Raw genomic sequence first — 144,179 nt, forward strand, 5'->3', positions numbered from 1 at the left:
TGGGACACAACAACATCGACAACAACACCGTGTACCGCCAAAAATAGCCGCCTCGCAACACGGGGCATATACGCGGTCTATAAGCAGCGCCAACAGCAGCAACACGAGCAGTAACAACAGCAAATCCAGCAACAACAGGATGATGATTGGGCTGACCAGGCATCAGACCACTCAATGGTATCATCCTTGTCAATCGCCTCAGTCGCCTCAGCAGCAGCAGTCCTACGCCAGCAACCTTCGTTCTTGGCTCATCTCGAAGAAATGGAGACCTGCATCACCACGAACGAAAGAAGAATGCACAACGCCGAGGAGCAATTAAAGCAAATGGATGCTTTAATTGCTGAGAGTCAACAGCTCCGCTCGCAACTCGAAGAGGCTAACGCCCATATCGCCAAACTTGAGGATGCTATGCAACGTGCAACAACAGCAGGAGCACCCACTGTAACACCTGTGGATCATCCTGTCGAAGGCATGGAAGTTGACCAAACTGGGGCACGCGAATCACGTTGGGCACTAACGGATGCAGAATACGAACGACGCAAACAAGAGCGAGTAGTAGTAACGAAGCGTCTTGAAGAACAACGAGCCCGTCGTCTTGAGCAACAGTTCAAGAAAATCGAACGCCAGCAGCAGCAGCAACAGCAACAGCAACGGCAACAGCAACAGCAACAGCAGAAGTCGATTGCAAAAACGGCCAAGTCGTCGTACGCCAAAGTTGCTGCAAAACACGTTGCCCAAAAGCAAAAGAAGGTGGTTCCCCCCTCCCCCAAACAAATCGAGCGCGCACAACGACTGTTTCAACCAGCATGTGACAAAACTGGCTACGTCGTCGTGTACCTACCCACACCACGACGGGTCACGCACCGCGAAGTCCGTCATTCGTTGAAACTATTGCAGATCGACCAAGAACGCGTGATAGACGTACACTTCCCAGCACATGAAGTGGTGGGTCTGTTGATCCATGTGTTGTACGAATCCGAGCTCCGAGAAAAGTTGAAGCAGCAGAAAACGATACCCAAAGACGATTTCAATCCAACAGCAGCATCAACGATCGGCAACCCAGCAGTAATTGCTGAAAAGACGGAAACAGAACGTGCAGCACTCGCCAAGGAGCTATACCAGAAGCGTATGCTAGCACTGTGCGTCCGTATGCCGAAAAAGCACCTCGCTGTCGCAATCATGCGCCACTTTACGTCACTACCCGAAGATGACCACCACTACATTGATGTTGCATATTGGACACAATTCCAGCAGCAATGTCCCAAACCAGCATCTCGTCGTCGTCATCAATCGATTTCGTCAGTTGATGAAGCTCGCAATCTGTTGTCACCCAAGAGTGTCAACAATAACGATGAGGCGGACACTATGGATTAAGATTAATGATAAACCAGCTGCGTATTGGTTTATTGAACGCGTCTAGTATCAACCGATCGCCTGAAGAAATTGTTAATTTTTGCATCTAAAAAGACCTTAACAGGAATTAATCCTTATAATATATATAAAATAGGTTTCATTGATAAAACAAATATAATAGTTTAAGAATGATTTATATATCTATATACATTTATTTTAAATCTGTTAAAGTTTTTATCTTTTTATATTTTTTTTAAAAAGTTTTTAACTCATATATGATTTTTTAATCCTTAAAAACATGTTTAATCCTTAAAATAATAACCTTTTCTTATGATTAATCCAAAACGTATAGTAGTAGAATGGTAATGAGCATATCCCTCCTTTAGGTAAGGAATACTTGGATGCAGCCTAACTTGACATTATCATCCTTGACTAAAATTAAATTACTGTTTATAGTATATTTAATTGTTAGGGATTGATACTCAATGTGGTCTTTCTTACTGAAACTTTCTTGATCCGTGGGTGGTTCACTACTGACTAGCTTCAGTACCACACCTATGCAACAATATATGAACGAAGCAACACAGGATTTGGTGGCGTATCACTATTAGTAAGGCTGGACCTCAACATGCATTTCCATCAGCTCCCCTATGAGTATTAAATCATAATAATAAACTAGCGGTCCCTGCCTCGCTTCGCTCGGCTGAATGAGCCCCTCCGCTTCGCTCCGTGTCATTCAACGGGAACGCGTCGCAAGGGGGTTCCCCCCTTGACCCCCAGGTTGGGGGGCAAGCCCCCCAAACCCCCCTCTCGTTGCTTATTCGTGGCTGAATCAGTGATCTTGAAGTATTCAAGCCTAAACAACTTCGCTTTGCATATTACTAAACCCTAACTGCTAAAGCACCCGAAACCCTACATTACTCTAATGTGTTATGTGTTATCAGTTGTAAGTATAAGTACATAATATATGTTCGGTATGAGTGTAAAAGAAGAGAAATCTAAGTATTGAAATGGGATTAAAAAAAATAAAGTAGAGTAGAGTGAAGTCAATGGAAAAATGGAAAAGAGAACTATATGAAGCAACGGAAAGAGGGACAGTATATAAATGGTAATGGAGAGAGAAAAGCATAAATGCTCGTATATGAGTTATAGAAGAACTTCATTATATACGACATTTCTTGTGTTGAGCCCAGGTTGATCAGGTGAAGTAGAGTTTTCTGGATCGACCATAATGTGGATGGCAGATGGTCTACGGACCCGAGACATTGCTACGTATAGGAGGCCATGTGTAAATGGCGGCTCTGGTAGGTAGAGACCAACGCTGTCAAAAGTTTGACCTTGGGCTTTGTTGATTGTCATTGAGAATGCCAATCGAACAGGGAACTGCGTTCTTTTGAATTGTATTGGGCAACGGGCTTGCGACGGTGTGAGGGTGATGCGTGGAATTAGAACAATTGTGCCAGTTTGTGGTCCAGTGGCAATCTCGGCTTCAAGGACATATCGGCGGACAGAGCGAACAATCAATCGAGTACCATTGCAGAGACCATTTCCAGTATGCAAGTTTCGTAGCAACATCACTGGGCAGCCAACTTTAAGCTTGAGGCAATGTGGTGGAAGGTCGGATGGATCAAGGGAATTAAGGAGTTCAGGAGGGTAAGCAATTTGGTCCTCTGGATCGTCGACCGAGTCAGCACTTTTTAACTCCTCAAGGTATTCGCCTGGAAACTGATCGAGAACCCGCTCGTTCAGAACAGCAACATCCTTGTTTTTAGGTGTCAAAATTGCACGACTGGTTAGAAAATCACGGTCCACATTTGGTGAGTTCAGATCACCGAACACAACGTCAATGAGCTCGTTAGTGTTGTAACGCGGCATCAGCATTTGGCGAGGAATTAAGACTCTATCTTCTGTATTTGGAACTAATGGCTCAGCACCATCACCAATTCGAAGTAGGTATTCGGCAAATTCGCGTAGCTCTGTAGCATCAGCTGTATGAGCAGCTTGCTGAACACGCATATTATTGCGTAAGTGGTGGACTGTAACATGGCGCCAAATCGCAGTAGCTCTGTTCAAGCATTGCTCGACAATTTGCGGGCGCTCAGCATTCGGAATTACAGGAAGGACCTATTCATAACATAAGACAATATTAAACCGTATGCCGATGTGCTCCCATTGTTAACTCTGACTACCCCAAACCTTAGTGCTAAATTAAGGTCATACCTGACGAAAATCACCGCCAAACACAACAACTTTACCGCCAAAAGGGACATCAGCAAGGGCAGGATCCTCAGTGCGCATGGTATCTTGTATGCTCCGGTTCACAGTTTCGATGAGGTCGCGGCTTATCATGGACGCTTCATCCCAAATAATGATACGCGCCATTTTAATTAATCTTGCTGTGTCAGATCGAGGTGTAAAACTGCACATAGACGTTCGATTCACCTCCAATGGAATCTTGAAGGTTGAGTGAGCCGTACGTCCTCCATCCAACAAAAGAGCTGCCGTACCACTTGTGGCCACTGCAAGGGCGATACCATCAGCGCGCCGGACATTTTCAAGTATAGCATTGAAAAGATATGTCTTTCCAGTTCCTCCAGGGCCGTCAACAAAGTGCAGTTTGGGCTCGTTTTGGGGAGCATCGAGAGAGCGAATCACAGCATCAAAAACTGTTTGCTGATCCTCATTGAATTGCAGCTGACGCTGAGGCTGTAAAGCCAGACGTGCTGTCAATCGACGGTGCTCGCGGATGAGCAAAGGCTCTCCAGCACCGACGTCATCATCCTCATCATCAGGCTCTGGAACAACGAATCCATCAAAATCTCGCAGTGATCTCGATAACTGAACCATGACGGATTCGATTTGCAGTAAAGCGCGGTTATATATGACATCTGTGAATTGCAAACTTTGATCGTTCATGTCCTGACGTGCAGTGTGAAGATAGTCTTCCGCCATACTATCACGATGATCTAACCACAAAGCATAAGGATCTTCAGGATGGCAAAACACCAAAAGGATAGCAAAAAGCCGCCGTAATGCATGTGGTTGCTGGTAAGTGACTGCTTGGCCCATACAATCACTCCATTCTTGCTGGCCGGTTAGAAGACCAAGGCGTCGAGCAGTGGCCTGGAAAGTAGGCAGGATCTCCTGTTCTGGAGTACCTTTGTTGATTGTGCGCATGTCAACAAACGATGTCGCACCAGGGACATGATAAAGTAAAAGTCGAAGATGGTACTTTTCTACTTCGCGAGGAGAGACAGCGTAGATACGACCAATGGTGCCATTGAAACCACGTTCACGAATTTTCCATCGACGTTGAGCAGAAACAAAGACATGTCGTTCTGGAAAATCAGGGTATAAAATCGTGCGGGCATGCTCATACTCTTGGTTGTATTGAAACCATGCTGTAAGCGTGGTTTCGTGTGCCCGTCCAACGACTTCGGCAGGAGTTTCATCGTCTCCGAAATTCACTGTCTGCTCGTTTTCCAAATGAACCGCCAATCGCTGGTGTGCAGGATATTCATGGTGTAAGGAAAACGAAAACAGTCGCCAACATCCTTCTGAAGCAGAAACGTAGCGTGCGTCAAGAAAGGTTCGGATTTCATCGACCGGTTGTTCGTCATTCCCATTTGCATTTGCAGGATCGTTGTTGACTTGTTGTTGTACAACTGCGGCAGATGCACGATCATGACCTTTATAGACATACTTGTAGACGTATTTGATCGAATGAATAGACGTGCAAATTTCCACATTGATATGCGCATCATATTTGGCGCACAGGTAGATGTTGTGAGGGACCACCCAGCGATTGTCGAGTCTGATATTTCCTGGTTTCGTAACATAGTCTCCATTGTTACGTCGGCGGTACACAGGATAGCCATCGTCATTCATTGCCGTGTCCTCGTGAAACTCTTTAGGATATCGCTTTGTACATCTACCGTCTTCCATGCACGGGGATCGAGCATTTAACATGCCACATGGACCGTGCATCATATGCCGCTCAACAGTCGCACGTGCAGTTGGATAGCGCTCAGCATCGGGGAGTTCAGCCGAAACGATATCGTCACAGTGAGCAGTTGTGCGTGGCGTGTCTTCGTCCGAAAGGATAAGCAATATGTGCGCATGTGGGAGGCCACGTTTCTGAAACTCGACAGTGTGAACGTGTGCAACGACATCGCCCAAGACCATGTTCTTCGTGAGATCTTCCATCAGCTGCTTCAATTTCAGTCTAAAAACACGTGCAGTGATATCAGGGCGATCAGGGGCACGCTGTCCCGGTAAAAGGGAATCTTGAATTTCTGGCCAGTTCGGATTGCAGGTGAAAGTAACGAAAAGGTCAGGTTTGCCAAAGCGACGCACAATGCTCATGGCATCTTGGTACAGCTGCTGCATATGGCGTGGAGAGCCGATAAATGATGACGGCAAGATAACACGTCTTCCAACGCTGGTCAAGTCATTATCACCCACGTTCATTGCGTCTACAACATTGCGGTAAAGATCGGAGCGCAATCGATCTTGGTTCAGACGTATGAATCCCAAGCGGTTGGATTCCATTTTCGCATACATATCAACGATGAATTGTTGGAATAACTTTCCGAATCGATGTAAATCGTTGGCATCAGCATCACCATCAGCACCGTCACGAACCATGAGGCGGTATTTGTACCACTCCATTATGGTAATGTCATGATTATTTGAGTTTGCGTTAATCGCCCACCCTTCATCACCTAAAGTAATCTCAATACAACAAAATACTAATAGACAGTGCTAATAATTGCAGGGACGAACCTTGAGGGAAAAGCAAAACATATTGAAGTGCATCATAGAAGCGATGCATTTCGCTAATTCTTTGCAACTCATTGGATCTTGTTCTCAACACAATATCGCATGGGCCAGCATCCTCGTTATTGTTTTCCACGATAAGGATACCAATTTCATTGGCAGTTGGTGCGTTGTAACGTCGACGGTCTGGAGTATTCTCTGATCTGATGAGCATTCTAACATTGTCAACCCCTTGGTCGCGGGCAATTTCGTTCATATCTCGGAAGGATTCGACAAAAGGATTGATACGATGCATTACGGCCTGTAATTGGCGTAGAGTGGAATCATTGAGGCGTACAGGGGAAACGGCGTGTCGATTGGCAATTTCAGTGGATGGATCGTGCACGTAAATTTGAGCAAAGGCGGGTCTATTATTTTCAGCCGGTAGCAATGAACCTATGTGATGGTAGACACTTCCATGAATTCGGAAATTGTACGCTCCACCACGCGAATTAGCAACAGTTTGATCAACGTTGACACCAAGAGACGTGAAGCTTAGAACACTGTTGTATACTCGGATGTTGGTACGAAAATCCTCAGCAGCAGCATCAGTACCACGTAGCAATTGTGAAATCTCTGGAGGTGTTGGATTGAGGGGTGGGAGCTCAACCGACCCTTGTTGGCAGCAAAGATTGAAACGTGGCGTGCGGAGAGAGCTATGAGATACACGCTCTTGGATCCAAAGGCGAGCATGGCAGTTACTACATTCAGTATCCATGGAACCAATGAAATGGCGCAGTGGATGGGAGTTTGTGGAAACGCGGGCAATACTATGAAGCTAAATTATAACGGCGTCATCAGTAATCATCAGTGTCATTGTGAAGATCCAAATAGTAACTAACGTTTTCTTGCTCGATCTGGTTTGCAGGATTATTAGGACAGCTTCTGTGCGTGCGTCTCAAATGACCCTCTTGTCCACAGCTTGAGCATACATGAACTGGAGCAGCAGTAGGTGTCGTGAGATTCTCGTTGTTTGACGGATTATTAGGGCAATCACGATGTGACCTTCGTGAGTGACCCTCTTGCCCACAACTGGAACAGACAGGCACAGCTTCTGGCGCTTCGCGAACAATGTCGAAATCGCGCTCATCATTCTCATTGTTTTGGCGCATTGCCAATCTAGAAGGATTGTTCAGGCAATCACGATGAGTTACGCGTTGGTGGCCCGGCAAACCGCAAGAGTTACAAATGGGTGTTGACATGTCAGAGAGTTAAAAGTAAAAGAACGTTTGACTATTACTGCGTTGGGATCAAAAAAAAAAAAAAAACTTTTGCGGGACGTTCTCCCCCGCGAGCCCTCCTGTTGGGGTGTACCCCCCAACCACACTTCCTTCTAAACCCGAACTCACTCGCTTCGCTCGTTTACTTAAGGCATAAATATGACAAACTAAAGTTTATTATAACAAAAAAAAAACTATTTCTTGGTTTTCTCCATAGCGTGCTGTTTATTCTGGTGAAATTCTGCAATTGCTTCGTCGATTTCACCCATGCACGCGTTTGGTTCCATATACAGAGTCTTGTAGCTGAATGCGAGGTACTTGATTCCAGTGGGGTAGGCCTCACGTATAGACTCGTAGTGAGTACTTTTGCCCAGATCTCTTCATCTGTAGGGCGTGGCGGATACTTGTTTGTTGTTGTTGCTGCCATGTTCAATTTAGATCGCTAAATTACTGAAAGAAAAAAAAGAAAAGAAAAAACGTGTTGTGTAGCAAGCAATTTATACACACCTCCGCAGAAGAGAGGATAAAATATCTGGCAGAGGAACACATATTTCCTTTTTTGTGTAATACGTAACTTTTATTATTTTAATAAGATAGATTAGTGTTAAGCCACTAATTTATCTATTACTCTTAATACTGTCAAGCGTTCAGATAAAAATCTAACTCCGTTGATTTTTAATCGAACTGGGCGTCGTCATACCTCCTAGCCTGTTTTTTCTAAAACACAATAGTTAAGACTAACACTAATGGTTGCGAATCTTATAGTGTTTGAGAAATTTTTTTTTTAAACAAAAAATTAATTTCATGATTTATTATAATTACTTAAAAATTATATTACTTATAATTTTTTACGTATTTATAATCTCACTAAAAACATAACACTAAAGGTTACCCCCCCAGCAAATGTTGGATAGGGTCAGAGATTCAGCTTACAATGAAACAATGGGTCTACCAACAGATATCTTCTTATGCATTGACGCAAGATACATGATGACATGCAATCTTGACACCAGCGATGGTTTGGTGAATGGTGCCACTGGGTATTTGTGCTGTTTCGACTTTGCTACCCACAGGGACTGATGGGACCGAAGACCACTTCGAATTTGGATTGAATTTGATGACCAGCAAATAGGGAGAAAACAGTGAGAAAAGCATCGATACTTAATAGAGCAGTGCGACATCTTAGGTTGGACACCTTTGGAGATGGAGTTAAAACTCATCAAGCCTAGGACCAATTCAACTATGGGTGTCTTGTGTCGTCAATTTCTAGTAGTGCTAGTGCGGGTATATCTGTAGCAATATAAATTTTATAACCTATAATTTTTTTTTCAAATTATAAAGTTTCAAGTATTCTGCCATAGAAAAAAATTAATGTAAAATAAAAAATACGTTTCCAAAATATTGATCATATGATCAATTATTTTACGTATTTTGATCTAATGCCAAGAATTATTTTCCTATCTGGGAAATATTTCAACTCCCGAAGATAAATACAATTAAAAATCTATTTTGTTAATTTCCATACTAAGACTTTAATTTCCAAAAAAGAAATGGAATAAAATAATTCCGTTTTATCTATTTTAGAAAGATTTTTATTTCTTTTTTTTTAAGTTATAGAAAAAATAATCGGAAATAATTAAATACTTAATTAACATGTTTATTTTTGAAACAATAAAAATGTAAAATAAATCATACTTTTTAATTTTGATTATATAATTATGATAAATAGAATAAAACAATTAAACACACATACATATATCTTCCGATATTTTGCGGAATTTGTTCCACTTCTAGACTTTTTTTTTTTTTAAAAGAAATTGTTTGAAAGATTGAAAATCTTGAGTTTAATTAAAAATATAATAATGCAGATTTTCTAATCCGCAATATAATTATAATGTGGAAATTTATCCATGTCTTATTTATTTTATAAATAAGATTTAAATAATAATGCGGATTTAAAATCTATATCTTAAAAAAGAAAAAAGGATGATGATGCGGAATTAATTCCACAATATAAAATAGTTGGAAAGATTGAAAAGTTATGTTTTAAAGGATTATAAAAATTTCTCATAATTTTATTAAATAAAATTAAAAAAAGTAGAAGTTATTTATTTAATAATAATAATAAATATAAATAATTTGTTTTTAACATAAATATATTTTTCAAGATTAATTTTAAAATATTATTACAAACTATAAAATTCTTACTACCAATAAAGTTGGTACTACCTATAATAATTTAAAAAAACTAAAATTATCAGTATATCGCCAGTATAGGCAATAACTATCCACAAATCACAAGGTCAGATGTACGATACCGTAGTAATTATACTACCCAGATGTACACTCAATTGCTATTTGCTTTATGTAGCATGCTCGAGAGCAAGAAGAGCTGCTAGATAATTTCTTATTGGGACATTTTGGGATCTACCATCAAGACCTAGGGAAGGATTGGTAGCAGAACTACAGAGACAAGAAACAATGAAATTGATACCGCATTTCAAGTTTCTTCACAATGATCGCAGAAACTGTCATTAGTTCACATTTCACAACGTACAAAACTTACGAAAACATTTAGATCTTGTCAAAAATGATAAAGTGTATTTGGTGTCTGATTTCTTGCTCTTTGCAGAAACATGGACTTCACCTAGCGGTACTGACGAAGAGCTGGCTATCGACGGCTTTACTTTGGTAACTCGACAAGACAGTAGTACCGTAGAGTCTCTAAGCCAACGAGCCTTTGGTACCGCAATATATATTCGCAGTAGCATGGTTCTGTAAGTTCAACGTGCATATAGCTACTCGCCAAATGCACGTATCAGTATGTCAATCATCGTATATAGTGGGCCCTTGATGGTATCGAGCATCTATGCCTCGCCTCAAGCTCCTATTGACACCTTGATTGCTGCGTTGGACGAAATACTTGTAAACCATCAAAACACTGCACATATACTCGCTGGAGATTTTAACATAAATCTCAACTCCCCAGAGGATGCTCGCACTTCACGACTCCTACAGTTCTTGGCTACTCATCGACTACTACCCGCCCTTGCCCCAGAAATATCTACAACACGGTCCGGCATATCCATTGACACATATTTTACTAATTTCCCTGCTACGACATTTACTGCAAACACATACACCACTGTATTAACATCCACACATCTACTGCTGTATTTACGCCTTGGCGAAAGAGTAATAAACATATTTCTTGCATTGTATTTTTTAGACGTTCTATACGGATTATGAAATCACCTTTAGTGTTTCCTTGACCGTCTGTCTGTCATGCTTCTGAAAATGGAAATAAAAGTATGGCCCTTGAAATTGACCATGCTACCACTGCTGATAATATTAATATCACAGCTTCAGCATCGCACCATTCCTCTTTGTATTTGTAATAACATTTACAATTAAGAATATATAAATAATTCTATTGATACAGCTCTAATATTGAGTATCAGGTGTGGATACTTCATATTAATCTTGTGCTGGATAAGACAACAAAACTCTGATTCATCTTTGTATATGAAAATACTGATCCAGCCTCCCACACTTGAAATCTATAGGGGCTTGCCCCACCTCACGGGTCTACGGGAGCCCAATCTTTGAATGACGCGGAGCACAGTGTGGGTGCTCATTCAGCCGAGCGAAGCGAGGCACGTGACGTTGATGATTAAGAGAGTGATACTGAGTTTAATTACACACAACGGAGTATCAAGTATAGAACGCCTTGCCAAGGGTCGCCGCAGGCGACTTTATACCTTGATATTTTTATGTGCATGTAGTCCCCCAAGCTCATAATTTGATTACATCATCTATGTAGATGTCTATAACGGTCTTACTATACATTGCATATAGACTGGGTGCCTTCTGTAGTAGGTTCGTAAAAAGAAGGATTATGCATTGCATAATTTCATTCTTTTATTACACATGGAGTAAACAGACAAAGCATGCTATTGGTTTTCATATTCATGGTCATGTGTAATATATATATTGTTATAGGTGTCTACAACCGTTTTTATTATATTTTGTATAAAAAGCAATACAAGATTATGCTTATAGAACATTAAACGAACGTCGTCAAATGTAAGTCTATGTTATTTGATGATTTTAAAAGGAAGGCTGTAGTCGAAAAGAGATAGTGCAAAGGATGGCAGTCCTGCTACAGAAAAATGTGTGTTGAGTCAAGTTATAAGTGAAAGAAAAAACAGCGCAGAAGGAGATGTTCATAGATGATTTCGGAGATAACATATCTAAAAGACACAATGAAGATTATTAGTGAAGAATCCAGAATGCATAATTCATAGGATGAAGGAGTTAAAGACTGGCTGCGAAAGGAGCAGTTTGATATATACCAATGGTGCAGAGACAATCAAAGATCGTCATATGTCATAGGAAAAGAGTACTAACAAAGATACATATACCTATAAGGCCTTGATCCTTATCATCTATATGAGTCAGCTGTAATAGTAGCACTCCATTTCATCACGTTAGGAAGCCTAAGCAAGGCATAAATAAGTTCGTAGTGTATATGTGGCACGATGAGATGGGTGGTAGATTGTAGCTAGTCAGGGTTATAGATAAATGGTATATAGTAGATAAAATGAAAAAAGGGAAACTTACGCTCTTCTAGCTATATATAACATCTGGCAGCGACAGCAGCTTCAAAAAGTATAAAGTACGAACTAAGGGTCCTCACAGGCTAGGCCGGGACAGTTCTCTGCTAGAACCGTCCCAAGTACACTATACATCAAAACCGACACGACCCGACCTGAGAACCGACCCAAGAACCGAGATTAGAACCGAGTTCTTCAACAGCAATTTCAAAAGGGATGGAATTACACAAGATTATAATGATGATTGTGTGAATTGAAGTGAAGACGTAATTATTGTATTGCATAGCAAAATTTGTGAAAGAAAAATGTGTTTTATTTCTTGTGGATATACAGTATGATCGTGCATGGTTGATTGTTGACTTTAAGTATTAAAATGTGTTCTAACCACTGATCTGGTGGGGGGATTTCAGGGATTGCCGGAAAAAAGATTGCTGGATCAATTACATAATGACGTGCGTATAAAATGCTGAGAAGAGAATTTTGATGTGCCTTTGGTTTGGTTCGCAGCATTAAATGCTGCGTGCTCAGCAGTGCTAATTGTACTTATACTACTAATAACGAATGGACACGACGAACGATTAAAAGGAAGAACACTGAAAGCAAAAATCGCGCACTCAGCAGTGGTACAGCTCAGCATGCTGCTGACTTCTAAAAACTTCCTTTTACGAAATGACAGGCGAGGTATTACTTATCACTATTTGAAGAGAAGCTGCCTTTTGGTATCAAGATCCTAAACGCGTCATGAAAAGTATAAAAGCAATATATTTATTTTTGAGCAAAATAACTCATTTATTTACTTATATATAGCTTGAACCATTCTACTCTATATCTGTACCTTTTTATATCACATCTAACGCAATGACCTAGCCAAACTACTCAGTTGGCTCGAGCTCTGACGACACCTGTGGTGCTCTTTCTGATCGCGTAAGATTAATCTAGGATACTCCATTGTATGCAATATCACCTCCAACCAGCTGATGATAGTACCATTTTATAGAGAGAGTCTGGCCGTAATTCGTCCTTATCCAACGTAAGTCGTTCGTTATAAAGTTTTGTTCCTCCTTCCCTAGCTCGTGATCAATCCAACGTGCAGTCAGTTCGCATGTAATAGACACTGATGAAGAGTGCTTCGATGATTCTGCTTCTATGATCGACCACCAAGAAATCACACAGCTTGCCAGCGACGACGCGAACATTGACACCAGCGGTAAAGAGAAGCCGACAGTAAGCAGCTAGATTCTCACTCATGAATACGGCAAGTGTGTCTCTATCAATGGTCAACCGAAAATCAAGTGTCGGCGGCCTAGTTGCAATAAGGTGTACGACGCAAAGCAAGGTAATACGTCTGGGCTTGTGAAGCGCCTGAAGAATGTCCATCAAATCACGCAAACAACTGGTCCATACGTTCAGGGGAACAAGCGCCAAGCCTGCCCAATGAGCCAGTATGTCGAATTTAAGCGTAAGCGTACGTTTGAAAAGGGCGCCTTCCAACGACAATTCGTCAAATTCGTGGTCAAGAACAAGCTCCCGTTTACTTTGGCCGAAAGCGAAGAATTGCAGGAGTTGTTCTACATGGCGCAATCAGCACCTACACAAGAATCTGTCAAGCTTTTGAATGCTGACAGTATGTCGAGAAAGGTAAACTTCGTTTCGTGTTTTGCTGAACAAAGATTCAGACATAAGACATGTACTTAACTTTCACTGAAATAGCTGGACGAAGAATACGTCAAAGCCAAAGAAGAAACTGCTGCCTTACTCAAGAGCATTCCAAAAATTTCTTGCACCGTTGACAGCTGGACCAGCCCATTCCGGCAAGAATTTCTGAGTGTGACCATACACTGGATGTGCAGATCGACGTGGACTCTGTAAGAAGTTCGCCTAGGGTTTCAGCCTTTGGAAGGTCCACATACTGGAGAGAACCTTGCTGACGCCTTCCTAAAAGTCTTGGATGAGTTCGATCTTTGTTCAAGACTTTTCACAATCACAAGTGACAACGCATCGAATATAACCAAGATGATGACCGTCATCGAACGGCGCGCGAAAGAGAAAGATTGGTACGTTACTGAGGTTATGCTGCTTTGCTAAGATACTTATCAAAAACTATGTGCTCACCAACAACTTACAAAACCAAAGGCCATTGCGAAAAGACATCCATCATATCCCTTGCGTTGGACATGTCCTTAACTTAGTAGTTCAGGATATTCTGCGAGTAGGTCTTTCAGCACAGGCACCAGAAGAAGAAATCGTTGACGACGACGAAGAACAAGTGCCAACCAACTCTAATGTGCTGGTCAAATTACGAAGCGGTGTTACTAAGATAAGGTAGTGATCAGTTGAATATGCATTGAACTATTTTTCAAGTGATTAATAGGTTTTGAACTATTATCTTAGATCGTCACCGCAACGCTTACAGAAGTTCGTGCATACCTTGAACAATGAAGGCTGTCCCAAACTCAGGCTCATTCTTGATGTCTGTACTCGTTGGAATTCGACGTTTGAAATGATCATGCCAGCTATCGCGGTTGAGGCTGGCTACAACGCAATGTGCACTGAGGCGCTGGCACACTATAGGTTGACTGCACAAGAATGGGAGTGCCGGAAGCAAATCTGTGCTCTACTTGAACCGTTCGAAAAAGTGACCAAGAGGTTGTCTGCCAGCAAGTCTCATGCCACCATCAACCTCACGATCCTTTGCTACAACCATCTGATGGACAGGCTTGAGGACTATAAGACCAGCCCATCCACACCTATCGACCTATGCGAAGCAGCGGAAGTCGGTCTTGTTAAGCTACGAAAGTACTACGGCAAGACTGACACGTCTAACGTTTATGCGTGCGCGACTGCGATAGATCCTAGCCCAAAGTTTGTTTGGTGGGCTAAAAGCGGCTGGGAAAGGGAATAGCAGGAGTATAGCCAGCAAATTGTCTGGGATACCTGGTCGACGTTCAAGGATCGCGCGGATGTCGATATCGAGGTGAGCGAGCAGCTATAGTAGATGTATGCGTTGTACTGGATCGACCGAAGCCAAGACGAATTAGAGGAATACATTAGCGAACAACCGATGATGCCAATGGTGGAAGCAGGCAAGTACACAGAGCTTATCTTCTAGGAGTCCCAGTCACAGAAATGGCCGAACTTAAGCAACATGGCTGTGCAGTACTTGGCGGTGCCAGCAACATCGACTCCTTCTGAGCATTCTTTCTCGGCAGCTCGACATGTGCTACCGTACACCCACAATCGTTTGTCGGAGGAAACCATAAAAAAGTTGATGCTTTTGAACTCAATACGCATAAAATTTTTGGGCTTTCTCTCTTTTCTCCTTTGTTCCTGCCGACTCCGTCCCTTTTCTCTTGTCTTTACACTTCCTTTTCCACCCATTTCGAACCTTTCTTTTTTTATAGATAGATATGAGTTATAAAATATATCGATTTCTTTAGAAGAAATAAATAAACCAACAGTCAAAAAAACAACTTTACTCGTTTCTCCATTCACAATTACTCTTGCACAGTCAATGCATTCAATTGCAATGACACTACGAATCTATACTCGGTTCCTCAGTTCTAAGCAAAGAGAACCGAGTTGGTTCCAGTTTGGTTCTTCCATGGAACCAGCCTGACCAGAACCGACCCGACCCGACTTTTGGATCAGTTCTTCGGTTCCCATAAGGATACTTAGTATGAACTGTGTTGTATGAAACGGTATAATGAAGGCGTGTATTAGTATAAGTAAGATAGACCATAGAAAAATGTAAAAAGGAAAGAATAAGAGCCAAGAGGATTACCTTCAAACAAGACCATAAATAAAAATCGATATATATAAAAACTGGCTGTTGTATCTGTTACGTAGTGAGAGGAAGAAGAAGAAGGAGGAGGAAGAGGAAAGAGAAAGGGAATCCAGTGAGCTAAAAAAAAAGTACTCATCACATGCACACTCACAAAATCCGATCCAAACATTTGCCATAGATTATACAAGTAGCGCGTCGATTCCACCAACCAATACTTTATCCATCTTTCTGTATTCCAATCTTACCTACCACCTTACACCTTGAGCATGACAAAGTTGTATCCACTTGGCGTTCCCTTAGCACTGGATATTAAACCGTTGAAGAAAGTGGTGGCCTGTGCAATAGCCATGATGATAGTGAAAAGTGACAGGCCGTGCATAAGAAAAGGAAGTGTAAGAAACAATGCACAGAAGAAGTCTAAGTATGCAAGGAAGAGCATCAAGTGAGATCGTTGATTACTCCCCTAACACAATCCATATTGTGCTACTTTATTATCGTACCATTACTTTTACGAACCTTTATCGTAAACCACGCCATTCATATACATTTACTGCTGGCAATTTGTCGCTTGAATTTGCTACATTCTTAAGAGCATGTATAGTAGCACCCATAGTCGATGAGCAGTAATCCACTTGAAAATACGCCCTTAAAAAAGGTAAGAATGAATACACAGTGCACTACATCGTGACCAAACCCAATCCGATCCACATTGGTCCGACTGCAAACAATAATAATAGTATTCATCTGCAGCAAATATAAACTAATTGAGTGGCAAAACATAAAGTCATTATAAAAGACGCTCTCAAAAATATACTCTCCTGAATCAGATCCTTTTCTTGATATCGACTGCTTGTTGCTAACAGCCAAAGTAAGCATAGAGAGAGTTGCTGGCAGTACATTGTCATTGCATGTACTGAGTTATCCTATAGATGCCTACTATACGCGAAATCAACGTGCAAAGAGAGCGCGAAGCCGAATCTCGTCGTGTAGCGATCCAGCAGGAGAATGCTACTGCTTACGAGCGTGCATTGACAGAAGAACAGCTGCAAAGGGTGGAGACGGAAAACAGGTTGCTGCGCGAACGGTTCACGTCGATAGGTGATACAGTTTCGCACCTGTCCGAAGCGCGTCCTGAGCATGGGCAGCAAGAACCTGGTGTGGTCCAAACAGCGAGCATGCCAGGCCATTTGCCAACTATTTCTGTAAGAAAACAATTATACAACGGCGAGCAATGGATTAGCAGTACATTGATGACTATGATGTGTTTGATAGGAGGCCATCCGCGACTACAATCGTACCCTAGGTGATTGTGGTTTCTGTTTCTCGACTGTGTTCACAGATCCACATAATCGCGCTGCTCGTGATCTGATTGTCAGGTACGTAAACAGCTTGAGCGATATCAACGTCAACAAGCGTCGTTTGTTGGACATGGTGTATACGTTCTTTGATAACGAGCGTACGAAGTCGCGACGACCACCTTCCGCTGCAGAAGAACTGAAAGTGGTTCGGCGACGTTATCAGCGACGCAATACGGTAAGGTCATATAGATTAATTGGTGAGAATTTGGCTATTTGTTGGTAATAAAGGTAATGTTTAATATATATAAGAAATTGCAACGGTGATTATGAGCTCATGAGAACCATTCTGCTCAATTCGGTGAGCTCTACCCAGATGGTTCTCGGTTGCTCCAGCACAAGTGCCAGTCTGATGAAGAGACAGACACGGAAGGCAGCATCAATGGGAAGCAGTTGTTGGTGCTGGTGCCTGAATGGCGTACCGATAGGGTAAGACGCTTGCATGAGTGTTTAAAGGTTATGTCATGGAGCTGATGACATCTGTAGGCAAACGAGTTTTTTGCAAAATTGGACGAGATTGTGGCTACTGGTGCTGGTCTCCGGAATCAACGAGTAGCACTTGTTGGTAGAACAAGGGTTAGCAGAGCAGTGGATTTAGCACCTGAAGTGGTGTCTACGCTGCCAGCTTGGGCTCACCATTAGAAAAATAAATCGGTTGCACGGTTTCTGTGTGGGTATGGGGAGGGCAAAAGTAGTTATGTGTGTACTGTTTCGTAAGAGGAGTGTTTAGGGGAGGGGGACTCAGAATGTTCTTCTGCATGCAATTGATATTAGGGGTCAGAAGAAACAGTCTTCGCCATATTTTGGGGTGACATGCAAAACGAACATGAGTCCTTTCTTTGTTCCCTTTCTTCTCTTTCCTAGTTTTTCTCTGTTAGGGTGTTCTCAAAAAGGGCGAACGGCCGTTCGGATGGGGTCCTGATTTAGAAGTAAGGTATTACCAAAATTGTGATAGTCCATACGGACATTTTGAGAGCAATTTTGCGGGCGTTCGGACCATGCTATTACTATTTTCGTCCACATCTCCAAGTAGTAGTAAGAGATATTGAACAAAAAAAGACGATTGACCGTCCAAACAGCATAAAATGAATACTTTCCTTATTATAAATGCCTACCGCATGTCAGGCTATATAAATAGGCAGGATAAAGAAGTAATAAACGCTAATTACATCGAAATCTATCCCTTTCTTATTTTATCACATCAACTTCGTTTATCTTCTTTTATTATCATGAGCGACAATTTTATTATTTGGTCTCCTGCTACGCAAGGTTTTAACAGAAGAAACGGTAGTCAGCTTGTACGATCAACACCTCCTGTCACCCAACAGCAAGAACCAGAAACACAAGGTTTTAACACAAGAAACGGTAGTCAACCTGTACGACCAACGCCTCCCGTCACGCAACAGCAAGAACCAGAAACGGTTGAAGCCAGTGAAGGTTCTGACCTCGATACAGTAGGCTCTGGTGATGATAGGGAAGAAGAATCGACTGCTGACTGGATGGGAGAAGAAGAAGAAGAATTGATCCGCGCTGTCGAAGAATATTATACTCGCTGGAAGAACGGTAGAAGCAACTAAGAAAAAGGGGAATGGTGGGACAAGATCTACAATAAGTTCATTGAGGATACCAGTTCTGGACATCGACGTAGCAGAAGTGCTTGCAAGAAGAAATGGGATAAGCTCCTTCGACGCTTCTAAAGACTCACTGGGGAAACGAATCAGACTGGAAATGGGGGAGGACGTAATCAAGAGAGGTTCTCTCACTACGATGCGATGATGGCGTTTCTCCAAGACGATGCTAGTGTGATAGCGCCAGTAACGATCGATTCAAATCGTCAAGGCAACCTGGTTCGAACTCATGATGAAGCAAATGCCGGCAACTCTGTCACAGATGATGCGGAACAACCACCAGCGCAGCGACGACGAGTTAACAACGACTTGGGCGGCGAGCTTTGGAGGCGCATGAGCAGGGCCGTGAACAGCTGTTTGAAAAACTTGACAGCATCTTCGAACAGTTCACCGAACAAGAACGTACACTTGACGCAGAGCGCGAAGTGGCCGATGAGCGACGTTTTCAACAGCAGCTTCAAGCGATGGTCGATCTTGAAAACAGAAGAGCTGAAAGCCAACGACAGTTAGAAGATAGAAGGGTCAGAGCAGAGGAGCGGATTGCAGATGTAATTGCAGCACTTGTAGGACTCACCCGTAGTCAAAATAATAGAGAGCAAAATAACACTGAAGAATAAATGAATTATTTGTATCACTTAACATATCACAAGTTATTGACACTTGTGGAAACTATAACGACTTGTTACATTCATACTTTGTGGAACCAATGCGAGGTTATTGATTCTAGAAAATAAAACAATCGATCGCAATAAATTCGCGCATCGGAAATCGAGAATTAACTTCAACAAACCATTTCAGATAAGTGATATTTACCTAAAACAAATTGGGTTTTTAAAGACTCTTATCATTGTGGTTTTATTGATACAAATTATGCTTGACGCCGGCCGGAATGACGTGCTTGTAACTCATCCTTAAGTGTGTCGCGTTTGGCATTCCCTGCTTGACGTAGCTGCCGTACTTCAGCGTCGGTCAAGATGTCGTCTTGTTCGACAGAGATAGACAGCAGGCTGGAAGTATTTGGTTACATATCTACTACTGTTGCAGTTTCGGTATTTCCACTGTCTTCATCTTCTTCGGCTGTTCTACGATGCGCATCGACTTCGGCAATACTCACAAGATGATCAGCATTGAGCTCCTGGTCAAAATCATCAATGTTATCCGGGAGTTCGTTGCCAGGTCGGTCGATGCAGATATTGTGAAGGATACAGCAGACATAGATGGTGGTGGCGAGATCGACCGGATTCAGCTGGTACAAGTAATGCTTAAGGAATCGCCAACACGAAGTGAGCGCACCAAATGCATGTTCAATTGCCATACGCTGCGACGATAAAGCATAATTAAAGTCTTTCTTGGCGCAATCTCGTGTGTTTTTTGGATAAGGTGTCATAATGTACGGGCGTTGAGGATAAGCGGAATCTGTTAAATGCAAAAACTATAATTAGCATGAACTTGCTATATAGACATAATGAATCATCTTTACATACCTGCAATAATGTATGAGTCATTTGGACATTTGGCATCTGGATCATTTTTCAAATCTCTTGCTAGTTCCGAATTGGCAAACACCCGAGAATTGTGTGCACAACCTTGTATCATGACAATATATTAGCAAGGATACAATTACGAAAGGAAATTGTGATTTGTGAACGTTACCTGATTTACCAACATAAACAGTCAAAAACCGCTGCTGTGCATTGCATATAGCTAGGAGATTCATTGAATGGTGGTTTTTGCGATCCATCCAACTTATCCCACTATAACTTGGCTTGTGGATAATCACTAGCTTCCCATCCATAGCCCCAATAACATTTAGCAATTTGGGTCTTGCTACCGCTCTTGTTCGATCCGATTCGAAAACTACTTTTGCAAAGTCGTCTGCATTTCTCTGTACTTCTTCTGGGGTCTGCGGCCATCGGATCATCCTTCCGAGTATGTTCACTATTGCTTGCATAAAGTTCTGGCTGAAGTTCCTGTAAGAGCCTTGCGAAAAACCAAAACGAGTACTAAACAAACGGTATCCAAGATGCGTGTTTGCGTAGCGCCATAGAACACAAGCAATTTGGATGTACGATGGAGTAACACGCGGAGAGCTACGTTGGAAAGCTGGATCTTGAGATAGCATATCCACTAACCAAATGAAAGTAGCCTTGTTCATGCGATAATGAGCCTTGTAGCTGTTTCGCGGGTTGTCATCATCCGTCAAGTTCTTATGCTCGATTCTCCAGTAATCCATGGATTGCTTTGCTTGATAGGGACCACGAACTTGGCGAAAATGGAGAGGGGAACCAATGTAAGCATACATTTCTGGAAGGAAGCCTAATGTTCGGAGCGATGCTTCGGCCATAGTTGTCATAAGAAGCCAAAACAGTCGACGTCTTCGTTCACTGATACGGCGACGGCGTTGAGTAGCCTGCTCGCGATTAACTTGAATGAGTGATAAACGGGGGTTGTTGTCCATTGAAAAAAAAAGAAAATTGGAAAAGAGCGGTTTCTTTATTTTTTTTTTGTGTTTCTTCGTATCTTTTAAGCACGATCAGAATAAACTTGTATTTCTAAAAACATTCATATCAGTGATACCTAGCTGTACTATTGGTACTGCAATGATGATGTACTATTGACAGGTATAGGAAAAATGATATCTTTTCTGCTTTTCCAAATTTAAGTCGATTGCTGTTGCATGGATGTGAGACAGCTACTTTCCTTTTCGAGTTTGGACCGAGGCGTCGTCTCAACAAATTGTTGAGACGACGATTCGCTCAATTTGGAAGCTTCGACCCATCTTCATATAAAAAACCAATTTTTCGGCTTTTAAATTTATTTCTATTCATGGGTGGGGCGAACGGCCGTTCGCCCTTTTTGAGAACACCCTTAATCTTTACACTGAGCAGCATCTCCTTCATTCGACGCTTTATTCTCGATACACTCAAAGGAAGGGTATTCAGTACACATACAAGCTGCCACACATTCAGAGAAAAGCCTCATTGGTGGAACCAGCATTTGGTACGGTTGGCCTTGTATATACACGCGTTCCTAGATACTATACAGAACTATCTCTTTGTACAAATGATCACTTTCTTTATACATCATATTGTGCTGTTAATCGTTTCGCTGACGAGCTCAACAAGAATATAGGCACTTACGTAGCTGTTTCGACAGTTGAATAGACATGTAAAGGCAAGAACATATTTTCTAAGGCAGTAAACGGTTTTGTTTGTTGAGGAGGAGAGATGAAAGTATAAATGTAGAGATGGGATATTCATGCGGAAAGTAAAGGGTTTGCCCTTATGCTAACATTTTTTTAGGCAAGGGAATGACTACTGTTGTTCCGGCATTATCATTGTCTAGGCTATCATATTTAACGACTGCAACTTGTGTGTTCAAATGGTGAACAGGCACGATGCAATCGCTACTCTCGGCTCGAAATCGACTACTCCATGTTGTTTCCAAGTACTCATCCATGAAGGAGGGAGGAGGAACATCATCGTCGCGCGAAGCATACCATTGTACAAATGCAAATACATGCTCTGTTGGCACGCTATCTATGGTCAGCACATGCTGGAAGAAATACTGTACTTCACATGGCCATGCAACTGGTGGTGGCTGTGGACTAGTATTACGTTGCCCTGATTCGTACAGAACTTGTACATGCGCTCCTCGCCGAGATCGTGCTGCCATGCTCCGGTAAGTCTGACCCATGATGTCAACTGTCTTAATCTTCTGATAATAATTGCTAACGATTTCCAAGCCAATTACAGGGTACCAGAAATGGTCGAAAGCTTGGTCGTATACATGATCGTAGAACTCATACAGATTTTCATACAATGTGTCAGGCATGGTCGCGGTCAGTCCAGTTTTCAGAGGGTAAGAGCTTGGGGGCAATGGCTCAGATCCTGTCGCTTCTTCTGTGCCCGTTGACCATAAGTAGAGCCCATGAATGTCAAATCGAAGTGGGTCAACGTCAGGAGTTTGGTAGATGGGTTGAATATAATCAAGAAAACGAGTTAAATATTCAAAATGATGTGGACGGTCTTGGAATCGACCTTCAAACCAGCGAAGAAAATCACGACCACCAGTCTTTTGCAGAAACCGTTTCAAGAAAGTCACTTCGAAAGACTCCTTCTGGTTTGTATCGATCTCTTTCAGATACCCGTTGTATCTCTCAAAGCTGAAGAGCCAGAATCAGTACAAGCGGCCGAAATCAAGGATCGTCATATCCAGATGCATATGTAAGTGCATGTTTGGTGTTACTGCTTCTGCGCCATACAAGTCTTCAACACCAGTGTAAGAATTCAGCAAATTTGCGTGTGCCAAATTGACCTCGCTCTTAGTAATCGATGGCTTTACTAGTAAACGGCATGTGTTGACAAAAAGTAGCCAATTATGAAGCAAACGATCTTCGAGGTATCCCTGCAGCACAAAAGGTGAATACACTAGGCACCATGACTTCCAATCATCAGCAGTCATGAACGAAAAACCACTTTCGATCTTACGCTTCAAGGAAACATAGTTGGGTGGGAGGACAGTGCCATCAGCCAGTCTAGGTATACCGTCATTCACAGAACAAGATCATGACATCCATCTATTAACAACGATAGCAGCAAACACAATAAAGAACTGCTACTAAAACTTACGTTTCCATTTCCTTCAGATCTCGATTTGTCAGATGCGCATCTTCGATCCAAAGTTTTGTTATACGCTTAGCGGTATTAAGGAACAAATTATGCATTGGGTCGATAATAGTACAACGAACGGGATCAAAGTAGCGTAGGCGATGAAGCTCTGACCATCCCGTCCCAGTTTCACGTTCGATCTGTCGCCGAGCAGCCATAGTAGCAGCATATTTCCATCGAGTGGCATCACCCAAATTGCCTTCATTTGTGCGCAGCTCCCAATCATCGACTTCGAAACCAGAGTAGTTTATACTCGATGTACCCTCGAAGACGGCGAACTGGCGAAGGCATTTATGGCAAGCACAGAGGCATGCACTGTTGAGCAAAGCTACCCGGACAAGAGCGCTTTCTGTTGGATTGCTGTAGGTGCTGATCCTTTTTCCATCATACCACTCCAACAGTTCATCAACCAGTGGATGAAGGTAATGATTCATATCAGATGTACTTGGCTCATTTGGACCTGGCATGATACCAACAAGGATTACATTCTCTGTTTTAAAGCGCTCTGACCGCGGCAAGTTGTTGACAGTCAAGTATAGAGCACTGCACAAGTACGTAGAATCGATGAACGGACCAAACCAATCAACGTTAAGCGTCAACAACAACGAACGATATGAAGGAACGAATGGGGCACCACTTCTATCAAGCATACCACACCACATATCGCCATCATAGATGTCAAAAAATTTGTTTTCATATCGTGTGCGGGAACGCCATTGTTCAATTTTTGCCTTGAACCCTAGTCGCTTGAAGAGCCTCTGTATACTAGCAGCCAAGGGCTGGTACGCAAATTCCTTTACTAGAGATAGGCGACTCCTTAATGCTTTGAACAATCTGGTGCCGCACAATCCTTGGTATCGAATGTCGTCATTGGTGCATTCGGTGGGGCAATCGTCGGATCGTTTCAGGTAGAGACTGTGGCACCGGGAACACGACACATATAAGACGATGTTGTCTGTTAAGACAGAGAAGCCAGTTATACTACGCAGGGTAGCAAGTGAACGAGGGATATGGGCATCCGGGCCAAGGAGATCTGCAAGCAGGACTGAGAAAAACTCGATAACTATGCCTGAAATATGCTCAGAAAAAAAATGCAACTGGAACAAGACAAGGAAAACGAGGACGAGTGCAACTGGATGTCGATAATGCTGAAGTAGCATTCTTTCTGATGCTGAATTATCGAGGTAAGTGTTATCTTTTTTGAAGAAACACTTATTTAGTATTACTATGCAAGTGAATATAATAAAATTGTCCTTTGGAAACCGACCTCCTATTATATCGACTATATCGTCTTCCTCGTTGCTGTACCCCCACTCAATGTCGTCCGCATCCAATACACGAGCATGAGCACCAACCACAGTCTCACTATCGCTATCACCACCGTTTTCGAATATGTTATCCTCAATGTCGAGAGGTATTCTGCGGTTGGCATTGACAGCTACATTCAGAGATAATTCGTTATTAGTCGATCTATCAACAATTCTACTCAACAACTTATCATACCTTGAGGACGAGGGTAGGGAAGTGAAAGGGACTCCGGAGACGAAGGATGAATAGGAGAAGGGGGGTTGCCATCATCAATATCCATCGTATCATCACCATAATCGTCCATGTCCGCATTAGAATTGCCTGCTAGTAGTGGCAAAACACTGGATTCACCAGTACTATCCATGGTTACGCCATTGCCAACTGATGATCGGGACGTGTTATTGCTCAAGGATTCATAGAGAGCGATCATACTAGCCACTATATTCGAAGTCAAATATCATTATTACCATACTGATGCTTGGAAAAGTAGCTTATAAAATACCATCCTGCTGTGTCTCGCCTCTTAGTACAACGTGATCACGCTCATCGTGGTTTTGCCGTACTCGATTTGTCACCAACTCATAACCCCATGGGTTTGACCTACTGCACGTTCGACAGTAGTAAGCAACCATACGTTCATTGCTTGCCATTATGCATCAACAAAAGAGCGAATGTAGATAAAAGATTAACCTCAAAAGAATTCACTTTTATATAAGAAAAAACTTCCCTTGAACGGGGTCGTCTTAAATAATTCAGGGGTTGTTGCTCCTACACTGTCCCTAACTTTTCAAATCTCTACTTAATCGCATTGGTCATTTACAACAATGAAAAAAAATAAACGCATTCTATCAGCATCGTAAAACATGTGCTGCTTTGTAATACGCTGAGAATGTTTTTATATATAAAAATGCATTGTAGCATCCTTTTTTTTGGATCCAACTGGTTTCGGCATGACATCAAATTATATATACAAGAGCGGCATTTTTCAGCACTTTGCATATGTTTGTAAGAGAGCAGTATGAAAAGTACACATGATCTTTTGAAGCAAGGGCTGTAGGGGGACTATGAAGATGCAGAACAGTGGTAGTGCGAGACCCGTCACTTTTTTTTAGGTACATGGAATGGTGCATGTTGGTGTACGTGAAAAAAAACCCATAAAAGACTTCTCTTTGTAACGAAAGCATACACTCGGAGTGCTTCATCCGATGTAGTATTGAGTAACTAACATGAAGTTCTGTTCTTGCAGCTATTGCATATACTGGGAGCTTTTTAGACCAATATAGTAAGTTTACATATACAAACAGAAACTTCATGCATAACTACCGCATCCACTCTTTAAAAAACCCCCAACTTCTTTGGGGGCCCACCTTGCCTCTTTATATACAAGTATAAAATCTTGAGGTCCACCAAAGTCCACCTGGGTCCACCATCTTTGAAATCCCAATAGCAGGACCACAGTGATATCCAGCGATATCATTGGTTATACCGAATGATATCTGCGAATATCAATTGTTGGGGACCGTTCTTATAAGTAGAGCCGTGGACCTGCTTGTTATTAATAAAAGAAGAGCTTGGTATCTTTAGAATAATTACAGAAAACCTTCAAAATGCTTTAAATGAACTGGGCATTGATTCCATGTATTCAAGGAAAGGTTAATGTCATCCGAGATTGCAGAATAAGTTTTTTAAATCGTGCTGTTCTTAATGATTGAGCTGCTCTAGGTCGTGTAATTTGTATCATGCTAGCTACATACAGCAACTGTACCACTCAAAGAGCCTACATTTTAGTGTTTTCTCCAATACTTTCAATGTTAGATGACAGTGATATGGATGCCATGGTGTTAGCAAAACTATTACACTCTAACATACACGTTGATCCAACATCAGTGTCTACACTTCAGACTAACCCTATCTTTCTTCTGTCTCGTCAGGTACCTTGTTGATAGCTTTCAAAAAGCATTGGTATAGATGGCACATTTATTCAGTGGATTGGACGGTATACGCTATTCTATCTATGCTTGAGATATTAACAATGTTTTCTCTCCTTTCCTGTACTTTGAACATGTAACAGACACTAGGTAGAGATAGTTAGTGTTGTGTAGGAACATGTCATATCTTGTTCCTTTCTTTGCCTGACTGATGAATAACAGCAACTTATTGCTGCTATTGCAACGATTATAAAACCACTTTGTAACTACTATCGACCGATGAACTAACTATAAGCAGTTCTAATGACTATCCTTCCTTGATAACTGCTCAAGATTTATGTATTCACAATGCATTTTGACAGCGGAAGGTGCGAAAAACCAACGCAACATCTGCAGCAGTACGAACATTTTTGGAGAGAAAAACTAATCTACATCGCCTTCATTTAAACAACATATTTCTGTTCCCAGTAATACATTATCGCCATGCTGCTAACCATGTATCATTCGTGGTTTACACAGTCGTCTCGAGTGTCCATTATTAAATTACTAAAATTAGAGCCATATCCAGTACTGCGTGTATATATATAATCTAATTCCTACATCTTAAGCTCTGCATCAAGTGCAACTAATTTATCAAATGCATTTCATCATGCTTCAGAAAACGTACTATAATAAGCACTCCCTATTCCAAACCATTGACAATCATTTTTAGGACAGGCCTCGTGAGCCCACGAAACAAAAGTTATATATTCTTTGAAAAAAAAAGGGCCAAACAAGGCCACGAAACAAGCAAAAGTTAAAAAGAAAAAAAAAGCGAGGCAAAAAGCATCATGGCCAATAGACCACAACATGAGAGTAATACAATAAAAAAAATATGGCCAAGCAAGGCCAATGTTAGAAAGTTGAAAAAAAGCGTGTCAAAGGGAAAGCTAGCGAGTGAAAAAAAGAAAAAGATGGTGAAATGAATATACAAAAAGTTTAAAGTGTATCAAAAAAACATAAGTCTTTCGATAATGAATCTAATGAGGTAATGCAGACAGCGAGATAGTGTCTATGTATAGTGTCCAACACTTCTGGTACTCTTTCTTGCATTCCTTTTCTTTCGATATAATCTTGAACTTTTCGAATAATCGCTCGTCTTCTACGAAACCATTTGCCGTCTGAATCACTTTTTCGCCATGCAGTTTTGTACACTTCTTCCATTCTAATCACAGACATGCCGCCATTCCAACTGTCAAACCATTCAGTCCATAATTGTGGGATTGTTTGGATGTTTGTGCGGTTCATGGATGGATATATGGGCTGTTGTTGTTGGGGGTGATGATGATGGTGATGAGTTGGTGCTGCTGCTGCTGACGATGATGATGACGATGTTGGTGCTGGTGCTGCTGACGACGACGACGAAGATGATGATGGCACTGGTGCTGCTGATAGCAGTGCCACAGTTGCTGTCATGGTGGATGGGAGGGAGGAGGACGAGGACGGGAGCGAAACCAAGCCCCAACCTTCCTGCTGCTGTTGTTGTTGCTGCTGCTGACCTGCCAAGTTGAGCGTGACGCTCAAGGACGCTTGTCCGCTGGCGATACGGTCCCAATGCTGTACAATATCTCCTATACGACTCATGTTTGGTACAAGCTACGCAAGTGCTTCTAGAGTGGGTATGGCGTTAGAGAAAGATTGTACAATGCGATTGGTGTCTTGTTGCTGAGCAGCGATTTGTTGTTGCAAGATGGCAAGTCTATTTTCAATGATCGGCACGGCACGTTGAAGTAACAGATCAGTGGGCTCTTCGTTGTTTTCAAGTGCATGATTCAAGTTACTATTTTAAAAGGATAATTAGTATATAAACGAAAGACTGTAGTCCACCAGCACATACCGTTCAAATTCAAGATACAAAGGATCTTGCTACAAATGATGACCTGGACAGCGCTTTTTCATCAAAACCGAATCTTGCAAAAATACAACACGCAACTGCACAAGAAGAAGCAAAAACGAATCAGCCATGCACGAGTCCTCCACTTGTTTGGCATCCAGCAACGCCCGCCACCGATCGACTTCAGGAAAAACCTTCTTACAAAGCTCAAGGGGTGGTGTAACAGCAGCACGAGGTAAGTAGAATTGGCCAGCCTCTCTAGTGGATCCTGCCATGGTCCACATGATATCACGAGGCAAATTGGTTAGATAACTGGTCGATAAAGCAGAATTATTCCAACGACCTAATCGCCGGATAGACTCTTCACTCGTTCCAGATATCTCTGCCGTGCGTGCTGACGAACCCCTCATAGCATGAGTGACCGCTTCACTATGAATGCCGACTGACTTGAATGCTTCTAAAGTACACTCGCGATGACGATCATATGTAATGGACTGCGTGTTGCGATCTCTGCCTCTGATGAGCTTGATGTCGAACCAATCTCGATTGCTTTGGAAACAAGGAATGCCTCACCAGCAACGTGCCACCGATGAAAGAGATAAAAGGAAAGCATCATCAAAGGACAGATAACAACATTGGCGTTACGCATCGCAGCAGCAAACTCCACACGGCCCTCTTGGTTTGCTTTTCCTTGCTTAAGCACCATCACCAACGCATGACATTCAGTGACACCCTTGCGCTCAAGAAGTAATGTTTGTAGATCGGCAAGTTCCATCATACGAATGCTTTCGCCCCATAGAAGTCCATAGTGTTGCAGAAGAAAAGCAGTGCAATTTCGCAGTCCTTGTTGCTTGTTGGTGGCCAGAAAATGATCTACAATACGCTCCATCTCAGCTGATGTCGAATAACCATATGCTGTCGTACGCATGCCTCTGTCTTCGTAGTTTTGTCGACTAAGCTCGTTTTCCACACATTTCAAATGATCAACCAGTGCATGAACAAGCGGGCCACGCAGATGCGGACGATTGAAGCAAGGTTCTGTTTTGGCTTGTTCAAAATGGAGATCGACAATGGAAGTAATGTATTATTTAACGGTAGCAAGCTTGACTTTGGGGGCGGGGGCATCAGGCACAACAGGTTGCTCAACAGTATAACCCGGAGCATCGCGTACAGGTAGAGCAGCAGATGATGACGACGAGGATGATGGCATAACGGCGGTGGTGGGCGAGAGAACAGCAGCAGACGAGGATGATGGCATGGTGGTGGTGGTGGTACGTATGGCAGGAGCAGGTGACGAGGCGGGCGACAGCACAGAACTCTCTGGCTCTTTTCTCTTTCTTCCAGGTTTACGCTTCTCTCTGAAGACGACCTAAAAAGAACACAATTGTAAGACATGCGTATATATATAGATTGTGAACAGATATGTGGCTAACCTCTTCTACAAGAAAAAGATGAAGCTTTCTGTCGTCGATCAACTGGTTAGTGTGATCATTTAGACAGCATCTTCGGCACCACTCGTGAAATTCTTCCTGCCTAGGAGAATACGATCTAACTGTATTCTGCAGACGGCTTCCTCGTGCTTATTTGTATGTAGCTTGGGCAGCAGATTCAGCAGCAGCTTGATACTCCATTTGCGAGCTCATGAAAGAAGTATACTGTGGTAGAGGGGGAGGGATAGGGAGAGAAAGAGGATGTGGTGAGGCACCATTACTCGCCACCACACAGCCCAGGTAATTAGCCAAACGGGCGGTGCTTCTCCTAGCGGGAGTAACAGTGCTACCACAACCTCTGCTCATGTTGTTAAGATAGTGAACGATTTAATAAGGAATGGAAATGAGATGAAGGAAACGGAATCTGACAGATGTGCCTGATAAAAGAAAAGTGGCGAAGCTTTTAAAATTCTTTTTTTTTTCCTGGATATCAAGATTGGGTCCCCGCTATGCTGTGGACCTGAGTCCGGACTTGCACTAAACACAAAATGATATTGCCAAAATATCAAAGTTAAAATTTAAAAAAAAAAAAATTATTAACAATTTATATTATAAAGTATAAGTTTTTAATTCTTTTTAAATATGAATATTATATATTTTAATTATAACAAAAACTTTAACGTAAAAAAATTATTAACACAAAATTCAAAAATATTACATTAATATAAATATCTTTAAATTTCTAGAAATCCTTTTGATACCAACTTGTCCCCCTGGTTGAGTTTGAAAAAAAGTGGAGGTTGGTGGCTAAGTAGGAGAAAAGAGTGATTTGTGGGGGGCATTTATGCTGGCAGAAGGGAGACAATGAAAACCAAAGATCTTCTTTCTTTTTTCATTGCATCAGTACATCCCTCATGGTAAACCAACAGCAGAGGGTAACCTTTAGTGTTATGATTTTAGTGAAATTATAAATATGTAAAAAATTATAAGTAATATAATTTTTAAATGTTTATAATAAATCATGAAATTAGTTTTTGTAATTAAAAAAATAATTTCTTAAACACTATAAGATCTCAACCAATAGGGTTAATCTCAACCATTATGTTTAAAACACTCTAAGTGGCGCAACGGTAGTGAGCAAGTCCCTCCTTTAGGCAAGGAAAACTTGGACGCAGCCTAACTTGACTGTGAAAGGAATAACCAAAATTAATTTACTGTTTACAGTAAAATTAATTGTTATGGATTGAGCCTCTGGTAGTGGTAATATTGTGGGGTGTCAACATTACATCAACACCACCATAGGGGTGCTTCCTTTTTAAATATAAATTATAAGAGAAAATATATTTTCCTTATAATTATATTTATCCTAATATAAAATAATGAAACATTTACAGCGTTTTGCGTTTGAAACTATAAAATTTCTAGGGGGTGTAATATAGAGATGAACACCGGTGCGAAATACTGTATTTGATTGGTTGGAGAATAGAAATGATTCGTGATAAACAGACTCTCCCTGGTGAGAAATTAAGGGCGTCTAATGGCTCACTTCCTTTTTTTCCATGGGCGATGGATGCTGTCTAAGAACGCATCAGGCTTATTTTCATAGTATGAATCAATCTTATATTCATCACAACAAAATTTTATTAAACAGAGGTCTTGCCTCACAGCTAACTTCCTTTTCCCTGTGGGCGACGGAGGGCATTCAACAGCGCACCGCGCTTGCTTCCCCGACACCAATCGAGCTTTTTCATCCATAACAACAAGACATTCAATGAACAGCGTGACATGTTCCACTAGTACGCAGCCAATTTTTAGAGCTTCAAAATCTATTTTGTGACAAGGCTTTCTGAATCTACAGTGGATCAATTCCTTCCTTCATCTCATTCTTTTTTTTTTCGTCCAACAGGTAAACTCGCATTGCTGGCCATACCAGCTGTACTGCCATAGTTCAAGCGTGAAGACTGAAAATTCTAGCAAGTGCATTTTTGCCACAGGTATCTAGACTCTTCAAAGGGCATCATTTTTTACTTGAATATAATATTTATTGCACAGAGAAAAAAAAGTTTGGCATAAGTATAACTAGTGTAGAAGGACAGGTGCATAGTGAAAGAGTGGAATGGAAAAAAATAAGTTGACATAGGTACGACTAGCGTGCATGAAGAAAGAAGTGGAAAAGGAGGGCATAAAAAAGGAGTGTAATGGGTACAGAAAAAACATAATAGCATTCCTACTGGATTTGCTCTTTTGCTAAGCAGCGATCGATATACGACTTGGCTACGCTCACCCAACGAATACATTCTGCAGCTGTGATCGTCTCCGCGGCTTCCTTAATACGGCTTGCCAAGCTATCTTCATCCGTCAAAGGCGTTCGTCGTATGCGCGATTGGATGGCCTCCCAACATGGACGGCACGGGTCAAGGAACGTAGAATTGTTGGGCATGTAAAGTGGGAAATGGCCTGCATTCCGTACCGCGTTCACAAACGGCCTTTCCCGGAACAAGTGTCTGTTTGCCATGACAACACCGCATCGAAACTCGCCTTGACTGATGGTTTTGAAAACCTCACTGGCAAACTGGATTAAGTGGTCCGGAGCAGTGCCTTTTGCCTTGCCGACCTTCTCCATCTGTCGCTGCTTCCTTTGAGCTTCAGCCACCATTGCCTCTTGGGAAACGGCCAGAACACCCCCTGCAGTGAGGCACAAGAAGATGTTCAAATCGTAGGATTTGGCCTCAGCCCTTGTTGTGCGTGCTTCAACGACCAAGGTCTCCGACATGACAACCGCTCCTTCGCTGATGAACATGCAGCCTTCGATGTAGTCTAGACTACGGGACATCAGCTCACCGGCAAACTTGCTACGACTTTCCAGAATATCGCCGGTGGCGGTGTAGGGAGGGACTGGTGGTAGTACAAGCGTGAATGCAACTGTTTGCTGGATTCGCTCCTTGACAGTTTTTTGACTAATTTTTAAACCTTTTAAATTTGTAGTATTAGTATGATAAAACGAGTATTCAAGTCATGTTGCATGTTGTTATAAATAGCTCACCTTCTAGTTGCTGGCACAGATCATCCTGCGCATCCTTGACTTTTACGACGTTCGCATTTTGGTCAGCTACGCTTTTGACGTAGAAATCCACGATTTGCCTTTGTTCGTCGGTGAGGTCGATCTTGCGCGGTCTCTTTATCTGGTTCTTGGCCTTATAACCTGGAGTCACACTGCTGTCTTCTTTGTGTTGCTTGTACAACTGATGGGCGCGCGAATTACTGATGTTGGTCAATTCGGCTGCTTTTCGCACGGACAGCTTCTTATACTCCACCAAACCGATCATCTTTGCCACCTGATGAGGAGTATACTTGATCAACGTCCACACGTGGTCAGCCGGTGCAATAGGTTCGAACGTTAAATCGTAGTCGTCGCTATTATCGCTGCGTGAGATGTCGTCAACAGCCATGGTGTTTTGGCCATTGCCATTGGTGCGGTCAATATCAATAGCGATATTTTGTGCATCGTCACCAGAGGTCGAGGTGGTAGCACTGGTTTCGCGCAGATAGGTGTTTTTGCTGACTTCGTAGTAGTAGTAGAAAGTGGTAGAGATCATGTTTAATGGAATGGGATGCTGTTGATAGATTGTCTTAGTATATCAATAAAATCTACTGCGTTTATATATGTTCTGGAAACGTGTTTGCGTATACATCATGAATATTGTGCTCATAGAGCGCATCTATCATTGAGATCTACATATTGATAGAGTGTCCGTGCTCTACTGTACAGCTTGATACCACGGTTCTACGTCACAAAGTCTACGATTATAGTAAGCACATTATTCCATGCAAAAAAAGAATTAAACAAGTTTTGGCATCACAGATATTAAGTGCAGATTTTATTAAAAACTAAAATTACGCGGATTGGATAAATGTAAATTTTGAAATCGAACAGAAATAGCTGCATCGCTGTCATGCTCTGGGAAATTTTGTTGTTGTTGGTGCCGATATTGCTGCTCAAGCTCCAAAAGGAACCTGTGCCGTCTGTGCCATGTCCAATGCACCGTGGCTGTGGACACTTTAATGTATTCGGCTATGCTTTTCATTGTGTGCCCAGCCTGATACAAATGTATCATCGTTCCCCTTTCTTCCAAAGAGATTACCCTGCGACGGCGGTGTGGAGTACCCAGGGGCGCTTGTTGCGTTTCTGGTAGGCGGCCTGTGTAGTCGAACCTTCGGCGGGCATCCCAATCATCGAGAACACCCGGGTTGTCCCGCATATACTCCTCACGGAGCTCTAGGTATCCTTATTAATAAATGCAGTTAATATCACCTGGCTAATTAGAGTAATAACAAAAGTATATGTAGCGCTACAATCATACTCTGCATAGTTGGGTCGTTCAATATGCGTTCCATGATACGTTTACTGGTTACTTGACGGTAGGTAATGACGAAGATTATGTTGATGATATATAGCGACAAAGAAATAAGCGTATGGATAATGTAAAACATTTAACGGGCTTGAATGATCAAATTTGCCGGATTTTTATATCGAAATTGCATAAAACACGGCAAGATTCCTTAATGCGAGGTTCCTTAATATATTGCGAGCTGACGATGCGACATCAGAAACAGCGCTAACGGACACTCTGTACTACTAATGAGAAGCTTACAAGGGCATTGTCTGTACGACGATACGTGTGGTTGCGCCTCATACTGTGCATAGGAGAGATCGATGATTTCGTCAAAAGGAAATTGGATAGCAGATAGTATAACAAAAAAAAATAATAGGTATGTAGTTATGTAAAAATGTTATCTGAAATCATATTAAACTGTATGCAGTAAATACTCGTCGCATGGTCGATCCATCTGTTATGATCGATAAAGAAGTTTTCTGGTTATGTACGTTCTCCTTGAATGGTGGCTACTGTATTGGCATCAGTCGAATATGAAGTTGGTTTTGTTATCCATGATACAGCAGCGAATGTATTGGAGCACTATCTAATTTAATATTATTGAGCTTAAAATAGCTATTAGGTCGGAAAGATACATGCAACCATGGTCTTCTGTTATTATAACATGCTGTCAAAACGAATTACAGCAGCAAAGCTCCATGTGGTACTCTGTTGTGTGCTACGAAACAAATCAGGGAACTAGATCGTATAGAAAACTCCATGCAGCCCAAAAAACATTGAGCTAATCTAAAAGGGGCTAAATGGAGTAAGAATAGCTATAGAATGAGCGAGCATAACGTTGAATGAATGCAAAAAACACGACGATGTAATAGATATAACGAATAACCATAATAATAGAAGCATACATGATCGATGGAACAAGCATCATAATAGTAGTAAAGCGAACGTAGTAAGCAAATAAAACAAACAAAACGAACGTGGCAAGCAAATCTAACAAATGAAACGAACATGGCAAGCAAATCTAACGAATGGAACGAACGTGGCGAGCAAATCTAACGAATGAAACGAACGTGGCGAGCAAATCTAACAAATGAAACGAACGTGGCAAGCAAATCTAACGAATGAAACGAACGTGGCGAGCAAATCTAACAAATGAAACGAACGTGACAAGCAAATCTAACAAATGAAACGAACGTGGCGAGCAAATCCAACAAATGAAACGAATATGGCAAGCAAATCTAACGAATGATATGAATGTGGCGAGCAAATCTAACGAATGAAACGAACGTGGCGAGCAAATCTAACAAATGAAACGAATATGGCTAGTAAATCTAACGAATGAAAAGAACGTGGCGAGCAAATCTAACGAATGAAACGAACGTGGCGAGCAAATCTAACAAATGAAACGAACGTGGCAAGCAAATCTAACGAATGAAACGAATGTGGCGAGCAAATCTAACAAATGAAACGAACGTGGCAAGCAAATCTAACAAATGAAACGAACGTGGCAAGCAAATCTAACAAATGAAACGAACATGGCAAGCAAATTTAACGAATGAAACGAACGTGGCGAGCAAATCTAACAAATGAAACGAACGTGGCAAGCAAATCTAACGAATGAAACGAACGTGGCAAGCAAATCTAACAAATGAAACGAACGTGGCAAGCAAATCTAACGAATGAAACGAACGTGGCAAGCAAATCTAACAAATGAAACGAACGTGGCAAACAAATCTAACGAATGAAACGAACGTGGCGAGCAAATCTAACAAATGAAACGAACGTGGCAAGCAAATCTAACGAATGATATGAATGTGGCGAGCGAATCTAACGAATTTAATGATCATGGCAAGCAAGCATTACAAAATGTAACATACACAGGGGGCAAAAATAGCTAATGAAACGCAATAGTAAAAGGAGAGAATGAAGCTAACAAATGCAATAAAGTGTTTAGCAAATAATTAAAAAGTGAAATGAATAGAACTAATGCGTGATCCAATATATTAAACGAGTGAGCACATATATCAAAACGAATGCAACAGATAGTCTGTACAGATAGTCTATTTTAGGAAAAGAATGAACTTAACTAACAGATGTATGAACCATTCGTACAGAGCGAATAAATTAATAAAACGAAATCATTGATCCGACAAAAATAATGCATAAATGGTGCGCCATGCAAAGATTATAACACGCGATTATATGTATACTAGCAGAAAATCTATTATGCAAACAATTCAAATCTCCTTTACAGGAGCAGGACTATCGTTTTGCACGGAGAAATTAACCTAAAAGGGAAACAAAAAAAATGAACAGAACAGAGAGACAAGAATAAGCTTTTTTAATAGATACACATATCGAAATAAATCGCCATATTGGACGTACTGGCATATAAAATTATAGTTCAAATGCATTCTAAGTAAGCTACATAATAGCCATACAGTTGCATAGAGCGAACTGGCACAGAAAGAACACATACAAAAAAGGAGAAGTGAACAGTCCACTAGTGACTGACATTTGCCAAAAGAAAGGTATACTGATGACAAGAGAGTAATAAATAGAATCTGCTCAACGAGCATATCAATCGTATGTAAATGGTTTTTGAGATGCAATAGCACGCGTGTATCAAATCATGAAAATCTTAAGGTAACAAAAACAGTATGGCATAGACAGTGTATGTAGCAAATCTATCACCCCCTTTTTCATACCATCTGAGCACCCCCTTTGATTGATGATCTGTTTATATTTTATGGCTTCCATCTTAATCTTATTTTTTATGTTGTACATATCTCTATTATCCATAGTTGTAAAAGTCTTCCAGAAATTTTTAGACTCATATTTAACGACCATGTCTGTGCGCATGTAGCACTTGCAGCACAACGCTGCTTGTGCCACCCATGTATATAATTGTGATCAATACCCATATACTATTTATGATTTTCCCTCTATCAAATACGCTGTTGTATTTTTAGATTGAGTGTGTATGTGCTCTAATAGCACTGTAACAAAATATATTCATCCAATTATTCTCATTGTTACTAGTGGCAACAAATTAAGATAGTGATCATGAAATGATACGAACGTGATTCTATTACTGCAGATGAACTACTACATAGAAGTTCAATTTTGCTGCAAGTGACTGGTAGGTGCATACCATATACACATTACTGGCTTATTTACATGGCCAATGCTATGTTCTTGGCCAAAGTGCCTTGCACTTTTTATGGTTGATATATATAGTCTCTCTTTTTCTCATTTGAACATACACAACTCTTCACTTCTATCTATTTTTCTAAACAACTCGTTATCGTTAGTATTAAGGATCACAACATGCAACAAGAACAACCTGCTACCGTCGCTACTGATTCACAGTCTACTATCACCATGTATCACTATCAACCAGATGGTGATTACTACGTGCGCGACGGCCCAGAAACTGAGGCAGATTCATGTGTTCGTACCGTGTACAGGATGACTGTTGTCCCTGAGGATGGTGACGCAGGCGAAGCTGGTAACATGGACATCGATGAAGCACCAACACTCGACGACGATATCATCATGACTTCAGAGCCAGTCAACTATACATGGACGCGTTATAAATATTCTGCACGCCAAGTCGGTCAACTCGTCAATCTCCATATCGACCGAGGTGATCCGGTTCGTACAGCTGCTGCAAAGGCTGGTATTGTACAAGCGTCGGCATACAACATCATAAAGGAAGCAGCAAACGACAGAAAGGTGCTCCCTGGATATCTACCAGCAACCGATGTTAAACGAGGAAACAACAAGAAGCTGAACGGCCTACATTCCGCTTTTATCAAAGCCAAGATTGACCAGTGTCCCACTATAGCTGTGAAGGACGTGCATGAAAAACTATACAGTACTTTTAAAGGTTTGTTAGCAAAATATCAACAGAATGTATAAGTAAACTTGTTGCATAGTCTACATCGCTAAAATTATATTGAAGATCTTACTATTAGTGAAAGTGCTGTATATCGGCATATTACAGAAAAACTCAAATACTCCTTGAAGCGCACTAAAAGAATACCTGCCGACCGTAATTCCACCAGGGGCCTTGACGAGCGAGCTGCCTTTGTTGCTGACCTAAAAACCCAGGAAATCGCTTATAGTACAAATTGTGTCTTCATTGACGAGTGTGGGTTCTCGAAGGCATACGCACGTCCTTCAGCTTGGTCAAAGATAGGCACTCCAGCAGCTGTTACTGTCCCAGCACTGCGATCCATCAACGTCAGTATTATTGGCGCTATGTCGAGCAAAGGCGTTATATTGCTTTCAAGGCATGCACCACCAGAAGAATACAAGCAAACGACACCAGAGTCATCTCGTAAACGGAAAAGAACGGCCCATGGTACAACACGCGATCATTTTTTGGATTTCATTAACGATTTGGTGGACATTCTGGAGGAGTTGGGCTTTCGAAACATGTGCCTAGTTATGGACAACGCAAGGATCCACAAGTGGGACAAGATCGAAGAAGCAATCGAAAGAGGCGGTCATCGCATAATTTTTGTCCCTGCATATTCACCATTTTTAAATCCCATCGAAGAATGCTGGTCAAAGATCAAGGGCCATGTTACAAAAAAACCGCTGACAACTGAAGATGACCTTATTGGACGAATCGAAAAAGCAGCATTTACAGTGACCGAAACCGATTGCCAACACTGGGTCGATCACTCGCAATCCTACTTTCCTGCATGCCTAGCAAAGCAGCCTATTATATAGGTATAGCCCTGATTTTAGTTCTCTTCCTTTTACTACTTTTACTGTAATACCAATACATTTCACCCTCTAGATTATATAAAACACGTTTTGGAACAGTATAATTATGTCGTTAGAAACGATAGTGTAGCTGGACGTGGACGTTGGTTACAGTAAATCACGTTCGTATTATCACTCTTCTGCTGTAGCAAAGTTGATTCTACATATAAATCAGAGATCCTGACTCTCAGACTTCCTATCTTCCTTCCACATAATAAATTCACCGCTCAAGGTGCTACATACAGCACGCCTGCTTCGGGAAGCTTCGTACTAAAAGTGATTTTAGCTTGCTACAATGTTCGAGTAGGCCATACCAGGGAAAAATGATCTGTCCACCTATTAGAACATTTTGTACAGTGTGCAGTTGTTACAGAGCAATCACTCTCACCAGCTCATGAATAAATTCTATGATGAAATGCATTAGGTCATATACATCGCTTGTGCACTTGCTAGAATTTTCAGTCTTCACGCTTGAACTATGGCAGTACAGCTGGTATGGCCAGCAATGCGAGTTTACCTATTGGACGAAAAAAAAAAAGAATGAGATGAAGGAAGGAATTGATCCACTGTAGATTCAGAAAGCCTTGTCACAAAATAGATTTTGAAGCTTTAAAAATTGGCTGCGTACTAGTGGAACATGTCACGCTGTTCATTGAATGTCTTGTTGTTATGGATGAAAAAGCTCGATTGGTGTCGGGGAAGCAAGCGCGGTGCGCTGTTGAATGCCCTCCGTCGCCCACAGGGAAAAGGAAGTTAGCCGTGAGGCAAGACCTCTGTTTAATAAAATTTTGTTGTGATGAATATAAGATTGATTCATACTATGAAAATAAGCCTGATGCGTTCTTAGACAGCGTCCATCGCCCATGGAAAAAAAGGAAGTGAGCCATTAGACGCCCTTAATTTCTCACCAGGGAGAGTCTGTTTATCACGAATCATTTCTATTCTCCAACCAATCAAATACAGTATTTCGCACCGGTGTTCATCTCTATATTACACCCCCTAGAAATTTTATAGTTTCAAACGCAAAACGCTGTATGTTTCAATTATTTATATAGTCCCACAGTAGTAGCGAGGATAGGGTCGTGTATAGGGTGGGTGTTGGTATGTGGTATTGGTGTACCAACAACACTATACACCTTTGTTTATCAGGAGCCTCCTGAGTTTGAATAATATATAAAGTTAGCTCCCGAAGGAAGCTTTTAACCCTGAAAGGGTAACTTTATATATGGTGGCGAATGAAATGAGCTATTAATATATAAAAGAATTTTATTACACTATTAGTGTTTAGGAGAACCATTAGTAATATAACCCTTAGTGTTCTTCATTGGAATCACCCTGTGAGGTAACCGCACAGGATGTGTATTCTAACATTGCTCGGAAAAATGAGGAAATGAGGTTTGCTGAGAATTTAAATTTTTGCTGAGAATTTAAATTTTTCAGCATAACACTATTGTGTCCCTATAAGGAGGGTAACCTTTAGTATTATGATTTTAGTGAAATTATAAATATGTAAGAAATTATAAGTAATATAATTTTTAAATGTTTATAATAAATCATGAAATTAATTTTTTTAATTAAAAAAATAATTTCTTAAACACTATAAGATTCTCAACCAATCTCAACCAATCTCAACCATTTTGTTTAAAACACTCTAAGTGGTGCAACGGTAGTGAGCAAGTCCCTCCTTTAGGCAAGGAAAACTTAGACGCAGCCTAACTTGACTGTGAAAGGAATAACCAAAATTAATTTACTGTTTACAGTAAAATTAATTGTTATGGATTGAGCCTCAGCTGCGAATTCGACAAACACACTTTCGAACGTTGTTTTTCTCTTTATTATGAATAAGAAAAGCGAGAACAAAAGATTGGGATCAGTAAGATTTATTAAATTGGTGTTTGAACTAATGTTTCTCTTTTAATTCATTAAGCCCAGATTCAAAAATCTATGACAAAATGAACGCATTAACTACTAAGAAACTCTTTGTTCTTTAAATCTTAGTAAGGCGAAAAGAGGAGAACCGGTTTTATGTGTTGCAGGGAAAAAGCTATAGTGGGTTTATGCTAATTACGAATTGTTGCTTCTCTTTATATTACCACTCTTATTTTGTCACTGATGTACAACACGTCATCGATCTTACTTTTCCGCCATGGACGTTTCTACACAATACAAAACATAACGACGAACTCTTTACTTCTTTTCCAATGACTCAAGCTCGCAAAATCTACGATGATTTCCTAAGCACACACACATCAACACAACACTGTGCATCTCTTTTTTTTGCTCTTTGTACTTAAATATACAACACGACGACGACTTATCTTTTTACTCGTCATCTATGTGCATTCACTGTTATGACGATACAAGGACCACAACCTTTTATTTCTACGCACTCGTACTAAAGTAAATCACAATTTTTCCTCTATTCTTCTATGCTTATACACGTTGCTTTAGAGCCGCCCTTCTTGTTTTATTGCTCTACATATGGATAAAACATCATCATAACTATTATCATTTCTCCCTACTACGTTCAACACGCCATAGCAGCACCGGGCTTTGTTTCGCAATGTAAGATGCATAAATGTGGCAATGCCTCGATCATTTAGTATATGCAGTATGAAGGATATTGGCCTGAATAGATTGCAGGTTGGATGGAGATATGGATATACGAAGATACACTTTTTTATTGCATAGATGGGATAATAAAGAAAATCATGACAAGGAATGCTAGTATGTTTCAGTTGTCTGCATAAATTATGTACGCGTGGATCATCTGTTACTGCATGAAGTAATGCGGGAACACTAACAAACGGTGGCGATAATGTGGCTTGCCATAATAACAGGAAGATGCGACGATTTTGTAGGAGACATTAAGTTCTTTGATTTTATATCACAACAGCCTTTATTTTCACTCGCGTTTACAATTATGAGCAACCACGTTATCACCTCTCTTGACAATACTCGCTACTCCCTTGCCCACTCCACTGTACCTAGTGTTTTCGCTCTCAGAGAAGATCAACTCATTAGGGTCCCTGCTGCTCAATGGAGGGAATTCTTGAAACGCATCTCAGAATTATGCAGTTACAAATGGAACACTAAACAAAAAAACTGTGAATGGTGTTAAGGTGCTTTACAGTGAGACCTTTCACTGCCACTGTTCTGGCTCGTATGACTCCCAGCCAACAGTACGACTCGCCCAAAAAGGCAGCAAGAAATGCAGCTGTACTTAGCTCAAACCCCAATTTAATAAATCTTACTGATGCGAATCTTTTGTTCTCGCTTTTCTTGTTCATAATAAAGAGAGAAACAACGTTCGAAAGTGTGCTCGTCGAATTCGCAGCTGTTGGTTGTTATGAGGGATGTGCTGATGCAATGAAAAAAGAAAGAAGATCTTTGGTTTTCATTTTCTCCCTTCTGCCAGCATAGATGCCCCCCACAAATCATTCTTTTCTCCTACTCAGCCACCAACCTCCACTTTTGTTCAAACTCAACCGGGAGGAAATAAGGGGATGACTACAGTGGCCCTTATTTCCTGCTTGGTCAAGAAGGAGACAATCTTGTGTACGACGTGTTCTACAAGTTCCCAAAGATCGAGCTCATAGGCCAACAGCTCATCTTGGAGATGACTAGCAATACACACGTGAGCATATACGTCCGCGTTGTTTTTACTGGCGGCGAGCCCCAGCCTGGTCGCATCCTATACTTTTTTAAGCACAAGCTTTTAATCGACCAGCAAGATGTGGAACATGTCTTCGCTTTTGTTGAGTTTTTAAAGAAGAATGAGACGGATTTCGAGTCGTTCCGGTTGAGAAATCTGCCGGTCTACCACCTAGAAATCCTTTCGTACGGCAAGGATTGCATCGTCCCCGTACACAGGCACCATTCTAGTGTCACGGTCTGCCCACTTCCGTTCAATTGTAGCTGCACTCTTGTATATTTGCCTCACAAAACAAAAATTGCTTACACCTAATCGATATATAGAGATATAACATCATCAGCATCTGTCCCATCCACATCTTATTACATATTCTTTAAATCTCTCTTGAAAATAAATACCAGGTTGAGGAAGTATGCATATTAACAAGTCTTCTATATAAGAAAAAAAGTGAATAAGGGTTAGATCTGTAGATAAATAGGAAACAACATACTAGTGAGCAAAACTTTCAGATACAAGAATAAATACGTACTGAACTGATTACGTCGTTTTTCCTTCTTCATATATTAGTGCGGTGTTGTTAGTAAGAAAGTTCATCAGAAAACGTTCATTAGTATCAGTGTTTTCTACAATACAACGTTTTTGTACGGGTTGATTACTGGAGGCACAAAATTCTTATTCTGCCCCAAATTTAACTTTGGGTCCCCCCTCAAGGCCCTCAATTTTTTTGAAAGTCAGTTGGGAGAGTGTGTAAGCAGCAAAGATAGTTGTTAAAGTGTACTCGTCATCTTCTTTCCATAAGAAAAATAATTATTTCGACCGTATAAAAAGGTATGCAAAGAGAGAATGGAGAGGCAAGATCTTACTACTTCAATAGGAAAAACAAAAATGGAGGCAAAAAGGAAGTGGTGGAGGAGGAATGATAACGAACCGAGCTTACTTTCTATGAAAAGTGGTTTGTTTTAGTTTGCAGCAGCCAACACTTCTTTTTTTTTCTGGGACAGATAATCGCCGTCAAGAAGAACATAGCTCCATTTCAAACGAATGTAAAGGTACAAACGATTGCAGACGTGCTTGGAACTATTGCGCCATCGTGGTAGATGGCAGGAATGGAAAGTCAAAACTTTTTTTTTGTAAATGCGGCTGTTGTGTGTGTATGTATATATGTGTCAGGCAATTCCGTCATAAACAACCTCTTGTCTCCGTTTTTTTTCTTCAGGCACATACGATCATGATGCTGTAAACTTTTGGAATCAACGTCAACGATTACATCGCCCAACAATGGAGCAACAATGCCTTCAAATGCGAACGAAACACGAACTGAAAAGAAAACGTCACGATCACTGTGAGCAGTAAAGAACACTCGTTCCGTCCTTTTGCTCCTAAATGCACACATTGCCCAGCGCATCTAGCATTTACAGCCTTTGTCGTGACAACTCCAGACTTCAGCAATTCCAGCGATAGTAGGAGAGGTAAACGGTGAGAACTGCTGTGAGTGTGCTAATGTATGGTGGCAGCTTTCTTGCTTATGCCACTGACAGCTTGCATAACTGCTACTGACAAGTCAGTGAATCATACCTTCCACGTCAAGAATTCTGTTCGTTCATCATCATTAGAGAAGATCCAGGCAAGCGTATAGCAAGGAAAGCTGCGAGTGTATGATGGTATGTGATGGCAGCTTCAATTCGTTTTTAAAAGGATCTGGTTTTATTTTCTTCATTCGTTTACTCTACAACATAATGGCGTTTAAGGGGATCTGGTTTTATTTTCTTTATTCGTTTACTCTACAACATAATGGCGAACAAGAACGACATAAGTTTCCTAAATCAAGTAAAGATAGGAGGGTCATTTTCTAACATTCAGTAGGTATAGATCCACAGGCTATATACTTATGGACATGTCAGGATTATTTATAGGAAAAGATAAGAATTATGTTCGAACAAGTAGCAAAGCGTTAAAGTGACAGGAACCAATTGCCTAGGATTCATTGTAGTCATTGGAAATAAAAGAATCACTTGAATCATTTGTAATATAACGTGAAGGACAATGCTTACGGGAAAGAATTGTATGTCACTACCTTGACGTTGCATATAACTATATGAATACTATTACTAGTACGACATCGAGAATATGCTATTATTATAGGAACTTCGTTGTCGCCACATATATTGCTTATGTCACATCAATAAAGTAAAGTTGGTGCACACTGTAACACAATCCCTTGTTCCTGATTCCTAATCTCGCAACATCATTAAGAAACTCTCGAAATGAATAACCTTGAAACTACCACCGCCATTACCGCCATTCCTATATTGATTCCAGGAAACATTCTGAAAGTCGTCAGAAGGAGGTGCCCGTGCTTAAGTGGCAAGACGTCTTGGCAAAGCAGCCACAAGAAACGGGTGAATGCTGGGTTTACAAGGGCCAGTACTCACATGAAGACGAGCAACAAAAAAAGCAGAAGAAAGCTGAAGCTGCAGGAATAGGTAAAATGAGAGCTCAAACATAACGTAGATATAAGAAAATCTACTCACACATAGTGCGGGAGCAGTTGCCCCTACGAATAAGAGACTTCGCACGCCAACTATAGCATAGAGCATCTGCTATCGCTGTCACCGTGCAACAGTTAATACAGGCGCGAAGCATGAAGAAGAAGAAGAGAATTACAACGAAGATGGTATGCAGCGCCGCCCTGTACAGAAAAAGTCGAAGCAAGTTGGATACAAGGCGATGCTCAAGGTAACCTGCTACCTTGAGGATCCTACTAAGGCTGTTTTCGAGTATAAGGGCGCCCACAATGGTCATACACCAGGAAGTATTGAGGATGTCCAATACCTTCGTAATACACCAGAAGTCAAGGATCGAATTTTACAAGAACTGCGCAAGGGCTACAACGTTCGGGATGTCCGCGTGTACCTTCAACGTGAATATCGTGCATTGGCTAGTAGTCGCCAGGAAGCACATATTAACACTGTTGATGTGTACAATGTCTTATACCAATATCGACAAGAACTGTGTACCAAGGCTGAAGAGGACTTTGCTTCAGTTGAGGCATGGTTGGAAGATTTCCATGACCAAGGATATCATGTTTGGGTGGACACCGCCAACAGCAATACCGACTCTGCTGGATCTAATGCTAGCCATCTATCTAGTACCAACTTTGCTTTCGGGTTCCTTGCTCCATAGCAAAAGGATCTTTTGCTTGGATCAGCTAGTAGATTCATTTCTTCAGATGCAACTCACGATGTCTCCCAATATGCTGAAGTTGTCTTATACACCATGGGTGTTCGCCACCCTATTGCTGGTCGCGGCGTTCCCGTTTGCTACATGTTGACTGATGATAAATCATCATCTCCACTCGTCAACTGGTTCCATTCGTTGGCATCTATTGGTCTTGTGCCAGAGCAGTTTACGATTGATCGTGATTTTGCAGAAGACAACGCCATCACCACTATCTGGAGCACTTGTACCATTAACACTGCATTTGGCACGTAATGCGAGCTTGGATGAAAAACGTGCAATCGAAGATTGTTGGCATGCATGGTCGCTCAGTAGCCCAAGCACGAAAATACGTCTGCGATCATCTGCATGCCCTTATGTACGAAGAAAACGAAGCTGCATTCACAACGTTGTTGACTGCATTTCTTACTGAAATGGAAAACACCCAGCTGTCTTTCCATGCTTACTTTACTCGCCATTGGGTCGACAGCTTGGATGGCAAGGGATTCACAAGATGGGCAGCTTGTTACCAACCTGCAATTTTCACGAACATGAAGACGAACAACTATGTCGAATCATGGCATAATCAATTGAAGACCATGTACTTGAAACGCAAACGCGCGCATCGTCTTAACGTCTTACTTGAAGTCCTTTCGTCTGATGTTTCGTTTGATATTCTTGGTGAAATCAAGCGCCTGGTTGCCAATGTTGGCAGAATGGGGGCCCATGAGCATGCTTTGCGTAAAGAAGAGATGGAGGCTGAAAAGTTAAACCGTGTTATATTGCCTTCTAAAGTGACGGTATTGTCTGCTACAGACTATACTGTTCTTTCTTTCGTTGATGACAGCATCTGCTACAATGTAAGTACAGTTCAAGGTTTCTTCTTAACTTTTCATTCCATCACACTTACCTTACTTCCTGTGGCCCATGGTTTAAAGGTTAATGCACGCCTTGGGCAACTCACCTCCTGCTCCTGCCCAAAGTTCGCCAAATCACTTTTTCCTTGTAAGCACATGTTCCTAGTCGAGCAGTATGTGCAAACTATAACTGTCCGACCTTCGATTGACGCCCATCAAGTCTGGATCGACAATGCCATTGCCACATCAACTCGATCCCTGCAACAACAAGAACCATCATATGAATCGCCTAAAGACAGACTCGATGATGCTGTGCAAGAGTTGTCCCAGCTGACCACAGCAATCTGACGTCTTGTAAGCATGTTTATGGTTCGAAATGGCCAGAACGATGCACTCAATGATATAATCGACCAGATCGAAAAGCTGATGGAAGATGCATCCAACATCAAAGCACTTCTAAACAACGTCCTGACCCTTCCTCCCAATTCCAACTTTCGCCGCCAAAATAATCTCTAAACATCCTTGTTTTTTTTATTTCGTTTTTCCTATAAAAATATGACATTATCCATTGTTAGTCTATAAAATACTATATCAAAACACCCGAAACACGCATATTTCGCATACACTTACAAAAGCAGTACATAAGCGAAAATGCGGCATATCCTCCTTTTTATATTATGTTACTATTGCTATTATTCTTACTTGATCAGTTTCTTTGGTACCTACATATAAAATTTTCTTGTATTATAGGATCCATCATATAGCAGCATTCTCAACTTTCTCTAGAAAGAACAATTTATTCAGACTTACTCTCAGATTCGGAATCAGTTTGGTCATGGCAAGAGTAGGCTTTCGATGACGGCAAGAAAACGTGGTCGATATTTGGGGAAGATACATCAAGAAGAAGAGCGGCATTAGTACATATTCCTAGATAATTAACAAGAAAGACTACAACCAGAAACCCACACATACTTATTAGAGCCTTCAGACTTTGATCATCGTGAACGTATTTGGCATTGGATAAAGTTAGCTGATCTGAAGGAAGCAAAGGAAGACCTGCACACCAAAACATGCACTGACTTGTCAGTAGCAGTTATGCAAGCTATCAATGGCATAAGCAAGAAAGCTGCCACCATACATTAGCACACTCACAGCAGTTCTCACCGTTTACCTCTCCCACTATCGCTGGAATTGCTGAAGTCTGGAGTTGTCACAACAAAGGCTGTAAATGCTAGATGCGCTGGGCAATGTGTGCATTTAGGAGCAAAAGGACGGAACGAGTGTTCTTTACTGCTCACAGTGATCGTGACGTTTTCTTTTCAGTTCGTGTTTCATTCGCATTTGAAGGCATTGTTGCTCCATTGTTAGGCGATGTAATCATTGACGTTGATTCCAAAAGTTTACAGCACCATGATCATATGTGCCTGAAGAAAAAAATGGAGACAAGAGTTTGTTTATGACGAAATTGCCTGACACATATATACACACACACACAATAGCCGCATTTACAGAAAAAAAGTTTTGACTTTCCATTCCTGCCATCTACCATGATGGCGCAACAGTTCCAAGCACATCTGCAATCGTTTGTACCTTTGCATTCGTTTGAAATAGAGCTATGTTCTTCTTGACGGCGATTGTCTGTCCCAGAAAAAAAAAGAAGTGTTGGCTGCTGCAAACTAAAACAAACCACTTTTCATAGAAAGTAAGCTCGGTTCGTTATCATTCCTCCTCCACCACTTCCTTTTTGCCTCCATTTTTGTTTTTCCTATTGAAGTAGTAAGATCTTGCCTCTCCATTCTCACTTTGCATACCTTTTCATACGGTCGAAATAATAATTTCTCTTATGGAAAGAAGATGACGAGTACACTTTAACAACTATCTTTGCTGCTTACACACTCTCCCAACTGACTTTCAAAAAAATTGAGGGCCTTGGGGGGGGACCTAAAGTTAAATTTGGGGCAGAATAAGTATTTTGCTGGAGGCAAGGCTGCTACAAATTCATTTGGCCAAGGTTAAAGAATGTATGTGTGTCAGAGTTGCTGTCCTTCCATTTCTACTCAATTGCTGTCTGGTTTACCTAATTTGATCAATTGAATTTTTTTTTTCGTTTGAATTAACTTGTTGTACTAGATTCTTCGAGCTTTCTAATAGTTTTGAAAGTAAAATCTGGTGAGATTAAAGTCGTGTACTTAGAAAAAAAAGTATAAAAACCGTGGAAGCAGACACAACGTAAAATAAGATGTTCATAACGAAACATTTGAAAATCTTACTATGAGCACTTTTTTAAACAGTCATTATAACAACAGTAATGCTCTATTCTTATAAAGCTGCTTTTATGAGAGAATTATCAATTAAAAATATATATAAAAGAAAACGCTCCCACCACTATTCCCTCTCCTCTACCTTTTTTGTGTCGCTCATGATCGTTAAAAAATGATTAATACTGCAATTTTTTTTAAGGGCGCAGTCTTCAGCAGAGCACCGTCATTGTATTGAGTGAATGATGTGTCGCTATGTTTAATAGATAGAGCATAATTATTGATGAAAGCATCGTTGTCATGCTCAGTAGATACTGCATATTGAATTTGGAAGAAGTATGTAGCAGAGAAGCAAGTAGCAAAGGCCAAGTTGAGCCCCGTGCATCCTGATGAGAATAATCCTACTGAAAGTAAGAAGGGGGCCGCTCCTTACAAGATGGAGAAGAGGCTGTAAATTTTTTTTTTGGATTTTTGGGGGATAAAAAGTGGGGAACCAACCCAGCTTCAAATCTTATACTATTCTTATACCAGTCTTATACCAATTTCGCTCTTATACTAGTCTTATACTATTCTTATACCAATGGTATAAGATTTACTTATACCATCTTATACACCACTTTTCCCACTGTGCAACGTCCCTTCTTGTCCCGACACGACACTCCGTTTGCTCACGACATTCTAAGCCAGCTTGAGTAGCTCAGTTGGGAGAGCGTTAGACTGAAGATCTAAAGGTCATGTGTTCAATCCACATCTCGAGCATAACATAACAATTATATATTTTGTTTAGTAGGTTTTTCCAACATTTTGTCGACTTGCTTTTGTCGTAGCAAGATTTGACGGTGACACACCGTTTCCTTTTTGGATTTTTCCCGCTCCCTTTTTGACGTATTTCATAGCCATTTCTTCTACCTGTTTCTGTTCCTTCATATTGTAACTCAATCATCCCTTCGCCGTTATTCTATAGCTACTTCTTCCTAATTCTTCCATTCACTCGCTAGAGCTCAATCCACTGTCCAACATTAGCTACAGCTATTCTTTCTATCTTCTTCTGTCGCGCAGCCGACCTTATATACATTATCCACTATATCTTGCATTCATCGTAGTATTCATCATTTTCGTATTACCTTGGACAAAACATATAAATACCCTTCCTCAGTATATACAATAAAGGATCATCTTTCAAGTCAGCTCTTATTCTTCTTTATTCTTTTGTTATCTCTCTTCTATTGGCTACGGTATTGATCCGCCAAAAAGACTTCGACACTTTTTGGTAGGTAGATCTGTAGCTATCGAGAAAGGATAAGAACAAAGGGTAATCAGAGGATAGAGGTTTGTTAAAAAGATACTTCTTATTGCTTGTGATAGTATGGCTATTTATAATTTTTTTCTAATAAAGTCCCTCAGCGCTTACTATATAATATAATTACAATGCTGTCAAATCCCACCTTCTACTTATTGCTTATGTGCTCATTTGTATGTTGTTACCGTATTTTAGTGCAATAGAATTTAGTTGCAATTGTTTGCTGTCTGGCAAAAGTATTGTGCCACCAAGACAGAATAATAAAAGGTTAGTCAATTTTACTATAATAATATCCCCTCTTCAAAATGTTAGTTATCCTTGACCAATAAAGCAATCTGTCCAGCAGCATTAAGATAGTGGCATTCAGTAGCACGAGCTGCAGTAGGAACAACCAAGGTTCACCTAGGTTCTCAGAAGCCATATGAATAGGATAGAGACGATCTGTGTAAACCTAGGAATTATAAACTTAGCTTTGGGAATCTTGAAGTTGGTAAATATCTATATCAGGCTTGATGGTAATAAGCTTGCAATATCCTTATTGTGCTGCTAAAATAAGAATTGGGTTGGCATCTCCCCACCAGTTCCCTTATTCCAGCCAAAAAAATACAAGTTGGTAGTCCCTCACAATTTTTTTAGAATTTCATGGTCAGCCACTAGAGACATTGTGCTGGGCAGCAGAGGGGCATTTCAGGGGGGAAACTTTACCAAGTACCTATATTTCTTTATAAAAACGTTTTTTCAGCTCATCTGAGAGCATTCTCTGGAGCAACAAAGAAGCCATTTTCAATTGCTGATCCTCATGAAAATGCTAGTATCATGATCTAAATTATAAGGTAATAGTATAAATAGAGGGGTGAAAAGGATAGAAAAGTGCTATTTTTTTATTTTATTCTATATCAACATCCACCTGCCTCGCTTCGCTCGGCTGAATGAGCCCCTTCGCTGCGCTCCGGGTCATTCAACGGATTGGATGTTTCCTGGGGGTTCCCCCTAGACCCCCAAGGTGGGGGGTTCCCCCCCACACCCCCCTTCTAAACCCTAACCAAAGCTCGCTTCGCGAGCTTACTTACTGCTACGCCTACCTACAACCCGAAACTCGTTCGCTTCGCTCACTGCTACAACTGCTACTACACTAAACCCTACAGAAGTTAAAGATAGCGGACTATAAGTTTTACTAATGGCAGGCATTGTGCGAAAGAAATAAGAAATCTAAAATGATATGTATACAAAAGTGAAAGTATAAGAGCAGGAAAAAGAGTGGGGAGAAAGGGCGAGGTCTAAGATGTAGCAGCAGTAGCATCGTTGTCTGTGTGTGTTTGGGTTTGAGGTGGTGATTGTTGTGGTGGGTGTAAGAGCACTTCGTGGTAAACGATGTTTGTTGTAGCAGGGACATCTGTAGTGGATAATTCTGACATATCGACAGAAATACGCAAATTATCTGGGTTGGTTGCTCGTGAAAGAGCAACATACAATTGACCATGAGCAAACACAGGCTCTTGCAAACGGATGCCAACATGGGTTAATGTCTGTCCTTGTGCTTTATGTATGGTCATGGCGAATGCGGGGCGAACAGGGAATTGGCGTCGGCAAAGGATGAATGGATATTCACCCTCTGTGGTACACATATTAATTCGAGGGAGATAGTGTTCCTCACCGTCGTGGCCTCGATCCATCCTTTTGACAACAATGCAATGATCTAAAAGAGCTGTGATGAAAACTTTGGTCCCATTGCAAAGACCTTCATCAGGATTGAGATTTCTCATAAGCACTAATGGCATTCCCACTTTAAGATCAAGAGCATGTTGCGGGATACCACTGGCACTTAAAGAGCGAAGATACTCAGGAGGATAGCTGGCGGCGGCGACGTCTGGATCGTCTGCGTCAATAATACGGTCAGTCGAAAGATACTGCCTGCTCTGGCCAGGAAAAAGCTCAAACGCACAATCATTGATCTCGTCAACGTCAACATTTTTAGCTGCTAAAATAGCACGATTGCTGAATTCTTGAGGTTGTGGATTGGGCTGACGGATCGATGGGTAAATGGCATCAATTAGCGCGACTGGATCTCTTGCATCAATGAGCCATTCTCGCGGTATTTCTATGCTCTCTCTGTGCGGAGGCCGTCCATCACCAATGGCAAGAAGTGTTTCCGCGAACGCTGCAGCAGTTGGACCTGCATTTCGGACACGCATGTTGACTGTAAGGTGCAACACCTGGACATCCGCCCAAAAAGGTGCAGACCGGATGCACTCTCCGGCAACCTCAGATCGTGTGCCTTTTTTGACAACAGGCAGCAGCTGGCGAAAGTCACCGCCAAAAACAACAACCTTTCCACCAAAGGGAACACCCTCGTACACAGGATCGACAGCACCCATGATATCACGTAATGCCTTGTCAACAGCCTGAAAATTGTACTTGCTACACATTACAGCTTCATCCCAAATAACTAAAGATGCTTGTTGTATGAGATGTGCGTGTGGACCACCAAGTCGAAGATTGCAAGTAGTAGTATCGTCTGCATTGATCGGTATTTTAAAACGGCTGTGAGCTGTGCGACCACCGGGAAGCAGAATTGCAGCAATGCCAGAGGAAGCAACAGGCAGTGCAATCTGATCTCGCGAACGAACACGACTTAACAACGTCTTGAACAGCAGTGACTTGCCGGTACCTCCAGGGCCATTGACAAAGAAAAGATGTGGCTGATTTTGGTCACCTGGTTCGTCAACTGCCTGCATTATTGTATTGAATGCATATCTTTGATTGTCGTTAAGTGTGGGGAACAATTCGTTGTGAATTCGAGTTTGCTCTTCTGTGACATACTCCCCACGTTCGACTGCTTCTAGAGCAGTGAGCTGTGGAAGAGCATCGAGTTCGGTGACAAAGTCTTGCGGTAAAGAAGGAAACTCGGAAAGGCGGTGACCTGTGGATTGTAATCGTGTTTCAATGTCGCCAAGAGTACGCTGGAATACTTGGTCCCATTGATCAGGTACCAACTCGGTCTCATTATTCGGAAGTTGAACGTGCATTTCGAAAAAGTAATCGTCGCTCAATCTTTCGCGATGATTATCCCAGAGTCTGCGTGGATCAGAAGGCGAGCAGTTTGTAAGAATATAGACGAAGAGTTCTCGAAGCGCTGCAGCTGAAGGAGAATGGATAGATGCCTCAGTCATGCAACGATCCCATTCGTCATCGGATTCCAACAAACCATGTGCGAGAGCGGCAGCTTCAAAGGATGGATGCACGACATCATTCAACGTTCTTAACGACTCAAAACTGATAGGACCACGAACAGTAAGCAAGAGCAATCGAAGCGAATACAATGCCATATTAGACGGGGACGCGAAGTAGATGCGAGAAACAACATTTTGAAAAGGTGGACGGGTGCGGCGGTTCCAGGTCTTCGTTCGCTTATCCCAAGTATAATGGCAAGGGATCTCAACGTAAAGATATTGCCGAGCCTCTTCATCTCGAGAACAGAGGTCGAAAAAAGCAGTAAGCTTTGTTCTCGATGCGTTGTTGCGTGCTGCTGCAAGACCTACACGCGAATCGTTTGCGTGGAAAGTGACAGATTGCTGGTCAGGAAGATGCAGTTCTAAGCGGGACACATAAGGATGGTGCATATGGACCTGGTATTCGAAGGTTCGCCAAATTGCCTCGCAAGGACCAATATATCGTGCGTTTTGATATTGCGTCACCTCATCTACTGCCTCGCGCTCAACATTGGCAGCAGTATTGGTATCGGCGCCAACAACAGCAGTAGTGGATCGTACTGCTTCCGGCTGCCCAGCTCTAAGTGTCTCCAACTGCGCCCTGTCTGATCCTTTTGTGATGTACTTGCACAAATACTTGATAGCGCGTGCAGAGGTACAGATCTCAACGTTGATGTGAGCATTGTACTTTTGGCATAGGTACGGGTTATAAGGAACAACATGGGAATTGTCAGCAACAAAGTTGGATCGGTGAAAGTGATGGCGACGTTGAATGTTTTCGCGTCTACGATAGATTGGATAGCCGTCTCTGCTTACGCGCGTTTCAGCAACGAATGCTTTGGGATAACCTTGCGAGCATCGTCCATCTTTCATACAAACAGCGTCCCGTTTAAGATCTCCACATGGTCCGTGTATCATCGATCTTGTGACTGTGGCGTACAGTTGAGGCTGGGTGTTAGGATCTGGCAACTCGGCGCAGACGAAACGGTCGTAGTCAGAAGGATTACGGGGACGGTCTTCATGGTGTAGGATGAGTAGGATGTGCACGTGTGGTAAGCCACGTTTTTGAAACTCAACGGTTGCAACATACCCCTCGATGCGGCCAAAGCAACTGGTTTCTTTGATGTGCGATAACATCTCAGTGATCTTCATATGGAAGACTCTCGAACAGATGTCAGGACGATCAAATGCCTGCTGACCTGGAAGGAGCTCAGCTTGAATTTCTGGCCACTGTGGATTGCAGGTGAACGTAATGAAAAGGGTTGGATTGCCTCTTTGTCGAATGATTGCAAGTCCATCCTGAAGCATCTGCTTCATGTACCGTGGGCCTCCAGTAAAAGATGATGGCAAAATAATGGCTCGACCGATCTGACGTGGATCTACATCGTCACCGATACCATTGTAAACCTCAGCACGTAAATCATTCTGATTGTTGGTGATATACTGAAGGCGAGAATACTCGATGCGCGCATAATTGTCAACAACCAATTGTTGGAAAAGACGACGGAAATGGTGCTGGTAACTCGCTCGTTCTCCATCACGGATCATGAGCATATACGAACAGAATTCGAGCAACGTAACGGTAGTGGTCTGGCGGTCAGTACTTTCACACTGCATTCTAGCAAACCAACCATCATCACCAAAAGGAAATATAAGCACGTAGTGGAGGGGCATATAGGATGCATGGAGTGAACTGATGGTCTGTAAACCTAACTGACGATCACGGATGACAATGTCGTGAGGTGATGTTGCGCCATCCACTGTATCTTCGACAATCATAGCGGCGACCTCTGGATAACTCTGCTGGTCATAGCGTCTACCCATTTCACGTGCAGAACGGATGACAACCTGTAGTGTTCCAAAAGGTGTGTCACGATATGATTCAGCAGCATTCATGAGTGTTTGCGCATATGGGTTGCATCTCTCCATGACGCGCTGGAGCAAAGCTATCATGCCATTATCGAGTCCAGTAAATAGTGTCTGTCTTCGTGCCAGTTGCTCTTGCGTATCGGCAAAATATATTTGAGCAAAGTTGGCTGATTGCTGCTGCTCTGGTCGTAAAGCACCCATGCAATGGTACATCGTGCCATTTATGCGGAAAGTTGAAACACCTTGCGATCCGTCAGCTAAATTGCGATCATAGTTTGCTCGAATGGACGCAAATGCAAACATGTTGTTATAAGCGCGAATATTGGTGAAGAAATCGTCGCTAGTATCATTTCCATTGGTCAAAAGGTCAATGATTTCTTGTGGCGGATGGCGAGGGATGGGTAACTGTATTTTGCCGTGTGTGCAGCAAATACTGAAACGTGGGTTCGAGACTGAAGAACTTGTGATTCGTTCCTCAATCCACATACGTGCCTGACAAAACGTACAAACAGCATTCATGCGAGCAAGAACGTGTCGATGGAAATTGTCTCCTGGTGTAAAACAAATGTTGGGACCGAACACACTCTCAGCGACGAAAGGAATAGTGCACGCAACTTTATACTGTGCTCCATGCTCAGACTGAACGTTTGCTTCATTGAAAGGACATTCTTCAGAAGTTCGTCGCGAATGGCCAGGTGCCCCGCAGCTTGAGCATGTGCGAACAGGTTCTGCTAATGGCGCATCATCGGACCGAGAATCTAGAATTCATGCATAAGTATATACCTTGCATACACTAAGACACCTTAGTCAAACACAGCGTTCTAACACATACCAGTCGCTTCAGCGCTTTCCAATCTATTGTTCGGATTGGCAGGGCAATCGCGATGCGAAGACCGTTGGTGCGTGGTTGATCCACAGTGGGGGCAGGGTCGACGCTGCTCATCTTGAGTGTCAGGTTGCTCAAACATGAAAGGATCCTACACGTAAAATTGGTCAGAGCAAGGAAATCATAACACACAAAAAATGTAGTAATCTAAACGACTTTGCGGGACGTTCCCCCCAACACCCCCAACCTCTAAACCCTAAACACGTCCTAAAGCGCTTCGCACGTCTAAGCATTTCGCTAATTTCCCAATACGGATGAAAAGAAGCATACATTGTCAAGTCTACGGCGCACATTACGCTCATTCAAAGGACAATCACGATGGCGTCGAGTTGAATGGGTGGTTGCACCGCAAACACAGGTGCGAATTTCGGGTTGGTTTTGCTGTTTAGCCGAGAATACACATATTTAATATTTATTCGCTTTTCTTCAAACAAAGGTTTTTCTTTTGGATATCGTAAGGTACATAAGGTACAACACAATTCCAGCTAATCTAACGACATACTTGTTGCGAATTCATTTTGTAAGAAAAAGACCGAAGTTGAAGTAGGGAATCAGTGTAAAGACAAAAAAGCTTTTAGGGCAGTTGAAAAAAAATGTCGGGGCTTAGCCATCCGAATTACCAAAAAAGGGTAACTTCGTAAGGACCACTTCTCTTTTAATAGTAGATAATGCAGTAATAACAACAAACACGACAGTTGCTTTCTTAATGATCTATAGAACGTATTTATTGTTGAGACACACTCATTTTCAAGGGATTAATTGAAGCAGCATTGTTGGCATTAGTATACAACCCATCCTATTCAACCGATTAGCTTGAATGACTTGCTATAATTTGCAAAAGCCTTCTTCTCCTTGCTTTTATAGAACACGATAAAACAACTACCACACACTTGCTCTTATTTGCATTTCAAAAACCACATTGTGAATGCATTTCTGGCTACAGCATCGTTGCTGGATCATTTGAACTCAATCATTTATAGGAATCAGGACTCATTAGTTAATAGAAAAGGAAGAGGTCAGGGTGAGGGTCTGTTTCGTCCATTTATTCTTTGTAGAGTGCAGCAAGGATATTTGTGCCTGCTCTCAACTCGTCCTTGCCGCACCTACTGTATCAAGTATCCACAAGTACTGCTGACACTTAAGGTTTGTCTCATTGATGGAGAACTGACAAGCTATGAAAGGGAACAAATATGTGGTATATAAAGCTAGCACTTGTATATTTGCTTTTTTATTTCTTTAGGTTCTGCACTGTGTTGATGTTATACCCTACATCACATGTTACAAACACGATCCATACATTGTACAGCACATACATATACACACATATATATATATGATCAGTTGCACTTTGCACTAATACGAAACGATATTGTAGGCAGTGAACCAAAAGGATTGGATGCTATTGTGGGATGCACGTCAATACAGCATTAGATAGAATCAAAATATACTTTTAATTTCTTATACAATGACCTACTGTACCTTGTGGATCGGCCATCACAGCATCCAGCCTTTGTGTCTTCACCTTGCAACAATAATCCATACAGATATGAGATCATTCTAGCAACTATGATCGGATCCATCACAGGTAAGTGTTTTTTTAGGGATTTTTGTAGGGTTTAACAAACTCATATTCCTGAGGAAAAGCAGTCGTTCTTCACTGCAGTAACCTGGATCAAAACCATCATTAAACGACAAAACTTGGAGCCCATTCCTGAAACAACGCTTGCTGCTTTTGACTTACGTAAGACTGAGGGTACTCTCAAGCAATGTGAGTCAACATCGACACACAATTTTTAGAATGGAAATTTGGAAGAAATAAAAAAAAATTGTATCCCACTGTGAAACCATGGCTATTTCCAAATGTGCATGTGTCGACCCATTTGCTTAAGAGATCACAGTTGCTAAAAGGGGTAATGATAGCGGATATCAACGATAAGTGAAAATCGATGCGAGTTTCCCTTAGATATGACCATCTTATACTTCAAAAAGGGTTCTGATTTCTTTGCCGATGTATAACTGACAGTTACGGCTGTATCCAGCAGCATGATACATGTAACTGTGAATATTGATAGAAAACTAAAACACCAGTTGCAAAAAAAGCGGCAGATAGTAGTCTATTATTGCATGATGGAGATAGGTGAAGATTCTATCATGAAGGTGAAGATACTATGATTTGCGTTTGCAATCCTCCTAACAGCTTGTGATAACTGTCTGTAATTCTCCCACAAGCGATTCGGCTATATATAAAAGTAAGGTACGTTCAGCAGGAAGATGAGTAATTAACTTTTTTTTTCTCAAAATGGCATCCCAAGTGAACTCTCAATTGTTAGTGTTAATCCTGGTGGCGCAGGTCGTGGCAGTCGTGGCGGTCGTGGTGGTCATGGTAATAGTAGCGACAATCGAAGTAGCACTCCTGTTGTCACAGCCAATACCTAGTCGAACAGCAGCATGCAAAGCAACGAAAGCAACAACGACACTACCGTAGCTCAATCTTCCGTACCGACACAAAGCTCCCCTGAACACTGGATTGAGGCTGAAGAAAGGGCGTTGCTAACCGCAGTCTCTAAGCATTATGATGAGCTTACGCATCCAAGAGACAACAATCATCGCGGCCGCACATAGGATGCAATCATTGAAGATTTCAAGAAAGAGTGTACACCTCAACCATCAATTGTTACTGATGGCACTCAAGAAAGTGAACAGTCTTTAGACGAGCAGCAGCCAGCACCTTCGTCCCTTGTCGTCGAGCCGAGCAGTATTTCGAGCGACGATCAAGCGACATCATCATCATCAGCAGCAGCAGCAACAGTAATAGATCCATCGGCTTCAGACTTTACAAATGATACAGCGTTTTGCGTTTGAAACTATAAAATTTCTAGGGGGTGTAATATAGAGATGAACACCGGTGCGAAATACTGTATTTGATTGGTTGGAGAATAGAAATGATTCGTGATAAACAGACTCTCCCTGGTGAGAAATTAAGGGCGTCTAATGGCTCACTTCCTTTTTTTCCATGGGCGATGGACGCTGTCTAAGAACGCATCAGGCTTATTTTCATAGTATGAATCAATCTTATATTCATCACAACAAAATTTCATTAAACAGAGGTCTTGCCTCACGGCTAACTTCCTTTTCCCCGTGGGCGACGGAGGGCATTCAACAGTGCACCGCGCTTGCTTCCCCGACACCAATCGAGCTTTTTCATCCATAACAACAAGACATTCAATGAACAGTGTGACATGTTCCACTAGTACGCAGACCAATTTTTAGAGCTTCAAAATCTATTTTGTGACAAGGCTTTCTGAATCTACAGTGGATCAATTCCTTCCTTCATCTCATTCTTTTTTTTTTCATCCAACAGGTAAACTCGCATTGCTGGCCATACCAGCTGTACTGCCATAGTTCAAGCATGAAGACTGAAAATTCTAGCAAGTGCATTTTTGCCACAGGTATCTAGACTCTTCAAAGGGCATCTTTTTACTTAAATATAATATTTATAGCACAGGGAAAAAAAAGTTTGGCATAAGTATAACTAGTGTAGAAGGACAGGTGCATAGTGAAAGAGTGGAATGGAAAAAAATAAGTTGACATAGGTACAACTAGCGTGCATGAAGAAAGAAGTGGAAAAGGAGGGCATAAAAAAGGAGTGTAATGGGTACAGAAAAAACATAATAGCATTCCTACTGGATTTGCTCTTTTGCTAAGCAGCAATCGATATACGACTTGGCTTCGCTCACCCAACGAATACATTCTGCAGCTGTGATCGTCTCTGCGGCTTCCTTAATATGGCTTGCCAAGCTATCTTCATCCGTCAAAGGCGTTCGTCGTATGCGCGATTGGATGGCCTCCCAACATGGACGGCACGGGTCAAGGAACATAGAATTGTTGGGCATGTAAAGTGGGAAATGGCCTGCATTCCGCACCGCGTTCACAAACGGCCTTTCCCGGAACAAGTGTCTGTTTGCCATGACAACACTGCATCGAAACTCGCCTTAACTGATGGTTTTGAAAACCTCACTGGTAAACTGGATTAAGTGGTCCGGAGCAGTGCCTTTTGCCTTGCCGACCTTCTCCATCTGTCGCTGCTTCCTTTGAGCTTCAGCCACCATTGCCTCTTGGGAAACGGCCAGAACACCCCCTGCAGTGAGGCACAAGAAGATGTTCAAATCGTAGGATTTGGCATCAGACCTTGTTGTGCATGCTTCAACGACCAAGGTCTCCGACATGACAACCGCTCCTTTGCTGATGAACATGCAGCCTTCGATGTAGTCTAGACTACAGGACATCAGCTCACCGGCAAACTTGCTACGACTTTCCAGAATATCGCCGGTGGCGGTGTAGGGAGGGACTGGTGGTAGTACAAGCGTGAATGCAACTGTTTGCTGGATTCGCTCCTTGACAGTTTTTTGACTAATTTTTAAACCTTTTAAATTTGTAGTATTAGTATGATAAAACGAGTATTCAAGTCATGTTGCATGTTGTAATAAATAGCTCACCTTCTAGTTGCTGGCACAGATCATCCTACGCATCCTTGACTTTTACGACGTTTGCATTTTGGTCAGCTACGCTTTTGACGTAGAAATCCACGATTTGCCTTTGTTCGTCGGTGAGGTCGATCTTGTGCAGTCTCTTTATCTGGTTCTTGGCCTTATAACCTGGAGTCACACTGCTGTCTTCTTTGTGTTGCTTATACAACTGATGGGCGCGCGAATTACTGATGTTGGTTAATTCGGCTGCTTTTCGCACGGACAGCTTCTTATACTCCACCAAACCGATCATCTTTGCCACCTGATGAGGAGTATACTTGATCAACGGCCACACGTGGTCAGCTGGTACAATAGGTTCGAACGTTAAATCGTAGTCGTCGCTATTATCGCTGCGTGAGATGTCGTCAACAGCCATGGTGTTTTGGCCATTGCCATTGGTGCGGTCAATATCAATAGCAATATTTTGTGCATCGTCACCAGAGGTCGAGGTGGTAGCACTGGTTTCGCACAGATAGGTGTTTTTGCTGACTTCGTAGTATTAGTAGAAAGTGGTAGAGATCATGTTTAATGGAATGGGATGCTGTTGATAGATTGTCTTAGTATATCAATAAAATCTACTGCGTTTATATATGTTCTAGAAACGTGTTTGCATATACATCATGAATATTGTGCTCATATAGCGCATCTATCATTGAGATTTACATATTGATAGAGTGTCCGTGCTCTACTGTACAGCTTGATACCACGGTTTTACGTCACAAAGTCTACGATTATAGTAAGCACATTATTCCATGCAAAAAAAGAATTAAACAAGTTTTGGCATCACAGATATTAAGTACAGATTTATTAAAAGCTAAAATTACGCGGATTGGATAAATGTAAATTTTGAAATCGAACAGAAATAGCTGCATCGCTGTCATGCTCTGGGAGATTTTGTTGTTGTTGGTGCCGGTATTGCTGCTCAAGGTCCAAAAGGAACCTGTGCCGTCTGTGCCATGTCCAATGCACCGTGGCTGTGGACACTTTAATGTATTCGGCTATGCTTTTCATTGTGTGCCCAGCCTGATACAAATGTATCATCATTCCCCTTTCTTCTAAAGAGATTACCCTGCAACGGCGGTGTGGAGTACCTAGGGGCGCTCGTTGCCTTTCTGGTAGGCGGCCTGTGTAGTCGAACCTTCGGCGGGCATCCCAATCATCGAGAACACCTGGGTTGTCCCACATATACTCCTCACGGAGCTCTAGGTATCCTTATTAATAAATGCAGTTAATATCACCGGGTTAATTAGAGTAATAACAGAAGTATATGTAGCGCTACAATCATACTCTGCATAGTTGGGTCGTTCAATATGCGTTCCATGATACGTTTACTGGTTACTTGACGGTAGGTAATGACGAAGATTATGTTGATGATATATAGCGACAAAGAAATAAGCGTATGGATAATGTAAAACATTTAACGGGCTTGAATGATCAAATTTGCCGGATTTTTATATCGAAATTGCATAAAACACAGCAAGATTCCTTAATGCGAGGTTCCTTAATATATTGCGAGCTGACGATGCGACATCAGAAACAGCGCTAACGGACACTCTGTACTACTAATGAGAAGCTTACAAGGGCATTGTCTGTACGACGATACGTGTGGTTGCGCCTCATACTGTGCATAGGAGAGATCGATGATTTCGTCAAAAGGAAATTGGATAGCAGATAGTATAACAAAAAAAATATAATAGGTATGTAGTTATGTAAAAATGTTATCTGAAATCATATTAAACTGTATGCAGTAAATACTCGTCGCATGGTCGATCCATCTGTTATGATCGATAAAGAAGTTTTCTGGTTATGTACGTTCTCCTTGAATGGTGGCTACTGCATTAGCATCAGTCGAATATGAAGTTGGTTTTGTTATCCATGATACAGCAGCGAATGTATTGGAGCACTATCTAATTTAATATTATTGAGCTTAAAATAGCTATTAGGTCGGAAAGATACATGCAACCATGGTCTTCTGTTATTATAACATGCTGTCAAAACGAATTACAGCAGCAAAGCTCCATGTGGTACTCTGTTGTGTGCTACGAAACAAATCAGGGAACTAGATCGTATAGAAAACTCCATGCAGCCCAAAAAACATGGAGCTAATCTAAAAGGGGCTAAATGGAGTAAGAATAGCTATAGAATGAGCGAGCATAACGTTGAATGAATGCAAAAAACACGACGAATGAATAGATATAACGAATAACCATAATAATAGAAGCATACATGATCGATGGAACAAGCATCATAATAGTAGTAAAGCGAACGTAGTAAGCAAATCAAACAAATAAAACGAACGTGGCAAGTAAATCTAACAAATGAAACGAACGTGGCAAGCAAATCTAACAAATGAAACGAATATGGTAAGCAAATCTAACGAATGAAACGAACGTGGAGAGCAAATCTAACAAATGAAACGAACGTGGCAAGCAAATCTAACAAATGAAACGAACGTGGCGAGCAAATCTAACAAATGAAACGAATATGGCAAGCAAATCTAACGAATGATATGAATGTGGCGAGCGAATCTAACGAATTTAATGATCATGCAAGCAAGCATTACAAAATGTAACATATACAGGGGGCAAACATAGCTAATGAAACGCAATAGTAAAAGGAGAGAATGAAGCTAGCAAATGTAATAAAGTGTTTAGCAAATAATTAAAAAGCGAAATGAACAGAGCGAATGCGTGATCCAACATATTAAACGAGTGAGCACATATATCAAAACGAATGCAACAGATAGTCTGTACAGATAGTCTTTTTTAGGAAAAGAATGAACTTAACTAACAGATGTATAACCATTCGTACAGAGCGAATAAATTAATAAAACGAAATCATTGATCCGACAAACATAATGCATAAATGGTGCGCCATGCAAAGATTATAACACGCATTATATGTATACTAGCAGAAAATCTATTATGCAAACGATTCAAATCTCCTTTACAGGAGCAGGACTATCGTTTTGCACAGGAGAAATTAACCTAAAAGGGAAACAAAAAAAATGAACAGAACAGAGAGAGAAGAATAATCTTTTTAAATAGATATATATATCGAAATAAATCGCCATATTGGACGTACTGGCATATAAAATTATAGTTCAAATGCATTCTAAGCAAACTACATAGTACCCTATAGTTGCACAGAGCGAACTGGCATAGAAAGAACACATACAAAAAAGGAGAAGTGAACAGTCCACTAGTGACTGACATTTGCCAAAAGAAAGGTATACTGATGACAAGAGGGTAATAAATAGAATCTGCTCAACGAGCATATGATCGTACGTAAATGGTTTTCGAGATGCAATAGCACGTGTGTATCAAATCGTGAAAATCTTAAGGTAACAAAAACAGTATGGCATAGACAGTGTATGTAGCAAATCTATCACCCCCTTTTTCATACCATCTGAGCACCCCCTTTGATTGATGATCTGTTTATATTTTATGGCTTCTATCTTAATCTTATTTATTATGATGTACATATCTCTATTATCCATAGTTGTAAAAGTCTTCCAGAAATTTTTAGACTCATATTTAACGACCATGTCTGTGCGCATGTAGCACTTCCAGCACATCGCTGCTTGTGCCACCCATGTATATAATTGTGATCAATACCTATATACTATTTATGATTTTCCCTCTATCAAATACGCTGTTGTATTTTTAGATTGAGTGTGTATGTGCTCTAATAGCACTGTAACAAAATATATTCATCCAATTATTCTCATTGTTACTAGTGGCAACAAATTAAGATAGTGATCATGAAATGATACGAACGTGATTCTATTACTGCAGATGAACTACTACATAGAAGTTCAATTTTGCTGCAAGTGACTGGTAGGTGCATACCATATACACATTACTGGCTTATTTACATGGCCAATGCTATGTTCTTGGCCAAAGTGCCTTGCACTTTTATAGTTGATATATATAGTCTCTCTTTTTCTCATTTGAACATACACAACTCTTCACTTCTATCTATTTTTCTAAACAACTCGTTATCGTTAGTATTAAGGATCACAACATGCAACAAGAACAACCTGCTACCGTCGCTACTGATTCACAGTCTACTATCACTATGTATCACTATCAACCAGATGGTGATTACTACGTGCGCGACGGCCTAGAAACTGAGGCAGATTCATGTGTTCGTACCGTGTACAGGATGACTGTTGTCCCTGAGGATGGTGACGCAGGCGAAGCTGGTAACATGGACATCGATGAAGCACCAACACTCGACGACGATATCATCATGACTTCAGAGCCAGTCAACTATACATGGACGCGTTATAAATATTCTGCACGCCAAGTCGGTCAACTCGTCAATCTCTATATCGACCGAGGTGATCCGGTTCGTACAGCTGCTGCAAAGGCTGGTATTGTACAAGCGTCGGCATACAACATCATAAAGGAAGCAGCAAATGACAGAAAGGTGCTCCCTGGATATCTACCAGCAACCGATGTTGAACGAGGAAACAACAAAAAGCTGAACGGCCTACATTCCGCTTTTATCAAAGCCAAGATTGACCAGTGTCCCACTATAGCTGTGAAGGACGTGCATGAAAAACTATATAGTACTTTTAAAGGTTTGTTAGCAAAATATCAACAGAATGTATAAGTAAACGTGTTGCATAGTCTACATCGCTAAAATTATATTGAAGATCTTACTATTAGTGAAAGTGCTGTATATCGGCATATTACAGAAAAACTCAAATACCCCTTGAAGCGCACTAAAAGAATACCTGCCGACCGTAATTCCACCAGGGGCCTTGACGAGCGAGCTGCCTTTGTTGCTGACCTAAAAACCTAGGGAATCGTTTATAGTACAAATTGTGTCTTCATTGACGAGTGTGGGTTCTCGAAGGCATACGCACGTCCTTCAGCTTGGTCAAAGATAGGCACTCCAGCAGCTGTTACTGTCCCAGCACTGCGATCCATCAACGTCAGTATTATTGGCGCTATGTTGAGCAAAGGCGTTATATTGCTTTCAAGGCATGCACTACCAGAAGAATACAAGCAAACGACACCAGAGTCATCTCGTAAATGGAAAAGAACGGCCCACGGTACAACACGCGATCATTTTTTTAATTTCATTAACGATTTGGTGGACATTCTGGAGGAGTTGGGCTTTCGAAACATGTGCCTAGTTATGGACAATGCAAGGATCCACAAGTGGAACAAGATCGAAGAAGCAATCAAAAGAGGCGGCCATCGCATAATTTTTGTCCCTACATATTCACCATTTTTAAATCCCATCGAAGAATGCTGGTCGAAGATCAAGGGCCATGTTACAAAAAAACCACTGACAACTGAAGATGACCTTATTGGACGAATCGAAAAAGCAGCATTTACAGTGACCGAAACCGATTACCAACACTGGGTCGATCACTCGCAATCCTACTTTCCTGCATGCCTAGCAAAGCAGCCTATTATATAGGTATAGCCCTGATTTTAGTTCTCTTCCTTTTACTACTTTTACTGTAATACCAATACATTTCACCCTCTAGATTATATAAAACACGTTTTGGAACAGTATAATTATGTCATTAGAAACGATAGTATAGCTGGACGTGGATGTTGGTTACAGTAAATCACGTTCGTATTATCACTCTTCTGCTGTAGCAAAGTTGATTCTACATATAAATCAGAGATCCTGACTCTCAGACTTCCTATCTTCCTTCCACATAATAAATTCACCACTCAAAGGTGCTACATACAGCACGCCTGCTTCGGGAAGCTTCATACTAAAAGTGATTTTAGCTTGCTACAATGTTCGAGTAGGCCATACCAGGGAAAAATGATCTGTCCACCTATTAGAGCATTTTGTACAGTGTGCAGTTGTTACAGAGCAATCACTCTCACCAGCTAATGAATAAATTCTATGATGAAATGCATCAGGTCATATACATCGCTTGTGCACTTGCTAAAATTTTCAGTCTTCATGCTTGAACTATAGTAGTACAGCTGGTATGGCCAGCAATGCGAGTTTACCTGTTGGACGAAAAAAAAAAGAATGAGATGAAGGAAGGAATTGATCCACTGTAGATTCAGAAAGCCTTGTCACAAAATAGATTTTGAAGCTCTAAAAATTGGTCTGCGTACTAGTGGAACATGTCACACTGTTTATTGAATGTCTTGTTGTTATGGATGAAAAAGCTCGATTGGTGTCGGGGAAGCAAGCGCGGTGTGCTGTTGAATGCCCTCCGTCGCCCACGGGGAAAAGGAAGTTAGCCGTGAGGCAAGACCTCTGTTTAATGAAATTTTGTTGTGATGAATATAAGATTGATTCATACTATGAAAATAAGCCTGATGCGTTCTTAGACAGCGTCCATCGCCCATGGAAAAAAAGGAAGTGAGCCATTAGACGCCCTTAATTTCTCACCAGGGAGAGTCTGTTTATCACGAATCATTTCTATTCTCCAACCAATCAAATACGGTATTTCGCACCAGTGTTCATCTCTATATTACACCCCCTAGAAATTTTATAGTTTCAAACGCAAAGCGCTGTAACAGTACTGTCGAAACTTTCGGTAATGTACGAACCAAGCGCGCCATTAAAACCAAGTGGGGAAGAATGTGTAGTCGTTACCATTCGTGCTTTACCGAACGCCATTGGCAGACTGAAGGGTCCAGTGACATAGACAACTGGTATTTATACGATGATATGCATGCATTACTGAAGGATGACCTGAGGTTCAATCCTGAACTCCAGTTCGATTCTTTCCGAGGCATTCGTCGTCGCGCCGATACACAAATAGCAACCAACAGCATGCTGCAGCCATCCACAAGACGTCGATGATTGACTCCTGCAAAATTGCGGCATGAAGATGTGCTTGAGTGGATTGATGCCGCCAACCAGCAGAGCGAGGAAGCAAGATCACAGCTGATCGAGCTACTCGATCAGTAAGATAAGGAAATCCTTGAAGCTCAAGAAAGGCGCCACCAGCAACAGCAACACATACAACAGAGCTTCTTAGATTTAATGAAGCAACTTATTGACAAGATGTGGAATCTTTTTTGTTTAATTTTTTATTTTTAATTCTATAAAGTTTTTTTTCCTTTGGGTTTTTTATATAATCAAGTGCCTCAAAAGATAACTAGTTATGAAGAAATATTTATTTTCTATCTGCATCTATAATGGCAATTATATTGACGGAAGCTCTCACGATCGCTACGCCGATTCTCGTGCAAGTACTGTACTAGTTCATTACATTTCCGCACACCTTCATTTCGCAGTTGCGTAGCGATACGGCGCGCACCACGACCACTGTCATTGATAGAGTCAGAAACTTCGAGTGGCTCTAGAAGCAAATCATCGGCTATCGGATTAGGTACAAATGTGCTTTCGGCATGAAGATCGTCGTGATCAATGCATAAATTATGCAGAATACAGCAAGCAACAATCGTCATCGTCATTGATTCTACATCCAGCAAATACAGCTCGTTACGTAGAAAACGCCATCTGCACACCAATTGACCAAATGCCCGCTCAATAACGTTACGCATTCTTGAATGAATATAATTGAAATGCGCGTTGTCACTGTGGCGGGGTGCTTGAGCATCAGGAAATGGTGTTATCAACCACGGGAGCAAAGGGTATGCCGAATCTACGAACAAAAAATGGAATGTCAGAAATATGTACCGTGATTTCAACGATGGTCTATGCTAAACAATTTGTTCTTTACCTCCAAGTATAAATGTTCCATTTGGGCACACGGATTCTGGGTTAGAAAGAAGTTCGTCATAAAAAGCAGTAGCTTGAAAGGCTCTTGAATCGTGATTTCGGCCTATAGTATTAAAGTCGTATATATTAGCCAAGAAAGCAACTAAAATAATTACATTAACATGTCATGCCTTACCACTCTGCCCTGCATGGATGTAGGTGAATCGCTTTTCTGAATCACAAATGGCAACCATGTTCAACGAGTAGTTGTTTTTTCTGTCGACAAAGCGATCACCACTGTCACCTGGTTTGAAGATTCAAACGAGCTTCCCATCCAAAGCACCGAGTACATTTGGGAGGTGAGTAGGTCCAACTTCAAATGTTGGTCCAAGCTCTCCATATTGAAACCCTTCAACGGTTGCCTTGATATCTTCATTTCCGGTCGGCCATCGGATTATACCACCTTGACAGTCGGCCATTGCCTCCAAAAATCGCTTGGTAAAATTCCTGTAGGATCCATGCGATGTACCAAGCAAAGTTTCGGCCATACAGTAACTGACATGAGCATTGGCAAATCTCTAGATTATCAGGCCGACTTGGATGAACACAGGTGTGGCGTTTTGTGCTGTAAATTGATACGATCGATGTTGAGACAACATATTTACGAGGGCATTGAAAATGGCTGGCTTCATATGGTAATGCGATTTGAAACCACCTGGTCCATCTGTGTCCGGAAGAGCTGGATGCGTAACTTCCCAGTATGTCGTATTTTTAACTCGATTGACGCGTTGCATAACACGGAAATGTAGTGGCGATGATACAGCTGAAAGGATATGATCAAGAGAAAAAATGGTTCAGTACATTGGCAAAACAGTGTTGATCATGGAGAGTTGATTGATATCGTCGTCGTCATTATTCGCAAGAAAAAAAAAGACGTAGCCTTCAATCAAAAGAACTAGGATGCTGATGATCGTTCTTCTATGGACAATTTCATACTGGGAATCCATATAATAAACAGAAGGTGGAATGAAGGATATAAAAAGTGCGAGTAAAAGTTGAGTGTAACAAAACAAGAAGTATTACTCAAAGTCGCTGCATATATAGAAGATATTTTCTTATCGGTAATGTTCTTATCATTTCATGATATGTAGAACTATAGAATCGGTTCCGTCTAAACAACAAGTTGGTATATCTAATGTTATGTAAAATGGTATACTTGACCCTCGCGGGTATTGCTTAATAGATAATTAAATATCAAAGTGATATTTTCTCAATCGCATGAACGTGTAACAAAAGATCCAAGACGATATCCTTTTTGGGAGTGCCGTGTCAGCCAAGGGGTCAACACAGCAGTTTTGCTCTTCATTTCCTTATCAAGAATATGATATAAGCTACACAAAAAAACCCTGTGTTCATTATATCACTTTTATTTGACTCCCGAACAACACGCTATTACTATTTCTAGGGTGTATCGACGTTGACTCACGTTGCTTGAGAGTACCCTAATATCCATGGCATATATAATCTAGTGGGAGATGGATACTATAGTTGGTAGGCGACTTCTGTTCATATGTATGGTTACAAGAAGGATTGGGTGATCATGAAGTGCTATATAGATGCCACATTAAAGAAGCTTGAAGAGTACTTCAGATCACTTTTAAAAGGAGACTTTGAGCGCTTGCTGGAAATGCTCAGTCACCAAGCACCAGATGTGGGTGCCCAAGCTGAAAACTATTTCGAAGTGCTTGATTGCCACACATCTTAGCAGAGACATACAATCGTCCTATCTTCATATATAGTAGAGATCAATCCTTAGCTTTATTACCCCAACTACAAGAACCACCAGCTGCATTTGAACTACCTATCGTACTGCAATTATACGTGCTTCATTTCCATGCATTTATCATCAACAATGAAACAACAATCCAGTAGCCACTACTTTTATGGTATTACAGCAATGTGAATGCGAAGTACAGTCTTAGACAAGGATGACTGCTGAAGTACACACAACTATGCAAGAGAATTTAGAAAGTAATTTTAATAGTATATAAAAGTTGGGGTAACTAACACAGTCCTCTAGTTTTACACAGAAAAAAATCAAGAAAACACACAAGTACACACACACATACATTATATATATATACATAGAGAATTAGAATATGAGTAGCTAATATAGTGCTCAAAAAAGCTTCAATTCATAAGATACAGAGTAAGTTTACAGTCTTTAATGCTATACTGTCTTGTAAGTGTTTTAAAGTACATTTTTCTTTTGCTGTCGAATGGGATAGATAGTAGAACAATAAGAGTGAATAATATGATGGTAGCAATGACTATACAAAAATTGTTAGAAATAGTACTTCAATAAAATCCCACAAAAGACGATATACAATAAAAAATATCCTACAAAAAATGTTTGACTTTAAAAATCCTATAAGAAATATCTCATAAAAAATGTTCGACTTCAAAAATCCCACAAAAAATATCCTACAAAAAAAACTATCTTATTATTTTATAATACAAAATATACTATGTAGACTAGTTGCTATATTAAAAACTGTGAAAATTTTAGTAACTAAAAATTTTAATTTTCATTATAAATTAAAAAAAAATTATTTTTATTTTAAAGAAAATATAAATCTTAATATAGATTAATAGTATTTTAATTATGGTTCTATCAAATAGAAAATTATTGATATGTACAGAATCTATGCAATTTCCTATTAAAAACATTATGATGTAAATGATGAAAAAGCAGCTGAAGAGTCTTCTTGAAGATATGGCTGTTATGTTTTATGAGGATAAGGACCTTAAGGTGCCGTCTGTTCATTGAATGATGGATCCATCATATGCTAAGCAAAGCAAAGTACCAAAAGTAATAACAATAACAGTTAAAGCAGAGATCAGTAAGCCCAATACTGACGAAACCATCGAAATTGTGGTATATATGCATAAGCCTCCAAATTACTTGAAGCTCCTCAACACTGATCCAACTGTCTCTTCGAGTTTTAGTGCTCTACCTGACAAAACGCCTGACCAGCAAATCGAATTGACGTAAGGCAGTAAATGGAACACCTGCAATCTATTCCAGCATTTATGTGTTACCAATTCTGTAGGAGCAATGCTTTAGGTTGGTGATTATGCCAAAATAATTGGCATTAGGCAGCAAACAATGAGAATTAATCCTTATGCTTATGTTTAATAACAAAATTATGAAACCTACTACATTTAATAATTTAAATATAATTATTAGAAACATTATAATAATAATCTATATACAAAAATGATTAATTTGATACTTAATGTTTTTGGTTGTAAAATAATCTTTTAATATTTGTTTTTCATTGAAATCTTTCTCATTTACCTAGGAATTATCTGTTTTATCATAATCTTTCCACTTAATAAGAAATTCATATTCATTATTTTAACTTAATTTATGTTCTATAACTGTTTCAATTTTATAAACATCATTATTTTTATTAATTTCTCTAATTAAATTTAAATTAATTTTTCTCTCACTTTTATTTTTCTTTCTTTTTCTTCTATTAATATTTTTATATTCATTATTATCAATTATATTATTATGAGATTCTTCATTATTATTACTATCATCAATAATCATATTATCACTTTCTAATGATAAATCTGATAAATCTTTTTGTAATTCACTCATTATTTTAATTTTTTCTATTTGCTTTACCTCATTATTTAAAACTATATCTATTAGTTTTCCATCAGTAGGAAACTCAAAGTTTTCTTTAGCCCATAGTTTATAGTGTTCTTGTGTAATTATATTAAATGTATCTATAAATAATTGTATATTTTTAAGCAAAAATGCTACTTTTATTTGTAAGTTAATATATTTATAATCATCTGTTTTTAATATAGAGTTATTATTAGAAAATCGTTTAAATTTATTTCCTAATTCACAAAATTGGTTTTCTATAGCTGACCAAGAACTTCCAAATACAACATTAGAATGTTTTTCTTGTATATTCAATTCTTCATTAGGATCTTTTCTAATAGGATAAAAAAAATTATCACTTAATGATATATGTTTCTTTTTACATACAGGATTTTTCATCTCCTAGTAGACGTTTGAACTTTTATTTAGGCAGAAGGGGTTTAATTTTAGGCAGAGTGGACATGAATAAAAGTTAATCTAGACATGAATAATAATTGATTTAGACATGAATGAAAATCGAGCTAGACATGAATGAAAATCGAGCTGGACATGAATGAAAATCAATCTAGACATAAATGAAAATCGAGCTGGACATGAATATAAATTGACCTAGACATGAATGAAAATCAATCTAGACATAGATGAAAATCGAGCTGGACATGAATATAAATTGACCTAGACATGAATGAAAAACGTTCTGGACAAGAATAATAATCAATCTAAACATGAGTAATAGACAACCTGAATATAATAATAGTCAACCTAGACATTGTTTTAGTCAACTAAGACATAATAAAAGTTGAAGTAGATAATATATTAAGTGTAGCAGAGCAGAATATTTGAGTACTTAAGATTTTCAATTCAAGTAAAGATATAATAGAAGTTAAGCAGTACAAAGCCAATGTCAAGATATAGTAGTATAGCTGGTTCACTCGTGACAAAAAGCTTGTAGGCTAATATATAGGAAATGGCAAGGGTACATCAGAGACTCACTACTGTGTGCATAAGCCTATTTTGCTGCTGTGGGAACAGGGCGTGAGCGTTTCCCCTCATTTCATTTTACCCGGGTTGAGATTGAAATAGACTGGAGGCTGGTGGCTGAGGTAGGTGGAAAGTGTGGGGTTTGTTAGCAGCAGCAGGGATCTTTTTTTTTCTCATTACCATTCGCCATGGCAAATCAACAGCTGCGACGCATACTTGTAAATGGCTCCTACTCTCTTCACGATGAATAAAAAACAAAGAAAACAAACGGCACAATCCACGGATTTATTGAAAAACGAAATGAAGGTAACTGTTTTCTTAAAAAAAGCATGTGCTCAAGATTTATAAAGGAGTAGACCGCCGTTACTGCTGCTTAAAAAAACGCTGGGTAAGTAAACAAGGGAAGGGAAAGGTTACTGGTTGTGCTTGGGGTATAGCTTTAGTAGACATAAGCTCATTCAGAATTACTGTTTTTTTTCTTCTCTGTATATACTTGATGCACCATCTTGCACCATTCCAACGTCAGACTTATGTGCGTAATACAACATCGTCCTCTACCTGCACAAACCATTAGTACTCACAACAAGAACGATGCAACAATCTTCTTCTCCATTACTCATACACAATCATATACAACATGGCACTGATCCGCCATTGACTTGCAAAATATACAGCCTGACGTATTCACCTTTCACTATCATGTACGCCCATATTACACGATGACGACTATAACGCCGGTCTTTTGTTTTAATACTTGTACGGTCAAGCATATCATCATCGTAATGACGGCCATCTCTTTCTTTGCTGTTTGTATACACATCAATGTGATAATAATTATATTCCTATGATGCATACACACTACCACAGCTATAATCCTCCTCTGCAATTCGCTGTACTCGCACACACATGATGGCAATGATGATTATCTTTTTCTTTTTGCATATGCCAACACGAAAATTGCCGGTCTTGATGGATAAGGTAGTTATATATGCTGATGGGTGGAATGTAGGGTTTTATTAATGTTACTATAGATGTTATGGTTGGGATAAAAAAATAAAAGTAAAAGATCATACATTATGTAGTCATTATGTTTCACTTGTCTGCATAAACAGGTGTGAGATAGTATTGCATGTTATTACAAGTGCTTCTATAAAAACTATAAATATAGCTCTGAGCGGTGATGATAATATAGCAGGGACAAAGAAGAAGGGGGATATCCAACTCCAATTAGATATTAGATAATACTATTGGCTGTAAGAAATCTATTGGCTGTAAAAATCCAAATTGTACAAAAAATTGAATTTTGTGTATATATAAAAATAATTGGTAAGAAAGGAATGCCAGGTATGAGTTCACATTATATTATATACTAGTTGAAGAAAATATTGTAAATAGTAGAGTATGTAATTTTATAATATACCAAGATTATGCTTATTGATATATTCCTTCAATAAATCCTTTTGATTAAATTTATCAATTGATAACCAACTGTTATCATCAGCACTATATCCAGCCCATTTTACCTCAAATAAATATGTACCATTTTCAGTTTTATGCCTAATAATCTCTTCTATTTCATATGATGCCATTGCTTGTTGTTTCCCTTTATTTCCCTTTCTTTTTTTACTACGCTTATTAAATCTTGGAACATCATCATTATCACTATTACTCTGATTTGAATTATTATCAGATTCATTATCACAATCATTTCTTCCTTTGATATAGCCATATTAAGCAGGTCATTTTGCAATCTGATCATTTTATCCAGTTTATCTTTATTTTGTTTATCATTGCTGACCACTATATCAATTAGTTTATGCTCTACTGGAAAATCATTACTATGCTATAGTTTATGGTATAGTAAAATAGGAATATTGAACATTTCTACAAATTCTGTAGTATTTTTTAATAAACAAGCTACACGAAATTGCAGATTATAGTATTTTATGTTATCCATTTTAACAACTGATTTGTTATTATTGAATCGGCAGAATTTATTCCCAATTTCTGAAAATTGATTCTCAACTTTTGTCCTAAAACTTCCAAATGTCTTATTAAAATGATCCTCAGTAATCATTAAGGGCTCATTTACATTTTTACGTATAGGGTATACAAAATTATCATGGCTAAAGTTATATCCTTTTTCATTAGCAAGCTCTGTAAATTGTATGATAAACTAAGTATATCTACCATCAACTGCCATTATGTCATTCTCATGCATATATTTAAATAATTTCATGTTTAAAAATATGCTACCATCTGAGCTATCAGAACAAAAGTCACTTTTAGAAGTATAAATAATCATATCATTCATATCACTAACAAATTGGGTACGTATTCCATTCTTCTTAAATTTATAAGAATACATTCTTTGAAAGTGGTCAATTTCAGTATCTACATAGTTAATTCTTAGATCATGACTATCCAATACAAGTGTTACATATTTAAATAAGTCGGGATTATGCTTTCTGGTAGATAGAATATGTAATAAGATAGATGAAAATATGTTATTCATTGAATCATTTACTATTTTGTTGATTCGTTTGTAGTTGTCCTCATCTATCCAAAACTTTTTATAAAATGTATGAAATGTGCTATATGGTAAGTATTTTTCAAATTTTTCACTACATACTCCAGAGACTAAATGATATAATAAAAACAATCCTTTTTCAATTTCAAAGTAAGGTCCGGGATATTCCTTGTTTGTATATAAAACTACTAGAAAATAAAATACAGCAACATAACCTAATTTACGTAACAATTCATCCTTAATTTTTTCTATGAATTTAATATGTTTCAAATCAGTTCTATGTCTATATTTATTATGTACAGTAGGCCAATTCCATTCTAGGTATTGCCAATAATTTGCAATAATTGAGTTTACTTCATTTGTAATCAGTGGTGTATAGTTTGTTGTATCCATTGGGTCGTTCTTTGTTTATATTATGGATTTTCAATTTTTATAATCATTGAATACATGATTTTGGTCATATGATGTCATAAAATTGATAAAATATCAAAATGGATGATATAATTTAATATAGCAGCAAGCAGTTTATTAGATTTATCAAAAACTATTGTAAGTTTATAGCCAATTTGGTACTGTACATCCCACGAAAACGCATTTGTTGTTATGAAGGAGGAAGTTTCTTTGCTATTACAACAGCAACTTTATTTGTTGTTAATAACAACAACTATGAACAACCAACAAGCTAGTACCCTTGACGTCATTTGCTACGCTCTCTCTCACTCGACTGTACGTGGAGTTCTTGCACTCATTCCTAATGAAATCGTGTACGTTCCTACTGCTCGATGGCAGATTTTGAAGGATCGCGTCTCAGAATTGTGTGGCTACAAATACGTTCACAAAGCAGGCTATTCAATACTTTATTAATTTTTTTATTTTTTATTTATTTTATATATTTAAGTGTTACGTTTTATTTTTAAATGATGAATAATGATCAATATACTTAGGGGTAGTCAGATAAAATCTTTGATTTTTGATGACGTTGGTAGCTGGCCATTATGACGGTAGTCATAACCCTAGAATGATGGTAATCATTCCAAACATTTGCCTACAAATGCCTCATAAACAGTGTTCTTGTAGAGAATTTTGGAACAAAATTTGATACATTCTATTCTACACTAAAGGAACTTTAGGTCCTTTGTTTTATAGAGAAATTTTTTTTAAAAATTTTGATACTTTTTTTACTTAATTATTAAAGTTGAATTTTAATTTAATATAAAAAATAAGATGTACAAAGAAAATGAAAAAATATTATGCTGTTGTTTTATCTATTGATTCAAAAAAAAGAGATTGTTTGGGAAAAGATATGGAATTAAAATGGTCTAAAAAGTTAAAAATTTAAGGTATATTATATGATGGACCATATTATGACACTGGGCAGGAGGGGTACTATAAAGGGGCAAAAAATAGCTGAATATAAGCTGAATATACTGCTTGTCATCCAAATATAAAGCTATTTTATAAACGCTTTATAGTTCCTGCAAAAGGCAGCTTTTTTATCACATATTCAGCTGTTTTCCAACAGCTTTATAGTTGGTTTCCAATTTTGATAATGGGTAGTGCATATGCATAGAAGGGATCCCCCAATTGCTTTACATACGGACTGGGTACTGAAGCTTCATCGTACATACAGAGCTCTGCATAGCATATTTTAGTGCGATCGATTTTGGGCATAGACTAAATGGATGAAATAATCGCAGCAGGTTTTGATTATTGTATAGCAGTGATGATTATCATAGTATGGTCATATACAACCGAATTTATTTATTCCATTATTAAAGTTTCGGAAAACATTTACAGAGCAATAAAAAGCATAAAAGGGGTGGTAAAGAATAAATGCGAAGGGTGAAAGGAGTCTTCTATGTATATGTGTGTGAATGTGGTGCATAAAATCTCTAGATGGTGATGGGGCAAAGGCAAAAGGGTGAATCATGCTGTGTGTGCTAATGAGTCCGCGATTTACTTAAGAAGAACGAAGGTAACCTGCACTGCAGCTAGACAGAAGCAAAAATATGGGTAGCTTTACCGTACCTGAAAAGTTCCGCTTGGACGGTGCCAACAGCGATCGGACAGTGGGCAACCTGCATGCAGCAGTGCAAATGGGGATCTACGCGGATGTTTAGGATGGAAGACCATGCAAAGTACAAACAAGCTATGAATGAGGAAAGAAGGCTTTTAGTGAAAGAAACTATAGAAAGAAAGTATGTAAACATTACAAAGGGAATACTTACAAGCTTCAACTCGTGTGGATCATGCCTATGATTTTGGATAGGAAAACCGGTCGAATCATGAGCTACATGTACACACGAAATAAAATATCCTTAATAAAAGCTGCAGAGACTTAGAGGTAGTTGAAGAGCGATAAAAGTAAAGAGTGCCTTATAAACCTACGGTATTGGGTCCTTGAGAGAATAGAGTATCGTAGCAGCCAGGAAAGAAGAGAAAAGGAAGAGAAAGAAACAGAAAGAAAGGCGTAAAATACGAAGGAACGATCGATGCGAAATTTTACTAACCTGCAATACTGTTAAAGTCATGCTGACCATGCATTAAAAGAGTACCAAAAAAAACCAGATCCCCCACAATAAAATGATCCCCATACATCCAGGTACTTGCATTTTATCAAACCTCTTTCCTCCAATCCTTCTTGTGCCTACACGATAAAATAACAAAACGAACGTAAATTATAATAACCACTGCAGCTATTAGTTAATGTTGTATATTGAGAGATGATAATACTGTATAGATGCCTACTGTAAGCGATCTCCAAGCCCAGCGACAACGGCGCATGGCGCAGCGTGAAAATGATGCCCAATAGCAGAACAGTGTCCTGGATCGGCAGCAGCAACAACAACAGCATAACGCGCTCTTGGATACTGTCCGTAATTTGCAGGCCGAGAACCAGGCACTGCACGAAAAGGTCGATAGAATTGGCCAAACAGTTGCCAATATGGCATATCGTACTGCCACAGTTGGTAGTGGGGCCCTCAGTGAAGGTCAAGGTGGTGGCGTTGGCGTTGGCCGTCAAGCTGAAGCGCGTGGTCGTCGTGTTCCACTTGTCTCTGTAAGTGCCATACTAGAGAACAGAGAGACAATTGTAAAAAAAAGAAAGTGGTGAATATTAGAACAGTGATGATTGCTAAAAAGAATTCTGTTGTTACAATAAATGTGTTGAAGGATTGTATACGTACACAGAATGAGCGACTGGGCGACGCTGGTCTCAGGCTCGACCTCCCCTTCACAAACCAGGCCAACAAGGATGCCGTGAAGCGCCTTGTCGACTACATCGAAGGCCAAGGCTGCTTCAACGTGGACAAGAAGCAGATAAAAAAAATGGTCTACACCCATTTTGATAATTTAAGGACGAAGGGAAACGAGTCGCCCGAGACGAAAGCGCGCAAAAAAGTGATGAGAAGACGCTATCAGCGCAGACATAGCGTAAGTAAAGTAATAGGAGGTTTTGTAAGAGTATTGTCTTAACATCTGAAACAGAAATTAGTACGACGACTCAATGTTTTCTAGCAACATGCGATCGAACTGGAGGAACAGTACCCCGGTGGAAAGTCGTTGCTCCAGGACGGATGTATGTCGGAAGAGGAGACCGACAACGAAAGCAGCAGCACTGGTGTCCTGCGCAGTGGCAAGCGTGTCTCAGTCTTCGTGCCCGAATGGCGTAGTGAGCGGGTAATTACTTTCAAAGTAGATTTCTTTACGCGTGAATCTTGACAGAGATGTTGTTTGTAGGCAAACGTCTTTCTGAAAAGTCTTGACGATTTCAGACCGGCTGTGGACGTTGACTCGCAGCTGAACGTGCTTGAACGATCAGTAGCACGAAAGGCAGTTACCTTGTGCTCGGCTATGCGTGAGCAGTTGCAAGACTGGATGTTTGCTTAAAGTAAATAAAGCGGTTGCCGGCTTATGCTGTGCGGGTTAGGGGTGGGCAAAAATACGTCTGTATAATATGCGTGTGTGAGTGTGCTATTTATTTGGTGGGGGAGGAAGAAGCAAGAGGCCGCTCGTTTTTAAGTAGTTGGTGGGGGGAGAAAGAAATAAGAGAAAGATAGTTTTGAGGAGGGGGAGGAGAAAAAATTGCTTCTCTTTGTTTTACGCCAACATCTTTTTAGGCAACGGAATAACGACTGTTCTACCACTTGCGTGCGTTTGATCGCCGTATTTTACAACTGCCACTTGACTATACAGACGATGAACGGGCACGATGCAGTGCATGTCCTCAGCAAGGAAGTGGCTACGCCATGTCTCCAGATATTCATCCACGAACAACGACTCATTACTGCTGTAAATGCTATGCCAGCGAACAAAGGCAAAAACATGTTCTTTGAGCTGGGCGTCGACCTTTAACTCGTGGCGGAAGAAGTACTGGATTTCGTACGGCCAAGCGATCGGTTCGCCTCGATCTTCTGCTTCATACAGCACCTGTGCGTGCGCACCACGCCGCGATCTTGCTTCTTTGCTCCTATAGAGCTGACCCATAATGGTGATTGTCTTCATCTTGTTATAACGATTGTTCACAAACACCTGGCTACCCTGCGCATCTCTGTAATGGTCCAGATGGGTGCCATAAACGGATCGATAAAAGGCCAGAAGGAAAGTATATACTGGGTCAGGCATAAACGTTGCTGGTGCAAAATCTAACGGGTATGCATCTGGTGGTAGTGGCTCGCCTCCAGTGGCCTGTTCAGTACCGGTCGACAGTGCAAAAAATCTGTGTGGATTGAACGCACCACTCGTAGTGTCACCAGTTTGCTTCATCGGCTGCACGATGTCCAAAAAGCGATTCAAGAAGGCGAAATGGCTTGGCTTGTCCATGAAGCGGTCCTCAAACGACCGGACAAAGTCGCGAGCACCTGTCTTTTGCAAGAACTTCTTCATGAACGTCATCTCAATGAATCCTTCTGGTTCGTATCGATCTCCTTTAAATATCCATTATATCTCTCAAAACTAAAGAGCCAGAAAGCATATAAAGGTCCAAAATCCTCGATCGTTACGTCCAAGTGCATATGCAGATGCATATTTGGCGTGATTTGCTCTCTGCCATATATGCGTTCGATACCACGACAAAAGTCCAGTAAAAACGTGTTGGCTCCTCTATCTCGTTCATGGTGACGGAAGGCTTGACCAGCAATCGATAGGCGTTTACGAAGCTCAGCCAGTGAGCGAGAAGATGGCGGGGCAGATGGTTTTGCAAGACGAAGGGCGAGTATACGATACACCACGATTTCAATCATCAGCGGTCATAAAAGAGAAGCCAGCTCCGATCTTCCGCTTCAAGGAAACGTAGTCAGGAGGGAGCGCGATGCTGTCTGCCAAAACCTGCATTTCACAAAGGTCCTGCCTGGTAAGGTCGCCGTTTTCGATCCACATCTTGGTCATACGTTTTGCCGTGCCAAGAAACAAGTTGTGCATTAGATCGATGATCGTGCAGCGAATGGGATCGAAGTATTCAAGGCGGTGCAATTCAGACCATCGTGTTCCGGTGTCACGTTCGATCTGTCGGCGAGCAGCAAGTGTCTCGGCTTGTCGCCATTGCTGGGCGTTCTCTCGATTGTCTTCGCGTGTCTGCAATTCCCATTTATCCAAATTGAATCCCGAGTAGTCGATGTCTGATGTGCCAGGGAAAACGGGAAATTGGCGAGCGCACTTATGGCAAGCACAAGTACTTGCATGCGAGGTGAATCCACTTGTTTTTCTGGCGGCAGGTATATCACAAGCATTGAGTAGGAGTGCCAAACGTACTTGCGCTCCGTCTGGACACTCATTCGTCCCGATCGTTTTCCAGTCATACCACTGAAGCAAATCATCAACCAATGGGCGCAGGTAATGATTCATGTCAGATGTGCTGGGTTCTCGAGGACTTGGCATTACTCCAACGACGATAACGTTTTCGGTTTTGTAGCGCTCAGATCGGGGGAGATTGTTGACAGTTAGGTAAATTGCACCACAGGAGTAAGTCGAATTTATGAACAGGCCAAACCAGTCAACGTTCAGCGTAAGCAAAAGCGATCGAATCTCTTCGACGAATCGACGACCAGCACGATCAACAAGATCTCGCCACATGTCACCATCATAAACGTCAAAAAAAGCATTTGCCACACTTCTGCGATCGCGCCATGCTTCGATCATTGCTTCGAATCCCGGTCGCTTGAACAGTCGCTCAATACTCGCAGACAAGGGCTGGTAAGCAAATTCTTTAATAGGTAACAGGCTATTACCCGTGGATCGAAACAGTGCTTGACCACAGAGGCGGTTGTAACGGATATCGTCATTCGTGCATGTGGCAGGGCAATCTGGAGTCAAAAGGTAAATGCTATGGCATTTTGGGCAAGATACATAACGACGCAGGGAATCGATCTGGGCAGAGATGCCAGTGATTCGACGCAAGGTAGCAAGAGAGAGAGAAAGGCGGTCGGTGGACGGGAGCGGAAGATCTTCGAGGAGGAGTCCACAAAACTCAATAAGCGCCGTTGACATATGCTCAGACATAAGGTGCAGCTGGAAGAGGACAAGGAAAACAAGGACAAGGACATAGGGATGCGAATATCCCGAAAGCAATGATGTGCGTGCAGGAGAACTTGTAGTAGCATCTTTTGGAAGGTATGAGAAATTTAAACGATTGTAATAAAATGGGTTGCCTTGGACACATATTAGCATATACACACCACCTTCCTCGTCAATGCTGGCTGTCTCAATTACATTGCCATTGTCACCATCGATCTCCCATTCGACATCGTCTGCATCAAGCAAGCGATCGTCGCTTGCTATTGATTCCTCTTCTTCCTCAACCCCAAAGACAGTGTCCTCAGCAGAGAACGATAACCGGCGAACGGCAGCAACAGCTATATACGTTCAACTATAATTATTTTTTACTCTTTACTACTTTTCGATTGCTTATCTCAGCATACCAGGAGAACGGGAGGGAGAAGGCTCATTCAAAACGCCATCGTCAATATCCATAGCATCGATATCCATATTATTCGCTGATGCCGACGGTGACGGTTGGGAGGGTGAAGGCTGCTCACCTTCAAATGTAGCTATAATTGCACTCACTGTAATACGAAATATTTTATTAATACAGTGCCAACACTTGATATCCTACATCAGCAGCCATACCATTGTGCGACATTCTAGATCTTGCAGCATTCACAGAACGTTGAGTATGCTGTTCTCTTTACAAGCGGGTAACCTCACAGAAGCCAAGAACAGTGCTTCTGCTACATTCTGGGCAAAAGCATGCAACTAGCTCTGGATTATTCTCCATGACGAGATGGGAATTAGAAAAAGAACAATGATTAAGACGATCGCTCTCTCTTTTCTTTTCTTTTGTAAGAGTGCAGGTGTCCTTTCTTCTAAATTATTCCTGCATCCCTTTATCTTTTCCTCTTATTACACATAATAAAAAACGACGATGTATGTTTCTGCATCAAACACATTGCAGCATTGCTCTAGTACAAGCTACACAACACAAGGAGCGGAATAGAGAAAACGCATATATAGGTATTTACGTATATGGGTCTTTATTGTTGTTAGAGAGACAAGTAGGTGTGCTGCATCATAATGCATAAATTCGATTCCTGTAAACCTAGGATATAGGGGCGCCCATAAAAGAGCAAGATGAGAAAGTAAAGAAAAGTGGGTGGGGGGTACAGCCCCCCGCCTCTGGCGCTGTCCGTTTTCATAGGAGTAACGTTTGTAAAATCATAGAGCAACTCGTTGAATGCCATCTGCATCAGTACACTGGTAGAGAGTACAATCGTAGATGCACATGAGCTACCTGGTGCATATCTACTACATTTAGTATATGCACTCTGATGTTTTTTGTAGCTCACACCCCCAAAGCTTGACATCTAACTATAAAGCTTTTTTTAAACTACTGAATATTTGGTTTTTCGCACGGTGTGATGAAACTATAAAAACAAAAAGACCTCATATTAATATGACATTAAAAAGTAATAAAAAAGAAGATGAATTATTAAGAGAAGAATTATCAGGATGCTTATCAAGAAAAGGTTATATTTATATAAAAGAAGTTAAATATTTAGTTAAATGGAGTAATTATTGTGGAAAAAATAAATATAATGAAATAGTTAAACAGTTTTTAGAAATAGACTAAATGTATAAATTGATTCTAGAAGCAGGCTGTTCAATACTTTATTAATTTTTTTATTTTTGATTTATTTTATATATTTAGTTGTTAAGTTTCATTTTTAAATGATGGATAATGATCAATATAATTAGGGGTGGTCAGATAAAATCTTTGATTTTTGATGACGTTGGTAGCTAGTCATTATGACGGTAGTCATAACCCTAGAATGATGGCAATCATTCCAAACATTTGCCTACAAATGCCTCATAAACAGTTTTCAAACGCGAGACTGTGTATGGCACTAGACACTCTGCCATGCAATATCAATAATTACAATAACCATCCTTCACTATGAAACAACATCCTTCGCACTTGTATGACTCTTATAGAACCTTCTTTTTTGTCTTTCTTATATATCGGCCATTATACTTTATTTTCATCCAATCCATATCAACACAAACGGAAAGAAACCCGTCAGTTATCCTTCTTACTATCCAGAGCTCATTCATCCATAATAACCGGCGATGTTAACATTGTTATATGCAAAAGGAAAAAAGTAATCGCGTCAGGCTGTATGTTTTGCAAATCAATGGTGGATCAGCGTCATGTTGTATATGATTGTGTTTGAGTAATGGAGAAGAAGATTGTTACGTCGTTCTTGTTGTGAATACGAATGGTTTGTGCAGGTAGAGGTTGATGTTGTATTACACACGTAAGTTTGACCTTGGAATGGTACAAGATAGTGCATAAGTATATACATAGAAAAAGAGAAAGAAGCAGTAATTCTGAATGGGCATATCTCCACTAAAGCTATACCTCAAGTACACCTGATAACCTTTTCCTTCCCTTGTTCACTTACCCAGCGTTTTTTTAAGCAGCAGTAACGGCGGTCTACTCCTTTATAAATCTTGAGCACATGCTTTTTTAAGAAAACAGTTACCTTCATTTCGTTTTTCAAATAAATACGTGGATTGTGCCATTTTGTTTTCTTTGTTTTTTATTCATCTTGAAGAGGGTAGGAGCCATTTACAAGTATGCGTCGAAGCTGTTGATTTGCCATGGCGAATGTCAATGAGAAAAAAAAAGGATCTTTGGTTATTGATTTTTTCCTCCCTGCTGCTGCTAACAAACCCCAATTTGTTTCAAACTAAGCCCAGGTAAAATGAAATGTGGGGAAACGCTCCGGCCCTGTTCCCAGAGCAGCAAAATAGGCTTATGCGCACAGTGAGTCTCTGACACACCCTTACCATCTCCTATACATTAGCCTACAAGCTTCTTGTCATAAGTGAACCAGCCATACTACTATATCTTGACATTGGCTTTGTACTGCTTAACTTCTATTATGTCTTTACTTGAATTAAAAATCTTAAGTACTCAAATATTCTGCTCTGCTACACTTAATATATTATCTACTTCAACTTTTATTATGTCTTAGTTGACTAATACAATGTCCAGGTTGACTGTTATTATGTTCAGGTTGTCTATTACTCATATTTAGATTGATTTTTATTCTTGTCCAGAACGATTTTCATTCATGTACAGATTGATTTTTATTTTGTCCAGATTGATTTTACTCATGTCCAGATCGATTTATATTCATGTCTAGGTCAGTTTATATTCATGTCCAGATCGTTATATATTCATGTCCAGATCGATCTTTATTCATGTCCAGGTCAATTTATATTCATGTCCAGCTCGATTTTCATTCATGTCTAGATCGATTTTTATTCATGTCCAGATCAATTATTATTCATGTCCAGATTAACTTTTATTCATGTCCACTCAGATTAACATTCATGTCCACTCTGCCTAAAATTAAATCCCTTCTGCCTAAAAAAAAGTTCAAACGTCCACTAGGAGATGAAAAACCCTGTAAGTCTTCAAACTGTTTAATAAATAATGTGTAGCCACCATCAATAGCTAAAACATCTCTTTTATCTATTTTCGTATATAATTTCATGTTTAAAAACATACCACCATCACTACTAACTCCACATAGTTGACTATCAGAAACTGCAATTGTAAATTATTAATATCTGTTAATACTTGTGTTCTTAAACCTGATGTTCTTAATTAATATAACCATCATTTTTGTGCAGAAATGTCAGGCTTATCATATTCAATAGTACTATCATAACCATCTAATAGTAATGTTATATTTTTAAGATTTTTAGGGTTTTTTATTAATGCAGAAAACCATTTATAAGCTTCCATCCTTCTTGGCAACAAATAGTACCGGGGCGTCATAGGGTGACCAAAATACTTATTCTACCCCAAGTATAACTTGGGGCAGGCAGCCTCCCGCCCCCCCCTAAATTGCATATTTCAAAGTCAGTGGTTAATGTAGTTACTACAGCACTCAGTAAATTGAAAAAGGTACAAGGCCGTTCTTCTATTTTTTAGGCGTGGTTGAGCATACGTATCACATAAGAAGGCAAGTAAACTAAAAGGAATCAGTGCAGGAGGATCATTTATAATAAAATGAAGAGAGAATGAGGGGGAAAAGAAAACAGACAAATATGAGGGTGAATAGACTATTAGAATAATAGTATTTCAGCTTATGGCAGGTAACAACTTCTTTTATCTTTGGACATATAGTCTTCATCAAAAACCGTGCAGCTTCATTTCCAACAGGCGCCATTGTAAAAACCATTCAGGTTATAGCTGATTCTGCTGCGTCAATATGATAGATGGAGGGAAGTATAAGTGAGATTGTTAATTTGCGGATCTGTGAGGAAATAAGTGAGCGTGTGTGTGTTTATGTGTGACGCACTGCCATAAAGAAAGCATCTTACTTTTTCTTCTCTTTTCTCTTCTTCAGACACACACGATGACTTAGGAATGGCACACTTGTCTCGCAATCGCATCTGTCAACAATGTAACGGCATCGTGCTTACAAACACTGAACATACTAGGACTCACTAGAGCTATTGCCAGTTGACACGCGTTTAATATATAATCAGCACGTGTTTCTTCTCTTCGCACTCACGCACACCATTGTATAAAACATTCACAATGACCATTGGCTGAACTAGACAAAGCACCCCTTAATTTAAACGCCAATGCTGAATGGACTTTGTCAAAGGTATGAGTTAGGACGAGTTGTGAGTATGTACTGGTGTAAGGTGGCGGGCTTTTCTTATTATTGATAGTCTGCATATGTGACTAATGTCGCCGCTCTTCTTCTGTATTATGTTGCCTCTTCTTATTTTACATGAGCTTCTTCTTGATTGCCTACCTGAAGTGATCGGTACTACTCTGGTGGTCAAGGTAAAAGCAGAGGAGAAAAATGGATGCGTGTTGGAAGATGGTTATGGCTTTATTCTTAATGAATGGTGTGTACAAATGCTAATCAATCATTACCACTCCTCTTTTTTATGCTGCTGTTTTTCTATACTATCTTTTCCAATCTATCACTATCGATAGGCATGTATTACGGCATCATACAACACACTATGGGATGCAATAGTAGGTTTGGACAGAGTGGATACTTGGGAACCTTTCAATCATAATGTTCTGTAATGCATATTGTGTTATTAACGCTCTTATTATGGAGGCACTGAGAACATGCAGTGTAAGTCTATCATTCAAGTAACAGGATAGAAGGGAAAACAAAACACAATACTTTTATATAAGATTCCGCATTTATAAGCAAAGCAACAAATCATAATAAAGCCAGTGGACTCTGTACCTTAAAGCTCTGAATAAAAGGAATTGAAGCAGGAAAACATTCATCAAGGAAATGTACAGTTTTTAACAAATACTTCGTATTGTGGCTCATAATTGCTTATGTCAGCTAATTAAAATAAGCACAAGGACAAAGTTGTGCAAGTCTCTTGTTCCTGATTCCCAATCTCGCAACTTCATTATCTCCCAAAACTTTGAAATCTTTGAAATGAGCAACATTCAAACAACCTCTATTGCAACTGCGTCCCCTATTGTGATCTCGGCCAACCTTATCGAGTCTCGCCCACAGAAAGTTCCTTGCCTTGAGTGGAATCAACGCATGCAGCAGCAGCTACAAGAAACTGGTGAATGCTGGGTCTATAAAGACAAGTGGTCTCATTAAGATGAGGAGGAAAAGAAACAGAAGAGAGCAGCGGCAGTAGGCGAAGGTAAATATATATCAAGATACAATGGCATTTGTAGAGCAATGCTGATATAGCGAGAATAGATGTACCTGAACCAAAAAGGCAGCATAAGGTGACAAAACTTTGGACAATCCGTTATCGATGCCATCGAGCTACTATTGGATCAAGCACCAACCAAATGGAGAACGAAGATTATGATGAAGACGGTGTCCAACGTCGCCCTGTGCAGAAGAAGTCCAAACAAGTTGGCTGTACAGCCAAGCTTAAAGTGACCTGTTATGCTGATGATCCAGATAATGTTTGCTTTGACTACAATAGAGGCCATATTGGCCATACTCCTGGCAGCATTGAGGATGTTCAGTACCTCCGTAATACACCAGAGGTTAATGACCGAATCCTGGAGGAGTTGCGTAAAGGGTACAATGCTCGTGATGTCAGAATATACCTACAGCGTGAATACCAAGCAATAACAAGCACTAGTCGAGCAGCATACATCAACACTGTCGATGTTTATAATGTTTATTACAGATATCGGCAGGAGTTGTGTTCGAAAGCAGAAAATGACTTTGCTTCTGTCAAGGCATAGCTGGATGATTTTCAATCGCAAGGCTATCATGTATGGATTGGCAATGATAACAGCAACACAAACGCTGCCCCTCTTCTTACTTCTGAGTACTTTGCCTTTGGGTTTGCTGCCCCTTGGCAGAAAGAGCTTTTGCTTAGTTTTGCTGGCAAGTTTATCTCACTGGATGCCACCCATGATGTTTGTCAATATGCCGAAACGGTCCTATATACAATGGTCGTGCGCCATCCTATTGCTGATCGTGGTGTCCCAGTGTCCTACATGCTGACGACTGACAAATCATCGAGTCCACTAATTTCTTGGTTCTGTTCCCTTGCATCACTTGGCCTTGATCCGCACCGCTTCACCATTGATCGCGATTTTTCAGAAGACAACGCGATTACATCCGTTTGGGAAGATTGTTCGATCCAACATTGCCTTTGGCATGTTATGCGCGCCTGGATGAGAAACGTCCAATCCAAGGTTGTGGGAATGCATGGCCGTACAGCAGTGCAAGCAAGGGCATATGTTCGTGGTCGTTTGCATGCCCTGATGTATGAAAAGGACCACGTCGTATTCTTGCCAATGTTCGAAGAACTTCTTGCCGAGATGGAAAGAACACAAGCGGCTTTCCATACTTACTTTATACGTGAATGGGTTAACAGCTTGGGTGGCAACGGGTACCAGCGTTGGGCTGCATGTTATCAACCAGCAATCTACACCAACATGGAGAACAATAACTACGTAGAAAGTTGGCACAACCAGTTAAAGACCAAATACTTGAAACGCAAACGCTTACATCGTCTTAATGTCCTTCTTTAGGTTCTGTCTTCTGAAGTTGCATCTGATGTCCTTGGTGAGATCAAACGACTGGTTGTAAATGTTGGACGGATGGGCGCACATGAACACGCTCTACGTAAAGAAGAAAAGAAGGCAGAAATGGTGGACCGTGCAATATTACCACTGAAAGTGCAGGTGCGATCCACGACTGAATACACATGTGTTTCGTTTGTCAACAGCAACATCATCTACAACGTAAGTTGATACTCTATGTGTCCTCCTAACGTACATATCAGCTAGTCTTTCTCACTTACCTTTACACACGTGTATTCAAATAGATCACATCACACAATGGCCAACTTATCTCTTGTACATGTTTAAAGTTCACCAGATCATTGTTTCCTTATAAGCATATGTTTTTGGTTGAGCAGCACGTTCGAGCTGTCACTGTACGCCCTTCAATGACAAACCATCAACTTTGGTTAGAACAAGCCATTGCATCAACATCACATGCCCAACTGTCACAAGAATTGCATGAACCAACGCAAATGGATAAACTTGAGGATGCTATTACCAAGCAATTTCAACAAATTGCCACAACTAGACGTCTTGTTGGCAAGTCAATCGTTCGGAACGGGCAATGTGACAGAATCAATGACTTGATAGCCCATATCAACAACCAAACAATGGATGCTTTCGAAACCCATAACCATTTGATCAATGCCCTTTCCATCCCACCAAATTCCAACTTCCGTCGCCAGAACAATCCTTAAGCTACCTTCTCTTTTCATTTCATTTTTATTTCTATACACATATCATTATAAATTATCAGTAAGAATTATAAAGTATCAAAAACCGCAACTTCTATTTGTACTTACAATAACAGTGCATGAACGAAAGATCCAACAAGCTTCCCTTCTATCCTGTTACTTGAATGATAGACTTACACTGCATGTTCTTGGTGCCTCCATAATAAGAGCGGTAATAACACAATATGCATTACAGAACATAATAGTTGAAAGGTTCCTAAGTATCCACTCTGTCCAAACCTACTATTGCATCCCATAGTGTGTTGTATGATGCCGTAATACATGCCTATCGATAGTGATAGATTGGAAAAGATAGTATAGAAAAACAGCAGCATAAAAAAGAGGAGTGGTAATGATTGATTAGCATTTGTACACACCATTCATTAAGAATAAAGCCATAACCATCTTCCAACACGCATCCATTATTCTCCTCTGCTTTTACCTTGACCACCAGAGTAGTACCGATCACTTCAGGTAGGCAATCAAGAAGAAGCTCATGTAAAATAAGAAGAGGCAACATAATACAGAAGAAGAGCGGCGACATTAGTCACTTATGCAGACTATCAATAATAAGAAAAACCCGCCACCTTACACCAGTACATACTCACAACTCGTCCTAACTCATACCTTTGACAAAGTCAATTCAGCAGTGGCGTTTAAATTATGGGGCGCTTTGTCTAGTTCGGCCAATGGTCATTGTGAATGTTTTATACAATGGTGTGTGTGAGTGCGAAGAGAAGAAACACGTGCTGATTATATATTAAACGCGTGTCAACTGGCAATAGCTCTAGTGAGTCCTAGTATGTTCAGTGTTTGCAAGCACGATGCCGTTACATTGTTGACAGATGCGATTGCGAGACAAGTGTGCCATTCCAAGTCATCGTGTGTGTCTGAAGAAGAGAAAAGAGAAGAAAAAGTGAGATGCTTTCTTTATGGCAGTGCGTCACACACAAACACACACACGCTCACTCATTTCCTCACAGATCCACAAATTAACAATCTCACTTGTACTTCCCTCCATCTATCATATTAACGCAGCAGAATCAGCTATAACCTGAATGGTTTTTACAATGGCGCCTGTTGGAAATGAAGCTGCACGGTTTTTGATGAAGACCATATGTCTAAAGATAAAAGAAGTTGTTAGCTGCCATAAGCTGAAATACTATTATTCTAATAGTCTATTCACCCTCATATTTGTCTGATTTCTTTTCCCCCTCATTCTCTCTTCATTTTATTATAAATGATCCTCCTGCACTGATTCCTTTTAGTTTACTTGCCTTCTTATGTGATACATATGCTCAACCACGCCTAAAAAATAGAAGAACGGCCTTGTACCTTTTTCAATTTACTGAGTGCTGTAGTAACTACATTAACCACTGACTTTGAAATATGCAATTTAGGGGGGGCGGGAGGCTGCCTGCCCCAAGTTATACTTGGGGCAGAATAAGTATTTTGTAGGGTGACTGGCTTGGCTCGATCCATCCTTTGGAGATTAACTCGTCAAGTTGCTTCTTGAGTTTATCCAATTCGTGACTAGAGAGCTGGTAAAGCTTCTGTGCTGGGATCTTAGCATCAGGCTCTATTGGAATCAATATCCTTATTCTGCCTCAAAAATAAGAGTTGGGTTGGCCCTTCCAGTTTTCAATTTTTTTTGAAAGTCAGCAGGAGACGCATTGACGCGTCAGTAGTGGGAGGACTTAGGAGAAAAAAAATTAAAGTAGGCTCCAAACATTCTTTTTTTCATTATACAGAAAACGAGCGTAATTCAGCATTGAAGTAAGCAGAGTTTTGGCTAGAGCAAAGGAAAGAATGTACGGTCATTTCAGAAAGTAAAGTCGCTGATTTTGAATTTGAAGTCGTGCAAAAAAAATTGTGTTCAATAATGATGTCGATTGATCCAAAAATAAAGTCTTGCTCACGTGTCACGAACTCCGTTTATTTTTAATTGACGCTTAGTAATTATCCAATAAAATTCTTGGCATTAAATTGTTATAAAAAAGGGGTTACGATTTTCTGTGTCCATTTTACTTTCTTTTTTCTATTTACGATTTATTTTACAGATATTGAAGTTGAGTATGCAATTTTTTTATGAAGATGGATAAGGGCATGTTGTTGATGAACATGGCGTTGAGCCGATGGATCTTGTTGTTGATGAGGAGTTGTATGCTATTGAGACAATAAGTTCCCGTACTCAATTCTTAATGAATAAACCTCCAGAAAGACCATCTAATCCCGTTATACTTCCAGTTGCGGATGAAAGAAACTATGATGTTGATATGGAGTTATGCAATAAGCGACGCTATACGGTTTACTCTGATGAAGACAAGACTAGATATTTTCATTTATTTTTCAGCAAATGCTTGAATGCTTCTGCTGCTGCGAGACAACTGGGTATTGATATCCAGACAGCGCAGAGATGGGTAAAACGGTATTACGAAGACCCCAAAAGCATTTTCGAAAAAAAGAAAAAATCAGGGCGGCATCGTATTCTTGGGAATGAGCATAAGCAATTTCTTTTAAATTACATTGATGAGAATCCTTCTACCGTTGTCAATGAAGTGGTGGAAAGTTTGAAACAAAACTATGAGGATCTCAACGTTTCTCGTAGTACTGTTTATAACTTCATAACAACTCAGTGTAATCTATCTATTAAGCAAGCACAGTTTCATCCTATGGAAAGGAACAGTAAGGAAAAGATTCAGCAAAGATACGACTGGGTTCAAAAGTGGCAGCAAACTGACCTGGATTTCACAACAAATTGTGTCTTTCTTGATGAATCGGCCTTTCACATTAATTTGAAACGTGGTATGGCTTGGTCAAAGAAAGGCACTCCTGCAGTAGTTACAGTGCCAATGACTAAAGCAAAAGCAACTTCTATTTTAGGTGCAATTTCTGCCACAGGTTTAATTAATGTTAGTTTGCGAGTTCTGAAGCGTATCAAGAAGAGAAAGCTCGGGTGTGAGATTGATGGTTATAGCATAGGAACAGTGACAGGTCATTACTTGAGCTTCTTAAAAGCTACTCTTAATGAAATGGACAAGTATCCAGAAATGAAGGGACATTATCTTGTCATAGATAATGCTCCTATTCATAGCTCAACTGACATAGGAAAGTATATTCACTCTCGAGGATATCGATATGCATATCTTCCTCCATATTCCCCTGAACTGAATCCAATTGAGCAGTTTTGGTCAGTCGTCAAAAGTAAAGTTAAACGAAACAAGTTTTTGGAAAAAGAATCGCTCATGACTAGGATCAGTGAGGCATGTGATAGCTTAAATTTTAGTGATTTCAAAGGCTTCGTTTCTCATTCTGCTAAATGCTTTGATAAATGCCTTGCCAAAGAAAAATTATAAAAACGGGCACAGATGGGTAGACTGATGGGTAGACTGATGGGTAGACTGATGGGTAGACTGGTGGGTAGACTGATGGGTAGACTGATGGGTAGACTGGTGGGTAGACTGGTGGGTAGACTGATGGGTAGACTGGTTGGTAGACTGATGGGTAGACTGGTGGGTAGACTGGTGGGTAGACTGGTGGGTAGACTGCTGGGTAGACTGATGGGTAGACTGGTGGGTAGACTGATGGGTAGACTGGTGGGTAGACTGATGGGTAGACTGATGGGTAGACTGGTGGGTAGACTGATGGGTAGACTGATGGGTAGACTGATGGGTAGACTGATGGGTAGACTGATGGGTAGACTGGTGGGTAGACTGGTGGGTAGACTGGTGGGTAGACTGATGGAGGTGTTTGCTATAGATTAGACCGGCAACGGCTCGAAAAGTAGTGGACCTTTTTATAGTAGCGTTTTTCGCTCCCTAGTAAAACTTTAAAACAAAGGAGTGAACTGACGGTCTTTGACTGAAAATTCTCAGTCTTGTCTTCGGACAGGACAGCCTTAATTTAAAGAGTTACCTGGTTGATCCTGTCAGTAGCCATACCCATCAGTTGACCCATCAGTCTATCCACCAGTCTACCCATCAGCTTAAGTTGCTTGGTTATAAGATAAAAAATAATAATAAAAAAAAATAGCCATAATTATTTGTTTTTATTTGCTTATTGACTAATTATGATGCTGTTTTAGAATGCAAGGTCGTTTATGATTTTGAGATGTAGAAAAAAAGTTGGTCGAAGATGGAGCTACTTATTGTTAGGCGATGTCGCTTGGGATGTGGACAATCAACAGATGGAATGCAAATTCGATCAAAGACGTCAAGTACAAGCAAAACGTCTGAAATATCGGTAACCAGCTTTGGTAAATCATTCAGGCAATCTGGAATCTTAATTTTGGCAAGTTCATGCATAATATATAGACCACTTGAAGGTAATACCAAGATATAAAAGGTGATTGTTCTACCAACGATCTGTAAACCCATAGTTCCCATCATTTTCTGCGTATCCAGGGCGTCTTTACAAAAAACTGAGACGCGTAAAAGATCTCGACAGACCGAGTAATGGTTAGAGCCTTGATGTGCTGGTTTTGCCTCCCCAAAACCAATGTTCGCTTTCCATTTGACGCCTTGTAATCTGGTGATGCAAATATCGGATCGCCAACTCAGCAAGCTTTGTTGCTTTTTCGCTTCTAATATGGTTTCGTTCGTCCATCGCAAAAAAACGCCTTCATCGGGTTCATCAAATATACCGCACAAGAATGGATCGACATACCGAGAGCAAAGTTCCATTTCATTTGACTCTTCTGCAAGGGATACACGAGGTAGTTTCTTGACCAGCTCTGCTATTGCTTTGGCAAACTTATATTCGTTTGTGGTAAGATCCAATCCGAATAATTTTATAGCAGCCTTTTCTCTTGTTGTCGCGGTAGATAAAAGGTCTTCGATGATCTTGATGATTTCCATGACTACGTTGGTAGGCATTCGTGGTTTCTTGATATCATAGATAGTATCAACACGGTCAATGGTAGCCTTTAGGTTGTGTTCATCGAAAAATGGCAGAAAATCTTCAGAATATTGATTTCTAGACAAGAATAGAATTGAGGTGGACGCCATGGCATATTGGATATGGTCCTCCAGAGAGAGTTTCCATTTATGAGCCAGTAAGGACTGTTGAAAGTTATAAAATGCATCGGTCGCATCAAAGTCACCAATCATGAGCCGGTCATCATCGCAAGGAGGTATGATTAATAGACATAAATGGTCCATTAATTCTGTGTCAACGTCATCGACGTCTACAATCTCATCCACACTTCGTTTTTTTGGTGAATGTGGTGAAACGTCATTGCTTTCTTGGTGTTGCGGTGCTGGCGGCATAGATTTGGGATGGTCATTGATAAGATGATCTTTTAAATCGTTTAAAAGTTTAAAATGAGCAGGACAAGACAGACAGCCAAAGTGCTTTTGAATATCTGGATGTTTGCCATCAGCTTTTACAAATGAATAATCGGGTGTGTCATGACATCTAACGCCAACAGGTCGTTCGGGAACATTGATTCCGTGCTTTTTGAAATGATGGCGTAATTTCTGTGGCGCTATATATGTTTTAGAGCATATAAAGCATGTGTTAGCAAGTTCAACCAATGGAGCTTTGAAAATCGATGGTTCGGCAGACATCACGTAAAACAAAACAAAGGGCTGATTTCAAAGAAAACAAAAAAAAAAGTGTCCTTTTTTTTTAGATGTAGGAGTTTAAACGCCTCTGCATTTCACACTGGGAAAAAAATCCAAATTTCCCTAAAAAACAAATTTCCAAGGTGATGCTGGTAAGTTGAATCATATTAACATGAATGAATGAGAGTGTTTCCAATGTTTAATATATGCTTCGCGTATATTTAGAAGAACGCATCGACGCTACGTTACCAGTAGTCAACATGCCGATATTATGATAATTAGTGATGAAGGAAACGAGGATTCGCTCCTAGGTTGTACAAAATGAAAATGCCAAGAATTTTATTGGATAATTACTAAGCGACATCTAACAATAAACGCACGCGAACACGACTCCATTACTGGACCAGTCGACATCATTGTTGGACACGAGAATTTTTTGCACGACTTCAAACTCAAAATCAACGACTTTACTTTCTGAAATGACTGTAGATCATGCATGACTAGGCAGGGGATGAAAACGGACAAGAAAAAAAAGGAATATAAGAGCGAGCTTTAATTTATTTCCCTTTGTCGTTCTAAATCTGCTAAACAGGCATCACAGTGGTGTGCTGTATACCAACGATTCGACATTGAACGGTTAAATGAACCACTTCACAAGATTAACAGCAGCCTAATTATTGGATGGTGTTCAAGATGTGACGACATTGTTAACACAGAGCAGTCAAAAAAAACAGTAGGTACAGTATTTCGGGTGTAATAACTTTTGTTTTTTCCCCTTGACTAATCTTGCGAATCAGTCTACAGAGATCGACAGCCAAGGGATGAACCAACATGAATATACTACTAACAGCTAACTACAGAGCTGTGCAAACAAAGAAAAACCAAACCAACGGTGTGCTGTCAGTGCCGGCCTTCCTGACACACTGCTTTTGCTTTGCTGATTTTGTTTTCGACGACGAAGTTTCAACAAGATTCATTAGTCAATGCTCAACAAATTGGAGAGGCTCGAACATTTCGATTCTCAATGGCTAGTCAGCAATCTGCAAAACGATCGACGATTACGGAAGTCCTGATGCTGACATTGTGGATAAAAGAAGGTAAGAAGTCAAAGCGGTTTTGCTACAGTATATTCTGCGTCTATGTTGGGATCGCGTTTTTTGGATAGAAACGCGCACACACAATATATACATGCACACACACGATATGCGCACGCACGATATATACACACACGCATATGATATACGCACACACAATATACGCAGACGCACAATATACGCAGACGCACTTAATATACACACACACAAAATACGCATAGCCAGAAGATGAAGCAGCTGCTGGATATGGCGACTACAATCAGTGATGCAATATACATATATGCTGTTTGGAGTGTTGGATACGACTGCGGGCAAGGGATTATGCTGGATTGATGTGTACTCCTTCTGCCAACGCTATGGAACGTCACTGTCATCAACGGAACGACCGATCTATCACTAAATGAAAGGAAGCATTTTAAATTCGTGTTGATTCATATTCGTCCTTACTTATGAAGCACCATCATGCTTTTTACAGCCATATATCAAATGATTGAGCGATCGCACGTGGAATAGGGCAGATCAGTCGACCTACCTATATACAATTATGAAAGGGGATAGTTAAATATTTTAGTGGCATACTGTGATCTATTACTATGTATACATATAGCGTGCTCTCAGCTGTAAGTGAGCGGATACGTGAAGATCGAAGTGTTCTGTAAAATTTTGGATTGTGGATAGAAAAGGTCAATAAATAATACTTTACACGAAATAGTGTACTAAAATAAGATTAGTAGAAAAAGACTATGCTACCGATATGAGGGATAGGAGTGTGCCATAGCATTTCGAAGCAGCTAAAACGTGTTTTTGTGTTACTCGAGCACTACTGCATATACTGTAGTTGCCTGACTTTGTATTTACTTTTGAGCCAATTCCTTTGACATTCGCCATTTCAAAATGAGCAATAATAACTTCAACAACAACAACAACAACACTAGCAACTATCACGACGATGAAGAGCTACTGAGCCCTGTTATTATTTCCGTCAGCCAACGCCCCAGTTCGTGCCCCGTTTCCAAGTACCAAGATATTATCTTACGTCAACCTGAAGAAACAGGCGAACGTTAGATATATAAGGGGGACTATAAAAGCGACCAGTTCAAAAAAATCATCTCCAGAAGAGAGTTCAGTGTCACTACGGAGAGCGAAGAGACTATGCAGCCGACAGTCGCTATCACGATTGACGATGGTAAGAAAAGAATAAAAAAGTATAGTGTCCAAGGCATCTACTTATATACAATAGAAGAAAACGAGGCTGGTAGTAGAAAAAGACAGAAATCCTCCACTGTATTTTGGTCAAAGCGGTATGAGTGCCATCGCCATGCCACCAGTGACAACAGACGTGGAATTACCGAGATCCGTCCTATCCAGCAACAAAGTAAGCAAGTCGGATGTAAGGCCCAACTCAAGGTCATATGTTACATGACCGACTGTGACACTGTAAAGTTCAAGTATGTCAATGACCATACTGGGCATACTCCTGGAACCATCGAAGATGTCAAATATTTGCCAAAGTCGATACTTTTAAAGGAGCGCATTATTGAGGAATTAAAAAGATACAAGAACGTCCGTCAGGTGCGCACTTACTTGCAGCGTGAGCATGCGCATCTTGAAAGCACCAAGAGAGACGCATATCTCCACACCATTGATGTTTATAACATCTTTTATAAATTTCGACAGGAGGAGTGTGCTAAAGATAAGGACGATTTTACTTCCGTCAAATGCTGGCTACAAGATCTCGAACATAAGGGCTATCATGTCTGGTTATATGCTGATGACACTGGCCGTCAATTGCTTTCCGCTGCCAGCTTTGGTTCCTGTTTTGTTGCTCCATGGCAGATGCATTTACTAGTGAATGCTGGGCAGCATATCTCTCTCGATGCAACACACGATGTATCTCAATATGAAGATGGCGTCCTGTATACTATGGTTATCCGCCATCCAATTGCTGGTCGTGGTGTCCCTGTCGCCTACCTTATTACTGATGACAAGTCATCCGATCCTCTTGTTAAATGGTTGACATACCTGCAATCTCTCGGTGTTAGTCCTCAAGGCATCACGATTGACCAGGATTATGCAGAGGATAATGCAATTACCATGGTGTGGCTAGACTGCAAGATCCAGCATTGCCTTTGGCATGTCATGCGTGTATGGATGAAGCATGTCCAAAAGAAAGTTACTGCTTACGGACGAAGCGACACTCATTAAGAACGAACGCGCATCAAGCTACGGTTACAAGAACTAATGTACGAAAGGGACATGGAAAAATTCCATCGCCTTTTACATACCTTCTTTTCCGAGTATGGCGAGAAGCAGCCATCATTTGCGTCTTATTTCCGAGCACATTGGGTAGATACATTCAATGGTGATAGATATACCCGCTGGAGTACATGCCACGAGCCTGAAGTGTTCACCAATATGGCCACAAATAATTACGTTGAATCCTGGCACAACCAGCTGAAGACTATCTATTTGCAACGGAAACGGGTCCATCGTCTCCACTACTTGATCTATGTCTTAACATCCGATGTTGCTTCTGATATTAGCAAAGAAGTCGAGCGTTTGTGGGCAGGTGTTGAGTGTATGAGCAAGACCGAGCATTCATTTCGGACAGATGAACTAGAAGCTGGCAATTACAGCGAAGCAGACTTACAACGCATGGTAAAAGTAGTGTCAGATATACACTATAAGGTTGCTTCCTTCGCCACCCGGAGAAAAGAGTATGACGTATGTATTGATTATCATTATACTTTTCTGGGTTTCCAGCGTTTTTCAAGCTATAATCTGATACTCCTATAATATGGGATAGGTGCTCATTGAGAACAGCAGAATCATTCATTGTGAATGCGAGAAGTTCAAAGATAGCAAGATGTGTTGCAAGCACCTGTTCCTACTGGAACGTTTTTTTGTTACAGTAAGAAAGGTTTCGACAATAAAAGTTCGCCCATCCTTAGAACATTAGCAAGGACTTATCAACACCTGCACACCAACATTAGCATCATCGAGCACACCTATCCAAGTATCACAGCACCAACAGTAAGTATCCGAACCTACACCAAAGGACGAATTGGAAGCTGAACTTAAAAAATTAAAGAAGAAGATCACAGCGATCGAACATCATGTTGGAAAATCGATGATCAACCATAGAGAAGCAGACACTATACGAAATACTGCACGACATGTACGAGAGATGATTCAACAGGCTAATGCCATAGATACCATCCTCAAAAATACACTTTCTCTCCCCAAAAACTCCAATTTCCGTCGTCAAAATAACCCTTGAATTCCGATCTTTATCCTTTCCTCTTTATATTCATTCTATGATCTATTCCCATTTCTAAATTAACTTACCAATTTCCACTCTATTCCTACTCTAGTAAATAATTCTTTGAGTACACTTGTGATTACTATCATTGGCTGAATCCCCGCATCCATGTGCGATTGCTTGAACATAAATTGCAGCAAATGTAAAGTTCGTGCTTCATTTCATTGAGTGACAGATCGGTCGTTCTGTTGATGACAGTGACGTTCCATAACGTTGGCAGAAGGAGTACACATCAATCCAGCATAATCCCTTGCCCGCAGTCGTATCCAACACTCCAAACAGCATATATGTATATTGCATCACTGATTACAGTCGCCATATCCAGCAGCTGCTTCATCTTCTGGCTATGCGTATTTTGTGTGTGTGTAAATTAAGTGCGTCTGCGTATATTGTGTGTGTGTGCGCATATCGTGTGTGTGTATATATCATATGCGTGCGTATATATATTGTGTGTGCGCATATCATATGCGTGCGTATATATATCGTGTGTGCACATATCGTGTGTGTGCATGTATATATCGTGTGTGCGCATTTCTATCTAAGAAACGCGATCCTAACATAGATGCAGAATATACTGTAGCAAAACCGCTTTGACTTCTTACCTTCTTTTATCCACAATGTCAGCATCAGGACTTCTGTAATCGTCGATCGTTTTGCAGATTGCTGACTAGCCATTAAGAATCGAAATATTCGAGCCTCTCTAATTTATTGAGCATTAACTAATGAATCTTGTTGACACTTCGTCGTCGAAAACAGAATCAGCAAAGCAAAAGCAGTGTGTCAGGAAGGCCGGCACTGACAGCACACCGTTGGTTTGGTTTTTCTTTGTTTGCACAGCTCTGTAGTTAGCTGTTAATAGTATATTCATGTTGGTTCATCCCTTGGCTGTCGATCTCTGTAGACTGATTCGCAAGATTAGTCAAGGGGAAAAAACAAAAGTTATTACACTGGGAATACTGTACCTACTGTTTTTTTTTGACTGCTCTGTGTTAACAATGTCGTCACATCTTGAACACCATCCGATAATTAGGCTGCTGTTAATCTTGTGAAGTGGTTCATCTAACCGTTCAATGTCGAATCGTTGGTATACAGCACATTACTGTAATGCCTGTTTAGCAGATTTAGAACGACAAAGGGAAATAAATTAAAGCTCGCTCTTATATTCCTTTTTTTTTCTTGTCCGTTTTCATCCCCTGTCTAGTCATGCATGATCTACATTCTTTCCTTTGCTCTAGCCAAAATCTCTGCTTACTTCAATGCTGAATTACGCTCGTTTTTTGTATAATGAAAAAAAGAATGTTTGGAGCCCACTTTAATTTTTTTTCTCCTACGTCCTCCCACTACTGACGCGTCAACACGTCTCCTGCTGACTTTCAAAAAAAATTGTAAACTGGGGGGCCCAACCCAACTCTTATTTTTGGGGCAGAATAAGGATATTATATTGGAATAGTATGATCCACGTGTCTTTGTGGTGGTAGTCCTGAGCGCAATTCCGCAGGGAACACATCAGTATATGAGTTGACTAGCTTGAGTAGAGCATTGGAGCTATGCATTTCAGCTCCTTGAGCCGCCTTCCTTGTATCCATTCCTTCATCCTTGCAATCTGTCAGTATAAGTGCATATAGTTCGAGTTCGTTTAGCTTGCCTTGTCCTTGCACGTGCTCTTGCTGACTTGCTTATAACTTGTTGACTATTGATTGATGAATCGAAACTTCCGCTACCAAGTGTTATAGACTAGGGCCTTGTCTATAGGGAATGTTTATCCACGTCAGTAAATGATTCAGGGAATTAAACTATAATAATTAAATATAAGGATAATCAATAGTTATCCTTATATTATTGTTTATAGTTAATTCCTTAGGGTATAAGAATATAAAAATATTATAATAGTTTAGAATTTTAATTCTTAGATTTTTTAATTATTATAAATGTTTTTAATTCTTAAGAATTAATAAAGTTTTGTAAAAACTTTATTGATTCATAGGCAGTGCAACGGTAGTGAGCATTTCCCTCCTCTAGCCGAGGAACACTTGGACGAAGGCTAGCTTGACTGTGAAATCCTTAACTAAAATTAATTTACTATTTATAGTAAAATTAATTGTTATGGATTGAGCCTCTCAGTGGAAAAGAGGTTACTTTTTATTTTCCCAGCCTAGCCAGCCTTTATATATTGCTGGGCCTAATAAGCTTTGTACAACCCAAGCTGGGGCCCAGGTTCCTTGACTAACTGCTACCTAGTCAGCAACATCTTTAATCCACTGAGTATATTGAGATCTCGGAATCATTATGGTTGCTGGACATGTTGGAGCAAAAGCCTCAACTTCGCCGGTTTGCTGACAATGCAGCAACTGGACAGCCTCAATAATAACAGACGAAACATTAGAAGGAGGAGTAGGCTAAATTGTTGACATTGTTCATTTATGATTTCAAAATAGCGGTTTGAAATGGAGTCGAAGAGGAGAAAAAGGTATAATACAGAAAAGTACTTGTGCAACACACTTAAAAAAGACACTATTCATTCTTTTGAGCCCCACTGAATTGAGTGATCCTAATATATAATCTCATTTGTGTCATCCTCTATCTACCTTTGCTTTTTTAATGAGACCAGCAGTAGTAGATGATGATGACTGATCGTGAGAGCACACCTTTTTTACTGCATAAATTGTCCCTGATCCAGCATCTTATATCCATCCATATCCCAAAAGCCATTATCTATTATCCTTTCCCGTTTTCTAATAGCTTGAGTAGTATGTGTAAAGTGTGTTGTTGCATGCAGTGGATATCCACCTTGGTTATTATATTTTTTAAAGCGTGCATGTCTACACTAAGATAATAAATGTGTGTAAAGTAAAAGGCCTCATAAAATACACTGCACAGCCCATTCTACCTCATTACCTACTTTTATTTTTTACCCATCTTACATCTGCAATCCCTCCATTGAAAACTGCTTGCAATTGGACTGGAGATTTAAATTGGTGTTAAATTCGTTCTTCATTGCTGCTTTTTTTCAGGTACAATTTGAATAATGTTGTTGGGAATTGCTAGGGGTCGCAATTGGATGGGTCGGGTCGGGTCAAGGGTCTGACCTGTCCGTTGACCTACGGGTCAAGAAACCACTGACCCGACCCGACCCGTTCAACCCGATGGGTCAAAACTCTGGTTGACGGGTCACTACTGATTTTGATTTGGTGACAAAGGAGGTGTCAATCAACCTGAGCTTGAGCACTGGAAGTGCAAAACTACATATATACACAGCTCTCTAAGATGATGGCACGCAAATTCCTAGCAGTGCTAGCAATATCTACGTTTTGTGTGATTATTCTTAAAGGTAAAGGGTTTGTGCCATAACAAAAGAAATCGTTTGCGCTCACATGCATTAAAGAAAGCATAATGGTTAAAGTGTGGTTGAAAATCGACTTCCTTTAAATGCCCCTAATCCTTTTCCCTTTTCCCTTTCTTTTCATTTCTTCCTTCTTCTTTCATTTCTCTTTTCTTAATTCCTTCTACGTCTTTTGTCAAATCTCGTCTCTCACTGCCACTCTCTATTGTCTATTCTCATTGCACTATTGCTACTTCTTTACTTTGCTACTTCTTTACTACTATTACATATATTGCTTATAGCTTACTTATCTTACACTTTTGAATATAAAATATGATCCCACAATGAAAAAGAATATAAGTACATTTTATGTTACAGTTCTATAGCAGACATATTGACAACTACATCTTTAATATAATGATCCTTTCCAACAAGAAGATTGACTACTTGAATACAAGTACCTCATAGATATCATATGTATACACGGGTCACAACGGGTCAACGGGTCAGGTCAAGGGTTAGACGGGTTGACCCGCAGGTCAGAAAAGCATCAACCCGACCCGTTGACCCGTCCTCAACCCGTGGGTCGGTTTTGACCCACGGGTCAGATTGCGACCCCTAGGAATTGCTGGTGCGCGATCAAGGAGAAAAAAGAATAAAGACAAGCTAAAAGAAAAATGACCCACTATAACAAATCATGCTCATTTTCTTACCAGCATCACTGTTTCTAACTTTTGACATGGCATTTATGTTCAGATCCTTTGGTAGTCGAGCTTTTTAAAGTTCATTTCGCCTATAAGTAATAAAGAAAAGAAGAAAAAAGTAAATAAGCCTCGTTTTTTTGTCTATCCCTATTTTTCTACTTTTCTTCTTACTCTATATCATTTTCTTAGACTTTTCCTTTGAACACACTATATTAACACGTCACCTTTATGCTCATTAGATTCGTAGACATCGATTTACCATAAGCAAGTTGTAATGGAGTAATTACAAAGAAAATTGACTTTGAAAAAACAAGAAACTAAATAACCTGTTCCCTCTCTCCGCCTCCTGCCTGATTTGGGTTTTCTGTCTGCAAAATTCAAGTTTTGCAGCGGAGGCTACATTACCTCCAACACAACGTTTCAAAATTGACACGTGTGGTGTTTGGAAAAGGACAAAAGGTAGTATATAAAAAGGGAAAAGGTAGAAAGGGTTCAGAAGAATAGGGTTGATATGCGGTAAAATACAAATAGACAGAATTCAGAAAATAAAAAGGAATCAGGGGTATGATGAACGCGAAATACAAATACATAGATACACGATTACAATAACGGCAAGTTCCACTTCCGATGTCAATTGTCAATCCACGAATATATGTCTGAAAACGCTTCATCTTTATTTTATCATGGGGTTAATCCCCTTTTATACACCTTGTCAACTGGGCGCGCTCGGCTGAGAGCGACGCCAGGCACAGAGGACAACGATCTCTATCGGATAGTTTGGACGGAGTAGAAGACGGGAAAATAGGGAAATGGATATAGCAATGTCTATACGACGGATGGAACATAAGAGAGGGAGTACGACGGAAATAAGAGGGGCCATGAAATTACAGGGTCATGGTAACAAGGTGAGGGTAACGAGGAAAAAGGACAATGGAGAATAATATAAACTGCGCAGGGCAGGTAGCATGAGTACGTGAGAGAGTATAATACGGAAAATAAGGACGGATAGAAATATAAGGGACGGGTCCCGTTAAAAGAAGCATAAAGAAGAAATAATATTCGGCGCCTATGGCCGGCACGATTTAGAGTTGAAGGAACGTAAAATGACGCGAGAGGAAATGACAGAATTATTTTCAGAAAAGAGCTAAGGGAAATAAGAAAAATAAAGGGAACTGACAGAAAGGGAAAAAGAAGTATGATAATCCCCGGATGGGGGGTGCGAGAAGAATTGTGGGGAGTTGGGGGGGAACCTGTGGATCGGATGACCATCGCCGGCAGAAAGATCCGCCACCGAAATCGCCCATGATTGGCCGAAGCCAGAATTCGTTCGTCGGAAATGAATGAGGCCGGAAAGCCCCACGCACTTTGTGTCAAAATGTCCAGCTCGCTTAGCTCAGCTGGTTAGAGCGTGGTGCTAATAACGCCAAGGTCAGAGGTTCGATCCCTCTAGTGAGCAGACCCCATTGAAAAATAACATGAGAATTTTTTTGTAATATTGTCGTAGCCAGAAATGGCTGGTAATGCCTTTTACCTTTTTGGTTCTCTTGCCCCGTTTAGTAGAACACTTCTTTAGTCACACAATCCGCAGCTATGACTTCTTCCTCTTGTCGCACAGTTGAGCATTACATCATTACTCAGTAAACACTGCTGCGCAGCTACTCTTTGTCATTGTTATTAACATAGTTGTATATTATATTATTATCCATCATTACCGCAGTAGCTTAGACAAAACATATAAGTATCCCTCCTCATCGCAAACAATAAACAGTATCAATCATCTTCTCTTTATTGTTTTGTTCCCCTTTTGTTCCTCTCTCTTCTCATTGGCTACGGACTGATCCACCAAAAAGTGACACGACAATATTGTTAAGTTGCTTTTTAGCAGGTGAATCTGTAGCCAATGAGAAAGGATAACAACAAAGGGTAATCAGAGGATAGAGAGTTGTTAAAAGATATTTTTTATTGCTAGTAATAGTGTGGTTATTTATAACCTTTTTCTAATAAACTACCTCAGTACTTACCCTATGATACAACTAGGGGTCAGGTTGGGTCAGGGGTCTGACCTGTTGACCTATGGGTCAAGAAAACACTGACATGGCCCGAACCATTCAACCCAACGGGTCAAGACTGATTTTGATATTATAGCATTTTGTGTTTGAAACTATAAAATTTCTAGGGGGTGTAATATAGAGATGAACACTGGTGCGAAATACTGTATTTGATTGGTTGGAGAATAGAAATGATTCGTGATAAACAGACTCTCCCTAGTGAGAAATTAAGGGCGTCTAATAGCTCACTTCCTTTTTTTCCATGGGCGATGGACGCTGTCTAAGAATGCATCAGGCTTATTTTCATAGTATGAATCAATCTTATATTCATCACGACAAAATTTCATTAAACAAGGTCTTACCTCACAGCTAACTTCTTTTCCCCAGTGGCGACGAGGGCATTCAACAACGCCACGCTTGCTTCCCACACCAATGAGCTTTTTCATCCATAACAACAAGACATTCAATGAACAGTGTGACATGTTCTACTAGTACGAGCCAATTTTTAGAGCTTCAAATCTATTTTGTGACAAGGTTTTCTGAATCTACAGTGGATCAATTCCTTCCTCATCTCATTCTTTTTTTTTCGTCAACAGGTAAACTCGCATTGCTGGCCATACCAGCTGTACTGCCATAGTTCAAGCTGAAGACTGAAAATTCTAGCAAGTGCATTTTTGCCACAGGTATCTAGACTCTTAAAGGGCATCATTTTTACTTGAATATAATATTTATTGCACAGAGAAAAAAAAGTTTGGCATAAGTATAACTAGTGTAGAAGGACAGGTGCATAGTGAAAGAGTGGAATGGAAAAAAATAAGTTGACATAGGTACGACTAGTGTGCATGAAGAAAGAAGTGGAAAAGGAGGGCATAAAAAAGGAGTGTAATGGGTACAGAAAAAACATAATAGCATTCCTACTGGATTTGCTCTTTTGCTAAGCAGCGATCGATATACGACTTGGCTTCGCTCACCCAACGAATACATTCTGCAGCTGTGATCGTCTCCGTGGCTTCCTTAATATGGCTTGCCAAGCTATCTTCATTGTCAAAGGGTTCGTCGTATGCGCGATTGGATGGCCTCCCAACATGGACGGCACGGGTCAAGGAACATAGAATTGTTGGGCATGTAAAGTGGGAAATGGCCTGCATTCCGCACCGCGTTCACAAACGGCCTTTCCCGGAACAAGTGTCTGTTTGCCATGACAACACCCATCGAAACTCGCCTTAACTGATGGTTTTGAAAACCTCACTGGTAAACTGGATTAAGTGGTCCGGAGCAGTGCCTTTTGCCTTGCCGACCTTCTCCATCTGTCGCTGCTTCCTTTGAGCTTTAGCCACCATCGCCTCTTGGGAAACGGCCAAACACCCCCTGCAGTGAGGCATAAGAAGATGTTCAAATCGTAGGATTTGGCCTCAACCTTGTTGTGCGTGCTTCACGACAAGGTCTCCACATAACAACCGCTCCTTCGCTGATGAACATGCAGCCTTCGATGTAGTCTAGACTACGGGACATCAGCTCACCGGCAAACTTGCTACGACTTTCCAGAATATCGCTGGTGGCGGTGTAGGGAGGGACTGCTGGTAGTACAAGCGTGAATGCAACTGTTTGCTGGATTTGCTCCTTGACAGTTTTTTGACTAATTTTTAAACCTTTTAAATTTGTAGTATTAGTATGATAAAACGAGTATTCAAGTCATGTTGCATGTTGTAATAAATAGCTCACCTTCTAGTTGCTGGCACAGATCATCCTACGCATCCTTGACCTTTACGACGTTCGCATTTTGGTCAGCTACGCTTTTGACGTAGAGATCCACGATTTGCCTTTGTTCATCGGTGAGGTCGATCTTGCGCAGTCTCTTTATCTGGTTCTTGGCCTTATAACCTGGAGTCAGACTGCTGTCTTCTTTGTGTTGCTTGTACAACTGATGGGTGCGTGAATTACTGATGTTGGTCAATTCAGCTGCTTTTCGCACGGACAGCTTCTTATACTCCACCAAACCGATCATCTTTGCCACCTGATGAGGAGTATACTTGATCAACGTCCACACGTAGTCAGCTGGTGCAATAGGTTTGAACGTTAAATCGTAGTCGTCGCTATTATCACTGCATGAGATGTCGTCAACAGCCATAGTGTTTTAGCCATTGCCATTGGTGCGGTCAATATCAATAGCAATATCTTGTGCATCGTCACCAGAGGTCGAGGTGGTAGCACTGGTTTCGCGCAGATAGGTGTTTTTGCTGACTTCGTAGTAGTAGTAGAAAGTGGTAGAGATCATGTTTAATGAAATGGGATGCTGTTGATAGATTGTCTTAGTAAATCAATAAAATCTACTGCGTTTATATATGTTCTGGAAACGTGTTTGCGTATACATCATGAATATTGTGCTCATATAGTGCATCTATCATTGAGATTTACATATTGGTAGAGTGTCTGTGCTCTACTGTACAGCTTGATACCACGGTTTTATGTCACAAAGTCTACGATTATAGTAAGCACATTATTCCATGCAAAAAAGAATTAAACAAGTTTTGGCATCACAGATATCAAGTGCAGATTTATTAAAAACTAAAATTACGCGGATTGGATAAATGTAAATTTTGAAATCGAACAGAAATAGCTGCATCGCTGTCATGCTCTGGGAAATTTTGTTTTGTTGGTGCCGATATTGCTGCTCAAGCTCCAAAAGGAACCTGTGCCGTCTGTGCCATGTCCAATGCACCGTGGCTGTGGACAGTTTAATGTATTCGGCTATGCTTTTCATTGTGTGCCCAGCCTGATACAAATGTATCATCGTCCCCTTTCTTCCAGAGAGATTACCCTGCGACGGCAGTGTGGAGTACCTAGGGGCGCTTGTTGCCTTTCTGGTAGGCGGCCTGTGTAGTCGAACCTTCGTCGGGCATCCCAATCATCGAGAACACCCGGGTTGTCCCACATATACTCCTCACGCAGCTCTAGGTATCCTTATTAATAAATGCAGTTAATATCACCTGGCTAATTAGAGTAATAACAAAAGTATATGTAGCGCTACAATCATACTCTGCATAGTTGGGTCGTTCAATATGCGTTCCATGATATGTTTACTGGTTACTTGACGGTAGGTAAGGACGAAGATTATGTTGGTGATATATAGCGACAAAGAAATAAGCGTATGGATAATGTAAAACATTTAACGGGCTTGAATGATTAAATTTGCCAGATTTTTATATCGAAATTGCATAAAACACGGCAAGATTTCTTAATGTGAGGTTCCTTAATATATTACGAGCTGACGATGCGACATCAGAAACAGCGCTAACGGACACTCTGTACTACTAATGGGAAGCTTACAAGGGCATTGTCTGTACGACGATACGTGTGGTTGCGCCTCATACTGTGCATAGGAGAGATCGATGATTTCGTCAAAAGGAAATTGGATCGCAGATAGTATAGCAAAAAAAATATAATAGGTATGTAGTTATGTAAAAATGTTATCTGAAATCATATTAAACTGTATGCAGTAAATACTCGTCGCATGGTCGATCCATCTGTTATGATCGATAAAGAAGTTTTCTGGTTATATACGTTCTCCTTGAATGGTGGCTACTGTATTGGCATCAGTCGAATATGAAGTTGGTTTTGTTATCTATGATACAGCAGCGAATGTATTGGAGCACTATCTAATTTTAATATTATTGAGCTTAAAATAGCTATTAGGTCGGAAAGATACATGCAACCATGGTCTTCTGTTATTATAACATGCTGTCAAAACGAATTACAGCAGCAAAGCTCCATGTGGTACTCTGTTGTGTGCTACGAAATAAATCAGGGAACTAGATCGTATAGAAAACTCCATGCAGCCCAAAAAACATTGAGCTAATCTAAAAGGGGCTAAATGAAGTAAGAATAGCTATAGAATGAGCGAGCATAACGTTGAATGAATGAAAAAACACGACGAATGAATAGATATAACGAATAACCATAATAATAGAAGCATACATGATCGATGGAACAAGCATCATAATAGTAGTAAAGCAAACGTTGTAGTAAGCAAATCAAACAAATAAAACGAACGTGGCAAGCAAATCTAACGAATGAAACGAACGTGGAGAGCAAATCTAACAAATGAAACGAACGTGGCAAGCAAATCTAACAAATGAAACGAATGTGGCGAGCAAATCTAACAAATGAAACGAATATGGCAAGCAAATCTAACGAATGATATGAATGTGGCGAGCGAATCTAACGAATTTAATGATCATGGCAAGCAAGCATTACAAAATGTAACATACACAGGGGTCAAACATAGCTAATGAAACGCAATAGTAAAAGGAGAGAATGAAGCTAGCAAATGTAATAAACTGTTTAGCAAATAATTAAAAAGCGAAATGAACAGAACGAATGCGTGATCCAATATATTAAACGAGTGAGCACATATATCAAAACGAATGCAACAGATAGTCTGTACAGATAGTCTTTTTTAGGAAAAGAATGAACTTAACTAACAGATGTATAAACCATTCGTACAGAGCGAATAAATTAATAAAACGAAATCATTGATCCGACAAACATAATGCATAAATGGTGCGCCATGCAAATATTATAACATGCAATTATATGTATACTAGCAGAAAATCTATTATGCAAACGATTCAAATCTCCTTTACAGAAGCAGGACTATCGTTTTGCACAGAGAAATTAACCTAAAAGGGAAACAAAAAAAATGAACAGAACAGAGAGAGAAGAATAATGTAAGGTGCGGACAGGAACAAGACAAGACAAGGACAGAAAGACCGGACGAGAATGTGCTAGGTGCTTTCAGCAAGAACAGGACAAGACAAGAAGGAAACCTGGAGGTAGGAGAGCAGATGATGAGAGAAGATATAAGGAACAAGGTATAGGATGGAAACAAGATATCTGACTGATGTTTTATTATTCAAAGACTATGGTGTTTATATATCTTTTACTATGGAATTTAATAATGCGAATAAACGGAAAGATTGGTATTAGGGTTGATAATTCGGACGATGATGATGGATGATATTGTTACTTGGGGATTTAATAAGTGATCATCGAGGTTGAGGGTGATCACTTAGTAGAGGTCGAGGAATGTTCATAACAAATAATCTTTTTAAATAGATATACATATCGAAATAAATCGCCATATTGGACGTACTGGCATATAAAATTATAGTTCAAATGCATTCTAAGCAAACTACATAATAGCCTACAGTTGCACAGAGCGAACTGGCATAGAAAGAACACATACAAAAAAGGAGAAGTGAACAGTCCACTAGTGACTGACATTTGCCAAAAGAAAGGTATACTGATGACAAGAGGGTAATAAATAGAATCTGCTCAACGAGCATATCGATCATACGTAAATGGTTTTCGAGATGCAATAGCACGCGTGTATCAAATCATGAAAATTGTAAGGTAACAAAAACAGTATGGCATAGACAGTGTATGTAGCAAATCTATCACCCCCTTTTTCATACCATCTGAGCACCCCCTTTGATTGATGATCTGTTTATATTTTATGGCTTCTATCTTAATCTTATTTATTATGATGTACATATCTCTATTATCCATAGTTGTAAAAGTCTTCCAGAAATTTTTAGACTCATATTTAACGACCATGTCTGTGCGCATGTAGCACTTCCAGCACATCGCTGCTTGTGCCACCCATGTATATAATTGTGATCAATACCTATATACTATTTATGATTTTCCCTCTATCAAATACGCTGTTGTATTTTTAGATTGAGTGTGTATGTGCTCTAATAGCACTGTAACAAAATATATTCATCCAATTATTCTCATTGTTACTAGTGGCAACAAATTAAGATAGTGATCATGAAATGATACGAACGTGATTCTATTACTGCAGATGAACTACTACATAGAAGTTCAATTTTGCTGCAAGTGACTGGTAGGTGCATACCATATACACATTACTGGCTTATTTACATGGCCAATGCTATGTTCTTGGCCAAAGTGCCTTGCACTTTTATAGTTGATATATATAGTCTCTCTTTTTCTCATTTGAACATACACAACTCTTCACTTCTATCTATTTTTCTAAACAACTCGTTATCGTTAGTATTAAGGATCACAACATGCAACAAGAACAACCTGCTACCGTCGCTACTGATTCACAGTCTACTATCACCATGTATCACTATCAACCAGATGGTGATTACTACGTGCGTGACGGTCCAGAAACTGAGGCAGATTCATGTGTTCGTACCGTGTACAGGATGACTGTTGTCCCTGAGGATGGTGACGCAGGCGAAGCTGGTAACATGGACATCGATGAAGCACCAACACTCGACGACGATATCATCATGACTTCAGAGCCAGTCAACTATACATGGACGCGTTATAAATATTCTGCACGCCAAGTCGGTCAACTCGTCAATCTCTATATCGACCGAGGTGATCCGGTTCGTACAGCTGCTGCAAAGGCTGGTATTGTACAAGCGTCGGCATACAACATCATAAAGGAAGCAGCAAATGACAGAAAGGTGCTCCCTGGATATCTACCAGCAACCGATGTTGAACGAGGAAACAACAAAAAGCTGAACGGCCTACATTCCGCTTTTATCAAAGTCAAGATTGACCAGTGTCCCACTATAGCTGTGAAGGACGTGCATGAAAAACTATATAGTACTTTTAAAGGTTTGTTAGCAAAATATCAACAGAATGTATAAGTAAACTTGTTGCATAGTCTACATCGCTAAAATTATATTGAAGATCTTACTATTAGTGAAAGTGCTGTATATCGGCATATTACAGAAAAACTCAAATACCCCTTGAAGCGCACTAAAAGAATACCTGCCTACCGTAATTCCACCAGGGGCCTTGACGAGCGAGCTGCCTTTGTTGCTGACCTAAAAACCTAGGGAATCGCTTATAGTACAAATTGTGTCTTCATTGACGAGTGTGGGTTCTCGAAGGCATACGCACGTCCTTCAGCTTGGTCAAAGATAGGCACTCCAGCAGCTGTTACTGTCCCAGCACTGCGATCCATCAACGTCAGTATTATTGGCGCTATGTTGAGCAAAGGCGTTATATTGCTTTCAAGGCATGCACTACCAGAAGAATACAAGCAAACGACACCAGAGTCATCTCGTAAACGGAAAAGAACGGCCCATGGTACAACACGCGATCATTTCTTTAATTTCATTAACAATTTGGTGGACATTCTGGAGGAGTTGGGCTTTCGAAACATGTGCCTAGTTATGGACAATGCAAGGATCCACAAGTGGGACAAGATCGAAGAAGCAATCGAAAGAGGCGGCTATTGCATAATTTTTGTCCCTACATATTCACCATTTTTAAATCCCATCGAAGAATGCTGGTCAAAGATCAAGGGCCATGTTACAAAAAAACCGCTGACAACTGAAGATGACCTTATTGGACGAATCGAAAAAGCAGCATTTACAGTGACCGAAACCGATTGCCAACACTGGGTCGATCACTCGCAATCCTACTTTCCTGCATGCCTAGCAAAGCAGCCTATTATATAGGTATAGCCCTGATTTTAGTTCTCTTCCTTTTACTACTTTTACTGTAATACCAATACATTTCACCCTCTAGATTATATAAAACACGTTTTGGAACAGTATGATTATGTCATTAGAAACGATAGTGTAGCTGGACGTGATGTTGGTTACAGTAAATCACGTTCGTATTATCACTCTTCTGCTGTAGCAAAGTTGATTCTACATATAAATCAGAGATCCTCACTCTCAGACTTCCTATCTTCCTTCCACATAATAAATTCACCGCTCAAAGGTGCTACATACAGCACGCCTGCTTCGGTAAGCTTCGTACTAAAAGTGATTTTAGCTTGCTACAATGTTCGAGTAGGCCATACCAGGGAAAAATGATCTGTCCACCTATTAGAACATTTTGTACAGTGTGCAGTTGTTACAGAGCAATCACTCTCACCAGCTAATAAATAAATTCTATGATGAAATGCATCAGGTCATATACATCGCTTGTGCACTTGCTAAAATTTTCAGTCTTCATGCTTGAACTATAGTAGTACAGCTGGTATGGCCAGCAATGCGAGTTTACCTGTTGGACGAAAAAAAAAAGAATGAGATGAAGGAAGGAATTGATCCACTGTAGATTCAGAAAGCCTTGTCATAAAATAGATGTTGAAGCTCTAAAAATTGGCTGCGTACTAGTGGAACATGTCACACTGTTCATTGAATGTCTTGTTGTTATGGATGAAAAAGCTCGATTGGTGTCGGGGAAGCAAGCGCGGTGCACTGTTGAATGCCCTCCGTCGCCCACGGGGAAAAGGAAGTTAGCCGTGAGGCAAGACCTCTGTTTAATGAAATTTTGTTGTGATGAATATAAGATTGATTCATACTATGAAAATAAGCCTGATGCGTTCTTAGACAGCGTCCATCGCCCATGGAAAAAAAGGAAGTGAGCCATTAGACGCCCTTAATTTCTCACCAGGGAGAGTCTGTTTATCACGAATCATTTCTATTCTCCAACCAATCAAATACAGTATTTCGCACTGGTGTTCATCTCTATATTACACCCCCTAGAAATTTTATAGTTTCAAACGCAAAACGCTGTATGATGAAAAAAGTATCAATCAACCTGAACTTGAGCACTGGAAGTACAAAACTCCATATAGGGAGTTAATCAGCAACTACCAAACCTTAATAATATCTATTGTTTAAAAAAAATCTATAGATTCAAAAAAACTTTATAAATGTTTGGAAGTTTATCACCTAGCAATAAAATAAAAGTAATTTTATTATAGAATTGATTATACATCCATTTTTGAAAAAAATAAAAGGCAATACATTTTACAATTTGCTATAGTAAATTGTTAATTTTGTATCTTAGGCTTTATTTTTTCACTCAAAATTGACAGTCACTTAATGAAATTCCTTGTTGCTAACGTAGAAAAAAACATAATTTATAGCTACTGTATAATAACATTTTGGTGTAATTTTTCCAAAAATCACATTGTCATTAGTTACTATAGTAATTATTTTTTCTATTTAAAAATTGATTTTATATATTATTTTTTTTAAAAATTGAAATTTTTTATAGTATATAAATTAGATATTAAAATATAAGATAAATTTAGAATAATTATATAGATATTTATGTCTAGTTGCTACCTAAGGTTATAAGTTTTCCCTAATTGCTTACTCAATAAGTTAAAAGAACGGTTTTTATAAATTTCAAAATGGTTTTTGATGAACACATAGGGTTTTTCATCTCCTAGCAGACGTTTGAACTTTTATTTAGGCAGAAGGGATTTAATTTTAGGCAGAGTGGACATGAATGTTAATCTGAGTAGATATGAATGAAAATCGAGCTGGACATGAATGAAAATTGATCTAGACATGAATGAAAATCGAGCTAGACATGAATGAAAATCGAGCTGAACATGAATGAAAATTGAGCTGGACATAAATGAAAATCGATCTAGACATGAATGAAAATCGAGCTGGACATGAATAAAAATCAAGCTGGACATGAATAAAGATCGAGCTGGACATGAGTGTAAAACGCTCTAGACATAAATATAAATTGGCCTGGATATAAATATAAATCGATCTGGACATGAGTAAAATCAATTTAGACAAGATAAAAATCAATCTGTACATGAATGAAAATCATTCTGGACAAGAATAATAATCAATCTAAACATAAATAATAGACAGCCTGGACATAATAACAGTCAACCTGGACATAGTTTTAGTAAACTAAGACATAATAAAAGTTGAAGTAGATAATATATTAAGTGTTGTAGCAGAGCAGAATATTTGAGTATCTAAGATTTTCAATTCAAGTCAAGATATAATAGATGTTAAGCAGTATAAAGCCAATGTCACGATATAGTAGTATGGCTGTTTCACTCGTAACAAGAAGCTTGTAGGCTAATGTACAGGAAATGGCAACGGTGTGTCAGCGATTCACTGTACGCATAAGCCTATTTTGCTGCTGTGGGAACAGGGCCTGAGCGTTTCCCCACATTTCATTTTACCTGGGTTGAGTTTGAAACAAATTGGGGTTTGTTAGCAGCAGCAGGGAGGAAAAAATCAACAACTAAAGATCCTTTTTTTTTCTCATTAACATTCGCCATGGCAAATCAACAGCTTCGACGCATACTTGTAAATGGCTCCTACCCTCTTCACGATGATTAAAAAACAAAGAAAACAAAATGGCACAATCCACGTATTTATTTGAAAAACGAAATGAAGGTAACTGTTTTCTTAAAAAAAGCATGTGCTCAAGATTTATAAGGAGTAGACCGCCGTTACTACTGCTTAAAAAAACACTGGGTAAGTGAACAAGGGAAGGAAAAGGTTATCGGGTGTGCTTGAGGTATAGCTTTAGTGGAGATATGCCCATTCAGAATTACTGCTTCTTTCTCTTTTTCTACGTATATACTTATGCACCATCTTGTACCATTCCTACGTCAAACTTACGTGTGTAATACAACATCAACCTCTACCTGCACAAACCATTCGTATTCACAACAAGAACGACGTAACAATCTTCTTCTCTATTACTCAAACATAATCATATACAACATGACGCTGATCCGCCATTGACTTGCAAAATATACAGCCTGATGCGATTACTCTTTTCCTTTTGCATATACCAACGTTAACATCGCCGGTCTTCATAGATAAATGAGCTGTAGATAGCAGGAAGGATAATAGACAGGTTTCTTTCCGTTTATGTTGATGTGGATTGGATGAAAATAAAGTATGATGACTGTTATATAAGAAAGATAACAAAGAAGGCTCTATAAGAGTTATACAAGTGCGAAGGATGTTGTTTCGTGGTAAAGGATGGTTATTGTAATTATTGATATTGCGTGGCAGAGTGTCTGGTGCCATGCACAGTCTCGCGTTTGTGAACCCATTTATAGCCACACAATTCCGAGATGCGATCCTTAAAGATCTGCCATTGAGCAGTAGGAACGCACACGATTTCATTAGAAATGAGTGCAAGAACTCCACGTACAGTCAAGTGAGAGAGAGCGTAGCGAATGTCGTCAAGGGTAGTAACTTGCCGGTTGTTCATAGTTACTGTTATTAACACCAAATAAAGTTGCTGTTGTAATAGCAAAAAAACTTCCTCCTTCATAACAACAAACGCCTTTTCTTTTTTGTCCCTGCCATATTATCATCACCGCCTAGAGCTATATCTATAGTTTTAATAGAAGCACTTGTAATAACATGCAATGCCATCCCACACCCGTTTATGCAGACAACTGAGACATAATAACTACATAATGTATGATCTTTTACTTTTATTTTTTTATCCCAACCACAACATCTACAGTAACAATAATAAAACCCTACATTCCACCCATCAGCATATATAACTACCTTATCCATCAAGACCGGCAATTTTCGTGTTGGCATATGTAAAAAGAAAAAGGTAATCGTCGTTGCCATCGTGTGTGTGCGAGTACAGCGAATTGCAGAGGAGGATTATAGCTGTGGTAGTGTGTATGCATCATAGGAATATAACTATTATCACATTGATGTGTATACAAACAGCAAAGAAAGAGATGGCCGTCATTACGACGATGATGTGCTTGAGTATACAAGTATCAAAACAAAAGACCGGCGTTATAGTCGTCATCATGTAATATGGGCGTACATGATAGTGAAAGGTAATCGCGTCAGGCTGTATGTTTTGCAAGTCAATGGCGGATCAGTGTCATGTTGTATATAATTGTGTATGAGTAATGGAGAAGAAGATTGTTGCGCCATTCTTGTTGTGAGTAAAAATCGTTTGTGCAGGTAGAGGACGATGTTGTATTACGCACGTAAGTCTGACGTTGGAATGGTGTAAGATGGTGCATCAAGTATATACAGAGAAGAAAAAAAAAACAGTAATTCTGAAATGAGCGTATGTCCACTAAAGCTATACCTCAAGCACAGCCAATAATTATCTTTTCCTTCCCTTGTTCACTTACCCAGCGTTTTTTAAGCAGTAACGGCGGTCTACTCCTTATAAATCTTGAGCACATGCTTTTTTTAAGAAAACAGCTACCTTCATTTCGTTTTTCAATAAATCTGTAGATTGTGCCGTTTTGTTTTCATCGTGAAGAGAGTAGGAGCCATTTACAAGTGTGCGTCGCAGCTGTTGATTTGCCATGGCGAATCGTAATGTAAAAAAAAACGGATCTTTGGTTATTGTTTTTTTCCTCCCTGCTGCTACTATCAAACCCCACACTTTCCACCTACCTCAGCTACCAGCTTCCAATTTGTTTTAAACTCAACCCAGGTAAAATGAATGGAGGGGAAACGCTCAGGCCCTGTTCCCATAGCAGCAAAATAGGCTTATGCGCACAGTAGTGAGTCTCTGATGCACCCTTGCCATTTCCTGTACATTAGCCTACAAGCTTTTTGTCACGAGTGAACCAGCCATACTACTATATCTTGACATTGGCTTTGTACTGCTTAACTTCTATTATGTCTTGACTTGAATTGAAAATCTTAAGTACTCAAATATTCTGCTCTGCTACACTTAATATATTATCTACTTCAACTTTTATTATGTCTTAGTTGATTAAAACTATGTCTAGGTTGACTGTTATTATGTCTAGGTTGTCTATTATTCATGTTTAGATTGATTATTATTCTTGTCAAAATGATTTTCATTCATGTACAGATTGATTTTTATTTTGTCCAGATCATTTTTTATTCATGTCCAGATCAATTTTTATTCATGTCCAGGTCGATCTTTATTCATGTCTAGATCGATCCTTATTCATGTCCAGATCAATCATTATTCATGTCCAGCTCGAATTTCATTCATGTCCAGCTCAATTTTCATTCATGTCTAGATCAATTTTCATTCATGTCCAGCTCGATTTTCATTCATATCTACTCAGATTAACATTCATGTCCACTCTGCCTAAAATTAAATCCCTTCTGCCTAAATAAAAGTTAAAACGTCTGCTAGGAGATGAAAAATCCTGTAGTAGCTGTCATATCTATAAAGTTTATTTCTTTCCTAGTTATATATATAGTGTGCCGTATATATATGTACATATATAATAGCCCAATTCTTATATAGTTAGTATGGAAAAGAGCAAACCCACTTTTTACATTTTTGTGTTCCTAACAAGTTCACTGTATAGGAGCTTCTCTATTCCAGACAATCGTTGAATCGTTTGCAATTTGGAATGGCTAATCGCTCTCCTTATATTCAGCACGATTGGAGTGAATCTTGTTGAAACGTTGTTGCGTATTCTAGAACAAAACGCCAAGTAACCGCACTGTATAAGAATACGATGAGCCTTGATATAACGTGCATGATTCCTCGCCAACTCCACAATCTCCATTGCTTAGAAGCGCCATTACACTGCTCCACCTATTTGACAAACACAGTCCAACACTAATTAGTGAGATTAGTCACTATTAATAAGGGAAACAGGTATATGCCCAACTCGGTACGTTAGACGTTTGACTTCTTGCTGGACGTCAAACTCGACATCGAACGTCAGGATACTCATCAACAAGTCAAGACAATGGACACGTTTGCGCTTCAGATAAATTGTCTTCAGCTGGTTGTGCCATGACTCAACATAGTTGTTTGTCTCCATGTTCGTGTAAACTGCAGGTTGGTAGCATGCAGCCCACCGATCACAGCCTTGTTCACCAGTAACCCAGTATTTCTGAAAGTAAGAAAAAAAAGGGCTTTCGGTATCTACCAAAAGTAGACAAGAACTCGTGGAGCAGTTGTTAGAGCATCTCCAACGGTCGTTCTAAAATTTTTCTAAAATGGAACGCTGCTATCCTAGCAGGACCATAGAATTGGCATGGTTTTTCCAACGGTCGCGCTATTCTAAAACTGGCTATTGAATTTACTGCTCTGCTCTTTCTACTTCAACCACTCATTTCACAATGTCAAGCCAAAATATTCGCAACCTAAAACAAATGTTCGATGAAGACATTGAGGAAGAACGCCAACGTCAGCGCAGAGTTGAGCGTCTTCAGAGAATCTTTGCAGCTAATGACCAAGACGACGATCAAGTGAGAAAACCCAGAAAAGGCTCTGTTCCTGGTCATCTCGTCATTAACTGCGATCGCGTTGGAGGTCATTGGCGTTTATACAATGACTATTTTGGCGACAATCCTGTTTACCCCGAATACAAGTTCCGTACTCGTTTTCGCATGAGTCGTCGGCTTTTCGAACGGATCGTAAGCGAATTGGAGCAGAAAGATGCCTTCTTTCCGCAGAAGTACGACGCGGCTCATACGCCTAGATTGACACCGCTGCAGAAAGCGACGGCAGCAATTCGCCAACTGGCATATGGCGTATCTGCCGATGCGACCGACGAATATGTTCGACTAGGTGCAAGCACTGCTCTTGAGTGCTTAAAGCGCTTCTGCTTGGCAATCAGCCGCATCTTTGGTGACGAATACCTGCGCTCACCAAACGAGGATGATATCAAGCAGCTTCTTGATATGGCGGAGAAACGCGAGTTCCCTGGCATGCTCGGTTCCTTGGACTGCATGCATTGGGAATGGAAGAACTGTCCTGCCGGATGGAAAGGACAATATCAAGGTAAAGAGAAGAAAGCTACAGTAATCCTTGAGGCTGTAGCAGACTTCGAAACATGGATCTAGCACGCGTTCTTCGGTCTCCTGGGTACGCTGAATGACATCAATGTCTTGCAGCGTTCCCCCATCTTCGATGATCTGGCGTCTGATGTTACGTCGCCCGTCAACTTTTCTGTAAATGGCCACAACTACACCAAAGGCTATTATTTAGTTGATGGTATTTACCCGCCGTGGGCTACGTTTATGGATTCAATCACGCATCCGATTGAGAAGAAAAAAAAGGTAAATTTTAACAATGCATATGGAGAGCAGCAACTCTAACTACTTATATAGTTGTTTGCCTGTATGCAAGAAGCGTACCGTAAGGATGTCGAGCGTGCCTTTGGGATCTTGCAAAGTAGATTTGCTGTGATTCGACACCCAGCAAGACTATGGTAACCCGACGATCTGTCAATGGTTATGCGCGCATGCATAATCTTGTATAACATGATTGTTGAAGATCAGTGCTGCAATCCAGGAGAGGATGTTGCTGATGACAACGAAGCCGAAGTATTGCGAAGTGTTGGATCGGCGCCCATTTTGACAGTTCGCAGGGATCCAAACACCATGAGCGAATACTTAAATCGCTATGATGAGATCAAGGATGTTGCGGTCCACGATCAACTGAAGAACGACCTCGTTGAGCATTTGTGGCAGCACCAAGGCAATATGATCTAGTAAAACACAAAAGATATTTTTTATTTATTGTTTTCTATTACTCGTCAACTTCGTCGTCGGTAGTCTGTTGAACTTCTACGTCCTGGACAATGGCTTTTGCGATTCTGGCCTTTGCATTGGCCAAAGTCTCGCCTTTTCTCAGCGTCCAATACTCGAGTTCAGCTCCTAAGTATCTGTCGAGCTGTTCTCGCATCACTTCATCGTCGTTCATTTTCTCCTGGAGCTCGATGCGCCTGCGGCTGTTCTGGACATGCTCCTCTTCAGCCTTCGCCAATCGAGCGCGATCATCGTCCAATTTACGCTTGCGCGTTCCATCCTCCTTCTCTTGCTCCTTGGCTTTCTTGCGACCGATTGGGCGCTTCACATACTCAGGTGCGCTTTGATTTGTCACATTGACATACTTGTTACTGAACTTTGGTTGCTCATGAAGCTCATTGTAACAGTGTTGAAACTTCCAAGCAGATTTTGCAGCTTTCTTATACAGCGTTACTGCGTAGTCTTTCTTCACTCCCATATATTCATCAGTACTGGTATCGTATCGTTTATGAAAACTAGCATCCCCTAACCTCATTTTCTTCGTTGTTTCTGCTTTTATTTCGCGCAAGAGCTTTTGCAAGACAACCGCAGTATCTAGACACCTCTCTTTGGATGGTATCCCAGCGGCTCGAGAGGGCTCCCTGCTAGTTCGTACATCCATATCTCCCCCTCTTTGAAGAAAATTTTTGTAGATAGTCTCCCACAATATTTAGAGGGGAACATCGGTGCCCTTTGACGAACGAGTGGAGGTGGCAAGCCAGGATTGACACAACCACACATCCTCTTCATTGCTCCAGCTCGGACCGCGATTGCCAGCTTTTGCTGCTGCTGCTGTCGACGATTCTGCGACAACTTCGGGAACGGTGGTCGATTCTTAACACGAGATTCGACATTAGTGATGGGGATCGGGGCAGAAGAACTAGAAGACATTGTTGTTGGAAAAGGAAGTGATTTATAAAGAAGAGAGAGCTTTATTTTACTGCGTACAACAACGCGATTTTATTTTAGAAAACTTGCCCTAATTTTGGGATGCCTATTCTAAAAAAAATTTGACCCTTTTCTAAAATAGAATAGAAATAGGACGACCATTAGAACTCGAAATTTTCTATTTCGGAATCCTAAAATAGAGTTCAGAACGACCGTTGGAGATGCTCTTAAAATGTATCAACATTACGTTCGTACATCAACGCGCGTAGCTTCTCACAGGCAATCTGCATGGCGATGGCCTTGCTTCTACTAGGCGATGACTTGATCTTAGAACGGACGTTTTTCATCCATGAGCGCATGACATGCCAGGTGCAAAACTGGATTGTATATAAGGGCCAGACAGCGCGGATGGCATTATCCTCAGGCAGGCTGCAGTCAATAGTGATGCGATATAGGTTTACACCAAGGGAAGCAAGCTGATGCAACCAGGCACCAAGGGGAGTAGAGGCAGTGGTATCGGTAAAGAGGTAGGCAACTGGAACCCCTTGAGCAGCAACTGGATGGCAGATAACCATGGTATATAAAATACTATTAGAGTACTGGCTGACATCATGAGTGGCATTAAGAGAAATAAACTTGGCATTCAAGAGCAAATCCTTCTGCTAAGGAGCAAAGAAACCGAACGTAAAGTTATCTTCGGTAAGACACTTTACTGCTTGCTGTTGCTGGTTTTCATCAATGGTGATCTTTTCATTGATCCACACAAAATATCCGATCGATTCAAGGTGTTGCAACCACAAAGACAAAGACGAGAAGTCATCATCATTTCTCTGCGATTTCTCTTGACGATACTTGTAGTAAATGTTGTATACATCTACTGTGTTCACGTATGCTTCACGTCTGTTGTCACCAATAGTGCAGTATTCACGCTGCATATACAAGCGCACGTCACGTACGTTGTATCCCTTATGCAATTCTTGAAGGATCTTGCTCTTGATTTCTTGTGAATTGGGCAAGTACTTGACATCTTCGCCGCTACCAGGAGTATGATCTGGATGACCTCCAGCAAAGAACAAATACACCTTTTCTGGCTCCTCTTCATAGCATACTGCTCTGAAGCGAGCTGGACAGCCAATTTTCTTTGATCTTTGGCGGATACGGATCGACTTTGATGCACCACCTTTGACACGATCGTTGCGCACACGGACGCCTCCAGAACGATGGCAAACATAACGCTCGGACCATTTCACTTTTCTTTTACGAGCTCTTTTGGTAGGGTGGATGTCTATAAGTGATGTTATATTGTGAGATAGATTAATGCAGGTACATAATTAATTTTTCCTTATTTGTATTCATTGTTGATTTATTATACCTCTACTTTCTTCTACTTCGTTTTCCTCAACAACTTCTCCCGAAATCGTCGCGTCATTCGCTTGTTGGATTTCATTGCCATTGCTTTCACAGATCAGAATTCCTTTGCCATTTTGGTGATCTTTTTTCACCCAGCAATGACCAGACACTTGAGGTGCACGCTCGATCGTCGCTCTGTAGGTTGCAATCGGTAGCCACTCTGGAACACTCTCGTTTTCGAGGTCGAGAATAATAGGCGTGTTGCTGTTGTTGTTGGACATTGCGTGTTTTTAATAGCAGTAGTAGAAAAGTATGTGTATCGAAGAGGGCACTTGTTTATTTTTTTGATCTTTCTACTACAGACTATACTAGGTCCGCGATTCTCAATTATTCATGATCATACTTTAACAGAACGCACAAAGGTTTTGTCTCATATTGACATTTATCATCAGATGGTGCAATAATAAGAGATGCACGATTCCCCTCCATATATGTATTATTCTGTGTTTTAGAGATGAAGGATCCATGTAGTATTGAAGAGACATTTTATTATAAAAGCTTTATTCATATATACTATTTATTAACGGCACTTTACAACTATAAATTTGGGTAGGGACTTACCTACACTTCTAATATCATACCATAAGCATAAATATAGTACTCACATCTTTTGGTCCCTATGATGTATTGACAGGTATGTGTATCTTTGGTTCTAAGAGGAAATAGAGAGAATTAGTATATTGCCAGTTATATTCGACGCTTGCTTACATATCATGTTTTCTATGCTTTACATAAAACGTCCCTCTTTTCTTGAACACGAACTTCTTTACAACGCATGGCTGAAAGAGCCAACAACATAATACCTTTGACTGATCCTGCCTATATATATATTAGCACATCGTTGAGAATATAGCACGAATGCACTATAGCAAAAAAAAAGCATACCCGTTAAGAACCACAGGTACAATATTAGCTGGCCGTCATCGTTCAATGATCGTTCATTCCATCGTGAACTGTAACCGTGTGTCGAAATGCCAATGTCCTACGTCAAAATGCACGATGCCTAAGAGCGAGATCTCAACAGACCGGCGGTTAAGCAAAGCTCCTTCATAGTGTATAGCTTTGAACTTTTTGTCCCCCTTTTCTTCTCTTTAACCCTTGGATCGTCCCCTGCTTCAAATGGCCATTCCATTACTGCATCTTGTGTTGAGATCTTTGCAGTAGAATCGTCAGTGTGTTTGTAAAAGGATCTGTGCTTTGTCCCACCAGTACTTTGTTGTTGTCTTTTCCCTTCGGCTTTGTTTTTATTTCAAGTGTCTGCTGTCAAATTGTTCTCCATTCTATTCAATGGCATTTCTAACTTGGCTGCATGCACTTATCTTCAATGACCATGTATGTCTTTTCTTAGTGATTGTGTATTGATTGTTAATGACCAGTACTTCTTTTTTTTTGCGGTTTGTGAATAAAAGGCGCTGCTCACAGCACTGACGCACCACACGCCGTGACTCTGAAATTGGAGTTTAAAATTTTTGGTTTTGGGGGGCGGGGACTCCCCTCTGTTAAAATGGGGTAGACATAAGGGTTTTGGATATACCACACTTCTGGTGATGACGGAAGCAACAGTGATTCAAGTTAGGGGCTTACCAACCAAGATTTAAAGAAGGGGGTCTACACGATCCAACAAAAAAGAGAAAGTAAATGCTTCAAGTATGAGGAGCTGAAAGCTTTGTTCAGCAGCAGGGAAAACATCAATCCCTCTTTCCATGAGGAAGGTGGTTCAGCTCCAGTGTCGCGTCACTACGCCAGTACTCTCACTCCAGAAGCTCTCCAGCAACCAGCTGTCAGTGCACCAGATGGCGGCCAGCATGCTAACGACGACGAACAATGCAATGATGAGTCCGACGTTCCACAATTTGATGGCGCCGGGACAAACGATTTGTAGCTCGACGAGCATGATTGTTTGCTATCTGATGATGCTGGCGAGCTTGGTAGTGAGACAGTCATTGGAGATGACTGGTTAGGTGCTGGTGATGCTGGAGAAGAAGAAGACGTAGAAAACGAAAACAGTAGGAGAAGAAGAGAATGAAGAGTCTGGTAGCGATGAAGATCCTATGCCAAAGCGTCATAGGAACTTCACAGATTCATATGACGCTCATAGTTACAAGAGACTCAAGTTAGAGAAGAAGCGCCTAGATCTGGATGAGAGGAAATGGGAACTCGCAGTGGACAGCTATGACCTCGATGTTAGAAGAGCAGACTTTGAAGAGAAGATGCGTAAGGCAGAGTTGGATGCTCGCATGACCAAGATCAAACAAACTTCGTCCGTGGTTTGATTTTGGGTGGCAAGACTCCAGAAGAAGTAGAAGCAGTATGGGTACGTTTTGGTTATCCATTCTAATTAGGTCGAATAAAATCTTTTTGTAATGCGAATTTCAAACTTTTAATTTTATAAAGCAACTACTTTGATGGACTCGCGCCATGCATTTGCAACCTCTAGAGTATTGTCGTCACACAACTCGTCAATGTTCCCCTCTTGATCCCTGTCTTATTCGTTTATCTGCCACTGATCTTTACGAAGCTGCAAGAGGTTATGTAGAACCACTGTTGCCTTGACGATTTGATTCAAGTAATGGTGGTCGTTATCTTTACACAACTGTAAAGCAGTGTGCTTGAGGTATCGCCATCGACCCTTCCATATACCAAAGGTGTCTTCGATGGCAACCCTAGCCTAACAATGAATTTTGTTGAACTCCTTGTTTCCGTTATTACCATGCATGGCCGGCTCATGATAAGGTGTCAACAAATGTGTGGTTAACGTGTATCTGGAGTCACCAAGGAGGAATTGATTGTTGGAAAAGTGATCTAAGGAGCGATTGTAAATCGATGACATCTTATGGGCCTTGGAATCACTAAAAGATCCAGGAAGTCCTACCTGGATATGACGGATCAAATTTTTGTCGTCACAAACTGCTTGTACGTTCATTGAATAGCACTGTTTTCGATTGAAGTAAGCTTCTCCTTGATTTTGGCTTCTAACAAAAAACAACGTGTGTGCCATCAAGGAAGCCAACACAACCAGGAAACTTATGCTTTGATTAGATATGTGTAGTGATTCTGTCTCTCTCTGTTGCATCAGGCCAGTGAACGTATTCAGGGAAGAGGTCATTCAGGGCTGTAATAATTCTTTCTATATAGAGAGGTACAGTGCCTACTGATAGTCCCTAGTAACATGTGATACTGAAAGCTGAACTTCCAGTACCGTCATGTACGAATCTTTCCAAGGTACATGCCAGTTGAATCCAGACTAGCTTCTGCTTTCGCCCGCGTAGATCTGCTTTCTTGAACACATTGTTAATATTGATTTTCATGATGAGTTCTTTGAAAGTCGAGTTTTTTATATATACCATGCATCGAAATTTGCAGTTGTTCTAAGACTAGAAAAACTACGCATACTCCTTCAGCTTCAGTACTATTCGACGTGGTCGTAAAAGATGGTAGCTCTTGATCCCTTGAACAGTCGCCATAAGCTCCTCAATTTGAGCTTGGATGTTGAGAAATTCAGGTGAGCCAAGCATAGGTGTTACTTTTTGTAGTTCCAACGTCCTAATCTTGTGATGAATGTGTTTGATTGTGGGATGGCAAGTTGATTGCCGAGGCATGACTAAATGGCAGAATGAGAAGTAAAGGGAAGTGAAGAGCGAACCCACATTTACAATTTGCAGGAATGTAAAAAACGCAAGTTAATTAGCTCCTCAAAAATAAAGCTTGTGTATTGGTCCATTAATTAGGGACTTGATTGGGGCTAATGAGCAATATAGGTACCCCCCCTCTAATTAAAGATAGAGTCACACATCGGACCTCAAATTCTACATATATTTGGTTCAATATCTGAAATTCTATATCTCCAATTTTCTAAGCCACAGCGCAGAAATTGCAAGAGAACCAGCCATTTGAAGCTAAGAGGTCAGTTTTTGTAAATGTTCACATTTTTAAAATTTTGAAGTTTTATATAGCTAGGTATAATAGCTACAGAAACATACTACTAAAAGCTATATTGTAGCGAGATGTGTTGAGCTCAAAAAAATACTAGAAGATAAGTAATCGTTACTATGATGTCTAAGGGATAAGGGTATATTTGATCAAAATTTCAATTAGAGAAAGATATAAAGCTCAAGAGTTATTAGTAGTATGTACATTAAAAGTGACTAATGATAATTGCATTTTATAAAAGAACCTTGTTACATGGGAAAAAGAAGCCTTGTTATATGGGAAAAAGAAACCTTGTTATATGGGAAAAAGGATGAAATATACAGGAATGTAGATGACAAATATAAATCTATGTGAGAAGAATGACATAATACTGATTACTAAATAATTTTGCTGTGGGAATAAAAAGAACACTCTAAGAATATAAAAAGGGCTAAGTATAATTTTTCCAACCAGTATCTCATCTTCCTCAACTTTATCTATTTTTATTTTACCATGTCTTTTACCCACCCTAATAACCAATTCCCTTCTATAAGGAGATTTGCCGAGTTGATTGCAAAGCCTAGTGATGCTATCTCGTAAGGGTTTCACTTTATTTTTATTTATAAGTAATATATGATAAATAGTTTTACTTATTATGAAAAATTTCTTGAAATAGTTTTCTGATCGAAAATGGTGCCTTCAAAGAAACAATGTACTGTGATAATGGCTCCGCGATGCATATTACCTAGCCTCTAAGTCAGAAACGTCCTAGATGGCGCTGCACAAAAAGCTGTTGTAATAGGACTACAAAATCTGTCAGCAAGGGGTCATATTTCTATAGTAGGAAGGCAGACTTACGTGATATCCTATAGACCCTACATGGTTTCATTGCTGGTAATTCGGTAAAGGCTTTGACAAAGGTGACAGAACTTGACCGCCGTACAGTTGCACAGATCATCTTTGATGTTTACCAGATCATGGATAATGATATTACAGATGATGATATTACTTTGGGTAAGTTTATATATTTTTCTTTTCTTCCTTAATTTAAAAGAAACTAAAAGTTTTTATTAGGTGGACCTGGTGTAACCGAGGTACAGATTGATGAGAGCAAGTTTGGCAAGAACAAGTACCATCGTGGCCATCCAGTTCTAGGTGTTTGGGTCTTTGGGATGGTAGAAAACCGGTCTGGTCAAGCAGGAAAGGCCTTTCTTTGTATTATTCCAGATAGAACAGCTGATACATTGATTCCTTTAATCCAACAATATGTCCGTCCTGGTACAAGAATCATTTCAGACTGCCATCGTCCTTATATGAGGCTGTGCCAGTTAGGATATAATCATGTAGCAGTAAATCATGATGTTGGTTTTGCCACAGTAAACTACAGCAGAGGGAATACAGATGGCGATCAGCTTTTCAACTCCAATATGATTGAAGGTATACTATTCTCTTGATTGATTTTTGCTTTCTTATCTTCTTAGACTTACTTTTTTTGTAATAGGATTTTGGACAGCTGTAAAACGTACTATTGATCGTCGTCATCGTACTGTTGATGCTTGTCCTTGGAAACTCTTAGAGTTTCTATGGCGCCGTAAGCATCAAAACCAGTGGCAATCCCTCTTACAAGGCTTGCGTGATATTCAGTTTGAAGAGGGTAGTACTTCTAGTACTTCTGTTAACTTTGAGGAAATTACTACCGATTTGCCTACAAGAGCACCTGGTGATTACTCAAGATATCATCGTTCCAACTCAGAGGAAAACAGTGGTCAAGATAGCATGAGTTTTGTTGATCTTGCTGATTACAGAGATGATGGGTTACTTGATCATATTGATTATGACTCTGATTCCTCTGAATCTGATATTAGGTAATTTCTCTACTTCATTTCTACTATTATATATGGTACTAACAACTACTTACATTAGCGAGCATCTACCGCCCCATTCAAGAAGACGTATCTAGCTGTGATAATGATTTCCATTTTCTCTTTATTATCTTTTCCCTTTCTCTTACTAGTATTTAATCCTCTTTCATTTATCCTTACTATCTTTATCATTTTCTTATACTATCACTGATTAAACTACTATACTTTCATCTATACAACTTCTTTCTGTTATTTTTATGCAATGATATTAGTTAATAACCAATATATGATGATAGCTTTAGCTAAATAGCATTTTTGAGGTTTACTTTTTTTTCCAGATTTCAAAGACATGAAAAGGTTGCAAGTCCCTGTTTTGAAATGCTGATTTCTCATTGGTTATGCATCATTGAGCTACACAATTTGGACTAGCATAACTTCGGATGCTGCACTTTGAGTGGTTGAAATTAGAACTCCGTACGAGCACGTGGGCACAAGATAAAGGGGGGGGTACCTATATTGTACAAGATCCTTGATTGCAGATTTTGATGTGCAGATTTCACCAAATCTGAATCTAATTTTATTTTTGAAAACCCCTATTATCATCCATCATTACTGCAGTAGCTTAGACAAAGCATAGAAATATCCCCTCTCATCACATACAACAAATAGCATCTTTCAAGTTAACTTTATTTCTACTCTTACTCTTTTGTGATGTCTTTTCTATTGGCTATAATACTTATGTACCTGTCGAGTCCTTTTGATGGATAAGTACCATAGCTAATAGAAAGAGAGATCGCAAAAGAGTAAGAGTAGAAATAAGGATAACTTAAAAGATACTGTTTGTTGTATACAATGAGAGGGGATACTTATATGTTTTGTCTAAACTACTGCAGTAATGATGAATGATAATATGATATCAAAGTATATAATTAACGATGACAAAGAATAACTGCACAGCAAACAATGATGTAATAGTTGACTGTATAGCAAAAGGAAAAGTAGCTGTTAGGGGTTGCAATCTGACCTGTAGGTCAAAACCAACCCGTGGGTTAAGGACAGGTCAACGGGTCGGGTTGATGCTTTTCTGACCCACGGGTCGACCTGTCCAACCCTTGACCCAACCTATTGACCCGTCGTGAACCATATATACATATAATATAGAGGGTTAATCACTATTCTTGTATTTGAGAATTTGTTATAAAATTTATATAAATTACTAAAATTTCTTTATTTTAGAGTTTAAATTTATATATATTAAAGTCACAAACAGAAATAAAATGACTATCTTTGATGGCTAAAGATTTGAATTTTATCAAACTCATCATATTTCTTGATAGAATCATTAATAAAAAAGAAAAAAGATAATTTTCTATTATTTATTAAAACGTTTATTAGATTATTAGATAAATTTCTTTTTATGATTAAATATTCTTTTATAAGTTTTATATTATTTTTATTTTCAATAGGAATATCTGTAAATGAAACTATTTTATTTATTTTTTCTTTAGGTCTATTTATATAATTTTTATATTTATTAAAATCTAATAATCTTTCTTTTTTAGGACTTGAAGAAAAAGAAATAAAACAATTGTTTAATTCATTTATAGATGTTATATAATCTTTCCTTTTTAGGACTTGAAGAAAAAGATAAATAATAATATTTTTATGTTTTCTACTAGTAGAATAACTCAATAAAAATAACTTAAAAAAATGATTTGCTAATTAATTTATTTATTTTTATTTTTCATTGGTTATTCAAAAATATAATTAAATATAATTCTGAAAATTAAAAAATCCAATAATTAATTATTGGTTTTTTATATTTTCTAAAAGTTAAAAAAAAAGAAATGGGTTAATCCCATTTCTACTAGTAGAAATAAATAAAATTTATTTCTTAATTTATATTTTTAAATTTGACCAATAAAAAAAAATGAAATTAAAATTTCATTGGTAAAATAAAATGATCATATGATCATTTATTTTATTTTTATTTATCAATATATTTACTGGTAGGAAAAATAAAAATATTGTTTTTATTTTGATGTTTTGTTGATATTATTTATTAGATAGAAATCAGCTTGCAACTGCAAGCTTTTAACCCATTTATGGGTGATTTTTATCAATAAAATAATTAATATATATTTATATTATAATTTTCTCATTTAAGAAAATATAAAAACAATTTATTTTTTCTATAAATAATAATATAAGAATTTTTAATTTGTAAGAATATTACAGAAATCCCATATATATAATAATTACTATAAAAGGAAATATTTCCTTTTATGGAAATAATTAAAAAAAAGTTTGTTTTTTATTTTCCTTTTTTGATATATATTTTTTTTTTATAAAACAATTTAATTTTAAATATTCTCAACTATATAAATAAATCTCAACCCCTAAGGGTGCTCTCAAAAAGGGTGAAGCCCATCCGGATGGGGGTCCTAATTTAGAAGTAATGTATTACTAAAACTGTTGTGGTCCGTACGGACATTTTGAGAGCAATTTTGCGGGCGTTTGGACTATGCTATTACTATTTTTATCCATATCTGCAAGAAGTAGTAAAAGATATTGAACAAAAAAAGACGATTGACCGTTAAAACAGTATAGAATGAATTCATTCCTTATTATAATTGCCTACCGAAAGTCAGGCTATATAAATAGGCAGAAAAAAGAAAAAATAAATGTTAACTATCATCGAAATTTAACCCTTTTTATTTTATCCCTATATATCAACTTCGTTTATCTTCTTCTCTTATCATGAGCAACAATTTTATTATTTGGTCTCCTGCTACGCAAGGTTTTAATAGAAGAAACGGTAGCCAGCCTGTCCTACCAACACCTCCTGCCACCCAACAGCAAGAATCAGAAACGGTTGAAGCCAGCGAAGGTTCTGACCTCGATCTGGTTGACTCTGGTGATGATAGGGAAGAAGAATCGACTGCTGACTGGATGGAAGAAGAAGAATCAGAGTTGATCCACGCTGTGGAAGAATACTATGCTTGCTGGAAGAACGGTAGAAGCAACCAAGAAAAAGGTGAATGGTGGGACAAGATCTACAATAAGTTCATTGAGGATACCAATTCTGGACTTCGACGCAGCAGAAGTGCTTGCAAGAAGAAATGGGATAAGCTCCTTCGACGCTTCCAAAGACTCACTGGGGAAACGAATCAGACTAGAAATGGGGGAGGACCTAACCAAGAGAGGTTCTCTCACTACGATGCGATGATGGCGTTTCTTTAAGATGATGCAAGTGTGATAGCGCCGGTAACGATCGATTCAAATCGCCAAGGCAACCTGGTTCGAACCCGTGATGAAGCAAATGATGGAAATTCTGTCACAGATCATGCAGAACAGCCACCAGCCCAGCGGCGACGAGTTAACAACGACTTGGGCAGTGAGCTTTTGGAGGTGCATGAGCGGGGCCGGGAACAGCTGTTTGAAAAACTTGACAGCATTTTCGAACAATTCACTCAACAAGAACGTACACTCGACGCAGAGCGCGAAGCAGCTGATGAGCGACGTTTTCAGCAGCAGCTTCAGGCGATGGTTGATCTTGAAAACAGAAGAGTTGAAAGCCAACAACAGTTAGAAGAAAGAAGGGTTAGAGCAGAGGAGCAGATTGCAGATGTAATTGCAGCACTTGTAGGATTCACCCGTAGTCAAAATAATAGAGAGCAAAATAACACTGAACAATAAATGGATTTATTTGTATTGCTTATCATATCATATCACAAATTATTTGACACTTGTAGAGACTATGAGGACTTATCTCTAAATATCTTGCGGTACCGATGCGAGGGTTGTTGATTCTAGAAAAACAAAACAATACATCGCAATAAGTTCATGCATTAGAAATCAAGAATTAACTTCAACAGAATATTTCGAATAAGTGATATGCTTAAAACAAATTGGGTTTTCAAAGACTTTTTTTATTGTGCTTATTCTAATCAATTATGCTTGACGCCGGCCAGAATGACGTGCTTGTAACTCATCCTTAAGTGTGTCGCGTTTGGCGTTCCCTGCTTGACGTAGCCGCCGTACTTCAGCGTCAGTTAGGATGTCGTCTTGTTCGACAGAAATAGACAGCATGCTGGAAGTATTCGATTCTGAGCTTACTGTTACGGTTTCGGCATTTCCACTATCTTCATTTTCTTCGGCTATTCCACGACGCACGTCGACTTCGGCAATGCTCACAAGATGATCAGCATTGAGCTCCTGGTCAAAATCATCAATGTTATCTGGGAGTTCGTTGCCAGGTCGGTCGATGCAGATATTGTGAAGGATACAGCAGACATAGATGGTGGTGGCGAGATCGACCGGATTCAGCTGGTACAAGTAATGCTTAAGGAATCGCCAACGCGAAGTAAGTGCACCAAATGCATGTTCAATTGCCATACGCTGCGACGATAAAGCATAATTAAAGTCTTTCTTGGCGCAATCTCGTGTGTTTTTTGGATAAGGTGTCATAATGTACGGGCGTTGAGGATAAGCGGAATCTGTTAAATGCAAAAACTATAATTAGCATGAACTTGCTATATAGACATAATTCATGAATCGCCTTTACATACCTGCAATAATGTATGAGCCATTTGGACATTTGGTATCTGGATAATTTTTTAAATCTCTTGCTAGATCCGAATTGGCAAACACCCGAGAATCGTGTGCACGACCTTGTATCATGACAATAAATTAGCAAGGATACAATTACGAAAGGAAATTGTGATTTGTGAACGTTACCTGATTCACCAACATAAACCGTCAAAAACCGCTGCTGTGCATCACATACAGCTAGGAGATTCATTGAATGGTGGTTTTTGCGATCCATCCAACTTATCCCACTATGACTTGGCTTGTGGATAATCACTAGCTTCCCATCCATAGCCCCAATAACATTGAGCAATTTGGGTCTTGCTACCGCTCGTGTTCGATCCGACTCGAAAACTACTTTTGCAAAGTCGTCTGCATTTCTCTGAACTTCTTCCAGGGTTTGCGGCCATTGGATCATCCTTCCGAGTGTGTTCACTATTGCTTGCATAAAGTTCCGGCTGAAGTTCCTGTATGAACCTTGCGAGAAACCAAAACGAGTACTAAACAAACGGTATCCAAGATGCATGTTTACATAGCGCCATAGAACACAAGCAATTTGAATGTACGGTGGAGTGGCACGAGGAGAGTTACGCCGAAAAGCTGGATCTTGCGACAGCATATCCACTAACCAATTGAACGTAGCCTTGTTCATACGGTAATGAGCCTTGTAGCTGTTTCGTTGGTTATCGTCATCCGTCAAGTTCTTATGCTCGATTCTCCAGTAGTCCATGGATCGTTTTGCTTGATAGGGACCACGAACTTGGCGAAAATGGAGAGGGGAACCAATGTAAGTATACATTTCTGGAAGGAAGCCTAATGTTTGGAGCGATGCTTCTGCCATAGTTGTCATAAGAAGCCAAAACAGTCAACGTCTTCGTTCACTGATACGGCGACGGCGTTGAGTAGCCTGCTCGCGATTAACTTGAATGAGTGATAAACAGGGGTTGTTGTCCATTGAAAAAAAAAGAAAATTGGAAAAGTGCAGTTTCTTTATTTTTTTTTGTGTTTCTTCGTATCTTTTAAGCACGATCAGAATAAACTTGTATTTCTAAAAACATTCATATCAGCGATACCTAGCTGTACTATTGGTACTGCAATGATGATGTACTATTGACAGGTATAGGAAAAATGATACCTTTTCTGCTTTCCCAAATTCAAGTCGATTGCCGTTGCATGGATGTGACACAGCTACTTTCCTTTTCGAGTTCGGACCGAGGTGTCGTCTCAACAATTTGTTGAGACGACGATTCGCTCAATTTGGAAGCTTCGACCCACCTTTATATGGATACAATTTTTCGGCATTTTAAAATTATTTCTATTCGTGGGTGGGGCGAACGGCCGTTCGCCCTTTTTGAGAGCACCCTAAATAATTCGTAACCAATAGTTTTCAATGAAAACTATAACTAAGGGTTAACCTCCATATATGAGGTACTTATATTTAAGTAGTCAATCTTCTTGTTGGGAAACATCATTAGCTATCAATATGTCTGCTATAGAACTATAGCATAAAACATACTTAGTTCTTTTTATTGTGAATTATACTTTATATTCAACAGTATGGGATAAGTCAGCTATAAGCAATATATATGATAGGAGTTAAGAAGTAGCAATAGTGCAATGAGAATATACAATAGAGGGTGGCAGTAAGAGACGCGATTTAACAAAAGATAGAAAAGGAATTGAGAAAAGAAAATCGAAGGAAGAAGAAAGAAGTGAAAAGAAAAGGGAAAAGGGAAAAGGATAAGGGGCATATAGGGAAGTCGATTTTCAACCACACTTTTAATATTATGCTTTCTCCAAAGCATATGAGCCTAAGTGATTTCTTTTGTGATGGCACAGAACCCTTTACGTTTAAGAATAATCACTCAAAACGTAGATGTTGCTAGCACTGCTAGGAATTTGTGTGCCATCATCTTAGAGAGCTATATATACATATATGGAGTTTTGCACTTCCAGTGCTCAAGTTCAGGCTGATCGACACTTCCTTCATCACTACATTGAAATCAGTCTTGACCCGTCAACCCGAGTTTTGACCCGTCGGGTTGAACGGGTCAGGTCGGGTCAGTGTTTTCTTGACCTACGGGTCAATGGGTCAGACCCTTGACCCGACCCGTCTAATTGCAACCCCTAGTAGCTGTGGACCGCAGCAAGCAAGAAGTATATCAAAGAAGGGAATGAAATCCAAAAAGGAAGTATGTGTTATATGAACATTATAGCTATCATACAACACGCCAAAAGGACTCAATAATACAATTCTACTACAATAATAAAAGAAAATTGAAGTCATTAAATACATATGGAGAAGCTGAGCATCGATCTCAGTACCTCTCGCATGCTAAGCGAGCGCTCTACCATTTGAGCTACATCCCCAAGATGACTGTTTATGGCAAAAGGAAAGTCTAGCTCAGCGGCACCAATCATGACGGCACTAGAGTTAAAACCCAATTTCAGAGTGCTTTCAGTGTACTCTGAAATTTTTCTTTCAGTGTGCTTTCAGTGTGCTTTCAGTGAGAATCTTCTTTTAGAGCGCTTTCAGTATGCTTTCAGAGCCGTGATGCAGCAAATGGATAAAAATTAGCTCTCCCACTAAAATCCTTCTCCCCCAAAAACATCTAGGATGACCCCTTTTTTACACCACCTGGACTGCTGTGCTTCTTCCTACTCTGAGACTTTTTCCGCCACTATGCTTGTCTCCACTACTTTGCTTTCTTCTCCTTTCTTTTTTTTATTTTTTTTGCCAATTACTAAATCAAAATTCTTCAACATTTTTATTTATTTGACCATCTACAAGTTTCTTGATTCGCCATTGCATTAGATTCCTTCAAAATGCTTTTCAAATCTGGAGCGATTTCTATAATTCAAAACTTGTTTTTTATTTTATTCTCTACTACAACTATAGCAGCGTGAAGCCAAAAAAGAAAAAGACCAAGACCTGACCTAGGGTATTTTGCTTTTAAGAGTAGATTACTTTTATTTTACGTGGTAAATATGTAAGAGCACAGCTATTGTCTATTTGAATAGGGGTAACAACAACGCCGGAATGGAGCCTCCCCAAAGGAACGACACACTGCCACATATACGGTTCGATTTCTAAATGGTAGACGTCCATGCCTAGCATCCTAAACAACTCAAAGACTTGCGTATTTAGTCGCAGGTACTCAACAAAAGCAAAAACGAACTGGCAGAAATTACCGTCGGTGGGATTGCGCAGGTTGTGGACAAAGAAATATAAAATGCACCCAGGACGAACGATCGCTTCAGTATGAAACTGAGTACTTGGGCAAACGACTGGGACATAGGTGCTGGTGTTGATGTGGCGAGACATTTCAGAAATGAACGTTTGGCCCAGGAGATCGACTGTTGCAAATTTGTAGAGGTGATCGCTGACCTGATTACCACTAGTGCTGGCGAGTGACACAAAGTTCATGTCTGGAAACATCGATTGGTAATACTCGACAAGACAGTGGTAGTGGCGCGTATCCATGTACACCTTTTTGCCTGTCTTGAGGGGAAGACATGATGGTAGCAGCGGCTCCCAACCAACTACACTTACTCCCGCGGCATAGTCGAAATCTGATTGATCCAAGAACGGCTGACAATCGTAATGCTCTTGCATGGCTTCTGATTGTGGCAGCAACAGCTCAGCAATCTGTCTAGCAATCGTGCTGTTGCCGCACCGCTCGACCACAACTCGTCGGACCATGTCATCAGCGAACACGACACTCAAGAACTTCTTCATGTACGTAAGCTCAAACGGTCTTTTTGGTTGGTGTGCTGGTTCTTGATGATCTTGTTGAACCGCTCAAAGCTGAATACCCACATGTTATAGCAGCTGCCAAAATTGAGTACCATGTCGCGAAGGTGAACATGCAAGTGCATATTTGGCGTGACTTGATCTCTAGAGTACAATCTTGAAAAGTCGCGGCCAAATTTGAGCAGCAGTTGGTGGGCTTCCTCGTTTTCAGCGATGGTGATGGATGGCTTACACAGGAGACGTGCTGCTGTGACAAAGAGCAACCAGTGTGCCATCTTTTCTCCAAGCAATCTTCCCTTCAACAACGACGGCGAGAGTGCAACGGTCCACGACCTCCATTCATCCGACGTCATTCCAGAAATCCAGTCGCAATACAGCCGCGAGCGATGCTGTATGATGGGGGCACCACCATCTTTTCGAGGCAACTCTCCATATCGGTCAAATGCTCCTTGGTCAAGGTTCTGTCATCTTTCCATATGGTGGCCATGCGCTCGGCTGTCCCACAGAACATGTTGTGCATACAGTCGACTATTGTCTGTGAAACGGGATCAAAGTATAGAAGACGATGCAACTCGGACCAGGTGTTCCATTTGACTTCTCCAACTGTGTCCTTTCGGTAGCCGTTTTTGCTGCCTTCCAAGCTTTTGCGTCTGCCAAGTTCTTTGCCTTTGTCCGCAATCTCCAAGGAAAGTCAAAGTTGGAGTAATCGCGCAGCCTTGGATTCTCTGCTTGCGATGGCCAGGAAATGTCGCAATGGTTACATCCGTAGAATGAGTTTGGACCTGTAAAGCCAGAAACCTTTCTTGAAGCCGGTATGTCCGATGCTACGAACAATAGAGCTGCTCGCACTTTGACCAAGGAGCCGTCATCAATAACCATATCTTTGCCGTGATATAATTGTAACAGATCGTCGACCATTGGACGTAAGAAATTATTGATTTGCTCTATCAATACCAAAAAAAGAAAGGAAATCAGAATCACACATGCGAGACTCCAGAATCAACGAGCAAAAAGATAAGCAACAGTATAATCGAAATGGTACCTTTGGAGCTTTCGTGGGGTCCTGGTGCTATACCGACTAATATGACATTTGATGACTTGAATCGTTCAGATCTTGGCAGGTTATTGATTGTCATATACAGGGCACCGACAGAATACGAAGTCTGCTTATCGAATGACTGGAACCAATCGACATTGAGCGTCAACATAAGTGAGTGTTGATTTCCGACACGTCCAACGAATGATACAGGGTTTTCTGCTGTGGATTCTGGCGCCATTATCGACCACCATTTGCACCATCGTATACATCATCCAAAGAATTTGGTCGTGGGGTTCGCTTCCTCCAGTGCTCGAGTTTTTCGCCGAATCCTGGTCTACGCATCATAATTGCAAGGCTTGCTGACACAGGATGATACGCATACACTTTGGGAGGTACAAGGTTTCTGTTTCTCAAATGAAACAAGTTCATGCCGCATGAGGCTCGGTGTGCTGTCATTGGATGGGTGGGAACTTCTGGAACGAGCATTTCAAGTCGGTAGGTCATGTTCATTGGGATAGAGGCAGTGGCAGCTGGGACATATAACGATTGCTTGACTGCAATCCAAGAGCTCGTTAAGACCGGATAAGCGGCGTACAGTAGCCATTGACCGTGGGATACTGATTGGAATGTAGAGACCCGCAAAAACGACAGATAGAAAATGGAGGAGCAGCTCACCACCAGCCCTGCTCAAATAGCGATCTTGGAACAAGGCTAGGAAAAGGTAAAACATGATAATGAAGTCGGATGGTCGTGTAATATCTGTGTAGAACATAGTGTATGAGATACTAATAATTTGAATTTCGTGCTACTATCTTTAGTTTATACGAGAACATAAATTTACCATCGGTGTTTTCGTCCTCTTCTCCCTCAACAGTAATGTCGAATGTCGAAACTGATGGTGCGGTTGCAGCAAGTCAATCGTGCTTGTAGCTTGGCCGCTGGTCTCACTCAAGCTTGAATCGAGCTCCATTGGTGTGGCTAATGGGTCAAATGGCAATAACGTTAATGGTCTGATCGTCGATACTAGCACCGAACAACCGAAGACGTTCCTACTCTGAAGACAAATGGCAACTTACAACTTTCGCCGGTGCTTGGCTGATCCGAATAGAGTAGCTGGAGGTTTGAACGACCTTCGCGCCATGCAGAAACTAGAAGGATGGCCATTTATGTATTAGGAACCATACAACAATATATACACAACAACATATACAGCAATATATATACGACAACATACACTTGGCTATTCCATGGTCGTGACGATGGCGACGTTCTGTTCGTGCTGACACAAGCTTACAGTGCGAGTCGTTTGAAACGAAACAACTGTCGCAATGACACAGTACAGCTCTGTTTGGATCCAGTGTAAGTGATGGAAGCGTGGGGGAGTTGACATAATGAAGGTACTTGAAAAAAAATGGTTATATGATCCAAAGACTTATTTTATCCAGCTTATATATAGTCGAAGCAGAAAACTTATGCAGAAAGTACTTGGAAGCTATTATTGCTTTGGACTTTGGACGGATGAGGATGCTATATTAATTGTTGGAAATGCACAGCAATGCCGGTGTGGATGTGTAGTCGTTTTTGGTAAATGCTACTATGCAGGTAGAGTAAACACCCTTTTTGAAGTGCGTTTTATTTTCACAGCCATCTTCATGTAGAACAGTAAGTTGCAGATGAATTTTTTGCAGGTACAATTATCTTACACAGCAACCAGAGGGTAACAACTTTTTTTCGTGAAAAATGAAATAAAAAACAGCTGCTCACAACTGGATTGATAGTGTTTTCTTATTATAATGTGATGGCGCAGATCGATAAAAAAACCAGGATGTGCATATTCCACGTCTCATTGTATAATGGTAGCTGTATGACGCTTACAGCAGCAAACGAAAAGAATGGAAATGCACATGCACGAACAAGGCTTTGACCTAGTTGATATATATTACAGCGGGCAGCATCTGGATTTGGTAACTTTGTCTATGCATGTTTTTTTTCTCCCGCACAATGAGATATGTATACTTTTGCCTTCAATACGACGGATGATAAATGATGGGTAATATACAGCGGACAGCATCTCGATTTGGTATTGTTTCTTTGCTGTTTTATCGTTGTCCCTACACTAACATATCCTATCTTTCTTATGCATGACTTTGGCTTTAGTAATAGATAGCGTACAGCGGGCAGCGTCTCTTTTTAGTATATATAATTTTCTCTCTTTCTTTCCAAGCATCTATGTATTCTGTTATGTACTACGCACTCATGGATGTTATACAACAGACATGCCCCGAATCTGACAATGCTGTCTCACTTACTTCAAAGCAAAACTAATCTCCATCACATAGCTAAGAAAGAGAAACAACAATTACCATCCTCGCGCGATTAGATGCATCCCTGTCTATAATATATGTCTACTTTTCCTGAGACTTGTTTACAGATTTTATACATCAAGGCATATCATGCAAAAGTGTTCCAGATGGCCTGTACCGAATAGCTCATTCAGAGAACGGACATCTCAACTTATTTAGCCAAGACTGTTATCTAGTAGAGAGCTCGGTAACTTGGTGTCTGAATCATCCATTTCAACTAAAGTATAAATAGATGGGCCATTCTCTAGCATTGATAGGCATCATAGCAATCTATATCGTCACTACTTTCTCTACTACCATGTTCCCAGCAGGTCAATTCCACCAACAAAGCTTTTCTCTAGTCAATAACAATGAAATCCAGTCATTACGCTAGTAAGTAAGACAGCTAGAACAGAGAGTTGTGGCATATATTCAGAGCCACAATACAAGCAGTGCTAGAAGTGATACCAAGAGCAATAGCAGTAGTAGTATGATGGTACGTATTTGTAGAAGCTTTACAAATCGACACTTATTTTGCATGGGCTATTATAAACATCTCATCAATGATGATATATAGAGTCTTCTGCAAGAAGCCTATTCCTCTGTATCCAGACACCAAGGTCTCGCGTGGGATTACAGCCTACGCATCAATGATGAACCAAACTGTACCATCATAAATCAAGTTCTGGGGACAAGTCGGAATTGATGCAATTTTACTATTATCTATTAACAAAATAAATACAATAGAAATTGAAAAAATAGTATAATAAAAAATGGACATTGATAATATAAATATCGAATTTAAAAATAAATTAAATAATGAAGTTAATAAATTAATAGTTAATAATTGGAAGTTTTTACAGGATCCTTGGCCTGAAATAAAAAATAGATTTAATCATCGTACAAAAATAAAAGATATAAAAAGTAATGAAATTATGAAAGAAATAAAAAATGAACTATTAAAAATATTAGGATATATTCCTGTTTATTATTTTTTAACTAAATTATATACTAACCGAGAATATCCAGGACCTTATCGTGAAGTAGAAAAAGGATTAATTTTATTATATCATATAGTATCTAGTAGAACAGGACCTGAAATGGTAAATATAATTCCATACATATCTTTTTATGATTTATATAAGGATTTTTGGATAAATAATTATAATAATATTAATAAACAAGTAAAAAATAATTTAGAAAATTTATTTTCAAATATAAAAACTCGAATTTTAGTAGCAAATACATATAATCCAAATGGATTTGAAAATATAACTTTATATATTGATGGTCATGATAGTAAAATAAAATACTATAATCCAAATGAAAGTAAAAGTGGATTGTATTCATATAAATTAAAGGGACCTGGTTTAATAACTCAAATAATAGTAGATATTAATAAAAGTATTATATATATTTCAAATAGTAAAAAATGTGCAAAGGGTAATGATGGAACTATGTTCCTTAATATAAAACTATATAAAAATATAAATAATTTAGATTGTATTAGAATAGAAGGTGGATATAATCTATTTGTTGAAAAATTTATAGAAAATACAAATGAATATGGTTATGATTTTAGTCATAATAATTTTGTTATCCAATAAGAAAAGAGGTTAATAAAAATTTAACTGTTAATGAGTTAAATTATAATAGTAAATTTGGCTCATTTAGATCTGAAATTGAAAGTCAATTTTCTATATTAGTATCAAAATTTAATAGATTTAATAATAATAAAGCAGCATTATAAATGTCTGATAAAAAATATTATAATCTTCAATTCTGTGTTGCATATTTATTAAAGAATTTTTATAACTTTTGTGAAAAATATAATATAGAAGTTCAATCTCATCATATGGCATGGTATGGTGATAGATTTAAATTTCCTACAAAAATAAATAAAATTAATTTAGTTTTTAGTAGTGAACAAAAAGTAAATAAACAATATAATGAATTGAGAGAATTACAATCTAACATTTTAAATTTAAATATTGAAGATATTGAAAAAGATATAGAAAAAAATATAGATAATAATGAATTTTCAATGAATAAGGTACCTAAGAAAAGAAAATATAACCAACAAAAGAATAATGATAATATATTTCAGGTAGAAAAAATAATAGATCATATGGTTGATAATAATAATAAATTAATATTTTATGTAAAATGGCTTGGTTATAGTGATGATGAAAATACTTGGGTAAAACAAAATGATTTTAATACAAAAGATATTGTTAATTATTATATGAAAGAAAAAAATCTTTAAATAAAAAAATAGCATAGTCTACCCTATATATTCAAAGAGGATAAATCCTCTTTTTTTTTGTAAATATAATGAATTACATCTGTATGAGTTATTGCATTACTCTATTAATAATATCAGTTAAACTAAGAATCCCTCCATTGCATACAGGATTTTTCATCTCCTAGCGGACGTTTGAACTTTTATTTAGGCAGAAGTAATTTAATTTTAGGTAGAGTGGACATGAATGTTAATCTGAGTGGACATGAATAAAAGTTAATCTGGATATGAATAATAATTGATCTGGACATGAATGAAAATCAAGCTGGACATGAATGAAAATCGAGTTGGACATGAATGCAAATCGATCTAGACATAAATGAAAATCGAGCTGGACTTGAATATAAATTGACCTGGACATGAATGAAAATCGATCTAGACATAAATGAAAATCGAGCTGGACATGAATATAAATTGACCTGGATATGAATAAAGATCAATCTGGACATGAATATAAAACGATCTGGACATGAATATACATCAACCTGGACATGAATATAAATCGATCTGGACATGAGTAAAATCAATCTAGACAAAATAAAAATCAATCTGTACATG

At 39.9% G+C, this 144,179-nt stretch overlaps 9 protein-coding genes and 3 non-coding genes across 12 annotated transcripts; 4 read left to right on the forward strand and 8 right to left on the reverse strand.

Annotated features, from left to right (window-relative positions):
- Positions 1–9,906: 9,906 nt before the first annotated feature.
- On the forward strand, positions 9,907–10,686 carry BDB00DRAFT_876544 (uncharacterized protein; the record flags this gene model as incomplete). Its single annotated transcript, XM_053127491.1, has 4 exons — positions 9,907–9,944; positions 10,043–10,168; positions 10,235–10,538; positions 10,621–10,686. The coding sequence occupies 4 exons, from the start codon at positions 9,907–9,909 to the stop codon at positions 10,684–10,686; spliced, it is 534 nt and encodes a 177-aa protein (XP_052975533.1).
- A 21,524-nt stretch (positions 10,687–32,210) lies between these two features.
- BDB00DRAFT_876551 (uncharacterized protein) lies at positions 32,211–34,378 on the reverse strand (the record flags this gene model as incomplete). The annotated part of the gene is made up of 6 exons (XM_053127492.1): positions 32,211–32,953; positions 33,027–33,612; positions 33,720–33,767; positions 33,882–34,031; positions 34,126–34,259; positions 34,345–34,378. The coding sequence occupies 6 exons, from the start codon at positions 34,376–34,378 to the stop codon at positions 32,211–32,213; spliced, it is 1,695 nt and encodes a 564-aa protein (XP_052975534.1).
- Positions 34,379–49,828: 15,450 nt separating this feature from the next.
- BDB00DRAFT_t96 lies at positions 49,829–49,901 on the forward strand. The gene has a single exon. It is a non-coding gene; the product is annotated as a tRNA-Phe (tRNA).
- Positions 49,902–60,086: 10,185 nt separating this feature from the next.
- On the reverse strand, positions 60,087–60,380 carry BDB00DRAFT_770991 (uncharacterized protein; the record flags this gene model as incomplete). Its single annotated transcript, XM_053119927.1, has 1 exon — positions 60,087–60,380. A coding segment is annotated over one exon (294 nt), but the record flags the coding sequence as incomplete, so codon positions are not given.
- Positions 60,381–60,398: 18 nt separating this feature from the next.
- Positions 60,399–61,308, reverse strand: BDB00DRAFT_791220 (uncharacterized protein; the record flags this gene model as incomplete). Its single annotated transcript, XM_053121025.1, has 2 exons — positions 60,399–60,816; positions 60,932–61,308. 2 exons carry the CDS (start codon positions 61,306–61,308, stop codon positions 60,399–60,401), a joined length of 795 nt encoding a protein of 264 aa, XP_052975536.1.
- A 32,916-nt stretch (positions 61,309–94,224) lies between these two features.
- On the reverse strand, positions 94,225–95,694 carry BDB00DRAFT_770989 (uncharacterized protein; the record flags this gene model as incomplete). The annotated part of the gene is made up of 1 exon (XM_053119926.1): positions 94,225–95,694. The coding sequence occupies one exon, from the start codon at positions 95,692–95,694 to the stop codon at positions 94,225–94,227; it is 1,470 nt and encodes a 489-aa protein (XP_052975537.1).
- Positions 95,695–97,937: 2,243 nt separating this feature from the next.
- Positions 97,938–98,447, forward strand: BDB00DRAFT_771001 (uncharacterized protein; the record flags this gene model as incomplete). Its single annotated transcript, XM_053119929.1, has 1 exon — positions 97,938–98,447. A coding segment is annotated over one exon (510 nt), but the record flags the coding sequence as incomplete, so codon positions are not given.
- Positions 98,448–105,512: 7,065 nt separating this feature from the next.
- Positions 105,513–105,586, forward strand: BDB00DRAFT_t97. Its single transcript has one exon. It is a non-coding gene; the product is annotated as a tRNA-Ile (tRNA).
- A 1,300-nt stretch (positions 105,587–106,886) lies between these two features.
- On the reverse strand, positions 106,887–107,363 carry BDB00DRAFT_921358 (uncharacterized protein; the record flags this gene model as incomplete). The annotated part of the gene is made up of 1 exon (XM_053128750.1): positions 106,887–107,363. The coding sequence occupies exon 1, from the start codon at positions 107,160–107,162 to the stop codon at positions 106,890–106,892; it is 273 nt and encodes a 90-aa protein (XP_052975539.1). The 5' UTR covers positions 107,163–107,363.
- A 562-nt stretch (positions 107,364–107,925) lies between these two features.
- BDB00DRAFT_791224 (uncharacterized protein) lies at positions 107,926–108,306 on the reverse strand (the record flags this gene model as incomplete). Its single annotated transcript, XM_053121026.1, has 1 exon — positions 107,926–108,306. The coding sequence occupies one exon, from the start codon at positions 108,304–108,306 to the stop codon at positions 107,926–107,928; it is 381 nt and encodes a 126-aa protein (XP_052975540.1).
- Positions 108,307–119,419: 11,113 nt separating this feature from the next.
- BDB00DRAFT_876567 (uncharacterized protein) lies at positions 119,420–119,772 on the reverse strand (the record flags this gene model as incomplete). Its single annotated transcript, XM_053127493.1, has 2 exons — positions 119,420–119,540; positions 119,624–119,772. 2 exons carry the CDS (start codon positions 119,770–119,772, stop codon positions 119,420–119,422), a joined length of 270 nt encoding a protein of 89 aa, XP_052975541.1.
- A 16,709-nt stretch (positions 119,773–136,481) lies between these two features.
- BDB00DRAFT_t98 lies at positions 136,482–136,554 on the reverse strand. Its single transcript has one exon. It is a non-coding gene; the product is annotated as a tRNA-Ala (tRNA).
- Between the last annotated feature and the right edge of the window lie 7,625 nt (positions 136,555–144,179).

Source organism: Zychaea mexicana (assembly GCF_025766255.1).
Source record: "Zychaea mexicana strain RSA 1403 chromosome Unknown BDB00scaffold_91, whole genome shotgun sequence".
Taxonomy (NCBI): domain Eukaryota; kingdom Fungi; phylum Mucoromycota; class Mucoromycetes; order Mucorales; family Lichtheimiaceae; genus Zychaea; species Zychaea mexicana.